At 39.1% G+C, this 116,948-nt stretch overlaps 2 protein-coding genes across 2 annotated transcripts; one reads left to right on the top strand and one right to left on the bottom strand.

The window, feature by feature from the left end:
* The first annotated feature begins 15,936 nt into the window (after window positions 1-15,936).
* On the top strand, window positions 15,937-16,890 carry LOC129655962 (olfactory receptor 10Z1). The gene has a single exon (XM_055586759.1). It carries the CDS (start codon window positions 15,937-15,939, stop codon window positions 16,888-16,890), a length of 954 nt encoding a protein of 317 aa, XP_055442734.1.
* A 9,737-nt stretch (window positions 16,891-26,627) lies between these two features.
* Window positions 26,628-113,663, bottom strand: SPTA1 (spectrin alpha, erythrocytic 1). The gene is made up of 51 exons (XM_055586758.1): window positions 113,424-113,663; window positions 111,893-112,018; window positions 110,080-110,220; window positions 108,919-109,065; window positions 106,471-106,604; window positions 105,497-105,641; window positions 103,438-103,592; window positions 102,347-102,482; window positions 102,145-102,246; window positions 100,299-100,436; window positions 99,584-99,694; window positions 97,836-97,913; window positions 97,550-97,705; window positions 95,804-96,008; window positions 94,225-94,406; window positions 78,796-79,039; window positions 76,694-76,816; window positions 72,089-72,306; window positions 71,632-71,724; window positions 69,732-69,869; window positions 68,188-68,339; window positions 67,371-67,557; window positions 65,987-66,088; window positions 64,887-64,978; window positions 60,811-60,955; window positions 58,709-58,890; window positions 56,419-56,518; window positions 56,107-56,304; window positions 54,134-54,277; window positions 53,551-53,654; window positions 52,668-52,830; window positions 52,144-52,275; window positions 50,953-51,090; window positions 50,664-50,768; window positions 49,302-49,510; window positions 45,325-45,445; window positions 43,119-43,240; window positions 42,475-42,607; window positions 41,854-41,961; window positions 40,630-40,792; window positions 38,994-39,070; window positions 35,968-36,177; window positions 33,599-33,895; window positions 32,685-32,797; window positions 31,508-31,525; window positions 30,947-30,998; window positions 29,391-29,578; window positions 28,489-28,542; window positions 28,214-28,360; window positions 27,569-27,713; window positions 26,628-27,026 (listed from the first exon to the last, which is right to left on the bottom strand). The coding sequence occupies exons 1-51, from the start codon at window positions 113,658-113,660 to the stop codon at window positions 26,901-26,903; spliced, it is 7,236 nt and encodes a 2,411-aa protein (XP_055442733.1). The 5' UTR covers window positions 113,661-113,663; the 3' UTR covers window positions 26,628-26,900.
* Window positions 113,664-116,948: the final 3,285 nt, after the last annotated feature.

Here is a 116,948-nt window from a genome sequence, read left to right as displayed (position 1 = left end):
ACTCTCATATATTCATGAAAGCCTTAAGCTATGTCATATCGTTAATGTGTGCCTTTCATAAGAAGAATGTGAGTAGCCTAGAAGGAAATACTATGTATTTTGTGTTTTTGTTTTCACTGTGGCTAGGGCAGTTTGTTGAACACAGTAAGTCTCAATACATGATGTAATGATGTTGCTGTAAATCTCTACCAGATGAATGTTATTCTCTGTCCTGACAAGAAATGGCAAAGTCCCAAGGCACAACTTCCACCCTCCAAGTTGTTAGTTCTGGCTAAGAGGAGGCAGATCTCAGTTGACAGCTCCTTCAGGGCCAGGTTCCCATATCCTGTCCAGCTGTCATCCCTGAGAGAGCCAGGAATCCAACCCAACTGATGTTCAGTCTCCTCAGGTCACCCAAATGGGGAAACCAAGTCTCACAGACTGTGGCCCAGAAAGACAACCCACTGCTAGCGGGTCACAGAGATAGGAATGGGGTGGGGGGGAGGTTCACTGTTCCTCAAGGTCTGGGCCACAGCTAGTGGAGCCCTTTAGTGAGGGCTCTACAGCCCAGCAGGACATAGCCCCCCATCTCTTCCCTGGGCCCTCCAGCTCACCTACTGGCCCAAGACTGGGTAAGCTGGAGGACCTCCAGGAGGAGGCCTGAATCTGCCTCTTACCTCACTCTCCACCTGATGACTACCACACCACTGATCTTTGATTGAATCCCTTCCCCATTGGTCCCTCATTGACAGTAACCAGTGGGCAGGGCCTGCTGCAGTGCTGACCAATAGCTGAGCAGGACAACCAACTCAGTGCTCATTGATGGTTGGTTGGTTGTGGGTAGGGCTGACTGAGGCACAATGGCTGAGAAAGACCTGTTGCCTAGTAACAGGGTGCAGAATAATGAGGCACAGCAATGGCTACTTGGGCTAAGGGCTGTGCTCTTCAGTGCTCATCCTGCTCTGTTATACAACCAACTTTGTAATGTTTCAGAGGGCCCTTAAGGTATCTCAGAGAAAAATAGTAAGCTAAGGATTGTTTAGTATGTTGAATTACACAGGAAGAATTATCAGGGCATAATAAGCTTCCTCAGTTATACTCTGGATGACTTTTGTTAGTATAGACATTGTTGAAATTATATAGTTTCTGAAATTTAGATATGTCCTAGTGTAATGTCATAATTCTACTTGTTATCTTAAATGTATGTTACAGCAACTTGGTTAAGCTTCTTTGTCAAACATCTTAATCACATCTTTAACCTTGACCTTTAAGTCTTTTGTCAATTATAGACAGTTATTGTACTCTGATACTTTGTCAAAAGTGCTTCATCCTTAAGAAAATTCATAGGAGAGACTTTTAAAACATTCAGGTTTATGATGAATTTCACATCACACTGCTGAACTGGGTAAGAAATTTAAAAGTCTAATGGAAACTCTGATTTCATAAAACTGTTAGCAAAAAGGGTTAGTTACATGGAACTGGTACACTGATGAATGTAATTATAATTTTTTGGTTTTGTCTGAACTATTACTGGTTTTTAATCTATGTCTTCTAGATATAGGGTGACTTTTCCCCTTAAGGTAATTATGATGTATAGCAACTTGGTAGATAATACTTTTGTAAGTAAAATTGAACATTTATCTTCTTGCTGTATCTGATCTCTCCAGAAATTCCAAACTCATAGGTTCCCAACAGTCTTATCAAATAAATAAAGAAGGTCACTACCAGACTGGTGATATTTTTGGGGACTTCAAAAGGAGGGATTTATCCAAATTTGTAAGGCAAAATCTGTGACAAGCCCTTGGTTTGGATTTCTTGGCCCTCAGAGGCCTTTTAAAAGTTCAATATGAGATTCTTTATGAAAAATTCTAACACAGCCAATTTAAAAGAGCCTATATGATCAATATAAGTAGCCAGGCCAACCTTCTTGAAATCAGACTTAATTTGCAAACAAATTAATCTTAATTTGGCTATATTTGGTAAAAATTAGGATGATTTTAGACAGAAAAGATAATGTTTCAATGTATATCTAATTCTGATTCTGTTAATTGAGGTGTGCATTAACTAAAGTCCCAGACAGCCCCTTGTTTTCATGCTACATAATTGCAAAGTTTAACTGAATTGTTAAAAGCATATTCCAAAGTTGTTTCTGAAGAATACAGTACCATATGTTAGTATGAAGCAGTTACAAACCCAGACCTTTGCTTCTAACTTCATAGAAATGGAATAATATCTGACAGTCCACACCAACACACAAATAGTCAAATTTCTGAAAACTAAAGCCAAGGTGGGGGTGGGGGATGGAGCAGGGAAACAACTCGAAATCACTGAGAAAAAGAAATGACAGCTTACTTAGAGAGAAACATAATTTGAAGAACGAAGATTTTCCATCAGAAACAGTAGAAAGAATGTTGCAGAGAAATGAAAATCTTTGTTAGCCAATGGGTAGCATGCATTTCTAAAATTCCATAAACGTGGGATCTTTTTTGTTTGTTTGTTTGTTTTTTTAATATAAATTTATTTATTTTAATTGGAGGTCAATTACTTTACAATATTCTATTGGTTTTGCCATACATCAACATGAATCTGCCATGGGTGTACACCACATATTCCCCATCTGGAACCCTCCTCCCACCTCCCTCCCCATACCATCTCTCTGGGTCATCCCAGTGCACCAGCCCCAAGCATCCTGTATCATGCATCGGACCTGGACTGGTGATTCGTTTCATATATGATATTATACATGTTTCCATGACATTCCCACAAATCATCCCACCCTCTCCCTCTCCTACAGAGTACAAAAGACTGTTCTATACATCTGTGTCTCTTTTGCCATCTCACATACAGGGTTATCGTTACCATCTTTCTAAATTCCATATACATGTGTTAGTATACTGTATTGGTGTTTTTCTTTCTGACTTACTTCACTCTCTATAATAGACTCCAGTTTCATCCACCTCATTAGAACTGATTCAAATGTATTCTTTTTAATGGCTGAGTAATACTCCATTGTGTATATGTACCACAGCTTTCTTATCCATTCATCTGCTGATGGACAACTAGGTTATTATAAACAGTGCTGCAATGACCATTGGGGTACAGGTGTCTCTTTCAATTCTGGTTTCCACGGTGTGTATGCCCAGTAGTGGGATTGCTGGATCATAAGGCAGTTCTATTTCCAGTTTTTTAAGGAATCTCCACACTGTTCTCCATAATGGCTATACAGCTTGCATTCCCACCAACAGTGTAAGAGGGTTCCCTTTTCTTCACACCCTCTCCAGCATTTATTGTTTGTAGACTTTTGGATCACAGCCATTCTGACTGGCATGAAATGGTACCTCATTGTGGTTTTGATTTGCATTTCTCTTATAATGAGTGATGTTGAGTATCTTTCCATGTGTTTGTTAGCCATCTGTACATCTTCTTTGGAGAAATGTCTATTTAGTTCTTTGGCCCATTTTTTGATTGGGTCGTTTATTTTTCTGGAATTGAGCTGCAGGAGTTGCTTGTATATTTTTGAGATTAATCCTTTGTCAGTTGCTTCATTTGCTATTATTTTCTTCCATTCGGAAGGCTGTCTTTTCACCTTGCTTGGAGTTTCCTTTGTTGTGCAGAAGCTTTTAATTTTAATTAGGTCTGAATTGTTTATTTTTGCTTTTATTTCCAATATTCTGGGAAATGGGTCATAGAGGATCCTGCTGTGATTTATGTCGGAGAGTGTTTTGCCTATGTTCTCCTCTAGGAGTTTTATAGTTTCTGGTCTTAAGCTTAGATCTTTAAACCATTTTGAGTTTATTTTTGTGTATGGTGTTAGAAAGTGTTCTAGTTTCATTCTTTTACAAGTGGTTGACCAGTTTTCCCAGCACGATTTGTTAAAGAGATTGTCCTTTCTCCATTGTATATTCTTGCCTCCTTTGTCAAAAATAAGGTGTCCATAGGTGCATGGGTTTATCTCTGGGCTATTTTGTTCCATTGATTTATATTTCTGTCTTTGTGCCAGTGCCATACTGTCTTGATGACTGTGGCTTTGTAGTAGAGCCTGAAATCAGGCAGGTTGATTCCTCCAGTTCCATTCTTCTTTCTCAAGATTGCTTTGGCTATTTGAGATTTTTTGTATTTCCATACAAATTGTGAAATTATTTGTCCTAGCTCTGTGAAAAATACCGTTGGTAGCTTGATAGGAATTGCACTGAATCTATAGATTGCTTTGGGTAGTATACTCATTTTCACTATATTGATTCTTCTGATCCATGAACATGGTATATTTCTCCATCTATTAGTGTCCTCTTTGATTTCTTTCACCAGTGTTTTATAGTACATTAACAAATTGAAAAATAAAAGCCATATGATTATCTCAATAGATGCAGAGAAAGCTTTTGACAAAATTCAACACCCATTTATGATAAAAACTCTCCAGAAAGCAGGAATAGAAGGAATGTTCCTCAACATAATAAAAGCTATATATATGACAAACCCACAGCAAACATTATCCTCTATGGTGAAAAATAGAAAGCATTTCCCCTAAAGTCAGGAACAAGTTAAGGGTGCCCACTCTCACCACTACTATTCAACATAGTTTTGGAAGTTTTGGCCACAGCAATCAGAGCAGAAAAAGAAATAAAAGGAATCCAAATTGGAAAAGAAGTAAAACTCTCACTGCTTGCAGATGACATGATCCTCTACATAGAAAACCCTAAAGACTCCACCAGAAAATTGCTAGAGCTAATCAATGGATATAGTAAAGTTGCAGGATATAAAATCAACACACAGAAATCCCTTGCATTCCTACACACTAATAATGAGAAAATGGAAAGAGAAATTAAGGAAACAATTCCATTTACCATTGCAACAAAAAGAATAAAATACTTAGGAATATATCTACCTAAAGAAATTGTGGGTCCTAAAAAAAAAACTTCCCAGAGTAAGCATCTTCATCTAATATTACATAACTGGCCAAAAAGCAGCTGCAAATGATGTAACACTAATAATTACTTTATTTCAAGCTTTTATTTTTTAAGTTTTTAATTTACCTTTTATTGAAATAATGAGGAAACACTGATTTATAACATGTAAATTTCATGTGCACAGCATTATATGTTGACTTCTGTGTACACTATAGCATGGTAGCCATCAAAAATTTAGTTTCTGTCTATGATTACATAATTGAACCCATTTACCCAGTTCTCCCTCTTCCCGGTTGCTTCCCTTCTAATAACCACTGCCCTGTTCTGCATACCTATGTGTTTATTTTTGTTTCAGTTTGTTTTGTTCACAGATTTTGTTTGCTTGTTTGCTTTATATTTCACATTGCAAACTTTTAAAATGAGAAAGAATACCAACTCATAATTAAGACACAACTGAGGATATAATATAATGGGAAATTGATGCAAACAGCTGACTCATTTGAAAAGACCCTGATGCTGGGAAAGATTGAAGGCAGGAGGAGAAGGGGACTACAGAGAATGAGATGGTTGGATGTCATCACCGACTCAATGGACATGGGTTTTGGTGGACTCCAGCAGCTGGTGATGGACAGGGAGGCCTGGCGTGCTGCAGTTCATGGGGTCACAAGGAGTCAGACATGACTAAACAACTGAACTGAACGGAACTGAACTGACAGATATGCAAATGATACCACTGTACTGGCAAACAGTGAAGAGGAACTAAAGAGTCTCTTGATGAGGGTGAAAGAGGAGATTAAAAAAGCTGGCTTAAACTCAGCATTCAAAAAACTAAAATAGGGCATCTGGTACCATCACTTCATGAGAAATAGATAGGGAAAATTAGAAATAGGGACGGATTTATTTTCTTGGGCTCCAAAATCACTGCAGACAGTGACTATAGCCACAAGATTTAAAGACACATGTTCCTAGGAAGAAAAGTTATGACAAACCTAGACAGTGTATTAAAAAACAAAGACATTATTTTGCTGACAGAGATCCATATAGCCAAAATTATTTTTTTTCAGTAGTCATATACATATGTAAGAGTTGAATAATGAAGAAGGCTAAGCCCTGAAGAACTGATATTTTCAAATTGTGGTGCTGGAGAAGACTCTTGAGAGTCGCTTGGACTATAAAGACATCAAACCAATCAATCCTAAAGGAAACCAACCCTGAATATTCATTAGTAGGACTGATGCTGACCAAGAACTTCCAGATGTTCAAGTTGGATTTAGAAAAGGATTGAATTTTTTAGAAAAGGTTGAATTTAGGAAACAAGAGATCAAATTGCCAACATCCATTGGATCATAGAAAAAGCAAGAGAATTCCAGAAAAAAAAATCTGCTTCTACTTCACTATGAGAAAGCCTTTGGCTGTGTGCATCACAACAAACTGTGGAAGATTCTTGAAGAGATAGGAATACAAGACCACCTCACTGGCCTCCTGAGAAATCTGTATGCAGGTCAAGAAGCAACAGTTAGGACCGGACATGGAACAATAGACTGGTTCAAAATGGGAAAGGAGTATGTCAAGGCTGTATATTGTCACCTTGAATATTTAACTTATATGCAGAGTACATCATGTGAAATGCCAGACTGGATGAAGCTCAAGCTGAATCAAGATTGCAGGGAGAAATATCAGTAACCTTAGATATGCAGATGACACCACCATTATGGCAGAAAGTGAAGAAAAACTTAAGAGCCTCTTGATGAAAGTGAAAGAGGAGAGTGAAAAAGTTGACTTACAACTCAACATTCAAAAAACCATGATCATGGCATCTGGTCCTGTCACCTCATGATTGGTCAATGGAGAAACAATGTAAAGAGTAACAGACTTTATTTTCTTGGGCTTCCAAATCACCACAGATGGTGACTGCAGCCATGAAATTAAAAGACATTTGCTTCTTGGAGGAAAAACTATGACAAACCCAGATAGCATATTAAAAAGCAGAGACATTATTTTGCCAAAAAGGCCCATCTAGTCAAGGCTATGGTTTTTTCCAGTAGTCATGCATGGATGTGAGAGTTGGACCATAAAGAAAGCTGAGGACCAAATAATTGATGTTTTTGAACTGTGGTATTGAAGAAGACTCTTGAAAGTCCCTTGGACGGCAAGGAGATCAAACCAGTCTGTCCTGAAGGAAATGAGCCCTGAATATTCATTGGAAGGACTGATGCTGAATCTGAAGCTCCAATACTTTGGCCACTTGATGTGAAGAACTGACTCATTAGGAAAGACCCTGATGCTGGGAAAAATTGAAGGTAGGAGAAGGTGAGGAAAGAAGATGAGATCGATAGCATCACTGACTCAATGGACATGAATTTGGGCAAACTCTGGGAGATAGTGAAGGACAGAGGAACCTGGCATGCTTTCCAGTCCATCGAATTGGAAAGAGCTGGACCCAACTTAGTGACTGAACAACAATTTAAGATGTACAACTTGATGATTCCCTGTATGTTTACATTGTGAAATAATCATTAAATCAAACTTATTAACATATCCATCATCTCATGAAATTACAATTTTTTTGGTGCATGTGGTAAGGAAACTTATGATATAGCCTGCTGACAAATTTTACATATACAGTCCAGTATTTTCACCTACAGTCACCATTCTATACATTAGATCTCCAGAAGTGATTCATCTTGTATAACTGAAACACCTCTGACAAACATCTCCCCATTTCTCCCTCCTCACAGTGCCTGGTAACCACATGCTACTCTGCTTCTATGAATTCGACTATTTTTGATTCCACATATAATGAGAACATAGATTTTGTGACTCATGTAAATGAGTCGCAAATTTGTTTTCTGTGACTTAAAAGTTATAATAGCTACAGTGAAAAAATTCATGAAATAAGTTCCAAGAGCATTGGAATTGATGAAGAAAAGATTAACTAATTGGAAGGTAAATCAACAGAAATAACTCGATCTGAAGAGGAAAAAAATAGAGATGAAATGAATAATTTCTTTGAAATTTTTGAGACATTATCAATTGACCCAACATATGTGTAATTGGAATAACAGAAGGAAATAAAAAGATAAAAAGAATGTATTTGAATAAATGATAGCTAGAAGCTTCTCAAATTTGGTAGAAGACAATGACTTATAGCTTCTTCAGAGTTACTGGTTGGGGCATAGACTTGGATTACTGTGATATTGAATGGTTTGCCTTGGAAACGAACAGAGATCATTCTGTCGTTTTTGAGATTGCATCCAAGTACTTCATTTCGGACTCTTTTGTTGACCATGATGGCTACTCCATTTCTTCTGAGGGATTCCTGCCCGCAGTAGTAGATATAATGGTCATCTAAGTTAAATTCATCTATTCCAGTCCATTTTGGTTCACTGATTCCTAGAATGTCGACATTCCCTCTTGCCATCTCTTGTTTGACCACTTCCAATTTGCCTTGATTCATGGACCTGACATTCCAGGTTCCTATGAAATATTGCTCTTTACAGCATCGGACCTTGCTTCTATCACCAGTCACATCCACAGCTTGGTATTGTTTTTGCTTTGGCTCCATCCCTTCATTCTTTCTGGAGTTATTTCTCCACTGATCTCCAATAGCATATTGGGCACCTACTGACCTAGGGAGTTTCTCTTTCAGTATCCTATCATTTTGCCTTTTCATACTGTTCATGGGGTTCTCAAGGCAAGAATACTGAAGTGGTTTGCCATTCCCTTATCCAGTGGACCACATTCTGTCAGATCTCTCCACCATGACCCACCCATCTTGGGTTGCCCCACGGGCATGGCTTAGTTTCATTGAGTTAGACAAGGCTGTGGTCCTAGTGTGATTAGATTGACTAGTTTTCTGTGAGTATGGTTTCAGTGTGTCTGCCCTCTGATGCCCTCTTGCAACACCTACCATCTTACTTGGGTTTCTCTTACCTTGGGTGTGGGGTATCTCTTCATGGCTACTCTAGCAAAACGCAGCCGTTGCTCCTTACCTTGGACGAGGGGTATCTCCTCATCGCCGCCCTTCCTGACCTTCAACGTGGGGTAGCTCCTCCAGGCCCTCCTACGCCTGTGCAGCCACAGCTCCTTGGACGTGGGTTTGGTCCTCCTGGCCGCGGCCCCTGGCCTCGGATGTGGGGTTGGTTCTCCTGGCCACTGCCCCTGGACTCGGGCGTGGGGTTGGTCCTCCTGGCTGCCAACCCTGGCCTCGGGCGTGGGGGACTGGAGTAGCTCCTCTCGTCGCTGCCCCTGACCTCTGATGCGGGGTAGCTCCTCTCAGCCGCCCCTCCTGACCTCGGACACAGGGTAGCTCCTCTCAGTCGTTCCTGCGCCATTGCAGCCTGCCACTCTCGGCCGCTGCCCCTGACCTCGGACATGGGGTAACTCCTCTTGGCTGCCGCCCTTAGGGCATGGGGTCCTCCCGGCTTCTGCCCCTGACCTTGGACGTGGGATAACTCCTCTTGGCTGCGCTAGTGCGCCGGTCGCAGCTGCCTGCGCTTAGTGCACCAAGATCTTTTAGAACTAACACCCAAAAAAGATGTCCTTTTCATTATAGGGGACTGGAATGCAAAAGTAGGAAGTCAAGAAACACCTGGAGTAACAGACAAATTTGGCCTTGGAATACAGAATGAAGCAGGGAAAAGGCTAATAGAGTTTTGCCAAGAAAATGCACTGGTCATAACAAACACCCTCTTCCAACAACACAAGAGAAGACTCTATACATGGACATCACCAGATGGTCAACACCGAAATCAGATTGATTATATTCTTTGCAGCCAAAGATGGAGAAGCTCTATACAGTCAACAAAAACAAGACCAGGAGCTGACTGTGGCTCAGACCATAAACTCCTTATTGCAAATTCAGACTTAAATTGAAGAAAGTAGGGAAAACCACTAGACCATTCAGGTATGACCTAAATCAAATCCCTTATGATTATACAGTGGAAGTGAAAAACGGATTTAAGGGACTAGATCTGATAGAGTGCCTGATGAATTATGGAATGAGGTTCATGACATTGTACAGAAGACAGGGATCAAGACCATCCCCATGGAAAAGAAATGCAAAAAAAGCAAAATGGCTATCTGGGGAGGACTTACAAATAGCTGTGAAAAGAAGAGAAGTGAAAAGCAAAGGAGAAAAGGAAAGATATAAGCATCTGAATGCAGAGTTCCAAAGAATAGCAAGAAGAGATAAGAAAGGCTTCTTCAGCGATCAATGCAAAGAAATAGAGGAAAACAACAGAATAGGAAAGACTAGAGAGCTCTTCAAGAAAATTAGAGATACCAAGGGAACATTTCATGCAAAGATGGGCTCGATAAAGGACAGAAATGGTATGGACCTAACAGAAGCAGAAGATATTAAGAAGAGGTGGCAAGAATACACAGAGGAACTGTACAAAAAAGATCTTCACAACCCAGATAGTCACGATGGTGTGATCACTGACCTAGAGCCAGACATCCTGGAATGTGAAGTCAAGTGAGCCTTAGAAAGCATCACTACGAACAAAGCCAGTGGAGGTGATGGAATTCCAGTTGAGCTACTTCAAATCCTGAAAGATGATGCTGCGAAAGTGCTGCACTCAATATGCCAGCAAATTTGGAAAACTCAGCAGTGGCCACAGGCCTGGAAAAGGTCAGTTTTCATTATAATCCCAAAGAAAGGCAATGCCAAAGAATGCTCAAACTACCACACAGTTGCACTCATCTCACATGCTAGTAAAGTAATGCTCAAAATTCTCCAAGCCAGGCTTCAGCAATATGTGAACTGTGAACTTCCAGATGTTCAAGCTGGTTTTAGAAAAGGCAGAGGAACCAGACATCAAATTGCTAACATCCGCTGGATCATGGAAAAAGCAAGAGAGTTCCAGAAAAACATCTATTTCGGCTTTATTGACTATGCCAAGGCCTTTGACTGTGTGGATCACAATAAAATGTGGAAAATTTTGAAAGAGATGGGAATACCAGACCACCTGATCTGCCTCTTGAGAAAAGGTCAGGAAGCAACAGTTAGAACTGGACATGGAACAACAGACTGGTTCCAAATGGGAAAAGGAGTACGTCAAGGCTGTATATTGTCACCCTGTGTATTTAACTTATATGCAGAGTACATCATGAGAAATGCTGGACTGGAAGAAACACAAGCTGGAATCAAGATTGCCGGGAGAAATATCAATAACGTCAGATATGCAGATGACATATGCAGAGGAACTAAAAAGCCTCTTGATAAAAGTGAAAGAGGAGAGTGAAAAAGTTGGCTTAAAGCTCAACATTCAGAAAATGAAGATCATGGCATCTGGTCCCATCACTCTATGGGAAATAAATGGGGAAACAGTGTCAGGCTTTATTTTGGGGGGGTGCCAAAATCACTGCAGATGGCTACTGCAGCCATGAAATTAAAAGACGCTTACCTCTTGGAAGGAAAGTTATGACCAACCTAGATAGCATATTCAACAACAGAGACATTATTTTGCCAAAAAAGTTTCATCTAGTCAAGCCTATGGTTTTTCCTGTGGTCAGGTATGGATGTGAGAGTTGGACTGTGAAGAAGGCTGAGCACTGAAGAATTGATGATTTTGAATGGTGGTGTTGGAGAAGACTGTTGAGAGTCCCTTGGACTGCAAGGAGATCCAACCAGTCCATTCTGAAGGAGATCCACCCTGGGATTTCTTTGGAAGGAATGATGCTAAAGCTGAAACTCCAGTACTTTGGCCACCTCATGTGAAGAGTTGACTCATTGGAAAAGACTCTGATGCTGGGAGGGATTGGGAGCAGGAGGAGAAGGGGACGACAGAGGATGAGATGGCTGGATGGCATCACTGACTCGATGGACATGAGTCTGGGTGAACCCCAGGAGTTGGTGATGGACAGGGAGGCCTGGCATGCTACGATTCATGGGGTCGCAAAGAGTCGGACATGACTGAGCAACTGAATTGAATTGAACTGAATGACTTACAATCTCCAGATGTTCAACAAACCATAAGTAAGAAAGCACTAAAAACACACAGAAGCGTATTATAATTTTTCATAGCTGAAGGTAAAGAGAAAATATTGAAACAAGAGAAATTTGACATATTACATAGAGCAAAATATGATGCATTACTTACAACATTTTCATCAGAAACTAAGGAAGACAGATACATTAAATGCCATGGTAAAATGAAAAAAAAAATCTATTGATCAATAATTTTTCATCCAGTAAAGCAATTTTTGACAAAGACAAAATAAAGACATTTTCAGGTAAAAGCAGAGATAATTTGTTGCTGGCAAACATGCAGTATAAGAGTCCTTCAGGCTGAAGAAAAATGAAACTCATCATAACTTGGATATACAGCAAAGAATGGAGTACTGAAAATGGTAAATGTATGGTTAAATATAAAGGATTATATACACTAATATAATTTTCCTCTTAATTTCCTTAACAAGACATATGCATGTTTGAAAATTATAGCAATGGATTAATGGAATTAAGTAAATGGAACTCTGTATGTGCAGATGTGTGTGTGTTAGTCATTCAGTTATGTCCCACTCTTGTGGGACCCCATAGACAATGTTCTGTCTATCTCCTCTCTACATGGAATTCTTCAGGCAAGAACACTGGAGTGATGGACATTCCTTTCTCCAAGGGATCTTCCTGACCCAGGGACTGAACCCAGGCCTCCTGAATAATAGGCAAATTCTTTAACTTCTGAGCCACAAGGGAAGCCCAAATGGAATTATGCCATTGCAAATTTACTATATTTTTCTTGAAGTAATTCATTATTAAGCTTAAATAGATTGAGTTTAAAGATGCAGGCCATAATCTCTAGACTAAGAAATAAAAATAGTAAGGAAAACTGCTATAAAGTCAATAGTTACACTAATGCCATCCTAGTTTCCACATTTCATCTTTTGGGTCCTCCTAACCAATGCAGAGTACCAGGAATTATATTGTAGTTAGGAGAATGTGTTCTTAGGTACTCTTGCCCCTATGTTACAAATAGGCAGTCTTATATTAATAAATTACTTAATTTTCCCATGCCTAAGTTTTTTAGTCTGAAAAATGAGAATATTAAATAATTTTAAATACTGTGACTTTAACTGTGATTGTTAAATTAATAAAAAGCAATGAGTAAAAAGCCTGTCAGTGAAATACAAGATAACACATCATTGTTGGTTTTACTGAATCAATGAATGGGTGATAATATATATTAGAGATGCAAATATTCATGTCATTAGTATTAGTAGAGGAAAATACATGCTAAGAGTGAAGATTTAGATAAGATGATTAGCCTAGATAGACTTTCTGGACATTTTTACGTTTAAAGATAATCTGAGTGTGGTAGATTGGAAATCTGGGTGCAGATACTGCAGTATTTTGCAAAGAAGAGAAAAAAATGAAAATAAGGTAAAAATTACTTTTAAAAAATGTGACTGAAGATAGTGGGATAGACATTTGAAGATATTGATATACAAGAAGAGACTGAACCTAAGGGAGATTGGAATATTCTCAATATTTGAGTGTGAAGGTATCAGTTCAGTCGCTCAGTCATGTTCAACCCTTTGCAACCCCATGAAATGCAGCACGCCAGGCCTCCCTCTCCATCACCAACTCCCAGAGTCCACCCAAACCCATGTCCACTGAGTCAGTGATGCCATCCAACCATCTCATCCTCTGTCGTCCCCTTCTCCTCCTGCCTTCAATCTTTTCCAGCATCAGGGTCTTTTCAAATGAGTCAGTTCTTCACATCAGGTGCCCAAAGTACTGGACTTTCAACATCAGTCCTTCCAATCAACACCCAGGACTGATCTCCTTTAGGATGGACTGGTTAGATCTCCTTGCAGTCCAAGGGACTCTCAAGACTCTTCTCCAACACCACAGTTCAAAAGCATCAATTCTTCAGTGCTCAGCTTTCTTTATAGTCCAACACTCACATCCATACATGACCACTGGAAAAACCATAGCCTTGAGTACACGGACCTTTGTTGGCAAAGTAATGTCTCTGCTTTTCCATATGCTGTCTAGGTTGGTCATAACTTTCCTTCCAAGGAGTAAGCGTCTTTTAATTTCATGGCTGCAGTCACCATCTGCAGTGATTTTGAGCCCAGAAAAATAAACTCAGCCACTGTTTCCACTGTTTCCCCATCTATTTCCCATGAAATGATGGGACTGGATACCATGATCTTTGTTTTCTGAATGTTGAGCTTTAAGCCGACTTTTTCACTCTCCTCTTTCACTTTCACCAAGAGGCTTTTTAGTTCCTCTTCACTTTCTGCCAATAAGGGTGGTGTCATCTGCATATCTGAGGTTATTGATATTTCTCCCAGCAATCTTGATTCCAGCTTGTGTTTCTTCCAGCCCAGCGTTTCTCATGATGTACTCTGCATTTAAGTTAAATAAGCAGGGTGACAATATACAGCTTTGATGTACTCCTTTTCCTATTTGGAACCAGTCTGTTGTTCCATGTCCAGTTCTAACTGTTGCTTCCTGACCTGCATATAGGTTTCTCAAGAGGCAGGTCAGGTGGTCTGGTATTCCCATCTCTTTCAGAATTTTTATGTGACCTCAAAATTGAAAGAACATCAGAAATGGTCATCTAATACTTTTAAGACAACAGTAATGGAAGGTGAATACCTGTTTTATTTCTATACTTCTTATAGTGTGAATTTAAAAGCATCAATTTTAAGGTCTGTGATTTGGGACTGGTCACTTAAACTCTATCATGGTCACTTTCTTCTTCTATTAAATGCAACTGTTACCGTTTCTTTCTAACTCCTTCTAAGTTTTAAAATAGATTTAACCTATATCATGTTTAACATGTTATATCATGTTTAACACAAAATAGATGTATAAATTATTGTTTGAATTGCAATCCAGTATCCCTTTGTTCACATTTCCTTTTTCTGCTTTTCCCAAAAGAATATTTCCAGTTAATGACAAGCACAAATTGCTTGCTGAAACAGCACCCACTGGTACTGTAGAATCTTCAGAGAAAGAAGCTGTTTTCATGGAAACAGATTCACTCCTGGGAACAGGGGTTTGGAAGGTTCCCTGGTATCACTTGGGAACATCACTCTGGCTCAGAATAAGAGTTTCTAAGCTGGATCTCAAGTCCTTTCTCCTACAAACAGGTCTACTGGGGGTCAGATTAGTACATGGCTGCTTAAAGGCAGGAGTTGCCCTCACTGTCAGCCACTTCAGGTGAGTAGGGAATCCTCCCTTGTCTAATCTCTTAGAGACAGTGGAGCCTGACAGCTGATCATTGGGCTGAAAGATGTGCAACTTGCCCTTATTTTTCCTTCAATGCTTTGCATGACTCACATGAACAAGGGCTTGCAGGAAGGGTGTTATAAGAGATTATTGTTGAGCAAAACTGTTTCTTAGTTTGTATCATGTGACTGAGTGTCCCACAGTGACTGAGAAGAGTCATCATTGTTTGGGGGGAAATAATGTTTGATTAGAACACAAGGCACTTTTTATCTAGTCTTGGCTTATTATGACTTCAAGGAAGTCACTCCACCCTCTTGCCTCTGTCACTTAGTCTCTAAAATAATGTCCATCAAGCTACCAAACTTCAAGTTCTAACAGGCAACATGATGTGTCCACATGTGTATTATGTGGTATTGTGTGTATAATGTTGGTATTAATATATGTGTGGTGTGCATATCTACATATATATGTGCTGCCTGAATATATGTTAATTTACAATGTGTGTTCATTTCCAATGTGTGTGCATGTTTGATATTAATGGTAAATGTGCAGTGTATAGTTTTGAACATGTAAAATGTGCACAATTATGTGTGAGTGCTTTGCACGTGATATGCATGTATATAAATGCATGAGTATATATAGTCACATGTGTGTGTATATTGTGTATCTTTGTATTCACATATGCACATCTATGTATGTGAGAATGGATTCATAATCTGTGTGTCTAATAAAGTATGTTTCTGAAATTTATTGCTGTCTAAATCTTTTTAGTTACAACAAGTACAAAAAAATCAGAATCCACCTCCTCTTGGCTTTAGAAGAAACTAGACATCTACTGGCAAAGTGGAAAGAATCAAGTCTATCAGGATGTCACTCAGAATGGAGCAGACCAATGCAACCTTCTGGAGCGGCTTCATCTTCCTAGCCTTCTCTAACTTTGGGGAACTGCAACTCTTGCTCTTTGCATTGTTCCTCTCCCTGTATCTTGTCACCTTGACCAGCAATGTCTTCATTATTGTAGTCATCAGGCTGGACAGCTGTCTGCACACCCCCATGTACCTCTTCCTTTCCTTCTTAGCTTTCTCTGAGACCTGCTATACTTTAGGCATCATCCCTAGAATGCTTTCTGGCCTTGTCAGGGGTGGGCAGGGCATCTCCTTTGTGGGCTGTGCTGTCCAAATGTTCTTCTCTGCTTCATGGGCCTGTAGCAACTGCTTTCTTCTGGCTGCCATGGGCTTTGACAGATATGTGGCCATCTGTGCCCCACTACACTATGCCAGCCACATGAATCTTACTCTCTGTGCCCAGCTTGTTGGCACCTCATTTCTGAGTGGGTACCTCTTTGGTCTGGGAATGACACTGGTCATTTTCCACCTCCCATTCTGCAGCTCCCATGAGATCCAGCACTTTTTTTGTGACACGCCACCAGTGCTGAGCCTGGCCTGTGGAGATACAGCCCTGAGTGAGCTGGGAATCCTGATCCTCAGCCTGCTGGTTCTCCTGGTCTCCTTCTCCCTCATCTCTGTCTCCTACACCTACATCCTAGCAGTGATCCTGAGGATCTCCTCCACCAAGGGGCGGAAGAAGGCCTTCTCCACCTGTGCCTCACATCTCACAGTGGTCACTATTCACTATAGCTGTGCCTCCTTCATGTACTTGAGACCCAAAGCCAGTTACTCTCTTGAGCGGGATCAGCTTATTGCTGTCACCTATACTGTGGTGACTCCTCTCCTCAATCCCATCATTTATAGCCTAAGAAATAGGGCTGTGCAGACAGCCCTGAGAAATGCTTTCCAAGGGGGATTACTAGGTAAAGGATGAAGGCTACCTGATGGGACAGTCTCCTTTATGTAGGCTGGACAAATACCAGAAACCAAGGCCAGTGGGCCAGATGTTCAGAGTCTTAGGCCAAACCTACTTATCCCAATTCCCTGACAGAGCCCCGTCCTGTCTCTTACAGGTTCCCCAGGGCTGCTGCGGAAATGCCGAGGCAGGGCTTCCTGCTCTGGTTACTGTGCTTAACTCACACTGAGCTGAGAGTCTGAAATTTTCATTTCCAGCCCCCCATATGTCAGCACTAGTTCCTGAAACTCAGTTCATTAAGAATTTTCTAACTGAGCTAAACAAGATAAAGGGAGTTTCAAGCACCCAAGTTCAAAGCAGCCGGGGTCCTTCCAGGGATACTATAAATATTTCTAAAGTCATTATATAATTAGACTACCCCACCAATAATGTTCTTACAAGATCTGAAACTCAGTAATTATCAGGTTAGCAAATCAGTTTGAATGCTTTGCTAAATGAAAAGGTCAGTTTGTTTTGTTTTGTTGTTGTTGTTGTTGTTTTGTTTTGTTTTTTTTTTGTCTCCCACTAGATGTCTTTAATCTTTTTATGTAGGTTTTTGTTGTTGTTGTTGTTGTTTTTTACCTTTTTACCTACTGTTTTTTACCTTTACCTCATTATTTCTTTGCCCTCTTCTTTTTTAACTAGCTCTGCTAGTTGGATGGATTCTATTTACTTTCTATTTTCCTTGATAATTGCTATTCCTCTCTAAATGACCTCCTAATCTTGGATGTATGAACCTCCTTACTTGGGTCACTACTTAGCATGGATACTATCCTTTAGAATCTGTTCTGGAATTCTCTATCCTGTTTGTTTTATTTTTCACCCTCAATATGCATGGTACGAGACATTTCTAGGGATAAGTAAGTGAAAGTCACTCAGTCATGTCTGACTCTTTGCAAGCCCATGGATTGTAGCCGGCCAGGCTCCTCTGTCCATGGAATTCTTCAGTCAAGAATACAGTAAGTATTTATTTCTGGCTTACTTCACTCTGTATAATAGGCTCCAGTTTCATCCACCTCATTAGAACTGACTCAAATATATTCTTTTTAATGGCTGAGTAATACTCCATTGTGTATATCTACCACAGCTTTCTTATCCATTTGTCTGCTGATGGACATCTAGGTTGCTTCCATGTCTTGGCTATTATAAACAGTGCTGTAATGAACATTGGGGTACACTTGTCTCTTTCAATTCTGGTTTCCTTGGTGTGTATGCCCAGCAGTGGGATTGCTGGGTCGTATGGCAGTTCTATTTCCAGTTTCTTAAGGAATCTCCACACTGTTCTCCATAGTGGCTGTACTAGTTTGCATTCCCACAAACAGTGTAAGAGGGTTCCCTTTTCTTCACACCCTCTCCAGCATTTATTGCTTGTAGACTTTTGGATCGCAGCCATTCTGACTGGCATGAAATGGAACCTCATTGTGGTTTTGATTTGCATTTCTCTGATACTGAGTGATATTGAGCATCTTTTCATGTGTTTGTTAGCCATCTGTATGTCTTCTTTGGAGAAATGTCTATTTAGTTCTTTGGCCCATTTTTTGATTGGGTTGTTTATTTTTCTGGAATTGAGCTGCAGGAGTTGCTTGTATATTTTTGAGATTAGTTGTTTGTCAGTTGCTTCATTTGCTATTAATTTCTCCCATTCTGAAGGCTGTCTTTTCACCTTGCATATAGTTTCCTTTGTTGTGCAGAAGCTTTTAATTTTAATTAGGTCCCAATTGTTTATTTTTGCTTTTATTTCCAATATTCTGGGAGGTGGGTCATAGAGGATCCTGCTGTGATTTATGTCGGAGAGTGTTTTGCCTATGTCTTCCTCTAGGAGTTTTATAGTTTCTGGTTTTACATTTAGATCTTTAATCCATTTTGAGTTTATTTTTGTGTATGGTGTTAGAAAGTGTTCTAGTTTCATTCTTTTACAAGTGGTTGACCAGTTTTCCCAGCACGATTTGTTAAAAAGATTGTCTTTTCTCCATTGTATATTCTTGTCTCCTTTGTCAAAAATAAGGTGTCCATAGGTGTGTAGATTTATCTCTGGGCTTTCTATTTTGTTGCATTGATCTATATTTCTGTCTTTGTGCCAGTACCATACTGTCTTGATGACTGTGGCTTGGTAGTAGAGCCTGAAGTCAGGCAGGTTGATTCCTCCAGTTCCATTCTTCTTTCTCAAGATTGCTTTGGCTATTTGAGGTTTTTTGTATTTCCATACAAGTTGTGAAATTATTTGTTCTAGCTCTGTGAAAAATACCGTTGGTAGCTTGATAGGGATTGCATTGAATCTATAGATTGCTTTGGGTAGTATACTCATTTTCACTATATTGATTCTTCTGATCCATGAACACAGTATATTTCTCCATCTATTAGTGTCCTCTTTGATTTCTTTCACCAGTGTTTTATAGTTTTCTATATATAGGTCTTTAGTTTCTTTAGGTAGATATATTCCTAAGTATTTTATTCTTTCCGTTGCAATGGTGAATGGAATTGTCTCCTTAATTTCTCTATTTTCTCATTATTAGTGTATAGGAATGCAAGAGATTTGTGTGTTGATTTTATATCATGCAACTTTACTATATTCATTGATTAACTCTAGTAATTTTCTGGTGGACTCTTTAGGGTTTTCTATGTAGAGGATCATGTCATCTGCAAACAGTGAGAGTTTTACTTCTTCTTTTCCAATTTGGATTCCTTTTATTTCTTTTTCTGCTCTGATTGCTGTGGCCAAAACTTCCAAAACTATGTTGAATAGTAGTCGTGAGATTGGGCACCCTTGTCTTGTTCCTGACTTTAGGGGAAATGCTTTCAATTTTTCACCATTAAAGATAATGTTTGCTGTGGGTTTGTCATATATAGCTTTTATTATGTTGAGGTCTATTCATTCTATTCCTGCTTTCTGGAGAGTGTTTATCATAAATGGATGTTGAATTTTATCAAAGGCTTTCTCTGCATCTATTGAGATAATCATATGGCTTTTATTTTTCAATTTGTTAATGTGGTGTTTACATTGTTTGATTTGCAGATATTGAAGAATCCTTGCATCCCTGGGATAAAGTCCACTTGGTCATGATGTATGATCTTTTTAATGTGTTGTTGGATTCTGATTGCTAGAATTTTGTTAAGTATTTTTGCATCTATGTTCATCAGTGATATTGGCCTGTAGTTTTCTTTTTTTGTGGCATCTTTGTCAAGTTTTGGTATTAGGGTGATGGTGGCCTCATAGAATGAGTTTGGAAGTTTACCTTCCTCTGCAATTTTCTGGAGGAGTTTAAGTAGGATAGGTGTTAGCTCTTCTCTAAATTTTTGGTAGAATTCAGCTGTGCAGCCGTCTGGTCCTGGGCTTTTGTTTGTTGGAAGATTTCTGATTACAGTTTCAATTTCTGTACTTGTGATGGGTTTGTTAAGATTTTCTATTCCTTCCTGGTTCAGTTTTGGAAAGTTATACTTTTCTAAGAATTTGTCCATTTCTTCCAAGTTGTCCATTTTATGGCATATAGTTGCTGATAGTAGTCTCTTATGATCCTTTGTGTTTCTGTATTGTCTGTTGTGATCTCTCCAATTTCATTTTTAATTTTATTGATTTGATTTTTCCCCCTTTGTTTCTTGATGAGTCTAGCTAATGGTTTGTCAATGTTATTTATCCTGTCAAAGAACCAGCTTTTGGCTTTGTTGATTTTTGCTATGGTCTCTCTCTCTCTCTCTCTTTTTTTTGCATTTATTTCTGCCCTAATTTTTAAGATTGGACTCTGTGGGAGAGGGCAAGGATGGGATGATTTGGGACAATGGCATTGAAACATGTATAATATCATATGTGAAACAAATCACCAGTTCAGGTTCGATGCATGATACAGGATTCTCGGGGATGGTTCACTGGAATGACCCAGAGAAATGGTATGGGGAGAGAGGTGGGAGGGGGTTCAGGATGGGGAACACATGTGTACCCATGGCAGATTCATATTGATGTATGGCAAAACCAATACAATATTGTAAAGTAATTATCCTCCAATTAAAATAAATAAATTTATATTTTTAAAAAATGCAAAAAAAAAAAAAAAAAAGAATACAGTGAGTAGCTGTTCCTTTCTTCAGGGGATCTACCCAATCCAGGGATTAAACCCAGGTCTCCTGCATTGCAGGATGATTCTGTAAAGGTGGAATGAATTCACACAGTTGTCAGGTAGGAGTTCAAATGCAGGCTTTGCCACTTACAGTGGGACCCTGGGTAAGTTACTTAATCTTTCTCAGCTTCAAAATCCTCACCTGTCAAGTGGTTGTATTAATAACTTCATAGTTTTGCATTGCTGACTAAACAGGGTCATGAATATAAATTATTTAGTGCAATACCTGAATCATATTAATAATCATCTTCCAACAAATGTTAGCTTCTATAATTATGTGCTAAGCATATTGGTACTCGCTTTTAATTTAGGAGGAGGTTATTCTCGATGGAAGAACAGAGGAGGCTTCATGTCTAAGGTAGTACTTGAACTTATTTCCAAAGATTGAGTAAATTTTGAATTCAGTAAGTGGAAATAAAGTACATATATTCTAAGAAGACAGAACAGAATAACTAAAGTCTTAGTGGCAAGGCAATATATGCCTGTTACAGAGTACAGTGAGTTGTCCCAAGGGACAAAAATATCTCACAAATGATGGGTGAAGTTAGCTAGAGTTAAGACTTCTTTGTGCATGGCATTGTGAGTACCTTGCTTCAAACTTGATGCTTTGGGCAGTAAACCTTTGAGCAGAGAGTGGAGTTGAATCTGGAAAGTGATTTAACATTAATCCAGTAACAAAAAGTGAAGTGTGACCCCATGGACTGTAGCCTACCAGGTTCCTCTGTCCATGGGATTTTCCAGGCAAGAGTACTGGAGTAGGTTGCCATTTCCTTCTCCAGGGATCTTCCCGACCCAGGGATTGAACCCGGGTCTCCTGCATTGCAGGCAGACGCTTTACCTACTGAACTAGCAGGGAAGCTCCAATCTAGTAACAGAGAAGATGATAAATCTCAGCAGGCAGAAAACGGAGGCAAGGAAATCAATAAGAAATCCATTGACATCATTTTAAAGAAAGGCGAAATGACTTGAATAAGGATAGAAGCATTGGGAACTGACAGAAATGGTAGACATAAGAGATTTTGAAAATGTAGGATTCATGTGATTCATCAGTAAGTTAGAAGTGGGACAAGACTTAAGAGAGAGAAGAATGTATTTTAAGGGAATGTTTTGCAGATAGGAATCCATGTTGCTCTATGCTCTCAGTGAAGAAGCATATCCTCTAGTGAGAATTCAATGGAAATCAATTCTGGAAGAAAGAAAGCTAGTCCAAGAGAAGAGAACAAGTTGTAGAGAAATAGAGTGAAAGGACTTGAGTAGAAAGAACTTGCATCAGAGAAGAAAAGCCATGTACTCTAAACTCCTTTTCAGTGAGTTTTGAAGTAACCTCCTCATTGCACTGAGGCTGTTTGAGCAAATTCATTTCCAAAATGTATGCAGTTCATCTAGAATAATATTCCCTAAATGCACACTTAGCAACAATGTGTAGAGATGTTCTAAAAATTGCTAAGTATTACTCAGAAGTTCGGGTTTTCCTGGTGACTCAGATGGTAAAGAATCTACCTGCAATGCAAGAGACCCAGGTTTGATCTTTGGAGAGGGGAATGGCTACCCACTTCTGTATTCTTGCCTGGAGAATTCCATGGACAGAGGAGCCTGGTGGACTATAGTCCTTCGGGTTGCAAAGAGTCAGGAAAGACTGAACCACAAACACTTTCACTTTCACTCAAAGGTCCATCTACCTTCTAAATGTAGTAGTCTTAAGTATGAAAGGCTATAAAAATCACCTGTGGGATCATCCAGTATACATTCCTGGGAACCATCTCCATAGATCCTGACACAATTGCTCTGAGGTGGCAGGCAGAAATAATCTACAAAACCCCTTTGGTAATTCAAATTTCCTTCCTTGATTACAAATACAGCCATATGCCTAAACAAGTCCTCCTGCCAAGTACATACACACATACACATAGCCAAGCAGAGGTCCCCTGATATGAATATGACCACATATGCCCTTTAAAAAAAAAAAAACTCATGTCTTTTTAAAGAGTCAATTAATTCCATAAGTTTCTGGAATCATTTTGCTTGAGTTTAAAGCATACTTTTGCCACTTTTTAGATGTGTGATCTAGAGGAAGTTTATTAACATTTCTGGGCCTCCATTATCAATGCCAAAATGGAATTTAAACAGTATCTATTTTGTAGGGCTTTTTGTGATGATTAAGATAAAATATTTAGAACAGAGTCTGCCATACATGAAACACCCAACATGACAATCTATTCTTATTTGAAGTTTCTAGGCAGCATCACTTTAGGCTGACACATTTGTTACCTAGTTTATGCTGGCAGGAGTCAGTGCCATGCACGTAATATATCATGATACAACCAGACAAGAGTAAAATGCTGTTACCTGGCACAGTGCCTGGCTGGAGAAGATAGGAAGATGGAGTTAGATCCATCTCAGAGGAGTAGGTACTGGGAAATGGGTCAGGCTCTAGGGAAAAAGAATCAGATGACTTTCAGGAAAAAATTTGGCATCAGGGAGGCCCATAAAATGTTAAGAAGAAAATTCAGTTAGGAGTGAATTTTGGGGACCCAACCAAGTGGTAGTAATCATGAAAGAAAAATCAAGAGTGTAGGCTGTATCTCAGAGGCAGTCTTCACTCTATAAATTATAAAGAAGAGAATTACTGAAATTAGAACAGGGATTCTAGCTTAAGATAAGTAAACAGAAGATCTAGAAATGATGACTATATAACATGTGGAGCTTAACCCTGAGATCAAGAGGGAAATTTGATACAAGTTCTTTTTTTCTTTTTTTTTATATATTTTATTTTTTAACTTTACAATATTGTATTGGTTTTGCCATATATCAAAATGAGTCTGCCACAGGTATACATGTGTTCCCCATCCTGAGCCCTCCTCCCTCCTCCTTCCCCATACCATCCCTCTGGGTCATCCCAGTGCACCAGCCCCAAGCATCCAGTATCGTGCATCGAACCTGGACTAATACAAGTTCTAATTGTTGTAATATTATAAGTTGAATATTTATATTCATAGTTAAGTTATATATGATACTTCCCATATTGTCATTTTTTTTGCTTGAGTGCACATGTGGTCAGAATCTGATTTCAGAAGGTGCTGTGTGTAACTCTAACAGTACCATCTTTTTAAGGCATTTTTTATTGATTCTTTAGATAATTGCTATCTTTTTTAGCCTCTATATTATTGCAAAATGTTGGCTGGATGAAACACAAGCTGGAATCCAGATTTCCAGGAGAAATATCAATAACCTCAGATATGCAGTTGACACCACCCTTATGGCAGAAAGTGAAGAGGAACTAAAGAGCCTCTTGATGAAAGTGAAAGACGAGAGTAAAAAAAGCTGGCTTAAAACTCAGCATTCAAAAAACTAAGATCATGGCATCTGGTTCCATCACTTCATGGTGAATAGATGGGGAAACAGTGGAAACCATGGCAGACTTTATTTTCTTGGCTCCCAAATCACTTCAGATGGTGACTGAAGCCATGAAATTAAAAGATGTTTGCTCCTTGGAAGAAACGCTATGACCACCTAGACAGCATATTAAAAAACAGAGACATTACTTTGGTAACTAAGGTCCATTTAGTCAAAGCTATGGTTTTTTCTAATAGTCATGTATGGATATGAAAGCTGAGGGCCAAAGAATTGAAGTTTTTAAACTCTGGTGTTGGAGAAGACCTTGAGAGTCCCTTGGACTCCAAGGAGATCAAATCAGTCGGTCCTAAAGGAAATCAATCCTGAATATTCATTGGAAGGACTGATGCTGAAGATGAAACTTCAATACTTTGGCCACCTGATGAGAAGAACTGACTCATTGGAAAAGACCCTGATGCTGGGAAAGATTGAAGGCAGGTGGAAAAGGGGATGAGAGAGGATGAGATGGTTGGATGGCATCACTGACTAAATGGACATGAATTTGAACAAACTCCAGGTGTTGGTGGTGGACAGGGAAACCTGGCATGCTGCAGTCCATGTGGTCACAAAAAGTTGGACACACAAAAAAAGTGTGGTCATAAAAAGTTGAGCACCTGAACTAACTTTTGTTGATTCTTTAGATAAATACTATCTTCTTTAGCCTCTATGTTATTAATCTCCTTTTCTGAGATGTTACTAATGATACTTTGCCTTTAAAGACTCATCACATGCCTAACAAACTGATTTAGGACTTCCAGATTTTTGGCAGGGATCAAGGGGAGAATGGAACCATATTCACATTTGCCTTTGATTATTACAAACAAGCACTTTTTTTAGATTTTCCAGGCTCAATAAGTGTGATATTAAATGATACTAATTTTTGATGACCTAACAGGCTATGAATTTTTCCAACTATAATGATATTTTTCAGCTCATAATTTGGTAACAATTTAGACATTTATGAAAAATTTTTGAAATATGTTTTATTATTTTTCATAATATGTAATTGTTTAAGTAAAAATCAGTAAAACAAACAAACAAGCAAACAAAAACCTATACATTATAAGCCGCAAAGACAGCTTTTTAGTTTTAACTAAAATTTCTTTAAATGGCTCCTGTGACAGGATTTATCCCTTAGTAAGGACTAATATCTGTGCAAAGAATGAGACTGAGACTTGAAATGGTAATCAAGTGACCATATACATGGACTGGAAGGCAGAAACTGTGCAGGATACACAAACAGCTAGGCTGTTTCATTTCATGCTGATCAAGGAAATAAGTCTACTCACAAGCAAATGGCACAATGCATTTTTACAAGTCAGGACAGAATGTCAGCATTCAAACCAGTTCAGATCAAACTTGGGCTGAAAATTATTTGGAAATAGCACCACCTCTTGTGTATTTTTCCTTAATTTTATTAAAAAGAAAAATTTGACTAACTCTTACACTAATAGATAAAAGTAAATGAAAACAAAGATTCCTTTTTAAAAATATTTGGCCGCATTGGGTCTTAGTTGTGGAATGTGGGATTTTTATTGCATCGTGTATTATGCTTCATTGTGGCATTTCAGCTATCTAGCTATGGTGCAGGCTTAGTTACTCCAACACATGTGGGATTCTAGTTCCCCTACCAGAGATGAACCCACATCCCCTGCATTGTGAGAAGGATTCTTAACCACTGAACTACCAAAGAAGTCCCAAAGATTCTTTTTTATCACATTAAAATTTTGATAAAAATTCAGGCACATAGAGGACAAAAGGAAAATCTTCTATGCTCCTATTCGGCTGTTCCAAGAGTAATAACATTCACCTTAATAGGGAAGTATGAAAAACGGACAGATTAAGAAGAAAATGGGTGCTATGCTGGTCTTCCCTGTATGGTTCCATTTTATAGATGAAAATATCAGGGTTTCCCAGAATATCAAATATCTCCATTTTCAAATGCAAGAATTTAATCAAATTTCAAGCTCAAGAAACACTTTGTAAATTATCTTGAATCTTATGTATCTACTTTACCAAGGCCCTAATTTACAGTATATTTTGTTGCCTATATTTAGATGATAGTACAATTCTCAGAAATGTAGAAACTTAACTGAATCAGGAACATTTTATTTCACATTGTCCTCTCAAAAGTAAGAACTGCAAAAAAATGCTTTAAAAAAAAAGGAAATACTTTATTCTATAATCAGAACAAAATAAAGTAATATTACATAGAACCCAACAAATGAAAAATAGAAACTTTGTTTAACACCCTTCAGCAGTGATAGTTGCATATAAAATAAACCCATGGCCTCCTCTCCTCTGATGTCATTAATTCCTTTATCTCTCAAGCTCGAGATTTCTTCTTTCAGGTCCTACAATAAATGTAACACACACACACACACACACACACACAACTGTCTTCCCATCTTCCATATCTGCCTATTTCCTTCATCCCCCAATACTTCCCACAACATCAAGGTTCTCTGACCCAGAAAAAGCTGTCTTTCACTTGCCAAAGTAAGAACTGATGAAGCCAACGTAATCATAGCCAGCAGGTTGGCTTCGGCCCCGGGGATCCACATATTGCTGCATACGTGAGGCACAGAATGACACTTGTTCTGGGGTTAGGGCCTGAAACATTAAAAGAAAAAAAAAAATTACCGTGACAGAAATTCAGAATAGCTGGTTCCTTTGGGCTTCGAATATGCCCTAAACTCAGGAAGTAGAGAGGTTTGGGCAAAAGCAGCTGGTCCCGGGCCTATCACGTGCTTTTCTTATAGAAAGAAATCTGTAATTTCTAATGAATAAGACCAACTCATCTTTTCAACTCAGTTCTTATCCAAAGACTCCCATTTCATTCTGATTGCACTGTTTACCCTGTTCTTTAAATTTGGCTTATTAAATAAACAGAATAAAGAAATAGTCTTAAAACCAAGTAGCATGTTTGGGATTAATGATGAAATAATTAGATATTGACTATAGGTTTTTGAGTTGGGTCAAAACAACATGAGGTAGTGACCAAAGCAAATGATAACCAGTGCGTGACAATATCTGAGAAAACATGGGGAAGAGGAAAGTAATTGCCTATAGTAACTAGGGAGCCAGACCTGAGATGAACAAAATCTAGATGATTATAAGAGTGCAGTGAGAGTGGATAGAAATGGGAATCTGACCTGCTTCATGTCCTCTTTCGTAATATAGGCTTTGCCCTCTGCCAGAGCTTGGAAAGAATCTTCTAGTTCATCACTGGATCTGATGTTCTCTGACTCCTTGTCAGTCAAGAAGTCGATGTACTCGTCTTTTGAGATATAGCCCTTTCTGTTGGAGAAATAGATCAGAAACTGTCCCCTCTCGGGACAGAGAGGAAGACAGGTCCCTTTCTCATTCTACTCAGTGTCTCAGAGACAGAAATAAGATGAACCCTCTAAGTGCCTGTTCCATCTCAGCTCTCTGAGACAATGGGATATGACCTTTATTTGATCCCCATCCTCATACCCTTAAGTCAAATAAACAGTTTTTTAAGTTTCAGTCACTATTTCCACATGAGTAATTCAGCCTGACTCCCTAAGTAGAATTTGGGAATTTTCCACTAGCTCCATCTCTAGGTATCTAAAGCTCTTCAAACTGAGCTGAAGGCCTCTATTTCTAGTATTCTAAAAGGGTACCAAAAGCTGCCCAATTCATTTATGGTAGTCTTTATCTTCCTACTCTCAAGATGAATTAATTTTACATTTTATGGATCATTTTACTTTCTGCATTTGCCCCCTTCCCCCAAGACCTATTCCCTGCTGTGGTCTGGGCTTTGGTCTTCCTCCTACCTCCCTGGATCAACAGCATCCAGGAATTTCTCAAACTTGGGCTCAGGTTCACCCTCCTCCACCATGGGCAAGTAGTAATTGAGCCCTCTCAGGCAGGACCGGAAATCTTTGTGACTCAAGCGACCTGTCAAATTCTCATCAAAGTGCCTAAAGAACAAAAAATATTTAATCAGGTTCACCAAGAATCAGATCAAACCACATGGAGGGAAAAAATAGTTATTTAGAACTTCATTCTGAATTGCATGCAAAACAATCAGCTATGAAGCTATACACACCTAAAGGTTGTTTCAAACTCTTGTCGTGTCTCTTCACTGAGACCAGTGATGTCTCTGAAAGAAAAAAAAAATTAACCCATGAAATAAAACAGAGAAATATAAATAGACATGCCATAATAGTAATAGAGGAATTTTAGTGACTATTAGGCTAGTCAAGTCACCTAGTTCAGGGACTGGCAAACTATGGTCCATGGGCCAGGTCCAGGAGATCACTCACTTTTGTACAGTCAATGAACTGAGAATAGTTTTTACATGATTGAAAATAATAAAAAAAGAAGAATATTTCCTTAAACTTTAAAAATTGTGAGAAATTCAAATCTTAGCATCCATAAATAAAATTTCCCTGGAATATGTTTATGTTTATTCATTTATGAATTATCAATATCTGTTTTCACAACAGCAGAACTGAGTAACAGCACAGCAGTTAAAACAAAGGCTAAATTGCTCACAAATTCTACAATATTATCAGGATTTTTACAGAAAAAGCTTGTCTAAATAACTAATGCTGCCAAAATATTTTATTTAGAAAAAAAATTATCTTCTGCTCTATACTTGGAATATTTCTTTCACTCCAGACATTTTAATGGGAATTTTACAAAAGGGAATGCTCTCTGAAGAGGTCATATAAGATGGTGCATAGACTCTGAGAAATGGATGGTAAGTAGACCCAGGAGTATGATAGTACTGTCTCGCAGTTTATAGTGGACTCATATCTTTTTTTTTTTTTTTTAAGTCATTCTCTGGGTCAGCAAAGAGAGAAAACTGGTTCTGGAGTTAATAAGTGCACTATCAGTGAAGCAGCCATTGTATCCAGTACCCCCAAAGTTTAGTCTTGGGACTAAGTTTCTAATACCTAACACCACCCACATCCTTGCCCAGCCTTAACCACAAGTTCTCAATACCTGGCTTGGATTTGTTCTTCTAGACTGTGTTGCCTTCGCATCCCAAGCTGGTAGAGCTGGTCCCACTGTTGAGCCAGCCCGATGGTGCTGTATTTAAGGTCTAGGACCAGAGCCTCTTCTAAGCTTTCTCCCAGGTCCTCAATCTTGGTCAGTTGATGCTTCTTTGCCTGGATTTCCTTTTGCTTCCTCTGGAAAAAGACAAAGAAGAGAAGCAGTTATCTGGGGTACCAGGTCCAAATCTAGGAATAATATGGAAGGTAAGAAGCTGATAAGTTTAGATTTCCCTTCATTGCTCCTTTTCAATTATCTTCAGGAAATTTCCTGTCCTTTGTAAAAATTGAACTACTCAGGAAAACCATATCAATTCTCCATTCCTAATTTATAAAATGGTGGGAAGTTTAAGTGATATGACCTCTGTCATTCTGGTAATCTGTAATATATAAATGTAAGGGTTAGCAGTCATACACTGTAAATGGAGAAGGGTAGGACTTCTAGGATCCATGCATCATCAGCTCTCAGTGATCTGCATCATGAATGATTTGCATTATTGATTGTAGTTGATTTCTGAGGCCCACTTAAACTTCCCAGTGTTCACACATCAGTCTCCTTCACTGGCTTGGACAGACTTCTACAAGATGCTTCTGTCAGGCACATTAAATGCCAAATATCAGCATTTAGGTCATGCTTTGTCAACAGGGAAATATCTTTCCCTAAAGAAAGTGAAAAGTGAAATAGCTCAGTCGTGTCCAGCTCTTTGCGACCCCATGGACAGTAGCCTACCAGGCTCCTTCATCCATGGGATTTTCCAGACAAGAATACTGGAGTGGGTTGCAATTTCCTTCTCCAGGAGATCTTCCCAACCCAAGGATTGAACCCGGGTCTCCTGCATTGTAGGCAGACACTTTATTGTCTGAGCCACAAGGGAAATCCTAAAGAAGGGAGAAGTGAATTAGTCATGATGATGGGGGTAGGTGTGAAAGGTGTGAAAATATATTAGATATTACAGTGGTTTGTGGTCTCCAAAAATCAATCCTACCTGACAACATCTTTTTTAGCATTAAGTTCTCTCTTTGGGGATAAATTAGATTTAATTAATTACATATTTTTTCTGGTGGGGAAGCAATAATAAAGATAAGGTGAAAGTTAAAAATACTGTTCTAGCCACTTCTTCACCCAATTGTTAAGAGACAATTTATATTCAATTTTATTTTCTTACCACATCAAATAACATAAATGTGTCAATGTTACAAGTTGTATGCACTTTTGTATTTGTTCCCTTACTTAATAACTATAGTAAATCTATAATGTAGATATTATTGACTCCATTGTGTAGATACAGAAATTAAAGTTGAGATTTAAGCAAACTGACATCCATGTCCATGAAGTGGTGGCCAATGGTTAGAATGCAAATTGTTGGCAAGATTGACAGCAGAGCCTTAGGCTTTTGACTTTTGGGCCAGGGATTTACCTAAAGGAATCACCAGTTTCCTTTGAGTAGTTCTTGAACTCCTGTAAATTCCAGCAATATTTAGAACTAATGAATAAACATTACTTACTTTATTTGCTTCCAGCTGGGATTCTAGTGTTCCTGTTTCTTTCAGCAAAGATCTAGTTAAGAACCAGAGGAAAACATTACTTATAATATCAGAAGTCAGTATGTTACACAAATAGACCAACCCAAATCTCCTACACTTCTATAAGTTCTTCCAAGTTATATGGCCTTTCTGAAATGAATTTCACAATGCCAATTTTTCATGAAATCAGATCCTCTCTGTTGAGTTGGTAACCTTGCTGGACAGATGAAAAGCAAAGTAAGGTTCCTCTATGTTTACAAGAGAGCTTCCATACTCTCCTAGTTCTTATTTTCAAATATACCCTTAACCTAATGTAAGCAAGACTCTTACATTACTCTTACTCTTACATTACTCTTAGTGGGTGATAGGGCCAGAATAATATACATGCTTCTCCTTATCCCACGTTTTATTTAAGGGCCTTCTTACCCCACATATATTTTATCAGATTTGCAGTGGGATGAAGATACTTTAATACTAAGGCCTCCTTAATTAATTCTTTCAGAGTGATACAAAAAAACAAACAGGATAACATAAAATACTGACCCATCCAGAAAATAGTCCCTGGATATGGAGGTCCAGAACAGGAATCAGGAGAGAGAAAAGGAAAATCATGTTAACAAGGATTATTTCAATAATCTTCTTTCTTCAGATGTGTGATACATTCTAAATTCTTTGTACCTGAAGGATGAATCTGTTCAACCCACTGTCCTCAAAGTGTCCCCCATACTGAGAAACCCAGAGCCTTCTGTGCAGCTCGTTGCTTTAGGATGAAGAGCTCAGGGGTCAGGCCCAGCTCAGTATCAGGCCCCTGCTGCCAGAGATGAGAGATCAAAGCCAGAGGCAGAGGAGGGTGAGCTGTGTGTCCTTTGTCTTCAGTCAGATGTTTTTTTTTTTAAGCCATGATACAGGATTTCTTTCTGTTCCTTCTTTGGTTTATCCTTGTCAGTGAGCTCATAGGAACAGAAGCATGAATTGTCTAAACTGACACTTTAAACTGTCAAAACTCCACAATTCTGAGATACCTGCTGAATACAGTCTACCAAGTTTGACCACTTATTCATTTATTATACACTCCAAGTCTCCTCTTTTCCAGGTCATTTGCCCCAGAAGATATAACAAATGTTATTTTCATGTATAGAGCATTTTGCATTTAATAAAAGCAATTAGCATATATTATCGCACTTGATTCTCATGACAGTTTTAGTAGTCAAGCAATATAATAGTTTCCTATGAAGTATTCACAGTATTCTCTGGTTGTACCAATAAACACATATGTGACCTTGAACAAGTCAATTTATCTACTGAACTTCTTTCCACATTTAGAAACAGAAGTAATAACATCAGTGCGGTACACTCTTCAAGGTTATTCTGAAAGTTAAGTGAAATAATGGCTTATAAAATTACAGTGTAAAGTGCAAAGGGGAAGGCACATGTAAGTGAATGTTATTATTTTGGGGCTGTAATTATAGGCAAGAGGAAAAAAGTGAGACTTTCAAATAGTGAATAAAGAATGGGCAATGAGATGAAATTCTCATTTCTCAATTTTGCAGTGACTGATTTAGAATACAGTCAATTTCAGATACAAAGCACAGACAGGATATGGTGATTTTAGGGCAGCATAAGTACTGTAAGAATTATCCTCTTCCCTCAGCTATGTATTCCATCCCCAGAGTGGAATGTGTGGCATAAGGATCGTGAGTTTGGGGGTATCACAGCAAACCTTGTCTCCAAGATCCAATTAAGGAAGGCACTGGCATTCTGTTCAAATTCCTGGCACATCTCAAAGTTCTTGATCTGTCTTGCCTCTTCCTTTTCCAACTCCTGCTCTCTTTCCTAAAATCCCAAATCACAGATAGTAGTGTGCACATTGAAGACTTTTTCTTGCAATAAAGTAACTGGTTCCTAGGCTCATCTGCACATCTCCCCTCTTCCAAATTTCACCTGCCTTCCAATGGCATTGCCTGTGCGCTCAAATTTATTCCAGTCCACCTCTTCTCATCTCAGAAATATGAAAGAAGCTTATCCAACTTTTCAGAAGTACTTGCAGGTGTTACCAAGCCCAGTAAAAAACAAACTAGTAATAAAGGCAAGTCTTTCCTCATCTCAGTATTTTTCCAGTTGAAATTTCATTTAAATGAAAAGATAAGAGTTTCCATCTAAAATTGGTAAGTTTATAGTGAAATTTTTCTTTGCAAACTTGTATTTTCCATAGCTTCAGTAATGAGCATTACTATAGACAGACAAAATTACACACGAGCACATTTAAAAGGCACTTTTGGAAGTTCATATAAAATAGAAAATGCTTTTGAGCATATAGACTGCAAAGATATATACAAGCCTCATGAATTTTTCATAACACATTTTTAGAGCCATCTTCTGGAGCTTATGTTTGCTTCTCTGAATCACTAATCAACACTCAGACACTTGAGACTGTCTAAACTATAGGGCATAGGGCTCTGCCTATCATGAACATATTTCCAACTTTTATCTTAGATTGACTCAGTTCATGACTGCTGTCGCAATATAATTATTAACAGTGTTCCTTTCTCTCTCAAAGTCCCCAAATCCAGAAAGCAAATCAAATGATCATGTTCATTATGGCTAAAGGAAGTATCTTCTCTGCCCCCAAAGTACCTTGATGGTATCAAATAGGTGTTTCCAGACTCTCTCTAGCACCTCTACTGTTAACCAGGTATAGGGGCTGGAGGGCACATTCAAGGCCTTAATCTGCTGGTCTAGCTCTCGCAAATCATTGAAGTCTCCTCGGGCCTTTGTCAAGGAGGCCAAGAAGGCCTCGTGGTCCTTCTGCAGCTGCCGGATTGCATCCAGGGAGACACAGTGCACGGGCTCTGAAAGGTCCTCCTCGGCCTTCTCACACCAATTGTTGAAAGCTGAGGCCTTGTGTGCAAATTCCATGAATAGAACCTCAGTCTATAAAGAAAAAAAGATAATTCCATCTTTTCCAATAAAGTTCATCAGCAGAAAAGAAAACAGGATAAAAAAAATGACTGTCTTCAAATATTTTCTGTACCAATACTCTAAGAGGACAGAACTAAGACCAATGGAGACCATGCAATCAGATGGGTGGACATGTGAGTTCAAGGTACAAGCCCTGATCCAAGCATTTTCTCTTTTCTTCCAACACTTACAAATGAAGTTGGGTAACTTCTAGGATTATTTTAGCCGTAAGATTCCCAAAGTGACAAAGGTAGTTTTCAATGATAAGATTCCATGATTTCTTGTTCTGATGTCTGTGTTCCATGAATTTTTAGTATAATATGCATGAATTAAGTTTAAGTGAATGAATGGATGGATGATTAGATTAAAAAAATCATTTGTAGGACAGGCATTTCTTCTTTCTCTTCTGTGATCTGCAGCCCTCACTGCTTTGATGTTTATTTGTGTATACTGAGTTGTCTTCCTACCTTCCTCTAAACCTTGTTCAGAGCTCATCTCATGCCTAAATTCCCTGCTTAAATCCATTTCTTACCCTCTAACCTATATCTTTAGCCATATAATACTCTCTGGAGTATTCTGAATGACTGTGAATTTCTAAATAAGAGAAATAGTATGGATTTTTCCAAACAGAAGGTAATACAAAGTTTTAGATTTAAAGATTCATTTTCATATTTGGCAAAACTAATACAATTATGTGGAATGGGGAGGGAGGAGGGAGGAGGGTTCAGGATGGGGAACACATGTATACCTGTGGCAGATTCATTTTGATATTTGGCAAAACTAATACAATTATGTAAAGTTTAAAAATAAAATAAAATCAAAAAAAATAAAAATAAAATAAAATAAAAATAAATAAATAAATAAATAAAAATAAAACACATCATATATTTTGTGTCAGCCAATTGTACTTTCAAAGAGATTTTGTTATACAGATATGAGAATCAGTTTTCATCTCAAAATGGGTTAAGAGGAAAAAAACTGACCCAAATGGAAGGGAGATTGCAAAGGTATTGTATACCATTATGTTGTTGCTGTATTCATTTCAGCAATCTACACACCAAAATAGACCAACACAGAAAAAACTATTACTGCCCCTACCCTGGAAGGACATGGAAACCTATAAATAATGTCATACATTTTCATAATATTATGTATCAACTGAATATTTTACAGAGATTTTATAATCACAAAATAAGATAATATGCGGTTGTCCATTAATTGCTTTAATTTTGCACTGAAGATTAGTTTATGTAGGTTATATGTCCCTCATCACAGTTAAAATTAAGAGTCTGACTTTTATTTGTGTGTTTTCTGATTCCTTTAATTCTCTACTTTAACTTGTCATCAAGTACAATATCTTATGGTCTAGAAGTATTCAGTATTTTCACTAACCATCTTGACTTCCTTTTACTATTAATAATTTTATCATCAATATCCAATATCTTAGCAGTCACCAAAAGAAAGAACATTTTAATAACTATATCCATATAGAACATAATGGTTTATATTGCATTTTCAGGTCCATTATCTCTTTTGATAGTAATCAAGATCCATCAAGATATGATGGTGATATAGATCCATCAAGATATGATGGTGATATCACCCTATTTTCTAAATAGAGAAATCAAGATTCAGAGATGTTAAGCAACATATAGAAGGTCCCCCAGCTAGGAAAGATGAGAACACAAATTTTACTTGTCTAATATTCCTTTTATTTGAGTTAGAAAAAACACAAGAGCAATCTTGACTCCTATATGCCCGTATTAGTTCTGCCTTAAATTAAGATCTTTGTCTCACCTACTTGTTTCCAATATATGTGTCTGACTTCCATCATAAGTCAGCTGATCAATCAGTCCAAAAAAAAAGAAAAACTTATCAAGCTAAAAATGAATTGCTTCATGTTTATAAGAATGTCTTCCTAATTCTTTGCAATATACTCACTTAATTGTCTATAGTATTCAAACATGGTTTCCAGTATCTATTTCTGGATATAGATATTCAAGGTCAGATGATGGCGCATCATTTTTTTTTTTTTTTTTTTTTACCTCCAGTAGGGGCCGTCGTTTCTCTAGCAATTCCTGTCTATGGACTTCAGAGGCTTCCAGCAGCTGTTCCCAGCGCCTCAGCAAGGCAGCATGGCGCTCCTCAATGGCTTTTATCTGGCTGTGCTCAGCAGCCACAAGCTTATCCTTCAGGTCAGTTATTTCAGACAGTCTCTCTTGGTGGAAGCTCTGCAGACTGGCATGCAGTGTGTCCTGAGAAAGACACATAGAGAAGGTGTGAACAGAAAATAATGCAGATTCCAAGGGGTCACTCACACCTGGGTTCCACCAGATTGGACTTATGCAAGAGTTTAGAGTAGTGGACAATTTTTCCAAAAAGGAAATTTGACTTAGAGACTTTCGTAAACATTTGGAGTTGGAATTATGGTAAAATTCCAGTGTTTGAAAACTGGATTTTTAGATTAGGTGCAAAATTAATATTAAAGGAGATTTGGAGCATGATGTGATATTTCAAATCTTCCAAATCAAGATTAAATTCTTCTTAAGGCTCACTTTCTAAGACTCTTTTCTATCACTTATTAGATTTTGCATTCTAATTAGTATTTATAGATGTGCACTACTAGAAATTGTGAAAGTATGCAAACTAACAAAAAACCTTTTACAGGTGACTGTGTGTGTATGTGTAAATGATCACAAAATTCAAGATGTTCCACTTCATTTTAACAGGGTGGTGTGTATTTGATCAATCCTCCCTTCCAGAACAATTTTAACCACTGGATAAAAGCACAAAAATATCAGCTGTTTGAAAGGGATCAGGATGCAACTCAAATAGCTATAACTTGAGGTATCAAAATTACATGGAGAAGGGAATAGTAGCAAAATAAGAGTAATACTCTGTCACTTTTTCCTTTGAAGTATAAACTGTGCAGGGTGAAGTTGCAGAGAAAGCAGCTGCTCAGAGCTTTTGATCATCACATGAGAGCTAAAAGGATGGAAACTAGAATTCTGGGAAACTGAAGCATCCACTATTTGAGGAAACCATGAAAAGGGAGCTGCAGAAAAGGAGGCTCGATAATCTCCTTGTATGTCCAACTTAGGGCATTTACAGATTCCTGAATACAAGTTGTAGAAGTCAAGCAGAAAACAGTAGCTAAGAATCTAAAGTATAAACAATCTAAAGAATCTTGAAATCTAAGAATTTTTTGCAGTCACACAGCATTGAGATCAGGACACATCAAGTAAGAGCAGACTTAGTGAAAGAGGTTTAGTGGAAGTCTCTAAAGGTTCTACGTTTAAGAACAAACTGAAAAATGGCTAGTTTTCAGAAAAATTGAAATCATGTCTTGAATCAAGAAAAGTGGGGGTTGGATAGGGCATGAGATGGGACAGAGGTATTAAATTATAGCTTTAAATAAAAACTCATTAATTAATTACTTTAAATGTAAATGGATTCACTACTCCATGAAAATCATCAAAGTAGATAATAAATCAACACTCAACTATTCGATATTTATAAAAGACACATCTAAGACATATTGACACTCTGCACTTCTATGTTCATTGCAGCATTATTTACAATAGTCAAGATATGGAAACAAACTTCCTGTCAAAAGAACAATGTATAAAGAAGATAGGTGATATACATATATGGAATACTATTCAGTCACAGGGAAGAAGGAACCCTGCTGTTTGCAACAACTCAGATGAAACTTGAGACCATTATGCTAAGTGAAATGTCAGACACAGAAAGACAAATACTTTATAATCTTATTTATATGTTGAATCTAAAAAAGCCAAACAGAATATATTGGAGGTGAGGGAAATGGGGAAAAATTGGTGAAAGGGCAAAAACTTTTATTTTTAAGATTAACAAGTTCTGGAGATCTAAGATACAGCATGGTAATTATAGTTAGTATTCCTATATTATGTACTTTAAAGTACATAAGTCTTACCTGTTCTCACCTTAAAAAAAAATGATAATTATGTCACAGAATGAAAGTGATAGTTAATACTATAGTGATAATCATGTTGCAATTTATGAATGTACAAAATAAACAACAAAAACTATAAAGACATAGAAGTGTTTTTAAAAGAAATGGAAATAGATGTACATTGCAAACAGTAAACAAAAGAAAATTGGTGTAGTACACTAATATGTGAAGAAAAACTTTAAATTAAGAAGTGTTTAAAAAGATGTGTTATTAGAGTTATTAGAGAAAAACTTTGCATAATTAAAAGAATTAATTAATCAAAATGATTTCATAATTCTAAATGTCAACACAACTTTTAATCTAGCTTTAAAATATATAAAACTGAAATATTTTTTAAAAAACATGAGCAACAGGCTCTGATAAGTAATACAAATCATTGCAAAATGACATTCTTTTCAACTGGACAAAGTCTATTCACCAAAACAGGTCATTTGTTGGATATAAAGCAACCTCCTAAAATAACATAGAGTGTGTTTTTAAAATAAAGTTGAATAAACTGGATATAAATGTCAAAAAAATATAATTAGAAAATTCCCAAGTGTTTAGAAATTGAACAATGCACTACAGAATAAATAATGAGTCAATTAAGAAATTATGCAAAAAATAGCAGAATATTTTTAATTAGATGATAACAAAAATAACATGAAGTCTGTGGAATGCAGCTAAGGATTTACTTAGAGGCAAATGTATAGTCTCAAATCAATATACTAGAAAAGAAGAATGGCTAAGTATTTAACAACATCAATATCTATCTTAATTTTTTTAAATCAAGTAATCTCAAAGAAAGTTAAAAATTACAAAGATAAAAAAGATATTAATGGAATATAGTACAAAGATAAAACAGAGAAAAATTAAATGGTCAAAAGTTGGTTCTCTAATAAAAATGAGCACTTACTGGCAAGACTGATGAAGGAAAAAGAACTACCAAATTATCTCTATCACAAAGGGGACAATTTTATAGGTCCTACAGATAATAAAACCACATTTGGGAATGAAATAACCCTATGTGTGAAGCTTCTGTGGGATGTGGGTCTTGGACTTCATGGGCATTTATGAACAAGGCAACCCTGCTCTTACCTGTTTTGCCAGGAGAGTGGAGAGGGCAGTGAGGTCTGCATCATTGCTATTGGTCTTCAAGCTTGTTTCTTTCTCAGCTGAAGAACAAAGGTAAGTCATAAGAAGAGAAAGAGAATTTCTTTATATCAGGCTTGGCAAAGAAGAACGGCATATTTACTATTGGCCACAAGAGAGCCTCTTGACTCTCCAAGTAGATGATTCATTAGAATATGGGAGTGGGAGCCAGTAAACTATTTTTCTAGATGTATACAGGATAAACTGACTGAAACAGAGCTAGAACCAAGAGAACTTCTGGATGTTTCATTGAACAACAGAAATCTTCAGCCTAGACATAAATTATAAGTAAATCAAACACAGAGTTTATTTTCTAGAATGTTTGCCATGACTCTATCTTTCTGACTATCACATGGAATTCACCAATTTCCAAAAAAAAAGATGTTCTATGGGATTATAGTACTTAGTTATTCTCTCAGCATATGTCTCTATAAGTGTGTGTGTGTATGGGAGTGGAGAGTGAAAAAGTTGGCCTAAAGCTCAACATTCAGAAAATGAAGATCATGGCATCTGGTCCCACCACTTCATGGGAAATAGATGGGGAAACAGTGGAAACAGTGTCAGACTTTATTTTTCTGGGCTCCAAAATCACTATAGATGGTGACTGCAGCCATGAAACTAAAAGACGCTTACTCCTTGGAAGGAAAGTTATGACCAACCTAGATAGCATATTCAAAAGCAGGGACATTACTTTGCCAACAAAGGTCCATCTAGTCAAGGCTATGGTTTTTCCTGTGGTCATGTATGGATGTGAGAGTTGGACTGTGAAGAAGGCTGAGCACTGAAGAATTGATGCTTTTGAACTGTGGTGTTGGAGAAGACTCTTGAGAGTCCCTTGGACTGCAAGGAGATCCAACCAGTCCATTCTGAAGGAGGTCAGCCCTGGGATTTCTTTGGAAGGAATGATGCTAAAGTTGAAATTCCAGTACTTTGGCCACCTCATGTGAAGAGTTGATTCATTGGAAAAGACCCTGATGCTGGGAGGGATTGGGGGCAGGAGAAGGGGACGACAGAGGATGAGATGGCTGGATGACATCACTGACTCGATGGACGTGAGTCTGAGTGAACTCCGGGAGTTGGTGATGGACAGGGAGGCCTGGCATGCTGCGATTCATGGGGTCGCAAAGAGTCGGACACGACTGAGCGACTGATCTGATCTGATCTGATGCGTGGGTATTTTTGCACACATGTGACTTTAATTGTAATTGTGCTCAGACAGGATAGGAGTGGGTGATGAAGGGGGCATCTTTCTTCCCATATTGAGCAACAGAGCCTGGGATCCATTCAGTAAATTGAACTATCAGTACTTCCTCAAATCCAGAGGCCATCGTCCTCAAATGAGTGCATGCTAAATCATTTCAGTTGTATCTGACTCTTTGCAACCCTATGGAATGTAGACTGCCAGGCTCCTCTGTCCATGGGATTCTTCAGGCAAGAACACTGAAGTGGCTTGCCATGCTCTCCTCCAGGGGATCTTCCCGACCCAGTGATTGAACTTGCATCTCTTACGTCTCCTGCATTGGCAGGTGTGATCTTCACCACTAGCACCACCTGGGAAGCCTCTGGTCCTCACACATCATACCTATCCAGGCCTCAACCACATCAGCCTTCCAGTTGAACTCCTGAAAGTCATAATCATCTTCCAGTTGTGACTTCCAAACAGCCAATGACCTGGCCAGAGAAGGAATCTTTTCATTTAGAGCCTGTATCTTGTTAGAAATCTTCTCTTTATGTTGACTTTCCTCCTGTATCACCGAGATTGAAAGGAGGAGAGAGAGAGATATTGATGAATGTCCAGAGCCTGAAAAGTGAAATCCTTTGCACTATTAAAAACCTTTCATCTCTCTCCTTCCAAATATATAGCTACTCTCTTCTAGGTCCAGTGAAATTATTCTATTATTCATCTATAATAGAATATCTATTACCCAGATGATATTGTCCAGCATTTGGACAGTCTTCTGTTTGTCTATGTAAGTGTGATCTTCTTAGTTGGCATAAGCATCTCAAAGGTACAGAATCATCTTTTTAGGATTCTTTGTACAGCCTTTAGATTATTGAGGTTCTATTAAAACTATCATTTAAACAAAAGAATGGTTCTCAAATTATAAAGAGATTTCAGTGGGGTCCTTATCTCTAGAGGTCAAAGAAATTTCTTCACATTCTTACATTACTCTATAATCAAAGCAAATCATGTGTAAAATATTTTTAAATGTCATATTCTGCATGGAAAGTGAAAGTGAAAGTGAAAATGAAGTCTCTCAGTCGTGTCCGACTCTTTGTGACCCCATGGACTGTAGCCTACCAGGCTCCTCCATCCATGGGATTCTCCAGGCAACAGTACTGGAGTGGGTTGCCATTTCCTTCTCCAGGGGATCTTCCTGACCCAGGGATTGAACCCAGGTCTCCCACATTGCAGGCAGACACTTTAACCTCTGAGCCACCAGGGAAGCCCCATTCTGCATAGAGTATGAGTCAATGAATGATTTTTATTTATTTATTTATTTTGCTTTATTAATATTTTCTTTTTTTTAATTATTTTATTTTATTTTTTAACTTTACAATATTGTATTGGTTTTGCCATATATCAATGATTTTTAAATATCTAAAAAATATACCTATAAGACCTTGAAAAAAAGCTTCCAGAAAACAGCAATAATTAAATAGATAATTGTTTGCTGAAACAATAACAAAAAGGCAGCTTAGAAGAGATTACCAAGGTTGTGCATGATTTTAGCAATGTTCATGATTCTATATTTGGTCCAATCCCTTTTTGAAGATCCTTTTTTTGACCTGGAATCCCCGGAACATATCTCACCTTACTCAGGATGTCTTCTCCTTGAGCACACACATTTTGCACTCGAATCTCATGGACAGCAAAGTCATTCTCCAAAGCTTCGAGCTTCTTTTGTAAGCTCTGTGTGAATGAGTCAGTGAGAATCAAAACTTCCAAAATGAACAATCTATCCCACTCACATTCTGATTCCTTTTGATGCTATTCACCAGCAATGATTCAACTAAGTTGGCAGAGTACATGAGTGTTCACTTATTCCTGAGTAGTACCAGTAAATTTCTCTTCCCAAATTCCTCACTTCCCAGAAAGGCAGTCTTACCAAAGAGCCAAAGGAATACATGTGATATTGTTTATAACTAACCATGCAACTTGAAACTTCTGGATTTGGGAGTGAATATTGATCAAGCTAATACAAAAGTATTTCTCCATGTTGAAATGTATGTATAATAATTCTTGGAAACATTCCATCTAGCAGAAAAATATTTAGTATCAAGAACATCCTATGCTAAGAACTAGTCTGAAAGTTTCTTCTTCTACCAGAAGAAAGATTCTAATTTTACAGGTAAAAATGTTGACTACTTAAGAAAAGATTCAAATTAAACAGAAGAAAATTATTTCATTCTGCCAGTTCCTCACCTGAATAGCAGCCAAAGTGTCTCCAGAATCCCCTTGGGCAACTAGAGCTTCCTTTTCACTGATCCAAGCTTCCTCCTCCTCAGCATTCTCCATGAATTCCAAGTATTCTAGGGATTCTCTCAACTGAATCCCTCTGTAACAGGAAAGAAATCCCCACCCCAAATAAGAAAAGAAACAAAAACAAAAACTAATGAGCAGTGGAAGTGTAGCAAAGTGGCACAATCTTATAAGATTTTAAGATTTTGGCTGTATTAGTGCAAGGGAGAAAAATACTCCATTACTTTATTACTACATGCTGCACATAATGTTAAAACTGGGGAGATGCAGAAAGTAAAACAGACATGTGAGAGATAATGTGGTATAAAGGATAACATATGTAGGGCAACAATGATAAAAGACAGCTGCAAGTAATTGTAAGCACAGCTCTAGAGAGACAGTGTCATAGAGACATAGAAACAGTGTCATTTCTTCCTGGGGTACATATAGGAAGCTTCATGGAAGACTTAGCATTTGAGCAGGGACTTAGAAGCTGGAAGAGATTGGTAGCTAGGGAGAGATGCTGAGCAGGCACTTAAGTGCCTTCTCAATACCTACCCAATACCTGCAATCCAACAAGAGAATTTGGCCTTCTATCCCCAACTCACCGAGCCTTGGTCAACTCTTTGAGCTGGTCCCAGTGTTGAACAAGCTGATCAAGCCTGTCCTGGATCTCCTCTTGCCCCACGGCCGCCTTGTCTCCCAGCCTTTCTGCCATATTCAGCACATTCTGAACAACACACATCCTCCATGTCATATTTCCCCATAGCATCTCCCCATTTATCCACAGTTTTCTAGCAAAGTATCTAGCCCTTCCTACCCTCTGGCTCATTTATAAACTGGATGTACTCAAGGCAGTCCTGACAATCCTGGGAGAATGAAGAAAGCTGCAGTAAGATCTAACATGCTAAACTTCATCAAGGATTCAGACAAATACCTTAGCATTTGCACTAGACTACTTTCCATGATCTGACTGATGGTCACAGGGTGACCCTGCTGCCAAGCCAACACTCGGGGTTTCCCTCTTTCCACATGGCTCAGCTCAGGTACAGCTTTTCCAGATGTCCCAACCTGCATCCTAATTGTCAACAACTGTGCCCTGGACTGTCAAAGGTGCTCCTTCCAGGGAAGACATGGGTTTCTACGCAGATTCTTCTATTCATAGAAGGCACAATATGGAGGAGAATGCTTGTGAACTCTACAGCCAACTGTCTATGTGACCTTGGCACTCTGCCTTCACATTTTGTAGCCTCAACCTATTAGGTCGATGCAAAAGTAATTTCTGTTTTGCACTGTTGAACTTTGCCATTTGATACTGGAATACATTCTTAAATAAATGTAGTTAAGTTATACATCATTTTAATACACAATTTTTGCTTTATGATTTTTGCTAATAAATGATTACTTGCTATTTATTTTACATGTATTTCAGGCTATGGAAATTAAGTTAGACAAAAAGCAAATTTGAGCAATTTTCTTATTTGAGTTCAAAATGGGTCACAAGTCAGAAGACAACTTGCAACATGAACAACGCATTTGGCCCAGGAACTGCTAATGAACATACAGTGCAATGGCAGTTAAAGTAGTTTTACAAAAGAGACTAGAGCCTTGAAGATGAGGAGCACAGTGGCTGCCCATCAGAAGTTGACAATGACCAACTGAGAAGATTATAGAAGTTGATCCTCTTACTACACAACAAGTTGCCCAAGAATTCAACATCAACCATCCTATGGTCATTTGACATTTGAAGCAAATTGGAAAAGTGAAAAAGCTTGATAAGCGTTGACTGCATATCAAAAAAAAAAAGTTGACTGCATATCAAAAAAAATTATCATTTTGAAATGTCATCTTCTCTTATTCTGTGCAACAACAACGGATTACATCTCAAATGGATTGTGATGTGTGATGAAAAGTGGATTTTATGTGACAACCAACAATGACCAGCTCTGTGGTTGAACTGAGAAGAAGCTCCAGAGCACTTCCCAAAGCCATATTTTGAGTCATGGTCACTGTTTGGTAGTCTGCTACTGCTCTGATCCACTACCGTTTTCTGAATCTCAGTGAAACCATTACATCTGAGAAGTATGCTCAACAAATCAATGAGATGCACTGAAAACAGCAGTGCCTGCAGCTGTCACTGGTCAACAGAAAAGGCCCAGTTCTTCTCAACAACGCCCAACCACATGTCACATAACCAACATTTCAAAAGTTGGATGAAATGGGCTACAAATGTTGCCTTTGTAGCCCAATTATATCTGCTATATCTACCTGACCTCTTACCAACTGACTACCTACCACTCCTTCAAGCACCTTAACAACTTTTTGCAGGGAAAATGCATCACAACCAGCAGGAGGCAGAAAATGCTTCCAAGAGTTCACTGAATTCTGAAGCATGGGTTTTTATGCAACAGGAATATACAAACTTATTTCTCACTGGGAAAAATGTGTTGATTGTAATGTTTCCTATTTTTATTAATAAAGATGTGTTTGAGGCTAGTTATAATGATTTATTTATTTATTTATTTATTTTATATCATGTAGATGGTGGAGCAGGGACCAGAGCTGCTCCATACCTGTCCATATGTTTGTTTTTGTTTTTTTTTTTAAACTTTACATAATTGTATTAGTTTTGCCAAATATCAAAATGAATCCGCCACAGGTATACATGTGTTCCCCATCCTGAACCCTCCTCCTTCCTCCCTCCCCATTCCTAGGGTCTGAAACCATAAATCTTTTGCACCAACCTAATATTTATCCATAACATGAAGTGCTACTATTATATTATCTCTGTCTTTTCAGGTTTCATATTCCTACCTGGATGGCAGGTTCATGTGCCAGCAGCTCCCCTTCTAGGCGTCTGTGCTTCTTCAGCAAATTCTGAACCCCCTGCAGATCCCTCCCATAGTCCTGGGATCTCACTCGTACCAACTTCTCCCTGAGACCAAAGAACAAAACTTTTAGACTTTAGACATCTGAGGACATCCTAAAAAGATGGTTTTCTAAGCATATGTGTTTGGCTGGGGCTATGGTGGGGGTAAATTCTGGAACACTCTGGTGTCAGTAATCACAAAGTTAATAAGTGGCAGAGCCTTTCAGCAAAATATTGGACTTAGAGCAACACGAATTAAAATAACATACTGGAACAGCCTTCTCATTCATTTCTTTGCCTGTCTACATGTGTATCTTCTTCTCTTTTCTCAAGAACTCACTGTTGTTTCTCTTTCAAAAAATGTGAAAATTACACACACACACATACTCACTATATATGTATACAAACATATATGCTTATATGACTTTCTATTAATGTCAGTAATTATGTATATGGTATGCATGCCTGCTCAGTCATGTCCAACTCTTTGTGACGCTGTGAACTGCAGCCTGCTAGGCTTCTCTGTGCCTGGGATTCTCCAAGCAACAATACCAGAGTGGGTTGCCGTTTCCTTCTCTAGGGGATATTCCTGACCCAGGAATTGAACAGGGCTCTCCTTCAACTCCGTGCATTGGCAGCTGGATTCTTTTATCACTGAGCCTCAGGGGAAGCCCATATCAATAATTAATTCAGGTAAAATAGACATAAAAACTGATATTACAGCAGTCATGGCAGTTGGATTTGTTCTGCATATAAAATGCTTGAACGTCACCTTGAAGCGTGGTGAAAGACTAGGTAGAAAATATCTTACTATTTCTTTTATTGGGATATAGTTGTTTTACAATATCTTACTATTTCCAAAAAGGTTAAAAAATGTCCTGCTTGGTGCCCTATGTGCATTCCTTTCCTCTGATTCACTGATAATGAACAAGAATCAGCAATTGTATAGAAAAGGAACATGATGAACCAGGGGAGAAATATGACAAATTATTTGATTTAGTAAGATTTTTCCACCTCTATTTTTACAAAAAGTAGAATCAACAAGATCAGGGCAAAGAAATAAAGGAAAAAAATAGAATGGGAAAGACTAGAGATCTCTTCAAGAATATTAGAGATACCAAGGGACGCATTCATGCAAAGATGGGCTCAATAAAGGACAGAAATAGTATGGACCTAATAGAAGCAGAAGAGATTAAGAAGAAATGACAAGAATACACAGAAGAACTGTACAAAAAAGGTCTTCATGACCCAAATAACCACAATGGTGTGATCACTCACCTAGAGCCAGACATCCTGGAATGTGAAGTCAAGTGGGCCTTGGAAAGCATCACTATGAACAAAGCTAGTGGAAGTGATGGAATTCCAGTTGAACTATTTCAAATCCTGAAAGATGACGCTGTGAAAGTGCTGCACTCAATATGCCAGCAAATTTGGAAAACTCAGCAGTGGCCACAGGACTGGAAAAGGTCAGTTTTCATTTCAATCCCAAAGAAAGGCAATGCCAAAGAATGCTCAAACAACCACACAATTGCACTCATCTCACACACTAGTAAAGTAATGCTCAAAATTCTCCAAGCCAGGCTTCAGCAATACATGAACCGTGAACTTCCAGATGTTCAAGCTGGTTTTAGAAAAGGCAGAGGAACCAGAGATCAAATTGCCAACATCTGCTGAATCATAAAAGCAATATAGTTCCAGAAAAACATCTATTTCTGCCTTATTGACTATCCCAAAGCCTTTGACTGTGTGGATCACAATAAACTGTGGAAAAATCTGAAAGAGATGGGAATACCAGACCACCTGACCTGCCTCTTGAGAAATCTGTATGCAGGTCAGGAAGCAACAGTTAGAACTGGACATGGAACAACAGACTGGTTCCAAATAGGATAAGGAGTACATCAAAGCTGTATATTGTCACCCTGCTTATTTAACTTCTATGCAGAGTACATCATGAGAAACGCTGACTGGAAGAAACACAAGCTGGAATCAAGATTGCTGGGAGAAATATCAATAACCTCAGATATGCAGATGACACCACCCTTATGGCAGAAAGTGAAGAAGAACTATAGAGCCTCTTGATGAAAGTGAAAGATGAGAGTGAAAAAGTCGGCTTAAAGCTCAACATTCAGAAAACTAAGATCATGGCATCTGCTCCCATCACTTCATGGCATAAGATGGGGAATCAGTGGCAGACTTTATTTTTGGGGGCTCCAAAATCACTGCAGATAGCAACTGCAGCCATTAAGTTAAAAGATGCTTACTCCTTGGAAGGAAAGTTATGACCAACCTAGACAGCATATTAAAAAGCAGAGACATTACTTTGCCAACAAAGGTCCATCTATTCAAGGCTATGGTTTTTCCAGTAGTCATGTATGGATGTGAGAGTTGGACTGTGAAGAAAGCTGAGTGCCAAAGAATTGATGCTTTTGAACTGTGGTGTTGGAGAAGACTCTTGAGAGTACCTTGGACTGCAAGATGATCCAACCAGTCCATCCTAAAGGAAATCGGTCCTGAATATTCATTGGAAGGACTGATGCTGAAGCTGAAACTCCAATAGTTTGGCCACCTGATGTGAAGAGCTGACTCATTTGAAAAGACCCTGCTGCTGGGAAAGATTGAAAGCAGGAGGAGAAGGGGATGACAGGATGAGATGGTTGGATGGCATCACCGACTCACTGGACATGAGTTTGAGTAAATTCTGGGAGTTGATGATGGACAGCGAGGCTTGGCATGCTGTGGTCCATGGGCTGCAAAGAGTCAGACACAACTGAGCAATTGAACTGAACTGAACTGAAGAATCAGCGATAATACCATAGCAAGTGCTATGTAGGCTTCTCTGGTGGCTCAGTCGGTAAAGAATCTGCCTGCAATGGTAGAGACCTCAGTTCAATCCCTGGGTTGGGAAGATCCCCTGGAGAAGGGATGGGCTATCCACTCCAGTATTCTTGCTCTTCCCTGGTGGCTCAGATGGTAAAGATTCCACCTGCAATGTGGGATATCTGGTTTCAATCCCTGGGTTGGGAAGATCCCCTGGGGAGGGCATGGCAACCCACTCCAGTATTCTTGCCTGGAGAATCCCCATGGGCAGAGGAGCCTGGTGGGCTACAGTCCACGGGGTCATAAAGAGCCTGTCATGACTAAGCACAAAGCACAGGTACTATGTAACATTTTCTGCCAGTGTAAAGTTCAGTCGCATATTACATAACGCAAGTCACAGAAAGAATCAGGATAATGATGAGTCCAATAAGCCATAAATGCTCAGTTATCTAATTCAGAATGGACATAACACATTCTATGAACTATCTGGTTTCCAAGGTGGCCATAGTGGTAAAGAACCCATCTGCCAATGCAGGAGACATAAGAGACATGGGTTTGGTCCCTGAGTCAGGAAGATCCCCTGCAAAAGGACATAGCAAACTCCAGCATTCTTGTCCGGAGAATTTCATGGACAGAGGACTTTACACATATGAACTATCTAAAAACAAACATATGTGTGTTAGTCACTCAGTCATGTCCTACTCTGTGCAATCCCATGGACTGTAGCCCACCAGGCTCCTCTGTCCATGGAATTCTCCAGGCAAGAATACTGGAGTGGGTTGCCATTTCCTTCTCCAGAAGATCTTCCCAACCCGGGGATCAAACCCTGGTTTCCTGCATCGCAGGCAGATTCTTTACCGTTTAAGCTATGGGAAGTCTAAAAAACAAACATATACAGCTCCTTAATTTTCTTCCCAGAATGTATGTGAACTTCTTGTCACTCCCTCTGTGCCTGTCTCCTTCTGTGTACACATAGTGAAAAAAACTGGTAAAAATAAAACCAACGTTCATTTTTCTTATTTCATTTCAGCGTCAAGTAAGAACAAATTTGGTGGATTGTCTATTTTCCTGGACTATCCATGCAATGTGAGCTATCAGTACATACTCTATCCAGAACTCTTCATCGTCTAGGTCCTGGAAGAACTGGAACAAGGCGTACGCCTCTTTTAGTTTCTCATGATGCTCAGCTGCCAATTCCTTGACATTTAGGAAGCGCTCGTTGACATTATCCCTTTTCTCCACAATCTGGTCAGTATTGAAAGTCCCACTGGAGATCAGATCTGTAGCCAATGTGTTCAGGTCCTGGAGTGCATCCTAGAAAGCCCAAGTGTCCTTAATGATTAGTGTAGTATAGGTATTAAGTAGACCTTTAAACACTGCTAGTTCAAGTTCAAAGACTGTGGAAAATAGATCATTTTTGAAGATAATGAATTTGAACTTATGTTCTTTTAACTCAGTTTGGATAAGGGCAAGAATACGGACATTATAGATAGCATGGTTACTTTGTTGAAACTGTGTAGTTGGCCTTCTGATGTTTTCCCTTGTGTTTTCTTCCTCTTCCCATATGGAAAATAAGACCTTGGTGAACAAGCACTATGTCTCTAAACAGGGTTATCTTTTCACAGTGCTGAATATGACACAGACTGAGTGACTGAAATAGTCAAGATTCTCTTTTGGCAACATTCTCAGGCTAGTCACATTCAGAACACAGCCAGCCTCTTCTATGTCTATTTGCATTCCAAGTCTGCCCCCTAGTGATGTTCAAGAGAATATCATCAAGTCCTGAAGCAGAAAACCTTTGACATCATGTTCTTTCTATGTCTGTGTTACCAAATAAAACTGATGATATAAAACCCATCAACGTGAAATTAACACCTCTCTGAATGTTTATCATAGCTCACAGGACACCTCTCTGCTTGACATTAGGATACAACTGAAATGCTCCATAGAAGTTTCACAATGTACATATAGTTCAACTGCCTTGCACATGTTCCCATCTGATTTTTTTAGTAGTTCTGAAAAATAAACTTTTATTTTCTTTAAAATGCCAGATCAAATATATCAGCTTTGGAAGAGAGTGAGTTTATACGCATGGTTAAAAGGTAAACAAGATCATTTTTAGGATCTACTTCTAGGAATCTGACTCCAATATTCTTGCCTGGAGAATTCCATGGAGAGAGGAGCCTGGTAGGCTACAGTCCATGGGGTCATAGAGAATCAGACATGACTGAGTGACTAACACTTTAACTTTCAGATTTTATTGCAATCTTAGAATCTATGATTTAATGATAATAAAGTTAACAGCTCTGAAGTCTATGGATTTGACCTGATTATAATGACTGCTGGTTGAGAACACTAAGCTCAGCTTTGCAAAGCTGTGTTCTCAAATGGACTCCTTAGACAGGAAAGTGAAAAGTCACCAACATTTCCGTTCTGGCCAGAAGAGTGCAATTCTAATACTACTTACCTGTCTAGCCAACATCTCTGTTTCCAGTAGCTGATGTTTCTTGAGCAAGTTTCCTGCTGAAGCCAGATCCCTGGCCTGATCCTTCATGGTCAGCAGTGTCTCTGCCTGGAAATGGAAAGGTAAGCAATACAGCTGCCAGATGAAAACTGTCTTTAAGGAGAACAAGATTCACAACCATGTCCCCAAACTTTTCCCAAGAAAAGTCAAGGAAATTGCTCATGCAAAAGTCTATTTATCTGACAAGAATTTATTAAACTCCCATGCCCACACCATTTCCAGGTATAAATACCTCTGAGAGCCAGAACTCAAAGTCCCGGATGCCTGTGTTGAACCTCTGCTGGCGACTAGCTTCATCGAGCTTCTGTCCTTTGTCAATTGTTACCGCAAGCAAGTAGTTCCATTTTTTCTCCAACTCTTCTATTTGATCCTGTGTGTGTTAGTCACTCAGTCACGTCTGACTCTTTGCAGACCCCATGAACTGCAGCCTACCAGCCTCCTCTGTCCATGGGATTTCCCAGGCAACAATACTGGAGTGGATTGCCATGCCCTCCTCCAGGGGATCTTCCCAACCCCAGGGTTCAAATCCAGGTCTCCTGCATTGCTGGCAGATTCTTTATCATCTGATCCACCAGGGAAGCCCTACTTGATCACAGCCCCCTCTCTGGAATTGAGGGGTCATTATGGTATTTAGGGTCCTGTGACAAATGAAAGGATAATGTAGGGAGGCTCTGGAGTTTGGGTCTAGCCAAAATCTTCCAGTAATTGAAGGTCATATATTTTAAATCATAATTGTTTACGATGGTTTAAATCTGGGAAAGCAACAGTAGGTGTTTGCATAAATTTTGAAGAAAGAGTTCTGGACTGATTACAGAAACTGATTGCCTAAATGCCAAAGCTCTTGGTGGTAGGGACATAAAATATAAGCAAGCATGATAACACATAGGAATTAAGTCTAAAGCTGTCTTGGAGGTCAAGATGCTGAGTATGATGGGAGTGATAAGGTCTGAAAGTGCAAGTCTCTCAGTCGTGTCCGACTCTTTGTGATGCCAAGGACTATACAGTCCATGGAATTCTCCAGGTCAGAATACTGGAGTGGGTAGCCTATCCCCTCTCCAGTGGATCTTCCCCATCCAGGGATCCAACCCAGGTGTCCCGCATTGCAGGCGGATTCTTTACCAGCTGAGCCAAAAGGGAAGCTCTAGAATACTGGATTGGGTAGCCTATCCCTTCTCCAGAAGATCATTCCAACCCAGAAATTGAACTGGGGTCTCGTGCATTACAGATGGAGTCTTTACCAACTGAGCTATCAGGGAATCCCAAAACAACATATTTTCCTCCTCTTTTGTGAAAAAAAAAAAAAAAAACAAAGGGAAGACCATTAACAGAATATATTCCATATTCCTACACATGGAAACACCGAAAGGGTATAAAAGATTTCTCTTCCTATGATAGCCCAAAGCCCATTGTAAGCAGAACCCACCTTCACAGACTCTTCATTACCATCGCATGCCCTCCGCTCAACCAGAGTGTTCCCTAAAATGATGACTCCTTCCACCTGCTCAGCTCGGCTATTGACCTCATCTTCAAAGGTCTTGTGCTTCAGATATTTTCTCTGAAGGGAAAGCAGAACCTAGATTACCATCTAATTTAGAAAGTAAGATGAGATAAATTCTGTTTAAAAGGAAAAATTAAGGATTCTTAATTCATTCTTTTTATTATTATTATTAATTTTTTTTTTTACTTTACAATATTGTATTGGTTTTGCCATATATCAACACGCATCCGCCACAGTTGTACACGTGTTCCCCATCCTGAACCACCCTCCCACCTCCCTCCCCATACCATCCAATTCTTGGGAAGAACTCCCTCCACGTTAGACTCAGAAATCCCTGAAGGCAGGGACGACAGTCTGAACAGTAAGGAAGTTTTCCACTTTAGAAAGTGACCGTTCATTCATCAGTCTGAGTATGTTGAAGTTTTCCAAGATTCTTACTTTGAACTTACCTGAATATTGGTGGGATCTTTGTAGGATTCATCACAGGCTATGGGCAGCATCTCACTGATCCATTCTTCTTGGTCCTTGAGGTCATGGTAGAATTGTTTTAGGTCAGCATAGTCTCCAAGTTTCATCCGCTCAGCAGTCAGCTGTTCTTTGAGAATCCTCCATCTGAAAGTCGGAACTAGATTATTCTCTGCCCTCTATCTTTCCACCAAGCCTTGATGCCATATCCATCTTTCCACCAAGCCTTGATGCCATATCCATGAATCTCCCTATTTGCTTATCTGCACTTTGTCTTCTCATTCTCATTATTTAGACACTTATATGTCATATATGGGCTTCCCAAGTGGCACTAGTGGTAAAGAACCTGCCTACCAATGCAAGAGATGTAAGAGATGAGAGTTAGATCCCTGGGTCAGGAAGATTCCCTAAAGGAAGGCATGGCAACCCACTCTAGTATTGTTGCCTGGAGAATCCCATGAACAGAGGAGCCTGGTGGGCTATAGGCCACAGGGTTGCAAAGAGTCAGACATTACTGAAGCAGCTTAGAAGAGCACAGCACAGAAATGAGAACTCAAAGTACTATCTCCATCCTCAATGCTAGTAAAGTAGTCACTTTTCTATATCTTCCTGAGTGAGTAAGTGGGTGCATGTCACTCAGTTGTATCCGACTCTTTGCAACCCCATGGACTATACAGTCCATGGAATTCTCCAGGCCAGAATACTGGAGTGGGTAGCCTATCTCTTCTCCAGGGTATCTTCTCCAGGGGGATCTAACCCAGATCTCCTGCATTGTAGGCAGATTTTTTTTTTTTTTTTTACCAGCTGAGCCACAAGGAAAGCTCCTATATCTTCCTATAGCTCACAAAACAACTGCTCAATACTGACCTGTCTAGTATCCGTTGGTTCCGAGCAGCAATCTCTTCCTTGGCATAGTGGTCTTCAGCTATGAGTCGTTCAGCAAAAAGATCTAGTTCAGTGATTCTATTTTCCTAGATAAAGGAAAGAGAAAAAGCCCAGATACCCAGAAATTAGGCTCTTGGTGCAATCTCAGACTTCCTCCTAGAAAAGGAGAGATATATCCTTTGTGGCTTCATGAAGGGCCACAAAACCAAAGCCAAAAGGTAAATGCCTTATGGGGAGGTGGCTTTTAACTCAACAAGAAGAGAAACATCAATAGTGATACTGAGGTGGACTACACGTGTGGTGCCGACTTCCCTATAGAACAGACACTTCCCTTGGTCATTGTAGAAAGTGATTCCTGCATTGAATGGGATGTTGGATAGCATATAAAATAGCTTCTGCACCTTGGCTAAGACTAAGCCACTATGTTCCCCGCCTACCTCAGAGTTTATATAAAAAGCAAATGGGAATTAAAATACATGCAAATCATAAAACCACATACATGTGCAGGATTTCTGTCATTATTACTAATAGTTATTATTGGAATTCTTGTATTAGCTGTTATTACCTGGTCAGTAATCGCTTTGTCCAAATCGTCACGTTTCTTCATCAAGGCCTCCAGACTGTCTAAGGACCCCTTATCATCCAACCTTAGATAATTCTCACGTGCCACCATCCAGCTCTCAGCCTGATCACAGTTCCCTCGGAACAACTATGGGGGTTAAAATTAAATGTATATGGTATGTTCATTCCAGGCAGACAGAGGAAATGATCTCCCACCTCTCCCATGATACTGATAATAGGGACCCTGTAAAGGATGCTAAAGCTGAAACTCCAGTACTTTGGCCACCTCATGCGAAGAGTTGACTCATTGGAAAAGACTCTGATGCTGGGAGGGATTTGGGGGCAAGAGGAGAAGGGGACGACAGAGGATGAGACGGCTGGATGGCATCACTGACTCGATGGACGTGAGTCTGAGTGAACTCCAGGAGTTGCTGATGGACAGGGAGGCCTGGCGTGCTGCGGTTCATGGGGTTGCAAAGAGTTGGACATGACTGAGTGACTGATCTGACCGGAAAGGATGCCAATATTCTTTCAAGAAACATTCATACAGTAAACCTTGGCTATCTTGGACCTTTTACTCTTCCCTGAAAACATGTTTTATGTTTTCATATAAGCTTTCCTCCATTCTTTCAGTACTATTTTCCATATCCTAGACATAGTAAATGGGCTTTCCATGTGGCACAGTAGTAAAGTATTCACCTGCCAATGCAGGAGATGCAAAAGATATGGGTTTGATCCCTTGGTCAAGAAGATCCCCTGGAGTAGGAAATGGCAACCTGCTCCAGTATGCTTGCCTGGACGATTCCATGGACAGAGGAGCCCATGGGTTACAGTCCATGGGGTCACAAAAGAGTTGGACACTCTGAGCTACTGAGCATGCGCGCACACACACACACACACACACTTGGTGAAAACTGGCTGGTTATTTCTTTAAGACTCTGGCAAAGACTGCTTTTCAGAACAGCATGTGACACTTTCACTCACTTCCCTCAGGAGCATTAATCACTCCCTCTGCTATAATCTCAAAATATTCACACATTTTATCAGTAATTATTTTATATATTAGAATGATTTGCCTCAGTTCAGTTCAGTTCAGTTTCTTAGTCGTGTCCAACTCTTTGTGACCCCATGAATCGCAGCATGCCAGGCTTCCCTGTCCATCACCAACTCCCGGAGTTCAGTCAAACTCATGTGCATCAAGTTGGTGATGCCATCCAGCCATCTCATTCTCTGTCATCCCCTTCTCCTCCTGCCCCCAACCCCTCCTAGCATCAGGGTCTTTTCCAATGATCTGTCTACAAGTCTAATTTCACTACTTTTAGAAAATAGACACTATCTTACTAATATTTGTGTTCCTGCTGCTGCTGCTAAGTCACTTCAGTCGTGTCCGACTCTGTGCGACCCCAGAGACGGAGCCCACCAGGATCCCCCGTCCCTGGAATTCTCCAGGCAAGAACACTGGAGTGGGTTGCCATTTCCTTCTCCAATGCATGAAAGTGAAAAGTGAAAGTGAAGTTGCTCAGTTGTGTCCGACTCCTAGCGACCCCATGGACTGCAGCCTACCAGGCTCCTCCATCCATGGGATTTTCCAGGCAAGAGTACTGGAGTGGGGTGCCATTGCCTTCTCTGATTTGTGTTCCTAGGAACACAATAAAATCAATAAAAATCAATCAGTAAAACTTTCAATCAATAAGTAAGTTTAAATATCAATAAATTATAACCACTTAATTTCAGGGCCCCATGCCCTAGGACTGACCCCCATTTTTGTTTAGCTTTTCATTAACAAGAATAAGGAGCAAAGAACACTACAATGATCAGAAAATGCAAAGCAGAAAATGCAATATCAGATAATCAAGAGATACCTTTATGATTTTGGAATGGAATTCCAGTGAAATAAGCACCTGTATTAACTCTGTGAAACTGCATAGAAGGAACAGACTCAGCTAAGCCTGTTTAACGATTGGGAATTTGCAGTACCTGCAACTCCAGACACTGATCTAGCATCTTTTTGCGTTGTTCCCAAGCACTCTCCAACTCATCTCTCTCTAGTCTAACAGCTTGAAGCTTTTCTTCAATTTCAGGGCTGGCCCGGTGTCCACTGATTGTAAGATCTGTGCCAAAGTCTTCAAAGGCCTGGAAGGCAGGAGCCTGGGCCTCCATGTCAGCACGATGCTCCTGTGGGAAAAAGGGATCAGAGACTGGTGAGTCCAGTGACATCTCACAAAAGTTGCAAAATGCAGGAAGGTTGCGAGGTTATGTGATCAGAGGCTAAGGCTTTTGTCACCATACCTGATGTCGCTCTATCATGATCTCTGTGCCAGTTAAATCTTCAGCCAGTTCCTGGGATGAGACCATGCCACCAATGCCACTAATCCAATTCTGTAAGTCCCTAGAGAAATGGCATACTGAAATTGAATCAAGGAAACCTTGCAACTTGCTATAAAATTGTCTGTCCTTGGACTTTTTCTCCCCTAGAAAACATTTCCAGATCCATATTTTCTTTCTGGTTTATAGCCTTCACAGATCTTAGCTTTGTTGTTTTCACTGTATAACTTAATAATAGCATTCTGTTGCATTTGAAATTTTCTTCACACACTATCTCTTTTGATTCTTGCAATAATTTTGAGTAGAATTCTGGGAATTCTTTTCCTTCTACTTTGGAGATGAGGAAGTTGGCCTAGAGAATGTAAGTGATTTGCCTATGTGCTAAAACTGGAAACAGACAGATGGAGTAGAACCCAGACGCTGGAATCCTGGACTGGTACATATTCCATTACTTTTAACATGTCCTACTCCTTTAAAGTGGGTTTTTGGGTTTAAAGATTTATCTTAGCATAGAATCTCAGGTGAGGCATGTTTTTCTTCTTACTCTTATTCCAAATCGAATCCAGTACATGCTTCTGCCCAACATACACACACACACACACACACACACACACACCATACTTATTCTCTGCTGCTGATTAAACCAGGGTCATTTCCCACTCTTTTAGAAGTCAATAAATTAGAAAAGGAGGGATAAAGTCCATCTGTCCCAGAAGGTAAATGTCATTGAGTTAAAAAATTATATACGATGGTCAAATTCAGCATCTCATGAAGAGTGCCCTTACTCTTGTTTATTAAATAGGAATCAGTAGCTGTAGGGCAGAAAGTCCTCTTCTTTTGCAAACTCATTTATTCACTTATTTAAACAACTAAGTTTTATTGTGAAAGAGATGTATTTGTGCCTTCTAGGAGTTCACACTTTATACTGAGAGAAGAAAACAAAAAGCAAGCAAAACATAGAGACTAGTATTTTTTTTTTTTTTTCAAAAACCCTAAAAAGAAAGACTGTCCTGAAGAGATAAAATAAGGTGTTAGAGTTGCTCTGAGGGTGCTAATATTACTTCTGCAATGTTGAAGAGTATTTCATAAAGGGAAAGAGTCAGCATTTAACATGGAATCTGAAGTATAGGCAGAAGCTATATAAACAGAGATATATGAGCATATATATGCTTTGGAGGAGTGAGTATGGATGCTATTTATTTATACTATGTGAAACACTATAATTTTCCAGAGATGCTGAATTGGGGAGGGCATTGGCAAGAACACTTGCAGTCATTTGCCAAAGTCACCCCCTTTTATCTTCAAAAATATTACATTGCAAGCTGTTACTTCCTGAACCCTCAATTCTAAATGCAGACTGATATGATGGGGCAGAATGTGCAAATTGTTCCACAGATAAAGTGTGTATTTGCTAAAACATGATCATGTCTAAACTGTTTAGCAAAACAGTGAAACTTCTCCAACAATCAAAAACAATTAAACTCCAATAAAAAATTAATTTAAAAAAGGATTTGAGCTTAACATTTCTGAATTTATCTCTTGCTATTTCTCCTCACCCCTGTGACATACAAAACTCAGGCTCTAGCTGTTTCTGCGTCATGGGCATTCTATACCTTCCTGTTCTCGTGCCTTTGTTTATATAGTTCCATCTATTTGTTGGGATGTGTGTTTGGGGCTGTTCTATGTTCTACCATGGTTATATGTATTATTCTTTGCTTTTCCAGTAGACTATCTCCCCATATTCTATGCATGTGTGTGCTCAGTCATGTCCGACTCTGTGTGACCCCATGGACTGCAGCCCTCCAGGCTCCTCTGTCCATGGGATTTTCCCAGCAAGAATACTGGAGTGGGTTACCATTTTCTCCTTCAGGGGATCTTCCTGACCCAGGGATCAAATCCATATCTCCTTTGTCTCCTGCATTGGCAGGCACATTCTTTACCACTAGTGCATCTGGGGACTCCCAATATCCTATAATTCCTCATATAGCACTCTCTATATAGTATAGACTCCATAGAAGCATATTTAATTGGCCTAGATAACCTCATATTCTTCCAAAATTCAATATTTCATGGCTTGAAATATTGAACCTGAGAATTTTGTTCCTTACCAAAGGTACAACCTGGACCAAGAGGTACCCTCCAAACCAGGTAATGAAGAACACCTGTACCCAGACAGCTCCTAGAAGCTCCATTTATGGGCCAGGCATGGACCCTGCCAATTCCACCTGGTGGAAGTCCGCCTCTGGAACCTTACCTGGCCTGGCTGAGGAACTGGTAGAATTTTAAGGCCTCCTGTAGGTTCTCCTTATGATCCTTTGTAAGCCCCTGCAAGTCATCCCAGGCCTCCTTCAGCTTCAACTGCTGGCTCTGCAGGTCATCAGTGGCATCTGGGTGGGATTCACTGAGTCGATCTGCTGTGTCCCTCAATACCTCCACCTAGGGGGTCAAGAGCTCTGACAGTCAGCTTGGTGTCACACCTGAATCCTAGCAAAAGAGTTTCAAGCCTCAGGGTGCTCCTTCCTCAAATAGACATCAATGAGGTCTTGCTACTTTTTATATGATAGTGGAAACCCTTTTGATGCATATGATAACTCCCCAAAGTAGTCACTCTTGACATGACCATGCTTCTTTTTATGATTAGAAGGCTGCTTCTGGTGATAAGGTCCAGGGAAGAGGCCTCAGGTATCATGTTGGGCTGTGAAGGTGGCAAGAAGAAGCCCCTGGAGCAGCCCAAAGAGCAAGTCAAGGAGATAAAAGAGGGAGATAAGGCATTCAAGCAGAAACAGGAGGAGCAGAAGGAATTCGAGGAGCTAACAGGAAAGGCTGCAGGGAAAGGGTCCCCTGGCCACAGATGGAATTAAGAAATCTTACAAAAAGGAATCTGTTCCTTGTGCCTGAGGCAATGATGATCCTTAATTCCATTCCTATTTAAACATTTGTATTCTCTGACATACCATCTGTTGCCACCTATAGGAAGAATGAAGTATTGTCTTGGAATCTATCATACATTTAAAAATAAACCTTTGTATAAACAAATAAACAAGGCTATAGGGCAGGGTGGTTAAGTGACTTGGTTGGTGGCAAGTGTCAATTAATATGAAGATCTTTTTAATGTAGACATTTTCTGTGCTTCTTTTTGGTTTTTATGGTAATGCAAGTTCTATGCTCCCCCTGAGTTATTCCAGAGTGTATTTGGCAAGCTTTAGAGTTCATTTTTTGGCCAGAGTAGGATTAAGCCTCTTCAATCCCTTCTAAGGAAGCTCTGCATCACACTCAGGCATAAGCCTGGTCATACCAGGTATGATCATCTCCTATTTATCTTAGACTACTGATCTCCAACTAACTGCTATACATTCTAGTCACTTGGAACTCACGAAGAGTTCTGGTCACTTGGAACTCACAAACTCACAAACATTTACAATATATTTTCCCTCAATGCTATTTGGTGCAGCCACTGTAGAAAACAGTATGGAGATTCCTCAGAAAACTAAAAATAGAATTGCCATATGATCCAGCAATCCCTCTCCTGGGCATATATTCAGACAAAATTAGAATTCAAAAAGATACACACACCCCAATATTCACAGCAGCACTCTTTACAATAGCCAAGACACAAAACAACCTAAATGTTCATTGACAGATAAATGGATAAAGAAGATATAATATGCATATAATGGACTATTACTCAGCCATAAAAAGGAATGAAATAATGCCATTTAGAGCAACTAGAGATTATCATACTAAGTGAAGTTTGTCAGAAAGAGAAAGACAAATACCATATGATATCACTTACACATGGAATCTGAAATATAATGCAGATGAACTCATCTATAAAATGGAAACAGAGTCATAGACATAAAGAACAGACCTGTGGTTGCCAAGGGGGAGGGGGTTGCGAGAGGAATAGAGAGGGAGGTGGGGTTATCAGATGTAAGCTTTTATATACAGAATGGATAAACAGCAAAGTCCTACTGTATATCACAGAGAACTATATTCAATATCCTATGGTAAACCTTAATAGAAAAGAAGATAAAAAAGGATATAAATGTGTATATATATATATTTATACATATTTATAAAACTGAATCACTTTGCTGTACAGCAGTAATTAACACAACCTTGTAAATCAACTGTATTTCAATTTTTTTTAAAAATTTAAAACCATTTCCCTCCACATAAATTGCCCTGGGCATGCCCTTTTGGTAGACTAGCTTTTGGGACAGGGCTAAAGAACAAGAATGGAGTAGGATAAAGAGAACTAAAGTAAGAGACTGGATAATAAAAGCAAAGGAGAGGGCATTAATATGGGTAGATGTGAAGAGGAATGTGCTGGAAAAGCTTGAAGGCACATCTCACCTTTTCCCCCAGAGGTATGAGATCTCTTTCAAAGTTTTCATGCTGTCGTTGAAGGGCCTGCACACTAAACAAGTCTGAGCCAGGGTCAGCAGTATTGAGGGCCTGGCATTTCTTCTCAATCTGCTCCTTTGTGTCATCTGCTTCTCTGGTGCATGAGGGTAAAAAGTTTAAGAATAATAACACAAGCTAGAGGCAGACTAGCTGGGCTCATAAAGAAGTCATCAGTACCACCATCATCATCCTTTTCTTAAGGATGTGTTAGAACTAAGTGTTAGAACTTAGGCTCATTTAATCTTCACAACAATGACTTGAGGCCTAATTATTATTACCAGTCTCATTTAACATATGAGAAAACTAAAGCTTAGAGGCTAAGTAGCAAAAAAAAAAAAAAAATAGGTTAGGTATTTTCTCAAGATTGTACCCTAGCCATATATTTAGGCAGACCCTAAATTTGAATCAAATGCCCTGATAGCAAAGGCACATGCTTAACTGTGGAATAAGATGGAAAACCTTCAGTTCAGTTGCTCAGTCATGTCCGACTCTTTGTGATCCCAAAATTGCAGCAAGCCAGGCCTCTCTGTCCATCACCAACTCCCGGAGTTTACTCAGACTCACGTCCATTGAGTCGGTGATGCCATACAGCCATCTCATCCTCTGTCATCCCCTTCTCCTCCTGCCCCCAATCCCTCCCAGCATCAGGGTCTTTCCAATGAGTCAACTCTTCACATGAGGTGGCCAAAATACTGGAGTTTCAGCTTTAGCATCATTCCTTCCAAAGAACACCCAGGACTGATCTCCTTTAGAATGGACTGGTTGACCTCCTTGCAGTCCAAGGGACTCTCAAGAGTCTTCTCCAACACCACAGTTCAAAAGCACCAATTCTTCAGCACCCAGCGTTCGTCACAGTCCAACTCTCACATCCATACATGACCACTTGAAAATCCATAGCCTTGACTAAATGGACCTTTGTTGGCAATGTCTCATCTCTGCTTCGAATATGTTATCTAGTTTGGTCATAATTTTCCGTCCAAGGAGTAAGCGTCTTTTAACTTCATGGCTGCAGTCACCATCTGTAGTGATTTTGGAGCCCAGAAAAATACAGTCTGACACTGTTTCCACTGTTTCCCCATCTATTTCCCATGAAGTGGTGGGACCAGATGCCATGATCTTCGTTTTCTGAATGCTGAGCTTTAAGCCAACTTTTTCACTCTCCTCTTTCACTTTCACCAAGAGGCTTTTGAGTTCCTCTTCACTTTCTGCCATAAGGGTGGTATCATCTGCATATCTGAGGTTATTGATATTTCTCCCAGCAATCTTGGTTCCAGCTTGTGCTCCTTCCAGCCCAGCGTTTCTCCTGATGTACTCTGCTTATAAGTTAAATAAGCAGGTGACAATATACAGCCTTGACATACTCCTTTTCCTATTTGAAACTAGTCTGTTGTTCTACGTCCAGTTCTAACTGTTGCTTCCTGACCTACATACAGGTTTCTCAAGAGGCAGGTCAGGTGGTCTTGCATTCCCATCTCTTCCAGAATTTTCCACAGTTTATTGTGATCCACACAGTCAAAGGCTTTGGCATAGTCAATAAAGCAGAAATAGATGTCTTTCTGGAACTCTCTTGCTTTTTCCATGATCCAGTGGATGTTGCCATTTGATCTCTGGTTCCTCTGCCTTTTCTAAAACCAGCTTGAACATCTGGAAGTTCACGGTTCACATATTGCTGAAGCCTGGCTTGGAGAATTTTGAGCATTACTTTACTAGTGTGTGAGATGAGTGCAGTTGTGTGGTAGTTTGAGCATTCTTTGCTATTGCCTTTCTTTGGGATTGGAATGAAAACTGACCTTTTCCAGTCCTGTGGACACTGCTGAGTTCCAAATTTGCTGGCATATTGAGTGCAGCACTTTCACAGCATCATCTTTCAGGATTTGAAATAGCTCAACTGGAATTCCATCACCTCCACTAGCTTTTCGTAGTGATGCTTTCTAAGGCCCACTTGACTTCACATTCCAGGATGTCTGGCTCTAGGTGAGTGATCACACCATCGTGATTATCTGGGTCATGAAGATCTTTTTTGTACATTTATTTTGTGTATTGTTTCCACCTCTTCTTAATATCTTCTGCTTCTGTTAGGTCCATACCATTTCTGTCCTTTATCGAGCCCATCGTTGCATGAAATGTTCCCTTGGTATCCCTAATTTTCTTGAAGAAATCTCTAGTTGTTCCCATTCTGTTGTTTTCCTCTATTTCTTTGCAATGATCGCTAAAGAAGGCTTTCTTATCTCTTCTTGCTATTCTTTGGAACTCTGCATTCAGATGCTATATCTTTCCTTTTCTCCTTTGCTTTTACTTCTCTTCTTTTCACAGCCATTTGTAAGGCCACCTCAGACAGCCATTTTGCTTCTTTGAATTTCTTTTCCATGGGGATGGGTTCATCCCTGTCTCCTGTACAATGTCCCAAACCACTGTCAATAGTTCATCAGGCACTCTGTCTATCAGGTCTAGGCCCTTAAATCTATTTCTCACTTCCACTGTATAATCATAAGGGATTTGATTTAGGTCATATGTGAATGGTCTAGTGGTTTTCCCTACTTTCTTCAATTTAAGTCTGAATTTGACAATAAGGAGTTCATGATCTGAGCCACACTCAGCTCCTGGTCTTGTTTTTGCTGACTGTATAGAGCTTCTCCATCTTTGGCTGCAGAAAATATAATCAACCTGATTTCGATTTTGACCATCTGGTGATGTCCATGTGTAGAGTCTTCTCTTGTGTTGTTGGAAGAGGGTATTTGCTATGACCAGTGCGTTCTCTTGGCAAAACTATTATCCTTTGCCCTGCTTCATTCTGTACTCCAAGGCCAAATTTCCCTGTTACCCCAGGTGTTTCTTGACTTCCTACTTTGCATTCCAGTCCCCTATAATGAAAAGGACATCTTTTTTGGGTGTTAGTTCTAAAAAGTCTTGTAGGTCTTCATAGAACCGTTCAACGTCAGCTTCTTCAGCATTACTGGTTGGGGCATAGTCTTGGATTATCATGATATTGAATGGTTTGCCTTGGAAACGAACAGAGATCATTCTGTCATTTTTGAGATTGCATTCAAATACTGCATTTTGGACTCTTTTGTTGACCATGATGGCTACTCCATTTCTTCTGAGGGATTCCTGCCCACAGTAGTAGATACAATGGTCATCTGAGTTAAATTCACCCATTCCAGTTCATTTTAGTTCGCTGATTCCTAGAATGTTATCGTTCAGTCTTGCCATCTCCTATTTGACCACTTCCAGTTTGCCTCGATTCATGGACCAAACATTCCAGGTTCCTATGCAATATTGCTCTTAACAGCATCAGACCTTGCTTCTGTCACCAGTCACATCCACATCTGGGTATTGTTTTTGCTTTGGCTCCATCCCTTCATTCTTTCTGGAGTTATTTATCCACTTATCTCCAGTAGCATATTGGGCACTTACCGACCTGGGGCATTTCTCTTTTAGTAGCCTATCATTTGCCTTTTCATACTGTTCATGGGGTTCTCAAGGCAACCTTACACCATTTTAAATAAAAAGACTTGTCTGCCTCTCAGTTTTCCCCATCTCTGAATATTCAACAATGCATTTTTACACAGCAAAGGTGTTTGGTTGTCAGTTTGCTTACTTAGTTGTGCATTCTGTTTCTTAGTATAGAGATTTGGTAATCAGACATAAAAAAAAAAAAAATTGTTGAGTCATCACTTAAAGTCAATGTGATGTTTGTTTCCCTCTACTCTCTACTTCTAGTTCAGATGTGTTATTACTTAAACCTCTTGTTTCAACTTCAGTTTTCATTCACTATCATGAAAACATATATAAACTGCTAATTAATGTACCAGGGCCCAAGCCTAGGTATGAGAAAACTGAAGTTGGTTGTCTGGAGTAGCCTATGTGCCCAATGAGATATCTACCTACTACTGAAGCATCTGATTTCCTATTTTATCCAGGAAGAAGGGTTAAGCTAGTAGCTATGGTTCTACTATAGCAATTAGAATCAGTGGTTCTTAAGTTAGTTTTAGAGCAGCACTGCTTTTCAAGGTTAAAATTCTCACCTGTGAAACATCTGGACAGCATGGGCACTGCCCAGCAGCTGGCGCTGTTCCTCTGCCAGCCTCTGCAAGGACCTCCAGCGGGCATTCAACTCCTGAAAAAGGCAGACACAGACTTTAGCTAGAGATCTAACTCAGCTTAGTGGTGTCTGAAGATTAGATGAGGCTTAAATCCTGATTATTTTCATGTTATCTCCTTTAGAAATTGCACAGGTTTCTTTCTTTCTTGGATAGTTTGAGCTTGGGCCTCAGCTATGCCAATGCAGTTAAAAAAGGGATCACATTCCTTCCCAAATTGATGTTCCAGGTGGGAACCAACAACCTTAGAACATCAATTGATATTGGCTGACCCAGAGACTACATTACAACCTCTGAAGTGTAAGTTTGACTTGTTGCCTTGGTAGCTAGAAGACATTGCCTTTTTCTATGAGCTCTAGTATTTTTTTGTGTCCTGAAATGATTAAACCAGGCAGTCTCTTAGAGCCCTATTTTCTGTGAAGAGTAAGAAAATTGTTCCTTTGCACATTCTTTCTCACTCTTACCCCACATCAGTTACCATAAAAGAAGGCAGGGCTTATCCTCACTGGTTTATGATAACTCAGATAACTGGACTAGACATTCCATTAGTTCCGGACATATTTTACGGAACCACAGGTCCAAATTTGAATAAGGTCTCAAATGCCTTCTCTTCCATCTCTACTACCTATATTCTTCTTTTATTAGATATTATCAGAGCCTATCTCATCCAGTATACTTTCTGGATTAATCACTTCCCACTATCATAGCTCCTTTACCTGCATCATCTTTGTATTCACGTATTTGAGCACTGAATTTCTCATGGTGATGGTGTGGGGAGGTGTGGCAATTTAAGGATTTTTGAATCGATTAAAATGCATATGACTTAGCAGCTGAACAACAAGATGGATACACAGCTAGACTATCTGGACTATTTCCTTTGACCTTTCCTATAGCTAGCTCTCTACTGCAATTACCTTCCTCATGTTCTAGCTAATCTGCAGAATATGAAGTTAAATATTTTTAAGTGAGATGAAGGTTCCCCAAACTCAGCCTGGTAGTGAGGAGGAAGAAGGAGTCACAGTTACCTGCTGTATTTGAGCTCCCTCTGGTGTCAGAAGCTCTTCAAATTGAAGATCATCAGCCACCTTGTTGATATCCCTCAGTCGAGGCTCATTTGTCTTCAAATCCTAAGTGGGAAAATGTACCAAAGCAGTTTAAATTCCCTCCTCAAAAATCTTTCACTCTTGCCTGCTCACCTTTGCCCTGACTTGACTACAGATTAAAACATATTGCTAACCATACTTGTAATAAACAACAAACTGCCCTCCTCCAATCTGCCACAAAGAAGAGGATCTTTAAATTCCCTGATACTCAGTGGCTATTAAAAATGTTATTTATATGAAATATAGTGATCTCTTTCCTTAAATTTCTTAAAAATCTCTCCCTGATTAAATTATACTATCAGAGGGGTCTATACCTGAGCCAGGTAATAGTTTTTACTACCAATACAGATTTCTCCACCTTCTGAAAAATTTCATTGTCTGGGTTATGATTTGCTTACATTAAGATATGTTGTAAGAAACAGCTCTAGGGAACTCACCACTATGTCTATAGTGGCAATATTGTTCATTTCTTGATACAATGGCCTTTCAATGAGTTTTCTCATGTAAGTCTTATTCTTAGTTTTCTTTTATAAATTGTACCCTGTTTACCCTTCCCTTTCTCTTACTTCTCTCTCTCTCTATATATAGAGAGACTATTTCCTTTGACCTTTCCCATAACTAGCTCCATACTGCCATTACCTTCTGTGTGTGTGTGTGTGTATATATATATATATATATATGCATACTGCCATTACCTTCTGTGTATATATATATATATATATATATATATATATATATATATATTCAGAGCTTTGTACAGCTCTGAATTCCATGTGTAAGGAAAGTATCATATAGAAGAGAAAGGAAAGAAGGGAGAAGTTTATACTAATTGCTAGTTAACATAATAGAACAAATCTGAGAGAATAAAAGAGATTGAAAAGATTTTAGGTAGGCAGAAAATTAGAAATTGTCTGGCTGTAAAGTCAGATTGTTCTTCCCACCTTTCCATCCAAACCTCTACCCGATAATTAGACCTTACAAGAGTCTTACAACACCCAATCTCAACCTGAGCATCAGTATCACAGGCCAGTACAGGATAAGTTGTAAAGATTCAGGAAGACCAGTACTTCCAATAGGATGCAGGAGTGACAGGGACTGCAGGCTACAAAATCAAGGTAACTAGTTTCCTCTGCATTTTCTTTCCACTTGTAATACCTAGATAAATATTTTAAATATGGAACTCTCCAGCTTTGGGGAGGATATTTAGCAAATATGAAATTAAGGGATTACTTAGGAGGAGATATGAGGTAAAAGGAAATGATGAAAATCCTCAGAAAGCTATCTAGAGGAGACAGCTCTTTCTTACCATTTGGAACTCATCAAACTTTTTCTGTAACTCCCAAACATCATCTAATTCCACCCCGGTGTTTTCTGCCTTTTTCTCTCGGATCCAGTCCAGCATGTCTCCTGCCTCATAGGCCAGCAAAAACTCATTGTAACGTTGCAACAGACGACGTCTGCGCTCGTCTGCCCGATGCAGGAGGGAATGGTACCTGAGTGGAGAAATAAAGAGAATGGAAAATGTGGAAAAAAAGAAACAGAAAACACGGAAGAGTACTGGTAAGAAAGGGAGAGAATAAAAGGACAAAAAGGAAAGGGAAGAAAAATCAAAAGAAGAACAATAAAAAGGAGGAAATAAAGATGGAAGAAAAATAGCATTGAGAGCAGAGAGACACAAGCTTTCTATTTAAAAACAGTCAAAATGTCAGTGTCCCAATAGTGTGACTGACAATACCTCTTCGTCTTTTTCTAGAAGTGAAAAGTTCACATTCCTATTGACAACTGGATAGGAAATAGCCTTGTATAGTAATACACACAAAGTGCACGTGGGAGTCAGAAGACCTTTGACAAGCTTGAAAGATTGACAGAGTGCCAGGCAGGGAGTCAGAATATGTGACCCTAATATTGTGTGACCTTGGGCAATTTACATAATGGTTCTGGAGTTTCCTTTCCTCATTTAAAAAATAAAGGGTTTGAATTACGCTGTTTACTTTTAGCTCTTAAAATCTGTGAATTTGAAAAGCATCTTTAATCTAACAAATAATAGAATCAAGAGTTGTATCTTTGACCAGTCGGAGATGTTTGGCCAAACACTGTCCTGTTCTCCAGCATCCAGAACTTACTGGTTCTCAATCTGTTCCTGGCGCTGGATGATGTTGCCTGGTTCTTCTCGCTTCCGTTGTGGGAGCATAGGAAACTCATCACGGGCTAGTTTCCTCACGTAGACAGCTGGCACAAAGCCCTGGTGATCATCAGTTTCTACTTTCCACCAGTCCTAAAGGAAGAGCAAATCCCCACTCCTTCCTTAAAAGCCACATTTAGAAGTTTTAACCCTCATAACTGAGTCTCTAGGCAAAGGGACAAGCTGATGATGAGATGAAATAAACAACTGCTTATAAATTTTATATATTACAAAGAAGATAAATCAGGAGTTGCAGGAATTGCAGAGATAAGTCTCTGAAATCAAGGAATCTGATATTTGATGTTAGATCCTTAACTTTGAGGAAGTTTTCAAAACCCAATGGTCATTCTCTTCATGATAGGGTATTTTGTCTACTAAAAATTCATTTAAAAAACCTATAGGGACAGAATTAAACCAGACTTCTGGGTGGAGCATCTATGTATGAGAGTATTGTATAAGAACTTTTCCCCATCCTTCTCCTAGAGCCCCTAAAAATTGTGCATTGCCTGAAATTCACCTATAAGAATGCTTCATGCTTAAGTATCTCCCTGACTGTCACAGTCTTTTAGGAATGTTGCTACACTAACCACTCTGGAGTTAATATCCTTAGAGAATAATGTAGTGAAATAGGGAAGACTGAGCAAAAAGAAAAAGACAACTGGAACACAGCTTATTTGATAATGACAATCTTGGTTCCCCCCAAAATTATTTATCCTCAGAGTGAAAAATCCTGAGCTCTCTTTTTTTTTCTTTTCAATTTATGAATATTAATGAAGTATTAAAATATTTAAAAAGTTACTTGAACTCTTACTTTTTTATTGAAATGTAGTTGGTTTACAATGATGTGACAATCTCTGCTGTACAGCAAAGTGACTCAGTTATACACATATACACCTTTTTTTAAAAAATATTTTTTCCATTATGTTTTACCACAGGATATTGAATATAGCTCCCTGTGCTGTGCATTAGAACCTTGATGTTTACGTGAGCTCCTATGATAAATATATTTTAAATATTGGACAATATTTTGTTACTATTCTCACAGTCATGAAGGCTAAAGAAAAACCAAGTTGACAAAAAACCTCTCCTTGACCAGGCTCCTCTTAAGCTCAGTCAATTTTTTCCATTACTAGGAACACTTGCACAGAATAGGAACAAGCAGAGACAAAGAGACAAGTTTTAATCCTGTAAACATATTATAGAATTGCCACTCATGGCTTATAAGTCTTTGGGCTAGTTACTTAAGCTCCTTGAGTCCTCACTTTGTTAAGTGTGAAATCGGTATTTTGTAATCTCAAAAGATATGTATAGGATCCTAAGCGATATCTGGAGGGATGATATTACTCAATAAATTATGGTTATTTAAGAGAGAGAGAGCAATAGAAAAATACTGACTGGTTAAAATATACCCATATCTGGCAGGGTTGGAGAGTCAACTGCAAGAGCCACCTTGTCAATGGGGAGAAAAGTAGAAAGAAAAGTCACCTTGCTGATGGAACTGAGCAGTGTTAAGACATCATCTTTCTTCATGGTGACTGCTAGGGAGCAGCGGGCCTCGAAGTCATATAAGGCCACAACCCTCTCTTCTGGAGCAGCCACCTCCACAGGTGCAGCTTGTTGTTCCTGAACAAAAATAGGAAAAAGAACATTCTAGTCACCCATAGGAAAGATCTTTCTGTACAACCTACCCACAGTGGGCTGTTCCTGCACCCAAAGGAGAGAGGAGCTCCTGGTTACAACTTCTTACCTGGATGCCAGTAACAGAGCTATTGCAATATGATATCTTTAGAAATATCATTTCATCTTAGCACTTCTCAGGGGACAGGCAGACTGGGAAATATGTATATAGAGTGAGCAAGTAAGAATTTAATTTGTCAAAAACATATTAAATGCTCTAAGTCACCAGTCTTAAGCAGATATTAAAGGACTGCATGAATCCATGTTTCAGAAAATTGAGAAAGTGAAAGATCCACTTCTCTCACCACCTTCTCCATTCCCTAGGTCTTTAAAGTATTTTGTGGACCAAATGTGGACTTTTTTTTTTTTAGAGATGAATGGCCTACAGCACAGGGAGGGCCTAGAATTTTAATATTTGAGAAAATAAACCTAGATCAAATATCTTGTTTCTCTCTTTAGCAAGAAACCTGCCCTCCATGATACATCTGATTTTCATTTCCCCCAGATATTTTATCTCTGAGAGAATGAACAAATACAATCACCCTTCATAAGTAATGACCCACATCTTTTTCAGATGGGATGTGAAGATATACCTCCCCTTATATATCCCTCTGATTTTGTATCCTTCAAGTACTATTTCCTCATAACTTACAATTCATAAATCCACCTGTTTTTATGTAGGCACCTACTGTGCAGAGCTTGAGGAAGGCACAGCACTTAAACTCTGTAAATACTTATTGACATAGTAAGCCTGGCAACCCACTCCAGTACTCTTGCCTGGAGAATCCCATGGAGGGAGGAGCCTGGTAGGCTACAGTCCATGGAGTTGCAAAAAGTCGGACACGACTGAGTGACTTTACTTTCTTTCTTTCTAAGCCTATGTATTTTCTACTTGCAGTGTATGGATTCAGAGCCCCTCATAAGAAAGAATTTCTTGAATGTGAAAGTGTGTCTTTTTTCTTTCCTCTCTACTCAGGAAACATCCATATCATTTAGTTGATTTCTGCTTCCATCACTCTTCCAGACACTTATTTTCACCTTGCAGTCTTGCCATTCTCACAATACTCTTGATTATTTTGTGCTTCAGAGCATTTGCTCTTATAGATTGTTCACTAGAAGAACCCATCTTCTCCTTATCTGCATAGTAAACCACCCTTACGAAACGAATTCAGATAAACTGACTTGCCTCAGCTATGAAGGTTTTCCTATCCTCCAGCATTCTAATATCAAGAGAATGGAACGCTTCTTTCTTTGAGATTGTTTTTCCCATTCATGTATCTATCATATGTTATTTGTTAAAATTCATGACCTAATAGACTGTAACTTTCCTTCAAGTCAGAATTATTCTTTTATTCATGCTTGCACATGGTAGACATTTAATACATGTTGGTATAAAAAATAACTAAGAAAGGAAGGAACATAAAAAGGAGAGATATGAATAAAAGAAGTAAAAGAAAGGAAAATGGAAATATAAAAGGAAAAAGGAAACAAAAATATACCAATGAACAAATTATAACACTTATTGAGAAATTCTTTTGCTCTGAATCTCTGTAGATGCTACAAAGATGCTACAGTGCCTGCCTAAAGATTACAAGACAGTATTTTCTGATGCAATTGCTTCCTAGAATATGTAAAATAAAAACTGGCGACAATTCCTTTTCCTCTGCAGTGGAGAATGTGATTCTTGTTATACTTGAGTCCTTCTTACCTGGCAGGCTTCTGCTTGATCCCGAAGAGCTTGCATACTGTTTCCAAAAGCCTTCAGATCCACTAGAAAGGCCTCATGCTTCTTTAGAAGAGCCTGAATTTGTTGATGGGAAAATCATCAGAAGCAGATATAGGAAGAACACTAAACTTGTTTTATGATATACTTATTGTCCTCATTCTTATTAAAAGATACTAAATTTGCAAGATGTCTGGTCATTCATTTTGGGGGTTAGATAATCTCTAAGAAATATGGATTTCTATGGGATTAGGAAAATGTGGCATATCTTTTGGGATTTTTGTTAATTCAGATTATCCCAGCAGAGGAAGCCCAAAAGTTATTACTCTGGAAACCCCAAATGATCTAAGAAAACATAACACTATCACACAGTCTAATTAGGTACACATTTGGTACCAGTTTGCTGAGTATTATACAATATCTTTCCCTATATCCTCCTTACCCCAGCTGCTTCTTCATCTGCCCCGTAGTTAGTGTTGTCTACTATAGGTTCCTTCTCTCTAATCCATGCTTCTGCTTCATGCAGATCAACTAAGTACTGCTGGAATTGGACATTGGCTTCAAGATCATTCTGCCGTCTAGTAGCTCGAGCCTGGAGAGATTCCATATTCTTATTCAAACTCTTGACCCTAGAGGCCACATCTTCTGCAGCAAAGTGTCCTATGAGGTAGTTATAGAAAAGGAGAGTGTTACCCTCATTAATGTCCACTATACTTTAATCTTTTTGGTAACCTGGGAGAGAAAAAAGGAGCCATGAGGATCATGCTGCATGAAGTCAATATGACATTTTACCTAAATTCCTAGGAATTGAAATGTTATATGTGAGATTAAGCACTGGTAGATGTTAATGAGGGATAGAGTGTGTGTGTATGGTGGTGAATTGGAAGGTACAATCTCTAATATAGGGAATGAAAACAAAATACCTATATGTGGGTACTGTTCAGAGTACTAAAAACTTGCATTCTCTAGCCTAAACAGAAAAATCAGCTAATTTTCACTTCTGGTTTTTTGTTTTTGTTTTTTAATATCAATGAATCAAAATTTTTCCTTAGATCATGCTAAGTACATTTTCAGAATTTGGTGAACATCCCCACAGATAAATCAAGAAAATACAGTGAAGTGTTGGCAAAAATCAACCAGCAGATTTTCATTTCTGCCCCTAAAGGATTTATTACTACAAGAATTATTCTCTTACCCTAAAAAACTAGGAAATAGGACAGACTGTAAGATATAATGATTTTCAGACAATAGACAAAAGAGTGTGACTCCTGAGAGAAGGGAAAGAACGAGCTATGCCTTTATGAATGCCACAGCTCAGGCCTGGGGCAGTGTATACACTGTAGTGTTAAAAGGATTAGCACTATAGAACTATATAACTATCAATAGCAATCACAACATGCTGAGACAGACATCAGAGCTGAGGGAAGACAAGATAACTAGAACTTGTGGAGCAGAATACTGACTAGACTGCTGTACCAGGGAGGGTGTTTTGGAAATTTGCAAAAGTCCCTTGAAGTATTTAACTGATTATTCCTTGGCAGAAATGTACCAGGAAACTCTTAAAGGGGAAAAAAAAAAATAAGACTGGAAAGAAGTAGACCAAAAAACTCCTAAGGACCACAAAGTGTTGTGAATACTTAAAATTAGCTCCCAGCAAAGTGGAAAGATATGGGCTTCCCAGGTGCTGCTAGTGGTAAAGAACCCGCCTGCCAATGCAGGAGACATGAATTCAATCTTTGGGTCAAGAAAATTCCCTAGAGAGTCTATGGTCCATGCGATCACAAAGAGTTGCATACACCTGAAACAACTTGCAGAAGCAAAGTAGAAAGACATATAGTGGTCAAAATTGCCCTTTTTGAGCATATGTGATGCTGGTATGTCCCTAGCCACAGTTGTGATATCATATTCCAGTTTCAACTGCTGGTCTGATGCCTCCTGGTCCCTCGGTGGCATCTATCTGGACATGGCTCCAGCTCCACCCAACTGCCTACAGGCATCAAATGCATGACAACTCTCACCAAACAATCAGCAAGAGGAATACAGCACCACCCATCAGCAAAAGCAAGTTGACTAAAGTCATACTAAGCTCACAGACATGCCAAAACACAACACCTGATGTGGCCCTGCTCAACAGAGGGAAAAGACTCAGCTCTACCAACCAAAGTGCAGGCACCAGTCCCTCCCACCAGGAAGCCTATAACAAACCCCTAGACCAACCTCACGCACCAGAGAGCAGACAACAGAAACAAGAGGAACTACAGCCCTGCAGCCAGTGGAAAAGAGACCATGAACACAGTAGGTTAGCCAAATGAGACAACAGATAAATGTTTTGCAAAGTGGAAAGATATTATGATACATGGTATTATAAGGTACAAGGTACAACCCTTCTGAGCACACTATCTAGATTTAGACTAATTTAGACTAATCCTCTAAATTTGGAACAAGTCTGTTGTTCAATGTCCAATTCTAACTGTTGCTTCCTGACCTGCATACAGGTTTCTCAAGAGGCAGGTCAGGTGGTCTGGCATTCCCATCTTTTTCAGATTTTTCCACAGTTTATTGTGATCCACAGAGTCAAAGGCTTTGGCATACTCAACAAAGCAGAAATAGATGTTTTTCTGGAACTCTCTTGCTTTTTCAAGACCCAGCAGATGTTGGCAATTTGATCTCTGGTTCCTCTGCCTTTTCTAAAACCAGCTTGAACATCAGTAAGTTCACGGTTCGCGTATTGCTAAAGCCTGGCTTGGAGAATTTTGAGCATTACTTTACCAGCGTGGGAGATGAGTGCAGTTGTTCAGTAGTTTGAGCATTGTTTGGCATTGCCTTTCTTTGGGATTGGAAGGAAAACTAATGTTTTCCAGTCCTGTGGCCACTGTTGCGTTTTCCAAATTTGCTGGCATATTGACTGTAGCACTTTCACAGCATCATCTTTCAGGATTTGGAATAGCTCAACTGGAATTCCATCACCTCCACTAGTTTTGTTCGTAGTGATGCTTTCTAAGGCCCACTTGACTTCACATTCCAGAATGTCTGGCTCTAGGTCAGTGATCACACCATCGTGATTATCTTGGCCGTGAAGATCTTTTTTGTGCAGTTCTTCTGTGTATTCTTGCTACCTCTTCTTAATATCTTCTTCTTCTCTTAAGTCCATACCATTTCTGTCCTTTATCGAGCCCATCTTTGCATGAAATGTTCCCTTGGTATCTCTAATTTTCTTGAAGAAATCTCTAGTCTTTACCATTCTGTTGTTTTCCTCTATTTCTTTGCATTGATCCCTGAGAAAGGCTTTCTTATCTCTTCTTGCTATTCTTTGGAACTCTGTATGCAGATGCTTATCTTTCCTTTTCTCCTTTGCTTTTTGCTTCTCTTCTTTTCCCGGCTATTTGTAAGGCCACCTCAGACAGCCATTTTGCTTCTTTGAATTTCTTTTCTATGGCGATGGTCTTGATCCCTGTCTCCTGTACAATGTCACGAACTGCCGTCCATAGTTCATCAGGCACTCTATCTATCAGATCTCATCCCTTAAATATATTTCTCACTTTCACTGTATAATCATAAGGGATTTGATTTAGGTCATACCTGAATGGTCTAGTGGTTTTCCCTACTTTCTTCAATTTAAGTCTGAATTTGGCAATAAGGAGTTCATGATCTTATTTAACTTATATGCAGAGTACATCATGAGAAACTGTGGGCTGGAAGAAGCACAAGTTGGAATCAAGATTCTGGGAGAAATATCAATAACCTCAGATATGCAGATGACACCACCTTTATGGCAGAAAGTGAGGAGAAACTAAAAAGCTTCTTGATGAAAGTGAAAGAGGAGCGTGAGAAGGTTGGCTTACAGCTCAACATTCAGAAAACTAACATCATGGCATCTGGTCCCATCACTTCATGGGAATAGATGGGGAAACAGTGTCAGACTTTATTTTTCTGGGCTCCAAAATCACTAAAGATGGTGACTGCAGCCATGAAATTAAAAGACACTTACTCCTTGGAAGGAAAGTTATGACCAACCTAGATAGCATATTGAAAAGCAGAGACATTGCTTTGCCAACAAAGGTCCATCTAGTCAAGGCTATGGTTTTTCCTGTGGTCATGTATGGATGTGAGAGTTGGACTGTGAAGAAGGCTGAGCACTGAAGAATTGATGCTTTTGAACTGTGGTATTGGAGAAGACTCTTGAGAGTCCCTTGGACTGCAAGGAGATCCAACCAGTCCATTCTGAAGGAGATCAGCCCTGGGTGTTCTTTGGAAGGACTGATGCTAAAGCTGAAACTCTAGTACTTTGGCTACCTCATGAGAAGAGTTGACTCATTGGAAAAGACTCTGATGCTGGGAGGGATTGAGGGCAGGAGGAGAAGGGGACGACAGAGGATGAGATGGCTGGATGGCATCACTGACTCGATGGACATGAGTTTGAATGAAATCCTGGAGTTGGTGATGGACAGGGACGCCTGGTGTGCTGCGACTCATGGGGTCTCAAAGAGTCAGACACGACTGAGCAACTGAACTGAACTGAACTGAATCCTCTAAATTAGTTCCAGAATAAAAGCTTCCCTGGAAGATCAAAATAAAGCATATCCAAGAAGTTCTGGATCTTTGCAGAAACAAAGAAAACTACACCAAGTTGGTAAAAGTCAGTGATAAAAAGCTTTAAACAATCAGAAGAAAGAAGACATTACATACAAAAGAGCAAAAACAGGAATGAGAGCAGGCTTCTCACCAGAAACTATGCAAGTTAGAAGATGTGCAGCAGCATCTTTAAAATACTTAAAGACACAGTCAAACAATAATTTTATATCCAGTGAAAATGTGTTTCAAAAATGGAGGCAAAAGTAAATATTTTAGATCAAAGAAAAAGCCCAGAGAATCTATTATTAGCAGGACTTCACTATGAGGAAATGTTAGAGAAACTTCACCTAAAAGGAAAATTATACAGGTAAAAGCATCAATGTAGACAAAGGAATGAAGCTCTAAAGTTAGAAAAACTTCTTTCCATAAATTTGGCAAAATGGTGGCAGGTCATTTAAATTTGAATCATACATGCCTTCCTCTATCATTTTGTTTCCCTTCTTTGTAATCATTTGGATGCTTGGCTCATGGCTGGCAATATTAGCCTGGATGACATGGTGTCTGTTCAGAAGATTCTTGGAGGTAATCAGGTCTTTGCCTAGAGATTAAAAAAAAAATAAAAAAATTCAAGGTCATTGTTGCAGTACACAGAATAAGAAGATGTTATTCTATTTCCTTTTAACTCTTGGACCTACAAGTTCTTCCCATTGAATTCATTAAGCAGGCTTCCTAAAATTTACATTGTCTGAATTAATTACCTCTGCTTGGATTTGTTCTTTCCCTTGCCTCTTTATACTAAGGAATTTCAATTTATTATTCTACAAAAAATGAGGAATACATCACTCTTCTCTTTGGATGATAGGTAGAAAGGCAAGTAACCCTTCAGCTCAAACTTTCAATATATCATGCAACCAATTTCTTTCAACACACTGTAGTATAAAAAGCAGGCTCTTCCTCTTACTAATTTCTATGAGTACCAGTAAGTTATTAAATCCTCTAAACTAATAATAACTGTTCTGCCATTTTCTTTGTAAGGATTAGAAATAATTTACAAAAGGTTAACACCATTGGTTAACATTAACAAACACACAATAAAAACTACATCGTATTAATTTCCTCCTCCTTCTAAAGTCTCTGGCTCCAGCTACTTCATCCTCCCTGTCTCCCACCCAAGCTTCACCTCTCTTTCTTCCAAAATTTTCTTCTGTATCAGATCAGATCAGATTAGTCACTCAGTCGTGTCCGACTCTTTGCAACCCCATGAATCGCAGCACGCCAGGCCTCCCTGTCCAACACCAACTCCCGGAGTTCACTCAGACTCACGTCCATTGAGTCAGTGATGCAGTCCAGCCATCTCATCCTCTGTTGTCCCCTTCTCCTCCTGCCCCCAATCCCTCCCAGCATCAGAGTCTTTTCCAATGAGTCAACTCTTCACATGAGGTGGCCAAAGTACTGGAGTTTCAGCTTTAGCATCATTCCTTCCAAAGAAATCCCAGGGCTGATCTCCTTCAGAATGGACTGGTTGGATCTCCTTGCAGTCCAAGGGACTCTCAAGAGTCTTCTCCAACACCACAGTTCAAAAGCATCAATTCTTCGACACTCAGCCTTCTTCACAGTCCAACTCTCACATCCATACATGACCACAGGAAAAACCATAGCCTTGACTAGACGAACCTTTGTTGGCAAAGTAATGTCTCTGCTTTTCAATATGCTATCTAGGTTGGTCATAACTTTCCTTCCAAGGAGTAAGTGTCTTTTAACTTCATGGCTGCAGTCACCATCTGTAGTGATTTTGGAGCCCAGAAAAATAAAGTCTGACACTGTTTCCACTGTTTCCCCATCTATTTCCCATGTAGTGATGGGACTGGATGCCATTATCTTCATTTTCTGTATACTTCACACTAAATGTCTGCAAATCTCTATGCTCATCTACCCTTCAAAGATACATTTTATCTTCTAGGAAGTTTTCCCAGACTAGTTCCTCCTGTTATCATGGTCCAGTCTCTCACAGATGTAACCAATATATGTAAATTAAGTTTACATTATATCTGTGTGCACTTTTTTACCTATTTCAATGCAAGTGTCCTGGCTTTAACAATGGTAAACCAATAGCTTCAAAAGGAAAAAAAATGTACTATATCTGCTGTTTCATTCCTTTTATCTTTGTAATAGCTGTTATATTAATATATCCTTGTGAAAACTCCCCTTATAAAAGGGAACTACTGACAACATAGACAGAAACACTTGGTACCTCAAACATTAACCATGACCACTCAGCCAAGGACCTTAACAATAACTTAAGTTAGAGCAAGTAGCAAAAAGTTGGTCATACTTTAGCTCTTCCCAGAGACCTTAAATCTGTGGCATTCTTCATGTTTGGTTTTAGGAGGTAAACTTCTCATATAAATTTTTATAAAATCTTTTTTTTTGTCTTTGAAAGCTTGAAAATTTTTCAAGTGTCTAAGGGGAAAAAGCTGAGCATAAACTTAGTTACTGTGCCCCTGATCTTTCAAACCATCTGTAGACCTTGGTCTTCTTGTTCTGGCTCTGCCTGCTGGTGCTGTATGACTTACTAACCAAGGTAGGTGGAAGCCACTGAGGGTTCTGTCTCTTGGATCCAGGCCTCCTCATCCTCTGTATCTCTTTGGATCTGGTACAGGTGGAAAAGGTCAATGAGCTTATTCTTCCGGTAGGCCAGTCGCTCCTTCAGGGCTTCAAACCGGGATACCAGGTACTCCTGCCTTTCCCGTATGTTCCCAGCATCGGGATGGATGATTTCTTCAAAATATGTCACCAGGTCTGTGAGGGTGTCCACCTGATCCTAAGGGAGAAATAGAATGGGGGTCAGAAAGTTCCATCATTTAGTAAGAAAAGAATGAGAGTTTGGTATCTGGTATCTGGGGTGGGGGTGGGGGGTTGGTGTTGGGCAGGGAGTGATAAGGAGAATCAGCTCCCATATGTGCTTGTGTTTAAACTTCTAAATCAAATCAGTGAAATAGAGTGGGAGAAGTTGCTACACTAAGAACCAGTTCACTATGCCAAAAGCTATTTATAGAAAAATAGTTCTGAAATAACATGTGGTTTTTAAATCATGTCTGGCTCTTTTTCAATACCTTGGACTGTAGCCCACCAGGCTCCTCTATCCATGGAATTTCTCAGGCAAGAATATTGGAATGGATGTCATTTCCTTCTCTAGGGGATCCCCCCCACCCAGGTATCAAACCCACATCTCCTGCATTGGCAGGTGGATTCTTTACCACTGAGCCACTGGGAAGCCCCAAAGTCATGTGCTAGAAAGGACAAAATATTTATAGAGGGCACCAGAGAAATCAGGGAAACCAGAACTACAAAGCCTTCTTTGACTGGGAGTGTTGCTAAATCGAGGCCCCAAAGAAGAGAGTAGGAGGCTTTTTCTATCTCAATCCCCCTTCCAACTCCTTTCTTGTCCTTTATAAAGAGCTATTATTGTTTGTTGCAGAGCAGGAACAATGCCTGTGAGATGAAATATGGCTCTACAAGACAAGTGTCAGAACCCCAAAAAGATAAATTCAAAGGCTTTTATTTGGCTACTGGTTGTACAAATCTAAGGAAATAACTGTTCCCATTTGACTTATACATGAGAAAGGAGAAAAACAGAAGCAGAAGTTTGAAGAATCTTCCTAGAAATAAAATTTTAATCATATTACTGCACAGTAAAATAGATACAAGAGATTCATTTCATCTTTATTAACGAGGTCAACTATGACTGTCTAGCAGTAGCACAGTACCCAGAAGTTTTGTTTTTCTGCTTGTTTCATTTTGTTGTTGGGATGGGCAGTTGATGATAAAAGAAGTTATTCTAAAAGACGTATGTATAGCAGGTATTGGTTTTACTTATCCTAGTTTGTCATTCTGTGCTCAACCTACACGGGGTTTGATCTATCTCTCCTCTATTTGGAACAAACCAATGATCATCAATAGCTTCTTAAAGTGTATACTCACTTCTCAATAAAGAATTAAAGACTCCATAGAGAGTTAAAATTAAAATCTTCTACTAGCCAACTGTTCTCATCTCTTAGGACAGTTTAACTTTGAAAAACATCATTGTATAATAGAATGATTTTAAAGCATCATAATTGTCATGATTATGGTACCACTGTACTATTTGAGATGACAAAAATGAATGTCGATATTCTAGGAATCAGTGAAATAAAATGGACTGAAATGGGTGAATGTAACTAAGATAACCATTATATCTACCTCTGTGGGCAGGAATCCCTTAGAAGAAATGGAGTAGCCATCATGGACAACAAAAGAGTCTGAAATGAAATGATCTCATTCAGATGCAATCTCAAAAATGACAGAATGATCTCTGTTCGTTTCCAAGGCAAACCATTCAATATCGTAATGCCCCAACCAGTAGCACTGAAGAAGCTGAAGTTGAACGGTTCTATGAAGATCTACAAGACTTTTTAGAACTAACACCCCCAAAATATGTCCTTTTCATTATAGGGGACTGGAATGCAAAAGTAGGAAGTCAAGAAACACCTGGAGTAACAGGGAAATTTGGCCTTGGAATACGGAATGAAGCAGGGCAAAGACTAATAGAGTTTTGCCAAGAAAATGCACTGGTCATAGCAAACACCCTCTTCCAACAACACAAGAGAAGACTCTACGCATGGACATCACCAGATGGTCAACACCGAAATCAGATTGATTATATTCTTTGCAGCCAAAGATGGAGGAGCTTTCTACAGTCAACAAAATCAAGACCAGGAGCTGGCTTGGCTCAGATCATGAACTCCTTATTGCCAAATTCAGACTGAAATTGAAAAAAAGTAGGGAAAACCACTAGACCATTCAGGTATGATCTAAATCAAATACCTCATGATTATACAGTGGAAGTGAGAAGTAGATTTAAGGGACTAGACCTGATAGAGTGCCTGATGAACTATGGACTGAGGTTCATGACATTGTACAGGACCATCCAGATGGAAAAGAAATGCAAAAAAGCAAAATAGCTGTCTGAGGTGGCCTTACAAATAGCTGGGAAAAGAAGAGAAGTGAAAAGCAAAGGAGAAAAGGAAAGATATAGCATCTGCATGCAGAGTTCCAAAGAATAGCAAGGAGATAAGAAAGCCTTCCTGAGCGACCAATGCAAAGAAATAGATGAAAAAAACAGAATAGGAAAGACTAGAGATTTCTTCAAGAAAATTAGAGATATCAAGGGAATATTTCATGCAAAGATGGGCTCGATAAAGGACAGAAATGGCATGGACCTAACAGAAGCAGAAGATATTAAGAAGAGTTGGCAGGAATACACAGAAGAACTGTACAAAAAAGATCTTCACGACCAAGATAATCACGATGGTGTGAGCCAGACATCCTGGAATGTGAAGTCAAGTGGGCCTTAGAAAGCATCATTACGAACAAAGCTGGGGGAGGTGATGGAATTCCAGTTGAACTATTTCAAATCCTGAAAGATGATACTGTGAAAGTGCTGCACTCAATATGCCAGCAAATTTGGAAAACTCAGCAGTGGCCACAGGACTGGAAAAGGTCAGTTTTCATTTCAATCCCAAAGAAAGGCAATGCCAAAGAATGCTCAAACTACCGCACAATTGCACTCATCTCACATGCTAGTAAAGTAATGCTCAAATTCTCCAAGCCAGGCTTCAGCAATATGTGAACCGTGAAATTCCAAAAGTTCAAGCTGGTTTTAGAAAAGGCAGAGGAACCAGAGATCAAATTTCCAACATCCGCTGGATCATGGAAAAAGCAAGAGAGTTCCAGAAAAACATCTATTTCTGCTTTATTGACTATGCCAAAGCCTTTGACTGTGTGGATCACAATAAACTGTGGAAAATTCTGAAAAAGATGGGAATACCAGACCACCTGACCTGCCTCTTGAGAAACCGGTATGCAGGTCAGGAAGCAACAGTTAGAACTGGACATGGAACAACAGACTGGTTCCAAAGAGGAAAAGGAGTACGTCAAAGCTGTATATTGTCACCCTGCTATCTTAACTTATATGCAGAGTACATCATGAGAAACGCTGGGCTGGAAGAAGCAGAAGCTGGAATCAAGATTGCCGGGAGAAACATATATAACCTCAGATATGCAGATGACACCACCCTTATGTCAGAAAGTGAAGAGGAACTCAAAAGCCTCTTGATGAAAGTGAAAGTGGAGAGTGAAAAAGTTGGCCTAAAGCTCAACATTCAGAAAACAAAGATCATGGCATCTGGTCCCATCACTTCATGGGAATAGATGGGGAAACAGTGTCAGACTTTATTTTTCTGGGCTCCAAAATCACTGCAGATGGTGGCTGCAGCCATGAAATTAAAAGACGCTTACTCCTTGGAAGGAAAGTTATGACCAACCTAGATAGCATATTGAAAAGCAGAGACATTACTTTGCCAACAAATGTCCGTCTAGTCAAGGATATGGTTTTTCCAGTAGTCATGTATGGATGTTAGAGTTGGACTGTGAAGAAAGCTGAGTGCTGAAGAATTGATGCTTTTGAACTGTGGTATTGGAGAAGACTCTTGCGAGTCCCTCGGACTGCAAGGAGATCCAACCAGTCCATTCTGAAGGAGATCAGCCCTGGGATTTCTTTGGAAGCAATGATGCTAAAGCTGAAACTTCAGTACTTTGGCCACCTCATGCAAAGAGTTGACTCATTGGAAAAGACTCTGATGCTGGGAAGGATTGGGGGCAGTAGGAGAAGGGGACGACAGAGAATGAGATGGCTGGATGGCATCACTAACTCGATGGACGTGAGTCTGGGTGAACTCCAGGAGTTGGTGATGGACAGGGAAGCCTGGCATGCTTCGATTCATGGGGTCGCAAAGAGTCGGACACGAGTGAGCTACTGAACTGAACTGTACTATTTGAAAACTAAGGCAGTGCATGATGCCTCAGACTAAAGAGATAGACTTGGCTGAGAGTCAGTTGCTATTTTATCCAGCTCTCCACATGTTGTAATATTAGTTTCTTCATGTATACAATAAAGACTTTAGAGCATCTGTATGGATGTGAGAGTTGGACTGTGAAGAAAGCTGAGCACCAAAAATTGATGCTTTTGAACTGCGGTGTTGGAGAAGACTCTTGCAAGTCCCTTGAACTGCAAGAAGATCCAACCAGTCCATTCTGAAGGAGATCAGCCCTGGGATTTCTTTGGAAGGAATGATGCTAAAGCTGAAACTCCAGTACTTTGGCCACCTCATGTGAAGAGTTGACTCATTGGAAAAGACTCTGATGCTGGGAGGGATTGGGAGCAGGAGGGGAAGGGGACGACAGAGGATGAGATGGCTGGATGGCATCACTGACTCGATGGATGTGAGTCTGAGTGAACTCTGAGAGTTGGTGATGGACAGGGAGGCCTGGTGTGCTGCAATTCATGGGGTCGCAAAGAGTCGGACATGACTGAGCAACTGAACTGAACTGAGAGAATATTTATGACCTTTTCCAGCTTTGATAGTCCATATCTAAAATTTCTTTTGCAAGCATGGTATCTTAGCCTCTACTACAACTAGGAGTATAACCAAGTAGGACCCTACATGCCTTCCTGGGACAAATCCCTCCCCCATACCTTCTGTGTTAGCTCCTTTCTGAAGTAGTCAGATAATATTATCTGATGCATATTTCCTGAAGTTTTCACATGCTAAAACCACCACCAAATAGAAGAAATTAAGTTGAAATTAGCTTGAGGATCATGAGCAGTAGTCCACAGACCTTCTGGAACATAAGGCTTGATAATATTAACTGCTCTCAATACAATACAAGCTTAGATTCCTGGGATGAGAAATTGAGTCAACTAGAAGTTGATTTCCATTGAATTCTCTAGAAACTCACATAGAGTATCTCTGCTGCAGGGAGGAAACCAATTTGACTCCATGTTGGAAACTGTTTCTTTGACTTGTTTTTCATTGCTTTTGTTATTATAATCATACTTAATGGCTTTCCTGGAGGACCCTGCCCCTTCCCATGACTGTAAACTAAAGTGCCTTTGTTCAGCTTACTGACAGATAGCTTGTCCCTGCCCACCTGTGAATAGAAAAAATTAACCCATCATTTCTGCAGGCTAGAAATTATCTTGGAGATGTTTTGCAAGACTGAAGACCCTTTCAATTTACTTCCCCACTGTCTCTCCCTCTCTATTCTGCCTTTTGACTTTAGTTCCTCATTGCTTCTTTCTCTCTGATCCATAAAAGAACCTGACATCCAGACCCCAATAAGATGGCTATTTTGAGGCACCAGCCTACCATTTTCTCAGTCTGCTGGCTCCTCAATTAAAGTCTCTTCCTTGCCGCAACATCTCATCTCTTGGATTCATTGGCCTATTATGTGATGAGCTTGGACTCAGTAACCTCTATACTCTAAAAACTTATTGGATAAATTTTCTTAAAAAAATAGTCTGGAGGTGGTCATAAGATGGCAGAGGAATAGGACAGGGAGACCACTTTCTCCCCACAAATTCATCAAAAGAACATTTAAACGCTGAGTAAATTCCACAAAACAAATTCTGAATGCTGGCAGAGGACATCAGGCACCCAGAAAAGCAGCCCATTGTCTTCGAAAGGAAGTAGGAAAAAATACAAAAGACAAAAAGAAAGACAAAAGAGGTAGGGATGGAGTTCCATCCCGGGAAGGGAGTCTTAAAAAGAGAGAAGTTTCCAAACACCAGGAAACACTCTCATTGTCGAGTCTGTGGTGAGCCTTGGAACCACAGAGGGCAACATAACTGGGAGGAAAAATAAATAAATAATTAAAACCCGCAGATTACATGCCCAACGGTAACTCCCCCAGCGGAGAAACAGTGCAGACACCTGCACCTGCCACTAGCAAGCGGGGGCTGGGCAGGGAGGTGCGGGCTGCACTGCTTAGAGTAAGGACCGGGCCTGAATGCCCTGAGGGCAATCTGAGCGAACTAACTTGGGCTAGCAAACCAGACTGTGGGATAGCTACCATGCAAAAAGCCCTAACCTAAATGGCACCCCACTCCAGTACTCTTGCCTGGAAAATCCCATGGATGGAGGAGCCTGGTAGGCTGCAGTCCATGGGGTCGCTGAGGGTCAGACAGGACTGAGCGACTTCACTTTCACTTTTCACTTTCAGGCATTGGAGAAGGAAATGGCAACCCACTCTGGTATTCTTGCCTGGAGAATCCCAGGGATGGGGAAGCCTGGTGGGCTGCCGTCTATGGAGTCACACAGAGTCAGACACACCTGAAGCAATTTAGCAGGGAAGACACTGTCAGGCCTGCTCACAGAACAAAGGACTGAACAGAGCTAGCCCGCTGCAGACCATCCCCCTCCGGTGACAAGCAGCCAGAGCCAGAAGAGGGCAATCACAGCCCCAGAGAGGCATTATCTACCAAACTGCAAGCAGGATTCTTTGCTAACTAAGACTTCTTGGGGTTCTGGAAGGTCAACATCCGCCTGAGAAGGTGCACAGGTTGTACACCCAGAAAACTGAGTGGCAGGGACGGGGGAGGTGATAAGTTACAGTGACTGCACTCACCAAACACCTCAGCACCTGAGCTGCTCGGACCTGGGAAGGGCACAAAACGCAGGCCCAACCGAGTCTGCCTCTCAGGACTACTTGAGTGCCTGAACCTGAGTGGCTTAGACCTGGGAGGTGCATGTAGCCCAGGGCCAACCTCGGACGGTTCCCAGCAGAGGAACCTAGAGCCTGAGCAGTGTAGGTAGAGAGGGCACACGCGCCATAAGTGGGGGCAGGCCCAGTGTGGCTGAGACTCTGCGAGCACATGCCAGTGTTATTTGTTTGCAGCATCCCTCCCTCCCCACAACACGACTGAACAAGTGAGCCTAAAAAAGTGTCCACCACCGCCCCCTTGTGTCAGGGCGGAAATCAGACACTGAAGAGACCAGCAAGCAGAAGAAGCTAAAACAGAGGGAACCACCTTGGAAGTGACAGGTGCAATAGATTAAAACCCTGTAGTTAGTACTGACTACATAGTAAGGAGCCTATAGATCTTGAGAAATATAAGCTGAACCAAGAAACTATCCAGAAATGAACTGACCCCACACTGCCCACAACACCAGAGAAGGTCCTAGATATATTTTTATTATTTTTACTATCATTCTTTTTAAAAAATTTTTAAATCCTCTATTACTCCTTTAATTTTCATTTTTATAACCTACTATTGCTTTGAAAAAAAAAGAGACCCTATTTTTTAAAGCAAACTTCATATATATATATATATATATATTATGATTTTTGTGACTTTTTTTTTCTTTAATGTACTTTTGAAAATCCAGCCTCTACTCTAGATTTTTAATCTTTGCTTTTTGGTATTTGTTATCAATTTTGTACCTTTAAGAACCCAATCTTCAGTGCCCATTTTTACTTGGGTGTGAGATTATTGGCTTGACTGCTCTTTCCCACTTTGGACTCTCCTTTTTCTTCACCAGGTCACCTCTATCTCCTCCGTCCCCCTTCTCTTCTCTATCCAACTCTGTGAATCTCTTTGTGTGTTCCAGATGGTGGAGAACACTTAGGATTCTGATTACTGGCTGGATCTGTCTGTATCCTTTTGATTCCCCCCTTTATCCTCTTGGCCACCTCTGTCTCCTTCCTCCTTTTTCTCTTCTCTATACAACTCTGTGAACATCTCTGAGTGGTCCAGACTGTGGAGTGCACATAAGGAAGTGATTACTGGATAGCTTGCTCTCTCCTCTTTTGATTCCACCTCATCTCATTCAGGTCACCTCTAACTCCCTCCTCCCTCTTCTCTTCTCCATGTAACTCTGTGAACCTTGCTGGGTGTCCCTCACTGTGGAGAAACTTTTCATCTTTAACCTATATATTTTATCAATGGTGCTGTATAAATGGAGAAGTCTTGATGCTACTGTAAAAATAAGACTGGAAACCTGAAGCAGGAGGCTTAAATCCAAATTCTGAGAACACCACAGAACTCCTGACTCCAGGGAACATTAATTGACAGGAGCTCATCAAACGCCTCATACCTACACTGAAACCAAGCAGCACCCAAGGGCCAACAAGTTCTAGAGCAAGACATACCATGCAAATTCTCCAGCAACACAGGAACACAGCCCTGAGCTTCAATATACAGGCTGCCCAAAGTCACTCCAAATCCATTGACATCTCATAACTCGTTACTGGACACTTCATTGCCCTCCAGAGAGAAGAAATCCAGCTCCACCCACCAGAACACCAACACAAGCTTCCCTAACCAGGAAACCTTGACAAGCCACCTGTACAACCACACCCACAGTGAGGAAACTCCACAATAAAGAGAACTCCACAAACTGCCAGAATACAGAAAGGCCACCCCAAACAGCAATGTAAACAAGATGAAGAGACAGAGGAATACCCAGTAGGTAAAGGAACAGGATAAATACCCACCAAACCAAACAAAAGAGGAAGAGATAGGAAATCTACCTGATAAAGAATTCTGAATAATGATAGTGAAAATGATTCAAAATCTTGAAAACAAAATGTAATCACAGATAAATAGCCTAGAGACAAGGATTGAGAAGATTCAAGAAAGGTTTAACAAAGATCTATAAATAATGAAAAAGAGTCAATATATAATGAATAATGCAATAAATGATATCAAAAACACTCTGGAGGGAACAAATAGTAGAATAACAGAGGCAGAAGATAGGATTAGTGAGGTAGAAGATAGAATGGTAGAAGTAAATGAATCAGAGGGGGAAAAAAGAAAAACGAATTAAAAGAAATGAGGACAATCTCAGAGACCTCTGGGACAATGTTAAATGCCCCAACATTTGAATCATAGGAGTCCCAGAAGAAGAAGACAAAAAGAAAGACCAGGAGAAAATACTTGAGGAGATAATTGTTGAAAACGTCCCTAAAATGTGGAAGGAAATAATCACCCAAGTCCAAGAAACCCAGAGAGTCCCAATCGGGATAAACCCAAGGCAAAACACCCCAAGACACATATTAATCAAATTAGCAAAGATCAAACACAAAGAACAAATATGAAAAGTAGCAAGGGAAAAACAACAAATAACCCACAAGGGGATTCCCATAAGGATAACAGCTGATCTTTCAATAGAAACTCTCCAAGCCAGGAGGGAATGGCAGGACATACTTAAAGTGATGAAAGAGAAAAACCTACAGTCCAGATTACTGTACCCAGCCAGGATCTCATTCAAATATGAAGGAGAAATCAAAAGCTTTACAGACAAGCAAAAGCTGAGAGAATTCAGCACCACAAAACCAGCTCTCCAACAAATGCTAAAGGATATTCCCTAGACAGGAAACATACAAAGGGAGTATAAACTCAAACCCAAAACAATAACGTAAATGGCAAAGGAATCATACTTATCAATAATTACCTTAAACGTAAATGGGTTGAATGCCCTAACCAAAAGACACAGACTGGCTGAATGGATACAAACACAAGACTCCTATATATGTTGTCTACAAGAGACCCACCTCAAAATAGGGGATACATACAGACTGAAAGTGAAGGGCTGGAAAAAGATTTTCCATGCAAATAGAGACCAAAAGAAAGCAGGAGTACCAATACTCATATCAGATAAAATAGACTTTAAAACAAAGGCTGTGAAAAGAGACAAAGAAGGACACTACATAATGATCAAAGGATCAATCCAAGAAGAAGATATAACAATTATAAATATATATGCACCCAACATAGGAGCACTGTAATATGTAAGACAAATGCTAACAAGTATGAAAGGGGAAATGAACAATAACACAATAATAGTGGGAGACCTTAATACCCCACTCACACCTATGGATAGAGCAACTAAACAGAAAATTAACAAGGAAACACAAATGTTAAATAATACAATACGCCAGTTAGACCTAATTGATATCTATAGGACATTTCACCCCAAAACAATGAATTTCACCTTTTTCTCAAGTGCACAAGGAACCTTCTCCAGGATAGATCATGTCCTGAGCCATTAATCTAGTCTTGGTAAATTCAAAAACATTGAAATCATTCCAAGTATCTTTTCTGACCACAGTGCAGTAAGATTAGATGTCAATTACATGAGAAAAACTATTAAAAATCCCAACATATGGAGGCTGAACAACATGCTGCTGAATAACCAACAAACCACAGAAGAAATAAAAAAAAAATCAAAATATGCATAGAAATGAGTGAAAATGAAACAGAACCACTCAAAACCTGTGAGATACTGTAAAAGCAGTGCTAAGGGAAGGTTCATAGCAATACAGGCATACCTCAAGAAACAAGAAAAATGTCTAATAAATAACCTAACTCTACGCCTAAAGCAAGAAGAAAAGGAAGAAATGAAGAACCCCAGGGTTAGTATAAGGAAAGAAATATTAAAAATTAGGGCAGAAATAAATGCAAAAGAAACAAAAGAGACCATAGCAAAAATTACAAAGCCAAAAGCTGGTTCTTTGAAAGGATAAATAAAATTGACAAACCATTAGCCAGACTCATCAAGAAACAAAGGGGGAAAAATCAAATCAATAAAATTAGAAATGAAAATGGAGAGATCACAACAGACAACACAGAAATACACAGGATCATAAGAGACTACTATCAGCAATTATATGCCAATAAAATGGACAGCTTGGAAGAAATGGACAAATTCTTAAAAAAGTACAACTTTCCAAAACTGAATGAAGAAGAAACACAAAATCTTAACAGACCCATCACAAGCACAGAAATTGAAACTGTAATCAGAAATCTTCCAGCAAACAAAAGCCCAGGTCCAGATGGCTTCACAGTTGAATTCTACCAAAAATTTAGAGAAGAGGGAGTTGATGATGGACAGGGAGGCCTGGCATGCTGCAATTCATGGGGTTGCAAAGAAGTGGACACGACTGAGTGACTGAACTGAACTGAATTGAATACCTATCCTACTCAAACTCCTCCAGAAAATTGCAGAGGAAGGTAAACTTCCAAACTCATTCTATGAGGCCACCATCACCCTAATACCAAAACCTGACAAAGATGCCACAAAAAAAGAAAACTACAGGCCAATATCACTGATGAACATAGATGCAAAAATCCTTAACAAAATTCTAGCAATCAGAATCCAACAACACATTAAAAAGTTCATACACCATGACCAAGTGGGCTTTATCCCAAGGATGCAAGGATTCTTCAATATCTGCAAATCAATCAATGTAATACACCACATTAACAAATTGAAAAATAAAAACCATATGATTATCTCAATAGATACAGAGAAAGTCTTTGACAAAAATCAACATTAATTTATGATAAACACTCTCCAGAAAGCAGGAATAGAAGGGCCATACCTCAACATAATAAAAGTTATATATGACAAACCCACAGCAAACATTATCCTCAATGGTGAAAAATTGAAAGCATTTCCCCAAAAGTCAGGAAAAAGACAAGGGTGCCCAATCTCACAACTACTATTCAACATAGTTTTGGAAGTTTTGGCCATAGCAATCAGAGCAGAAAAAGAAATAAAAGGAATCCAAATTGGAAAAGAAGAAGTAAAACTCTCATTGTTTGCCAATGGCATGATCCCTTACAGACTCCACCAGAAAATTACTAGAGCTAATCAATGAATATAGTAAAGTTGCAAGATATAAAATCAACACACAGAAATCCCTTGCATTCCTATACACTAATAATGAGAAAACAGAAAGAGAAATTAAGGAAACAATTCCATTCACCATTGCAACGGAAAGAATAAAATACTTAGGAATATATCTACCTAAAGAAAAGAAAGACCTATAAATAGAAAACTATAAAACACTGGTGAAAGAAATCAAAGAGGACACTAATAGATGGAGAAATATACCATGTTCATGAATTGGAAGAATCAATATAGTGAAAATGAGTATACTACCCAAAGCAATCTATAGATTCAATGCAATCCCTATCAAGCTACAACAGTATTTTTCAGAGAGCTAAAACAAATAATTTCACAATTTATATGGAAATACAAAAAGCCTCGAATAGCCAAAGCAGTCTTGAGAAAGAAGAATGGAACTGGAGGAATCAACCTGCCTGACTTCAGGCTCTACTACAAAGCCACAGTCATCAAGACAGTATGGTGCTGGCACAAAGACACAAATATAGATCAATGGAACAAAATAGAATCCCAGAGATAAATCCATGCACATATGGACACCTTATCTTTGACATAGGAGGCAAGAATATGCAATGGAGAAAAGACAATCTCTTTAACAAGTGGTGCTGGGAAAACTGGTCAACCACTTGTAAAAGAATGAAACTAGAACACTTTCTAACACCGTACACAAAAATAAACTCTAAATGGGTTAAAGATCTAAATGTAAGACCAGAAACTATATAACGCTTAGAGGAAGACATAGGCAAAACACTCTCTGACATAAACCACAGCAGGATCCTCTATGCTCCCCCCAAAAAAAAATTGGAAATAAAAGCAAAAATAAACAAATGGGGCCTAATTAAACTTCAAAGCTTCTGCACAACAAAGAAAACTATAAGCAAGGTGAAAAGACAGCCTTCAGAATGGGAGAAAATAATAGCAAATGAAGCAACTGACAAACAACTAATCTCAAAAATATAAAAGCAACTCCTACAGCTCACTTCCAGAAAAATAAATGACCCAATCAAAAAATGGGCCAAAGAACTAAACAGACATTTATCCAAAGAAGACATACAGATGGCTAACAAACACATGAAAAGATGCTCAACATCACTTATTATCAGATAAATGCAAATCAAAACCACAGTGAGGTACCATTTCACGCCAGTCAGAAAGGCTGCTATCCAAAAGTCTACAAGCAATAAATGCTGGAGAGGGTGTGGAGAAAAGGGAATCCTCTTACACTGTTGGTGGGAATGCAAACTAGTACAGCCACTATGGAGAACAGTGTGGAGATTCCTTAAAAAACTGGAAATAGAACTGCCTTATGACCCAGCAACCCCACTACTGGGCATACACACTGAGGAAACCAGAATTGAAAGAGGCACGTGTACCGCAATGTTCATCGCAGCACTGTTTTTAATAGCCAGGACATGGAAGCAACCTAGATGTCCATCAGCAGATGAATGAATAAGAAAGCTGTGGTACATATACACAATGGAGTATTGCTGCTGCTGCTGCTGCTAAGTCGTTTCAGTCCTATCCTACTCTGCTAACCCTTACATGGCAGCCCACCAGGCTCCCCCGTCCCTGGGATTCTTCAGGCAAGAACATTGGATTGGGTTGCCATTTCCTTCAGCCATTAAAAAGAATACATTTGAATCAGTTCTAATGAGGTGGATGAAACTGGAGCCTATTATACAGAGTGAAGTAAACCAGAAAGAAAAATACCAATACAGTATACTAACACATATATATGGAATTTAGAATGATGGTAAAGGAGACACAGATGTATAGAACAGTCTTTTGTACTCTGTGGGAGAGGGAGAGGGTGGGATGATTTGGGAGAATGGCATTGAAACATGTATAATATCATATATGAAATGAATCGCCAATCCAGGTTTGATGCAGGATATAGGATGCTTGGGGCTGGTACACTGGGATGACCCAGAGGGATGGTACAGGGAGAGAGATGTGAGGGGGGTTCAGGATGGGGAACACGTGTACACCTGTGGGGGATTCATGTTGATGTATGGCAAAACCAATACAATATTGTAAAGTAATTAGTCTCCAATTAAATAAATTTATATTAAAAAAAATAGTCTGGTGTGATTTCAGTGGGTAACTTTGAAACCAACAGCCTAGACATCTGTTTCATAGTCCTGGCCCTGCTGTTAATTTTCTCTGTGACATTGGAGAAGTCACTTCATTTCTCTGTGTTTCAATTTTCTTAAGAAAAAAAAAAGTACAATTAAAAATATTTCAAGTTTTGAATTGTAGGAAGCCAGAATAGAAAGACACAATTTTATCCAAACTTTTAGTTTACAGGTAAGTAAAGAGGTGCAAACAGGTGAAAAGATACACCATAGAACTAGTAAGTGATAAGGCTATATAAAATCCAGGTTTTATATACAGTGTCATATTTAGAAGAGTCAATAAAGTCTTATAGCAGCCATAGGGTTCTGACAAAAGACACCAGGCACCAAAAAGAATAGCTGGATAAAGGAGATACTGGAAAGAGGTAGTTGACCAACTAAACATTTTGAATTTTTACCTTTGGCTTTGTTGGGTAATTAGAATAGGAAAAAGGAGTCCAAAATGGCGGTGAAGAAAAACAAAGAAAGGACAAAGCCCATGAAAATGAAACAAAAGAAAATCTGTGGACCGGAGTGAGAACCTCACGTGAAACGCGCCCTTCTTGGCTAGCCCAATTTGCACAGGGCAGGCTCAGGGGGAGGAGACAAAACATATAAAAAGAGGAAGCCAAGAAGGACTGAGCCCTCTCCTTTGGGATTGGCCCACCCTCATGCCTCAAGGGTGTACTATCCTCTGCTTGCTGAATAAAACTGAACTGTAACCAAGCTGTAACACTGGTGCACCATTTCAAATCTTTGCCCACTGCTGTGAGACAGAACAGAGAAAATTACACACTCTTCTGGTATATCGTCCAAGTCATTGCATCAGATATGTTGGGGGAGTGTGTAAATTTCTTCAGTTCTATCTCATGGGAGCAAAGATTTGAAATGGTGGACCAGTGTTAAAGCTTGGTTATAGCTCAGTTTTATTTGGCAAGCAGAGGATAGTGCACTCTTGGGGCGTGAGGGCAGGCTGACCCCAAAGGAGAGGCCTCAATCCATCTTGGCTTCCTCTTTTTATACTTTTTGTCTCCTCCCCAATGAGCCTGCCCTATGCAAATTGGGCTAGCCAAGAAAGGGGTGTGTTTGTTTCATCTGAGTTTCTCATTCCGGTCTGCAGATTTTCTTTTGCTCCATTTTCGTGGGCTTTTTCTGTTCTTTGTCTTTCTTCACCACCATTTTGGACTTCTTTTTCCTATTCTAAATACCTAACAGCTTCCTGCTCTGTCCCACTCTTTTTTTTAAATAACAATTATGATGAATGTGTTCAGAATGTATATAGGTAACTTGGCTCACAATTGGTTAAAGAGCTAGCAACAAACCTGACGAGTAGCCACAGCAGACTCCAGGAGGCCATGTTTCCTGAGCAGATTCTGTACATCTGCTAGGCCTTTCCCATAATCCTGAGATCTAGCCTGCCATTCCACTTCCTCCAGCCATTGCATCAGGTCTTCTGCATTATTTTCAAATTGAAGCTGCTTATTTGCTTCATACAACTGGATCCCTAGGAAAAGACATCAAGTGTAAGACAGGTATCATAACTAATCCTCGTTATATGCTATTATAAGTTATACCAACTTAAGGAAAAATATAATGTTTGGATAGTCCAATGGGAAAAATATAACTGTCTAACATGATTACATAAGAAATTACCATTAATTTGTAGAATTCAGATAGTATTTGCTTTTGAAGATAGTAGTGTTCTCAAAACAGATATAAACAATATGTTCATTTCTTGTTGAGGTATGGGCCTATGTTAGATTTTTAACTATCTTGTCACTTGTTATTCTCTATTGAGACCTCCCTTTCAAAGTGATTCAAGCATAAACATGTCATTTTCCAAGAAAAAAATAAAACTTGGCGTTAGCTCAGTTTGAAATTTTGAAGTATTTTTTTCCTAAATATCTTCCTCAGAACTTTGCTAACCATCAGCCACCTCTGCCTTAGTGCCTGTTCTTTATCACAAACCACACCCTATAATTTTCTCTTCCAGAAAATATCTTGATTATCCACTGTTCTCAGCTAAATTCTTTATCATATGATTTTATAACAATCATTTGCATTATTTCTGTGAAACAATTACTAGGACATGAAGTAACAGCAACTACTTATTACAGTCAAGTTGATTTTTTTTCCTAAACCAAAAATCAGGATATCCAACAAAATCAATATGATGTATCTTTTCTATAACCAGGACATAGGCATGTCTGTAGATAATGTTTATAACAAATGGACTATAGACAGAAAAATAATCATTATTTATGTTAATTATGATGATTGATTTGTTTGCCAAAGTAAGAGGTGAAGTTAAATTTAAGTAGAGGCTAGTCAAGCAGACATGGGAATTTTTTAAGAGCTTACAATAGAACCTGAATATGCCCAGATAGGTGAAACAGCAAGCCATCAAGCCTTTTCATAAGAATAAAATATCATGGGAACATCACATGTGGCCCCAACCATATTTTAATGCCTAATTAAATAACCTGAGTCAGAATACATTGCTTCATTTATAGAACAAAAAGATGTATAATCGAATTATGGACACTCATTTTAGATGTATAGTCAATATTGAATTCACAATATCTGAATATTTATTCAACAGGAAGAAAAAAGAGGGAGAAAAGTGAAAAGAAAACAAATACAATTTCAGTTGAAAAGACCTACATATCTGAAGAAAAGAATCGTGTTAATATATAGAAGAATTGTGTTAATATATAATAATTGTGTGTGATGTTTAGGTTAGATTTTTTAAATTTCTTGACCAATAGAGGAAGACACAGGGAGGCAAATGAGTAACATCCCTCCCTTCTCACAGAGGCCACCGGGTAAATTCAAGGTGGTAAAGATGAAGGTGGGTTTCAGAATTTAGGAATTAATTTCTTAAAAAACTCTGCTTCCAACCTTTCTGCTCTGTAGCCTCCTGCAGTTCAATCCAGAGGCTCTCAACTTCCCTCAAACGATCAGCCACCTTGTCAGAGGCATAATGATTGCTGTCAATCATCTCCTGGCCAGTTTTCTGTATATTATTAAGCCGGATCTTATTAGCTGCCAATTCTTCTTCAAAGACTTTCTGCTTTTGAACCTGGCTCTTCAAGTTTAGTGTTTCCTGAGAGAAAATGAAAACAATGAAAGAAAACAATTCCTTGAAAAATGAGGGGCAGATATTTTGAGGACAGGAATTTTTTTTCACTATAAATCTAAGTGAACTAAGAAGAGGATATAAGGCAGAACTGTTCTAGTCCAAGTATAGAGCCAGAGGATGCTCAGGAAACTATGCCCAATTACTCCTTCCAAACAAATGGTAGACATGGCTAATCACCCCCTGAACTTATTTCTATTGAGTCTGGATATGGTCTGAATATCACTTTAAATATGACACCATATGTAAGGATTATCAATCGATCACAGCTGGAATGAAAGATAGAGATTATTTTCCATTCCTGCCTTTAGCAGAGAAGACCTGTTTACCCTACATACACTGGAACCATAACTCCTCTAGAGAACACAAGCACATAGTGCTAAGTTTTACAGAATGAAAGTTAAAAATTAGATGCTCAAAGTTCTATCAAAAGAATATTAGAACAAGAGCATCAGAGGTATACATTTAAGACTAAATGACATTTAGAAAGTAAATACAGTGAATAGATATTGGCCTAGAAATCAAGAGACTGATTCCAGTCCTGACTGTAAATGCAAAAATTTGTGAGTGTATGTGTGTGTTTGTGTGTGTGTGTGCAAAATAGTTTAACAGTTTATCATGCTCAGTCACTCAGTCATGCTCGACTCTCTGTGACCCCATGGACTGTAGCCAGCTAGGCCCCTCTGTCCATGGGATTTTCCAGGCAGGAATACTGGAGCAGGTTGCCACTTCCTACTCCAGGGGATCTTCCTGACACAGGGATCTAACCCACTTCTCTTTCCATCTCCCTTATTGGCAGGCAGATTCTTTACCACAGTGCCATAAGGGAAGCCTATTGATAATTTATATTGTGAGTGAAAAATATGTGTTTTATACAATACCAAAATGAAAAAACTTATGTGTGACTCAAAGATAATTCAGGAATTTTTCAGAGTCACACAAACTAAAACAGGACAGGGAATGAATTCAAGCCCAGTGTTTACTTTCCCCCAAGAGAATTCATGTATCTAACCCTATGTTAAACAGATCTAAATAATCGGTTAACCTTGGGCAACTCACTACACAATTCAGATCCTGGTTTCTTCATCTGTAAAATAAGGAATTGTTCCTTTCCAGCTACAAAGCAGTAAGTCTATATTGTGTCAAACCATTAGGTTAATTCTGAGTTCCTGGTAGCCTGAATGTACGTTATGACTAGACCCAACATTTTCCTACTATAAGGGTGCATAGGGCAGCAGAAAAGGGGATATGTAGCTAAATAAAGAGAATTCCTGCTTTCCCCTGCTCTGTTAAGGACCGCTGGAAATTGTGCCAGAGAAAAGGGGTATTGGAAAAATGGAAATTAGAAGTACAGTCTTGGAGGAATCATTGCGCTTCTCTGAGACTCTGTCTCTCCATCTATAAAATGAGGCTCACCAGCTGAACGCTATTGTCTTTTCAGGTCCAAGATTGTAGTTTCATGAAATTAAGTACCAATGAGTATGTTCAGGGTCTGTAACCCTGCCTACCTTGTAATCTTCATCATCTGCCAACTTTTTCTTTTTGTTGATCCAGTTCTTTAGGTCATCTGAGTCCTGATACAGTTGCTGCAGAAGGAATGAATCCTCCAGCAATCTGCGTCTAGTGGCAGCCCTTTTTCGTAGATTGTCCCGTCGGACCAACAGCTGCAAAAAACATAAACAAACTTACGGTCAGAAAAATAAAATATGGATGCCTGAGATCTACTGCCTACCATGGTTAACAATGCTCCAACATTTTCCCTGGCCGGGTGCACAGGCAGGCAGATGCACATACTTCATCCCGGATAGCAGCGATCTTCTCTGAATCATAATGCTTATCATCAATCAGTTTGGTTGCAGTCTTGTCTATGGTCTGGGGAAAAAAAAAAAAAAAAGTGTTTTTCTCTCATTGGCACTGAGTAAGTGGCCACAGTTTGTTTAGCTGTTTAAAGAAGAAGCATGACAATGTGGGAAGAGGACAAGATTCAGGGTCAGAAGATCTGGGTCCTACTTCTGATTTTTGTTATAAATTGTATTTCAAAATATAAATCTCAGACAGGTTAATTATTTTCTCTATGCCACAGTAGTTTCTTCTTAATCTAGGTTACAGTGAATGAAACCTGTTTTCACTATGAGGTGAATATTTGATCTATTTTTAAATTTTTAAGAACCATTGTTGATACAGCCTTGTTCAATGGCCAGTCTTTATCTATCTATCTATTTATCTATTCACTCATCCATCCATCATATACCATATGTACTTTTTAATAATTCATCTCTATCTCTAGCTATATGGGAAATGGAGTCAAATTATACATGTGAATTTTGACTCATATTCATTCATAAACACTCAAAATTGCTCAGGATGAATTAATTGATTGGGAATAGGAAAATGATGTGAAATTAACAAATAGTATTTAATAAACAATAACTTATTTTACATTGTTATCTTTTACCAATGAAAATCAACCTAATAAGCATATGAACTGGGAAGGGACCATAGCAAGCTCTGAATTGATCTAAGATTAACAAAGAAAATTTGGAGTTTTGTGGTTATTGTTGTTGCTGGTGGTATACATGCACATGTGCAAGTTTTGGCTAACCCCAGCACAGTCCTAGGAGACAGCCAAAGACATATAGTATATATACATTGGACAAATAAAGTCTCCCTTACACTTCTCTGAGACTTGCTTATGTATTGACAAGTTTCTGGGACACTGTAGCTTAAAGTTCACAAGAAAATTATAGCAGCATTAAATGCAAAACATATAGATGAAGATATACAGGAAAAAAATAGATACTACCTAGATATCTAGATACTACTAAAGAAAGCTAAATGGAGATATTACTGGAGAGGAAAAGACTAAAAAATGTAAATAATATATTCAAATATATTTTAAGTTATGATTCATATTGGATATGGATCCCATAGTTTCTATTTATACTGCAGGAAAAAAAAAATAAGACAATCAGGCACTGTGTCAGAAAATATAAATTGCTCAAAATCTTTAAAAACTTTCTAAAAAAAAATCACAATATTTTAAAGGAACTATCCTACAATTAAATTAATTAAAAAATAAATTTACCTAATTCTGAAAAAAATTTAAGAATAAATACTTTCTAAATATGCTTTGTGGAATAAGAAATGTGTTGATAAAAAAGTGGGTATGATTATTTTTCTGGATGTTTTCTCTTTTTAAAACAACTCTCATGTCTGATAGTTATGAGTAATTCTAAGGATTGGTAATCTATGAGATGTGTGTAACACAGGGAGTTCAACCTGGTGCTGTGTGACAATCTAGAGGTGTGGGATTGGGTTGGGGGTGGGAAGGAGGTTCAAGAGGGAGGGAATGTATATATACATATGGCTGATTCACATTGTTGTAAGGCAGAAACCAGCTCAACATTGTAAAGCAATTATCCTCCAATTAACATGTATACTTGTGGCTGAGTCATTTTGATATATGGCAAAACCAATACAATATTGTAAAGTTGAAAAAAAAAAAAATGAAGCCAATCCCCAAACCAGGGCCCATTTCTTACTGTGATCTTCTCCTCCTGGGCAGTAAAAGCTTCCTCAAAGTCATCATGCTTCTGACGAAGGGCTTCTACACTGCCCAGGGAATTTCCGAGGTCCTCGTTTTCCAGGAAGGCCTGTAGAAGACAGAAAGATACATCCCAGCTGTGCCTCACCAGTGAGAATCATTCCCTTTGGAATATCTCTGAGAAAAGGAATAAGAAAGGAGTTGAGGGGGATGGAAAGCAAGATGGGAATTAACACAAGGTAGGAGAGGAGATAGAGATTAACCTCAAAGAGCAGAACCTCAGCTTCAAAGTTCCCTTCCCAACCTTCTCATCCAAATTTATCACCTTCATCTCAGTGTGTGAACCAACCAATCTAAGCATGATTCTGTGTTCTCAAATCCTCAAGAGGACCACTCAACTCCACCAGAAAATCTCTGGTTAGCCCTGCCTCACTCATCACATTTTTCTTTCACCGATCCCTTAACAATTGGATATTAATTTTGCCGCATGTTCAGAGAAGTTTAAAACCTCTGTGATTTGTATTTAAATATTTTTCCTGTGCATTTATCCATGAGGGAATTTCAAGAGCCTTACAGAGAGGGTCAATCTTTTCTCTTCCTTGCGGCTCACCCTCTAGTTCCCAGGTGAACTGAAGTGGTGGTGAGGATGCTGATAGTAGTGAATGAGGAGCAGGAGAAATGGCTTCTGGATACTCGCTTAGCCCCTGTGTTACCTCTTGTCGGCTCATCCAACTGTCTACTTGCTCACTGTCACGGTAGAAGAGGTGCAGGTTCAAGCACTGCTCATACTGCTGCCGACGCTTCTCCCACAGCTCCAGCAGAGCCGCCCAGTGGTAGGTAAGTAATGACATCTTTGGAAAGGAAGAGGCAAAAGACCAGGAAGATATTAAATGAATTTATTTTATCCTACTGTCACTGAGCATCTAATACATGCAAGGCCCTTTGAAGGAAAAAAATGAATAGAAAAACAGGCTTTTCTCTTAAGGCTCCTCAGTTCAGTTCAGTTCAGTCTCTCAGTCATGTCCAACTCTTGGTGACCCCATGAATTTCAGCACACCAGGCCTCCCTGTCCATCACTACAACTAAGTAAGTCCCTATAGTATAGAAAAAATGGGAGAAATACCATAATAGAGATATACCACACTTACTATGTACAAATAAAGAAGAAAAGATTAATTGATTCAAAGACACAGGGAGTAGAAGTATAGAAACTATTGTATCAAACCAAGATTTAAAGGGCAGAGAGGTAGAGATGAGGATTGTAGGAGGACACAATACCACAAGTAAGTAATTATTCCAGGTAATCATTAGATTATACAAAGTGCTCCAGAGAAAACTGCAGTGTCTAAAAAAAGTGGACATTTCATGAAATTCAAGTTCACAGGGCACTTAAATGATCAGATTGAGAAGTTTGCCTTCTATTTCAAATGCAAATGAGAACCATCAAGGAAAAGGGGACATTCTCAAACTCATGAAAGCCTTTGTTTCTGCCCAAGCATCTGTCCGAGAAACCCCAGCTTATTAAAACTGCTGTGTTAATTCCATAAAAAAGATGGTACAAATTCTCAGAATTCAGGATAACAGGTACATTTCAAGGTTTTAGAGTTCCACTCTTCCTTTGGCAGAAAATTGTTAAAAATAAAAATTCATATTATAATTTTCCCAAAGGATTCTTGATGAGTTGAAAATATAGAGATCTCAGTCATCATATAGTGCTGGTGGCTGTGCTTGGAAGCTAATGAGATGCAGAGAACCTGCAAATCCTATTTCAATTATCATCCCAGAAATTCCTATGACTCTATGACTAGAGCAAATGTCTCAGGGATCAGGAGGTTTAGGTAAGCCCTTGGGATTTAGAAGATGATGATGATGGCAGTGTGTAAAGCTTTCCTGTTGCTTAAGGAAGATTTCAGAAACACAGATATAGGAAAATCAGTCTGATTTGAGGTTGTACAGAGGAGAGAAGGAAAGGAACCATGCACCAGGAACCATGCTAGACACCTTAGGGAACCCAAAGATAAAAAAGGAGTAGTCCTCAAAAAATCCACCATCTAGAGACTAGCATGGGAAAGTGACACAACAGAGCACATGTGACAAGGCAATTTGGCATGGAGGTTTCTTGGCTCAAATGGTAAAGACTCTGCCTGCACTGTAGTAGACCTGGTTTCAATCCCCAGGTAGGGAACTGGAGAAGGGAATGGCTACCCACTCCAGTATTCTTGCCTAGAGAATTACATGGACAGAGGAGCCTGGCAGGCTACAGTCCATGGGGTCACAAAGAGTTAGACACAACTGAGTAACTAATGCTTTCACTTTCAAGTGATGAAATTAGTTAGATCGACTAAGGTCTCAGAGATGAGGAAGCACACATCAAGTTCGGAAAATTTCAAAAGCCTCACTCTAGCTAAAGCAACATATGAACGAAGCAATGTGAAATCTGGATCTATGTTAAATATTTATATGGCTTCTGTCCTCTTTCTATTCAGAGATTGTCAATCAGTAAGAGATTAAGTGAAGGTTATGTATCAAACTTTCACAAATTCTGTTAAACTGGATTACCTTTTCTAGAACTTCATCAGATGCTTCATGATTGGCATCCAGCAGAGCTTGACCAGTCTCATTAGCAGTTTGAAATCGGTCATCATAAGAGTCAATCTCATGCTGTGACCACAAGACAAAAAAGTGTTAAAATGAAGCAGGAAATCTTCTGGTATTGTTGTCACCTCTCTCTTCCTCCTACTGGGGAGGCCTTCCTCTTTACCTTATGCTGCTGATGCCTGTCCAGTAGGGCTTCCCCACCAGCCACATCTATGGGCAGCTCATCAGCATTGATCAGAGCAGTCTTTTCCTCCATCCAACCTGAGAGCTCATCATAGTCAGATAAGAACCGCTGGTACCTGGGGAAAAGGTAAAGGAAAAGACAGAAAGGAGGAACCAGATGCAAATGGACGTTGAACAAACAGTCAGAGTTGGGTTGGGCTAAGATGTACAACATGCTTTTTGCATTAAATCTACCCCTTCATTCCTCTCATGTACTACCCTATTCCTTTAGCAATGCTGGCTTTAAATCCTTCACTCTAGATTGTATATTCCTAGGGTGAATGAGTCTTTGTGTGATGAAGCACTTGGGCATGACATCTTCAATATCACAGTCACACTCCAGAAACACTTGAAGTAAAGTACTATTTAGTAAAGTACTATGAGACCAATAAATAATCACATAACATAAACAACAGGAAGCACCTTATAATAAGGGGCAGCTAGAGTTAGGATTAGGAGCCCTCATGTATTTTAGTTCACTCTTCACCATATCAGTGAAGACAAAAGTCACCAAAAAAATTACCTGTTCAAAAAAATCATAGCCTCAACATTTCATTTTCAATCATATCAATATGATAAAGACTATTTTCTGGTGATTTAACAACTAATCATAAAAATTAAGTACAGAAATGATATTCAATTTTTTTTATATAAGCTGACCTACATTCAGGAAATAATTCTAGACTTATTTTCTATTCTTCAGCTTGGAAATTAATTCCAATTCCTTAGCTAGGGCCAGGATTTTGACATGTTTCTTCAAATACTTTTTCAGCTTCATGGGCCACTTCATAGCTTCTTACAACTATACAAACAGAGGAAGACAGAAAGGGTACAGGTGAAAGAAAATGTCATTCTGAGGATTATATCATCTTGCAAAGGACTTCTGGAAAATTAAAATTTCTTTTGTCTCTACTGAGCAGGCAGGAGGGCTGGGTCATTCACTATTTTATTCCTTTTACTCTTTTATTTCTGTTTTAATATTGCACTTTGACCCTGTAGAGGTAGTTAACATAATAGAGAAGGCTTTCTCACCCATAAGAAGCCTGCAGCTTTTGATATCTGCTGGTAGCCAAGTTGCGAATATGTTCCCAGTTGGAGACCAGATCCTCTTTCATCTGCTGGATTTCAGCTGCATCTGAAGGATGGGAAAGCTTCAACTTGTCTGCTTTGGCACATAACTCCTTCACCTTTGGGATGAAAAAGAAACCTAGGGTGTGAAGGTGGGTCAACAGTATGGTGCTAGATGGTGAGTTTATGGTACACACATATGTCTAATGATAATGCTGTACATCTGAAACTTACTATATAATTTTAGAATAAGGAAAAAAAGAAACTTAGTGGGAAATCCAAGTATTCTGATCCTCCTGACAAAGTTTTATGGGAGGGATGTAACATAATAATTATATGAGTAATAACATATTAGTGCATTTATATGGCTATATCTATATTAATATATTCATGTAACTATATTAACAATAATAACTTACTGACTGCTTTTTGTCTCTTGTTGTGCTAAGCATGTCACACGTGTGCTAAGCATGTTGTTTTATAGTCTCCATTTAATAAGACTATGAGGCAGAAACTATTCTTGTTCCCCTTGTATGTGAAAACTGAGAGGCTAAGTATTTTATCTGCCCGAGGTCATTCAATAAATCATTATCAGAAGCAATATTTAGACATATATCTGTCCTTCATTACCCTCTATATTGTTTTCATAAACATTACCATAGGAATCAGAGAGATACTTCTGCTAGCGAAAATTTTTGCCAAGAAAATTCCAGTAATGCCAGGCCAGTGTGAGCACAATTCCCGAAGAGCAGGGTTACTAGGGAAAATTCCATGTTACCATTAGTCCTTCCACTATATTTGTCTAAGATGAGATTTCATTATCATTATTCATTAAGTCATGGTATTTTATCACTCATAATTAGAAAACAAAAAAATCAAAAGGTAAAAATGAGGAAGGAAAAAAGAAGTAGACTGGTGAAATATTTTTCAGAAACTGGACCGAGGGATAGAACTATGATTAAAGCATAGTAACTAGGGATCTTCTTATGGGCTGACTCCACTGTAAAAGCTGAGGAGTAATTAGTTTAAGTTATGGTTAAAGTTGTGAGGGTAAGAAGTAAGAATGGGAGGCAGTCAAGAATATAGGCTTACTCCAAGTTCTAGAGTGACTATGCCTAGCGTAGGTATAGGAATCGAGGTCTTTCAGCTTCCAGAAGAAAACCCAAAGGTGGGTTGAGTAGAGTGTTTTAGTGTCTATGTTTATTATAAAAGGAGAAGAAGAAATATTCTCCCTTTTCTACTGAGTAAAGGACAAAAAAAAACAAGGTTCATCTCCAACAAGAGAAGGTGTGGTTAGGCAGGAAACCATTCATGAAGCTATCTATTTTGGTTTTAAATTATGAAATATATTACAAAAAGCATAAGCATATATATAATATATATGTGTGTATTTAAATACAAATAATTTAAACAAAATACTAGATATCCAAAAATCATGTACAAGTTATAAACTAGAATAAAGAGGTATATTCAGGTGGCACAAAATTTCTCTTTCATTGAAATAATGAATTTACTGTGTTCTAGGGAGACAAGTTGGAGAAGGCAATAGCACCCCACTCCAGTACTCTTGCCCGGAGAATCCCATGGACAGAGGAGCCTGATAGGCTACAGTCCATGGGGTCACTAAGAGTCAGGCATGACTGAGCGACTTCACTTGCACTTTTCACTTCCATGCATTGGAGAAGGAAATGGCAACCCACTCCAGTATTCTTGCCTAGAGAATCCCAGGGACAGAGGAGCCTGTTGGGCTGCCTTCTATGGGGTCGCACAGAGTTGGACATGACTGACGCAACTTAGCAGCAGTAGCAGCAGCAGCATGGAGACAAGTGGATATGGAAATGGCAACCCACTCCAGTATTCTTGCCTGGAAAATCCCATGGACAGAGGAGCCTGGTGGGCTACAGTCCATAGGATCACAAAGAGATGGACACGACTGAGTGACTTCACTTACTTATGGAGACAAGATGAACGTCAGATGGCTCTTTTAACTCAAGGATGTTAGCTCTTTCTCCCACAGGCTTACCTTGTCATTCATGACTGCAAGGCTCCTCTCAAGTGTCTTGTGACTGTGAAACAGTGCCTCAGAGCTCACAAGGTCTTTGCCATAGTCCTCAGATGTGACTTGAGCCTCCTTCTCCTCAATCCACTGGATGGCTTCAGTCACATCCCTGCCAGACAACCCCATGAGCTCCAGCAAAGGAAGAAGGCAGGCATTCCAGGGCAAACAGCACCCAGCAGGACCAGCCTCATTCACCTGTCAGAAATTATTCTATCTTCCCACACACTAGCAAAAAATAGCATAAAGAATTCCTGTTTTGGGGCTTCCCTGGTGATCCATTGGTTAAGAATTCACCTGCCAATGCAGGGGATGTAGGTTCAATCCCTGGTCTGGGAAGATCCCACATGCAGAGACAGCTAGGCCTGTGAACCAAAACTACTGAAACTCATACACCTAGAGTCTGCACTTCACAAGAGAAGCCACCACAATGAGAATCCCGCCCACCACACTGAAGAGTAAACCCTGGCTCATCTCAGCTAGAGAAAGCCCGCCCACAACAACCAAGACCCAGTACAGACGAAAATAGAATAAATGCACAAAGATTTTTAAAAAGAGTTCCTACTTTTATGGTTTCCATCGAGATGTAGAGACCTGGGCATCCTGTCAACTGAACCTCCAGATATACTTCTGGGTTAGCTCTTCACAAATGTCCTTCTTCCCAACCTCACCCTCCATTCTCTTTCTGCTTTTGCCCCTGCAGAACTTCCATCACTAATTCACTAGTGCTAATTTTATTACTTTAAGCTCCATTTAACACACTTGGCTATTGACTGGATCACAATTTTAACCACTGTGTTCCTTGTTGTTTTAAGGGCAAGAACATGATTTTCTTTGATTCAAGGCATTGGCCACTAATTGCTAACAGTAGACAAAGGCTAACCCAAATACCCAGCCTGGTGCTATTGCAGTTTCCTACAATTCAGTGGCCAGATTCCTACCTTTTGAATCTCTGGAGGTCTGCAGCACTGGACAGCATTTTCCGTCGTTGGAGAGCCAGACCATGGAGACGTTCCCAGGCTGCATTCACCTCCTTCTGCTTTGACTGAATCGAGGACAGCTCAGGATGCTTTTCCTGTGGGAGTAAGTCAGTGTTGGACTAATGCAGAAAAGACTTAAAAACTTCTTATTTCACACTTTGCCCTAAGCAGAGGATAGCCATTTAGCCAGATACCACGCTTCACCTTAGCCCTGGTCCCTTTTACTTGATCCACATCACCAAAATCTAGAAAACCAAACCAACAGATGTTGTATCTTCTGTCCACAGCTCAAGACTAGTCTACTAACATAGGTTGCCCAACCTCATTATTTTCAGAACTCCATCATGTTGATGGCTGCTAGCTTCCCTCAAGACCCTGGAAACCAAGGAAGAGAAAATTCCTTTCATGAAGTCTGACTTAATTTTTCATCTCGAGTACTATGAGTTTTGGCTCTTTTGGGGCCCTGACACCTTGAGAATATAGTTGGAGCTATTTTCCTCTTCCAAGAACTAGATAAACTAGCAGATAAATTTAATTTTGCAGTTCATACAGTTTCGCAGACTATCTGAAGCAATGAGATTTATGTTTATCAGATAAAGCTAGCTAGTATCAGCCCATTTAGATACTTGGCAGTTTTGAGTAGTTGCCATATACCAGGTCTCCCGACCCCTCCTATCCCTGTTTATTCCTATTTCCATTTCTGTTTTGCAGCCTCTTCAGACAGAATTTTCTTCTCTTCGTTCTTTACAAGTAGAAATAATATTTTATAAGCCCCAGTACTTAGGCCTCAAGAAGTCTTTCAGCTTCTGTTCTTACCTTCTTGGAACATATAAAAAGTATGATCTACTGAAAGATGAGAGAGCACATGGAGAAAGCCTGCACTATCCTTGCCAAATCCTTAGACATGGGAGGAAGGTTGTATTAGATCCTGTACACCAACTGAGCCACTGCATAACTGCAGTTACTTAAGAATATCAGGTGAGATTGGGAGAATGGCCCAGCTGAGCAGCTGACTCAGTGAATCTGACTCATTTAACCATGGAAAAATAAAATGTTTTATGTTTTAAGTTTTGTAGTGGTTTGGTAGATAGTAACAGATAACATATTCAAAAGCAGAGACATTACTTTGCCAAGAAAGGTCCGTTTAGTCAAGGCTATGGCTTTTCCTGTGGTCATGTATGGATGTGAGAGTTGGACTGTGAAGAAGGCTGAGCACCGAAGAATTGATGCTTTTGAACTGTGGTGTTGGAGAAGACTCTTGAGAGTCCCTTGGACTGCAAGGAGATCCAACCAGTCCATTCTGAAGGAGATCAGCCCTGGGATTTCTTTGGAAGGACTGATGCTAAAGCTGAAACTCCAGTACTTTGGCCACCTCATGCAAAGAGTTGACTCATTGGAAAAGACTCTGATGCTGGGAGGGATTGGGGTTAGGAGGAGAAGGGGATGACAGAGGATGAGATGGCTGGATGGCATCACTGACTCGATGGATGTGAGTGTGAGTGAACTCCGGGAGTTGGTGATGGACAGGGAGGCCTGGTGTGCTGCAGTTCATGGGGTCGCAAAGAGTCAGACATGACTGAGTGACTGAACTCAACTGAACTGATAACTAAAAAAAAAAAAAAAAAAAAAAAAATCTGCACAATAAGAAAAATGCAGTCATGTTAGAGGGAGAAATTTAGAGACTGTTGGAAATGAGGCCTGGAAAAAAGTAAGAAATAGTTTATTTTCCCTACTCTAGTACCTATTAATCCTGAAATTTTGATTCTATTTACACATAAATATCATTCCCATTATATAGCTGCAGTGATAATAAAACTTTAAATGGAAAAACATGATAGTCAACTATTGCAGTTTCTGTTCAATTCCTTCACATACATATAAAATCAGACTGACTTCCCAGTTCTTACATATGTTAAGGGTATTTAGTCACACACGGAGTATTTGTATGCTCAGAAATTAAAAGCTTATTTAAGCACTTTCTTAAGTAAATAAAGGTAAATCTGCCTCTTTTTCCTTCCCCCTCAAAGCACAGAAAAATTTGTTTAATGATATCATATATATTATGAGAAGCCACAATTATTTTATATTATTTGCCACTTTACTCTGGTGCTTCATAAACATGAAAAATTGATGTACTGCACAGTGCAAGAGTAACCTCATTGTGGACTGAATTTCTTTACATAAACCCATGTACACTCACTCACTCACACCTCTATTTCTGTAGACTGGCAAGGGATGAATTCAGAAATGAGAGAAAGCTACTCTGGGCATGTTACTCCAGGGACAGGCATACCTCTGTTTTCTCACAATGTCCTATATATCTTTCTTGTCCCTTCTACAAATGGCCAGGCAATCTTCTTGAAGATCAGAACCCTTTCCCTGGATTGGCTCTGTTATTCCCCACCTCACCTCTGCACACTCATTGGCATATCGGTTCACTTCATTCACTCTCTCCTTTCGAACTTCCATATCTACTAGGAACTCTTCAAACTTCTTATGCAGAACCTCTGTGCGCTCCCAGTCCTCACCCAGCTCCACTGATGTCACCAGAGCGTCCTGTAGACACAGAAAGGTCTATTAGGTCACCAGCAAATATTTAGAGATTCCTGCAGTTCAAATGCCCAAAACCCTTGTTTACATTTACATTCCCAGGAAAACTCAGAAGGAGATACTGGTGAAACCTGGGATAACCCCTTCAAGAAAGTCAGAGCAAGGGCATATTTCCTGAGGTGGCACTGTGACTCAGGGGACAGTGGTCTTTGGGGTAATTCTTTGGGAAGACCAGGAACATTGTCAGAAAATGCCCCTGGAAGAACCCTTTTGTGGTTTGGAACATGAAAAGTAAATCCATCCTGGTTCTGCTCGATTCAACATCCTGAGTTTTTACAAAAGTATTGTACCGAATGCTTGCCTGTGTAAATTTTCAGTCCTAACCATAGGGTTATTCTTCAAGTAATAGGAGATAGAAACCTCTCTAGTTATAGGTACTAAGAGACAAAGGATTAAGGGAAAAACTGGCAATTCTCTCAGTTGGAACCAGAGTAGGATTGAAAACCTGGAAGGAGTGAAGGCTCATGGAAGGTAGAAGGGGGGCAATCCTAGATGATCTTTCAGCACACATTTTTTTTTGTATGTCTTGCCTTCTTCATGTTCAGATTCATACATTTAGACTTATCCTCCTATAATGTTGCCTACTTCCAGAATACCTCTAAATCTTTGCTAACATTCCTCTTTCTTCCAAGGAACTAAGCCCAGGAACAGATACCCTGACTTCTTTACAAAAAGTGAAAGTGAAAGTTGCTCAGTTGTGTTGCATGTTGCTTCTTGTGACCCCATGGACTGTAGCCTGCCAGGCTCCTCTGTCTGTGGGATTATCCAGACAAGAATACTGGAGTGGTAGCCATCCCCTGCTCCAGGGGATCTTCCCAACCCAGGGATGGAACCCAGGTCTCCCGCATTGCAGGCAGATTTTTACCATCTGAGCCACCAGGGAAGTCTGCATTAAATTGCTATGGGATGTCTGGGCCAGAGGGATGGAAAATCCTATATACAGGCTGTTTGGTGCTATACCTTGTCTCCAATCCACTCCAAGATGTCAGCACACTCCTGGAAGTACTGTTGGAGTTTCAGGGCCCGCAGCAGCAGGGCACCCTTCTCCCGGGTCAGCTCCAGCAGCAGGTCCCACAGGCGGTTCAGTTCCTCCAGAAGGCCCTTTGGGAGAAGTAAAAGCACTCAGGCACGTTACCTGCTGTGGAGCAGCAGTTATAGACTCAGAGACCTGTGCAGAGAGGGATCCGGATAAAAATCCCTCATCCCATTATCTCATGCATTAATTGCTCAAAAATATTTAAAAGAGGATAGGGCATGTATGGGAATAACCATTAAACCATATGATTACCTGTGGCTGATTCATGTTGATATATGGCAAAACCAATACAATATTGTAAAGTTAAAAAAAAAAAAAACCATATGATCTTCCATAAAGAAAAATAAATAATAACATTTGGGTGTTTTAGAGGATGAAATGATTACAAATGATAAGACAGGATGAAATAAAAATTCATTTAAAAACAGGTGCTCATTTGAATTTTACCTTTAGGGATAGAATTTTGATAGGCAGAAGATACAGAGACGGTGTTCAAAGTACTGACAAAGGCACAGAAAAAGTTAGCATGGACTGTCTGTCAGAAGGGATAAGAGCTACAAGTTTTTCTGACTTACAAAGGAAATAGGATCACCAAAGCAATAACAGAACTTGAGACTATATAGTTGAGGGCTCTAATGCTAGGTTAGCTTAGAAGACCAGGTTTTACATATATTGTAAAATTAAAGGTATAATTTATGTTGTGTCTTCAAGAATCTTCTATTTTCCAACTACTTCATGGTTCTAAGGTAACATGTAGCACATAAATCACATTTATCTATGGATCCTGCAGTGCTACAGGATTACTATAATCTCAGAAATTCTGATGGATGTGAAGATGTTTCAGATATTTCTCAACTATTTTAATTAATGTAAGGGACTGATTTTTGTGCAATTTTACCAAATCATTTTTACTTAATAACAGGTAAATTTTGAGTTATTCTTGTTACAGAATCTTTTTTCTAATAAGGTTTATTCTTGTTAAAGTCTGTATCACCTGACTATGTTTTGTTGATAGTAAAAGGAACTAGAATTTGTATGCTACATATGGAAATATAAGCCCCAACTTATAAATATGTAACACACACTTCTCTTGACAATTTTAGAAACAGTTAAACAGTAAAAAAAATTTCACTTAATACAAAAAGAACCTGAACTGACTATCAACCCAAACATTTTAGGGGAATATATGAATTAACTCAGAAAAAAAGCTGATAAATTAATAATGGATTCCATGGTAGTGGTGCTCTTTGATCTTCAGGGTTCAAGGGTTTGGAGAGCTACAATAGTAGCCACAGCATGTGAGCTCTGAGGAGAAAGGCATAATAGACAAAGGGAGAAAGATTTCAGAGAAAATTCAAAGAAACAGCATCCCTTGTTTAGAGAGTTTAAGCACCAAGGACTCTGAGCTTAGAAGAATTAGTCAGAAAGGACATTTGGGAAAGCCAATTCATCTGGGTTGAGGCGGGTTTGATCTTGAACCACCCCATCCTGTGACGGCATAAGGAGGAAGGTGACATTATTCAATGAGAGCTTTGTGCCATAGCTCTTCTCCCCACTCCTAGGAACACTATCATATCCCATCATTTTTTCCTTCCACAATCCAAGTAAAATATAAGAGGCAGAACCACGGTTCCAAGTCAGTTGTATCGACGTGTACACCTGTTGTAATCAATGAAAACTCTGATAACCTAATCAACAATTAGAAGCATCTCTCACAGAGCCCTACCATATATTTACCTTGGTGTCCTCATGGGCAAAATGCCCCTCAGGAAATCGAGTTTCCCTGGTTTCTTCCAGATCAGGAAGGACCCTTGATTTTGCTTGCACCTCTGCTTCAAAGAATTCATGCTTCTGATATTTCCCCTGAAGATTAGAAATCAGAGTTTATGGCTTAATGGAGCCTGGTCTCCTGGACCATAAAAGAGTTCTTTTATTCCTCTGCTTTCTTGCAGGCAGAACTACCAGTTTCCCAGCATAGATGAAACGATAACCTATGATCATAGCTGCTGCTACTGCTACTGCTAAGTTGCTTCAGTCGTGTCCGACTCTGTGCAACCCCATAGACGGCAGCCCACCAGGCTCCCCTGTACCTGGGATTCTCCAGGCAAGAACACTGGAGTGGGTTGCCATTGCCTAGAGGAGTCCTATTGTAAAAGAAGTTGTTGTGGCAGAATCAATGCATATAGGTTTTTAAAGATTCCCAGACCCAATGTCCTGGACCGCAGAAGAAGGTCTTTTCAGTCCTTATTGCCTTTGGGAAATTCCCAATAAATATTATGTTAAAGTCTTAATTGCCTTCTGTGGAAATGAAATAATGTAACACAGAATTTTTCCTTTTAAGAAAAGAGGAAGTAAATCCTACTGAAAGTACTGAACAATGAGGAAAATTATCATGACAACAGTGGCCTTTATTTTAACTGGGAAGTTTTTGCATGCTAAATTATGCTCTTGTTGTCATATATAGATTGATTCATTTAGTAGGTAACACTTTGTTCTTGTTCTAGGTGCTTTCTTTCTGATATCCATTGTGCATTTTAGGCATACAAGCCTTTCTTCTGATCCTTACTATGCCTTATTCTGTAATACAAGTAGTAGGGGGAGATTTCACCAAACCTCTCTATCTGAGATCTCTCATTTGAACTTAACAAGAGTCATAAACAGCCAACTGGGAAAAACCCTGGTTAAATCATATCTTTCTGAGGAGAGCAAAAAGAAGTTAGTTCAGAAGTACTGATGCTCTTTACTTCAATTCCATCCTTAATGTCATAAATATTGAAATTTCATAGTGCATCATAAATTCTTTGAATTCTCAGTGTTTTGCCCATGGTGTAAGTTAAGAGCAATATTACATTTATAAAGGATGATGCTGGGAGGGATTGGGGGCAGGAAGAGAAGGGGACGACAGAGGATGAGATGGCTGGATGGCATCACTGACTCGATGGACGTGAGTCTCAGTGAACTCCAGGGGTTGGTAATGGACAGGGAGGCCTGGTGTGCTGCAATTCATGGGGTCACAAAGAGTCGGACACGACTGAGCGACTGATCTGATCTGATCTAATCTAGAATGAGTTTCCTGTGTAAATAAGATATTGAGGCTTAAGGAGTTGAAAACATGGACTATTTAGAGACAGAATTACCGTTCCCAAAGTCTAATCTTCTATTACAGCATCCCTCTAGAGTTTACCAGATGCACACCTACATTATAAAAATGTTTCCCTCCCTAGAGATTTTAGAGTCTACTCTGGGGAAGTCAGTGAAACTGAAGAACCTGTATGTTTGTTGGGTCTTCATAGCTTTTATCAGTTGCAATCTTGATTTTCTCCATGATCCATTTCTCATGGTCATCAACATCTCGTATGAAAACCTGGTAGTGATAGGAATCTTCAAGTTTCTGACCCCTCTCAGCAACCCGTTCCTTGAACCTCTGGTACCGACTCAACACCTCCTGACGCCTCTCCTGGATCTCTTCTGCTGTTTCCAGCACCTTTGGCCCATCACTCTCCATAGCCTGTAAGTTAAAAAGTTTACTTATTGCTGGTTCTCAAGTCTCTAGTATACTGTTTGTTTGTTTGTTTTCCCCTCTCTGTCTCTAATATTCTGTCTTTTTAAATGTCTCAAGGCATTTACTCATGTTGGACTTAGGTTCAGATATCTTTATACCTATAAAAGTCTCTTTTTAGAAAGGCTGTGGTACATTTATATAATTTTAACCACATGCAGCTACAACTTAGGCTAATAATTCTTGGTCATTCAGAATACTTTTCCAACTTTTCACATAAACATCTGCCCATATTAATAAACTTAATTAACAGTAAAGTTATATAACATGCATTATTAGACAATTGAAAACAAGTTTAAATTAGCAAAATCACATTTTCAGATGCATCAAAGAAATACAATTTTACTGCTTTCAAAAACTTAAAAGGTGTTAACATGCACTGATCATGACAAACCTAATTTAATGAATAAATTAAAATGGCTTGCAATTAATTTTGACAAATGATATACCCCAAAGTCCAAAAAGAATTTGTGTAAAAATAAAACTAATACATTATTTACTTTTTTTATTTTCTTTATTCACAAACAATACAAATCAAAAATTTAGCACATTTACAATCTAATTACCACAAATTTCAAATTATTAGCATCTTGGTAACTGACTTTTGCAATGTAAACCATTGTATTATCAAATAAAATCATATATTATTTTCCAATAATAGTGGGATCCAATTTATTTGTGACAACATCCAGCAAAATCTCCATAGGATACACCTTCATTTACCTGGATATAAGCACAGTTTTTTCCTAGTTTACCTCAGTGAAAACATTCAATATAAGATTTAAGCTTTAGTCTCCTTCTATACATGATTGTTATTCTGTGGGTGGCCTTTACTAGTTTGGTTACAGAATTAAACCCTTCTATGGAGACTCAAACATTTATCATGAGTTATTTTGCTCCAGGTTATCAGGTTGTTCTCCATGTGAACCTGTGTAAACAAGTCATTGCTGGATTTTGGTGCTGTATAGCCACAAGCTCAAGGTCAGTTTAAAGTGATACATTCATAAAAAAGAGAATTAAAATTAAGCTTGATTACTTCTTAAGAATCAAGAAAAAATTCTTCCTGATCCTGTCAAAGATAGCACAGAAAGTTCAAAGGAGACAGCTTTCCTAGTTATATTGGTGACAAATTGTCCCATAAAGAACTCTGTACTCACCGTTTCCTTTGGAAAGCGTTATGCTTTTCCTAAAGGTCAAGAACCTGCCAAAATAAAATGTGTCCAAAAGAGAGAGAGAGAGAAAGAAAGAGAAACAATTCACATGTAATTGTTTAGTCTAACTTAGAGATGAGAGAAACGTTACATATGTGGCAAGACAAAAAAAAAAAAAAAAAAAAAAAAAAAAGCCTCTTGCTTGGGCCAGAATCCCGCCAACTACAATCTACCCTATCTTCAGGAGACAGATTGAGCTGAGGCAGCTGCTAACTTTCACAGATGCTGGGTGACTCAGCGCTTTGAGGGGACTGTGGCCCTCAAAGGTCTTCAACAGGACTTTATAAAAAAAAAAATGAAAGCAAAATTCTTAGATGAAAACTTAGGGAAAAAAACTGCTATAGATGTAACATAGGGCAATGTTAAGATTATGTTTTGTTTCTTCAATTAGCTTTAAATTTTACTTCTGAGAATTATAAATCAGGAAGGAATTCTGGGTTGCCCATTCTTCATACTCTGTACAGAATTACAAGAACTCAAGGCATACATAGGTTCTTGTTCCAACCTGTCTCTCAGAAATACAAATCACCGACTCCATTAAAACTCAGCTATAGATTTTTAACAGTCTTTAAGCAACAAGACATCCTAATTCTTGCTGTAGAGACTTTGTTAAAATAGGGAGAAATTTTTATTCCTGGTTGTTTATTCACAGATTGTTCCTTTTATTTAAATGACTAAGGGTAAGGCTAAATCAGATTTTTAAAAACCGAAAGGAAGTAAGATACATGCTTGCTTATTAGCATTTTGTGAAACAAAAATTAGGATACCTCATCACTTTGTCAACAAATGTCTGTATAGTCAAAGCTATGTTTGTTTGCTTGCTTTTCCAGTAGTCATGTACAGATGTGAGAGTTGGACCATAACAAAGGCTGAGTGCTGAAAAATTGATGTTTTCAAACTGTGATGCTGGAGAAGACTCCTGAGAGTCCCTTAAACTGCAAGGAGATCAAACCAGTCAATCCAAAGGAAATCAACCCTGAATATTCATTGGAAGGACTTATTCTGAATCTAAAGCTCCAATATTCTGGCCACCTGATGCGAAGAGCTGACTCACTGGAAAAAACTTTGATGCTGGAAAAGATTGAGGGTAAGAGGAGAAGGGGGCAACAGAGGATGATGGTTGGCTGGCATCATTGACTCAATGGACACGAGTTTGAGCAAACTCTGGGACATAGTGAAGGACAGGGAGGCCTGGTTGCTGCAGTATATGGGATCTCAAGGAGTCAGACACGACTGAGCAACTAAAGAATAACATTTGACAAACTAATGAAGCCATAAAATATCTAAAAATGGAACAAAGTTCTAAACTTTGGGATAAAGTCATACTATTTATTGTATGTATTATTTTTAATGAAGAAAAAAGAAAGCAGAAATCCCCCAAACACATAATTCTTTTATATAACTTTTAAAAAATGAAGTAAACATATCAAAAAAAAAATAAAAAAAGATTGGTATGGCTTCAGATCCTCCTAAAAAACAGTGGGTCTATCCATGTCAAACATCATTCCACTGTAGATCCAACTTGAATAATATAGTATTCATGGTCTACTAGGGTAGACCAAGGTTCTACATTTCTAGTTTCCTTTCACCCTGGATCATCTCACCCAAAGAAACTGAGAGATCTTTAAATTCTCTTCTTGAAAGTATACTATTAACTTTACATTTTCATATAGTTTCATCATATAAAAATCAAATTTGGGTGCTAAAGGCATGAACACAAATCTAGGGAATGTATTAGTACAAGGGTCAGGCTGTTTCCTTCGGATTGATGGAAGGGCATGATGAGAAACTTTTGAACCCTGGTAGCTTAGTACTTGGGCCTCTGACCTTCTTGCCACTATTACAGTTTTCCAAGAATGGTTATCGGCACGACACAGAGGCCCTGAGTACAGCAGACTCAGGTAAAGAATGTATGAGAGACATTGTGGAGGTTAAGAATCATGTTCAATCTTTAAAATTGTATGTAGCCCTTTATATAAATGAGTGCTGAGAGATTACAGGGAAAGCTAAGTTCATTACAGAC

The sequence above is a fragment of the Bubalus kerabau genome, chromosome 6 (genome assembly GCF_029407905.1).
Source record: "Bubalus kerabau isolate K-KA32 ecotype Philippines breed swamp buffalo chromosome 6, PCC_UOA_SB_1v2, whole genome shotgun sequence".
Classification (NCBI taxonomy): domain Eukaryota; kingdom Metazoa; phylum Chordata; class Mammalia; order Artiodactyla; family Bovidae; genus Bubalus; species Bubalus kerabau.
This window is presented reverse-complemented; position numbering and strand designations above follow the sequence as displayed.

Bases quoted from the DNA above. Each gene is read 5' to 3' on its own strand.
- LOC129655962 (XM_055586759.1), top strand. From the start codon at position 15,937: ATGTCACTCAGAATGGAGCAGACCAATGCAACCTTCTGGAGCGGCTTC.
- SPTA1 (XM_055586758.1), bottom strand. From the start codon at position 113,660: ATGGAGAGTGATGGGCCAAAGGTGCTGGAAACAGCAGAAGAGATCCAG. The intron at 42,608-43,118 runs GTGAGTTGGGGA...TTCCTGTTACAG, and splicing joins AAAGAGTTGACCAAGGCTCG to AGGGATTCAGTTGAGAGAAT. The intron at 28,543-29,390 runs GTATTGAGAACT...TTTTTCTTTCAG, and splicing joins GAAGAACAAATCCAAGCCAG to AGACATCACTGGTCTCAGTG.